We start from the raw sequence: 131,044 nt of genomic DNA, 5'->3' as shown, positions 1-131,044 counted from the left end.
ACTGTTGAGGGTACAGTAGACCCTGGACCTAATGAAGGAGAAGGTAATATGCAGAGGTAGGAGATTTGGGGACAGTAGGAGAGTTGTTGCGGCAAGAGGGGAGATCAGCAATGGGAAAAACAGCAAAGCATTGCCTGGGGAGCTGGGAGGGGAGAGGGGGAGGCAGAGCCACCGGTGTGTGACAAACTTGGCTCTGCCGAGCTGCCCACCCACGGGTCCTTCCTCCCCTGCGGTCCCCCGGGCAGCGCCTGGAGCAGCGCTGGGCAGGTGCACCATCTCCGATGGGGAAGAGGCTGGAGGGTCTCTGCCGGGTGGTCTCCGTGGCGGGGTGAATGGGGACACCTGATGCCCAGGGACAGAGCACAGCCTGTCCCCACAGGGCTAACAGCCCCCATCAGCCCTGAAGGGGCTCTAAGCCCAAAACTCCCCTTTTTGGGGGCTATTTCACCTCTGTACCCTGTCCTTCCTCTCCTGCTCACCCTTCTCCTGATGGCACAGGGAAGGGCCATCAACCCTCTGCTTACCCCCCGCTTCCCAGGGGGCTGGGGGAGCCCCGGGGGGGGGGAGCGTTCCCCAATTCCCTGCTGCTTTCCCCCCAGCATGGGGCTGGATGAGGTGGGCTCTGACCCCCAGCTGGGGAGTTCCTACGCTGCAAACCGCTCTCAGCAGTTGCATCTCGTTGCCTTCGTTTCGAGACGCAGCTGTGTCCCAGGGACAGGGGAGGAGGACCCTGGGGTAAAACAGGGCTTTGCTGGCTTCTTAGGGATGATTATTATTATTATTATTATAGATTTAAGAGAAAAGAGGCAGGAGGTAGAAGAGAGGAGCCGTAACTGAGGGCTGAGGTGATGTCTGAGGGTTGGAGCAGCAGAGGCTGGGATGAAAATGCCGATCCGGGGATTAGGAATCGGACCCGGGGTCTGTCTCGGGGAGCGGACCCTGCAGGCTCGTTGGCACCGGCCGCTTCTCCATCAGGGCCGATATGTGAGATGGGTGTGTTCCGCGTGGCTCCGGGACTCTGCTCTAATAAAGAAATACGTTTCCTCCCCAATCTTCAAGCTGTTGGGTGTTCCTTGCTTTTGGGAGGTGCTTTAAATGTGACTGCCAGAGCCGTGGGCTGCTGAGAGCAGAAGCTGGCTGCACGATGCTGAGCTCGGGTCTTCCTCCCCTTCTCCTGCTCCTCACGGCGCTGGAGCCAAGCTGGTCCCTGAGCGATGAAGAAAAGAAGATAATCTTGGATGGGCACAATAAATACCGCTCCCAGGTCTCTCCTCCCGCTATGGACATGCTGAAGATGGTGAGTGGCTTTTATTGCAGGGGGATGTCAGAGGGTGTTTGTGTAGCGCGAGCTTCGATCTTAATGCTGGGAGGGATCAGGGGTTTTTTTAGGGGAGACAGAGCAATTCTTCTGTGGGGTTACAGCCAGGTATGGATGGAGGGGTTCCCTCAGTTGCCTCTAGAGAGAGGAGTTTCCTTTCACCTGTAGAGTTGCCTTTGGTTGGTTGTGGAAGTTCCTAAGTGTGATCTGAGTTCCCCGATGCTCTGTGTGGGAGCCCTGCAGGTCCCACTCACGGGAGCGCTCCTCGTGATGGGGAGCAAAGGCAGGTGAGACACCGCCGTGGGCTGGAGGGGGAATCCTGCTGTCGGGGGCGTTTGCCTCTGCAGGGCTTTTAGCTACAGGAGGGAACATGAACTTCAAACATCGCAACCAGGTCATTCAGTTGTTGGGGCTCTCCATCGTGCTCCTGATCCCCTCCATGACTCGTGCATGGCTCTTGGAGCTGAGGGATCCCCCATTTTCCTTGGGGAAACTGAGTCAGGCTTCTGCACCATCACGTGTAGCTGCAGTGGCAGCAAACACAAGCTCTCGAGCTGGCGCTGCTTTTTGTCTTATTCAGACCCTTGATTTGATTAAAATTTGGCTATTGTGTTTTATCTTGCACCACGTGATCTTTTTCACTGTTTGCAATGCCCGTGGAGGAGGAGGAGGGAGGACAACAACTGTTTATGGTGGATAGTTGGAACGCTTTGCTCTTTCGGTCACAGTGTGCTTGGAGGAGACCTCTCCGCCTGGCCCAAAAGTTGCCCAACCTGAATTAAACCTTCGTGGGCTGGTAAACGGGAGCTTCCCGGGTAAATGAAGCAAAAAGCAATATTCAGGCATAGGAGGGCTGACCAGTGCCTTCAGACTCAAAGGGGACAGAGCCAGAACCCCGAGCACCATGATCCCACGGACACCCACCAGAGTGGAGAAAAGTTGGGAGAATGAAGGATTTGGAGCCATAGTCTTAGAGAAAGCCCCAGGGAAACAGTCTTTCAAGGTCCTTAAGCCAGTGGCAATTCAGACTGAAGCTCTGCTTGCAGATCATGAGCTTTGAGATGCTCCCTGCCGCAGCCGTGCTTTATTTCTGCTTAAACACCCCGGACCCGCTCGCAGCCCAGAGCCAAAGGCTTTGTTTTTAATTATTATTATTATTGAAGCGCAGCAACTGTTCAGCTTTCAGCAGCCCTGACGGTTTCTTGGTAGAAGTTTTCCATGAGAAAACCTCACCTCCCTCCCGGGACGTCTCCTTGGGCCGCCTTCGCCTCCCGGTTCACCTGCTGCGGTGGCACCGTGCCCGGCTGAGGTCACCCCACGCTTCTGTTTGGGACATGGCTCTGGTTGCTGTGGAAATAGTTAGGGGTGGGGGAGGTGGGGGGGTGTTATACACAGCCTAAAGCCACTTTTCTTTTTTAACGAGGCAAATCCTGCAGGTGCGAGTCCCTGTTTACGGAGCCCAGCTCCGTGCCAGAGGGGTGTGCGCTCCCCAACCTGGGGTTCTAGCCATCGCTCTCAGCCCAGCTTGGGGCCACGGTGGGAGGTTGACCAACATTCCGTGCCCCCATCCAGATATTTCAGTGTTTACTTCCCCCCATGGGTCCCTTGCGCTGCTGCTGGGGGGGTCTGTCCACATCCCCTCGACGCCCTGTGACATGTCCTGCTCCATGGCCGTGCTTTGTCCCCTTTTGGATCCAGCCCTGGCTCCGTTTGGGAAGGTCCCCCTTCAGGACCCGCCGTTTGCTGGGCTGCCTTCCAGCCCATCACAGGAGCTGCTATCTCCATCAAATGGAGCAAGGACGGTCCAAACAGCTGCAGCATAGGGTTCCCCGCGTGTCTCTCTCTGAGAAAACCTCTCCTCCTCCTCCTCCTCCATATCAGTGTGGTTGTCGGGGGACAAAGGCTGATGGGCTTAGCTGGCGGTGGTGCTACTTCGGAGGGGGCTCCTGGCAGCCACCGGCCACGTCTTGGATCCAGGCAAACAGATGATGGTTCCCTGGAGCGTGTGCTCCCAGGCTTTGTGCCAGGGGAGATGTGTCCTGCTCTCCTCCCATCCCCACCCCGGTCACAGAGGGATGACCCCTCCTGTGTGACCCAGGGTGAATTTCCTCCTTTCCTCCATCTAACCTTACGGTTTCTCTGCGCTGAGTTGAGGATGGTCCGTGATGATGTTAGAGATGCTCCGGGCGAGGTTGTGAGAGTCGTGCTGATGCGCTGACCTTCCCCGGTTTGACCTGTAAGCTCAGGTTTGGGTTGTACTGGGACTGACTGAGGAGCTCCCCTCTCCTGAGGACTTCTCAGAGGACGCTCAAGAGAGTGCCACGCATTAAGTAGGAATTTGAATTTTACCCATGAACGGGGGAAACTGCTCAGAGAGCCCAGGGGTCCTTGGTACACGTCCTTGCATATGTCGGAGAGCCCGGTGTCCCTCTCTGGATGCTGACACCAAGCTCCTTCCAGACCTGGGACACAGAGCTGGAGGCCTTTGCTCAAGCCTACGCAGAGAAGTGCATCTGGGACCACAACAAGGAGAGGGGCCGACGAGGGGAAAACCTCTTCGCTATGGCCCCAACCCTGGACCTGGAGTTCGCAGTAGAAGACTGGAACGCGGAGGAGAAATACTACAACCTGACGACTACCACGTGTGTCCCCGGGCAGATGTGTGGCCACTACACCCAGGTACTGAGCTGGTGGGGTGGAGGGATGGGGTTCTTGGGAAAGGAGCTGTACCAAAGCCCCAGCTCCTCCCAGAGTCTTTGCAAAGGCTGGGGAACCAGGTAGGAATCACAGTGATATAGGGGAACCTGGGCATGGTACCAACTGTGACCAGCCTTTTTGGAGAAGACCTCTTTTAAACAAGCTCTGCAGCCCTTTGTTGGCTCCTCAGCAGAGCTGGGTTCCAGCAGGTCTTAGGCAGAGATAGGAGGTCTCAGTGTTTCTTCAAAGCTTGGGTGGGAGCAAGGAGCAGAGAAGGTGGTGGTAAATATGAGGATGGATGTATGGAAGGTTCCAGAACCAAAGCCAAGATGGTGATGCTCTACCTGGGTGGACTGTGGTAGAAAAGCTTGGATAAGTGGGCTACAGCCTGAGGTTGGGAAGGTGACCCAGAGAGGGGCAAGGGGCAGGACCCTGAATGCTAAAGCAGGGTGGGGATGTGGGATCTGGGGCACAGAACAGAGATGAGGGGGGCATTGGTGTGGTGATAGAGCAGCCTTCAAGGCCAGGGCCAGGTTGCCAACAGGGCGTCTGCCTTCACCCAATCACCTCACCTTCAGCACTGGTCTTTGCCGTAGGTGGTCTGGGCAAGCACGCATCAGATCGGCTGCGGGTCAAAGTTTTGCGAGAAGATCGAAGGAATTGAAACAGAGGACATGTACCTGCTTGTTTGCAACTATTATCCTCCGTAAGTCCCACGGCTCACAGGGCTTGGTGCATCTTGGCGGGGTTCCTGTGCTGGAAACGTCCTTCCTTCAGTCCCTGCAACAGAGCAGGATTTGGCCTTGTCCAGAAAGAAAAGAAAAGCAATTCCAAGAAAGGCCTTTGTTATCTTGGGTTGGTCACAAAGGAAGGAAGGGTTGTCTGGTGATCCTTGCCCGTGATTGCGATTGCCGAGGTCTGGTCCAGCCCCTGGCACAGACCCTGGGAAGGAGCACCCCACCGAGAGCCACCCAAGGCTGATGCTGAGGGTACAACTGGCAGCTCCCTGCTTCGTGCCTTGTTCTTCCCTGTGGCAGCAGTGGTCACCTGGGGTGGAGAAGGACGTTTGGCCCAGCAGGAAGGGTTGGATGTGGGAGGAGAGGTGGGTGCCCACTTGCAAAGCCCTGGGACCAGCCTTGGGGACCACTTCCTTGGAGCTGGTGAGGCCCACGAGAGCGACCAGTCACTGCAGAGTTTCTTGGGGGTCTGGTGATTTTGTCTCCCTTTTGTTCCCACCCCAATGCCCATCAACGGCTCAGTTCTAAGGGGTGGTGAAGGATCTGGTCCATGGAGCTGTCTCCACTAGTTTTGGCAGCCTTGGGGTCAGGCTGTTGAGCGAACGGCACTGAGTGTCTGTGGCAGGAGACCAAGACCTGGTTTTTCCATTAATCCTGAGTTTTTCCTTGGCTGGGATGTTCCCATCGAATCAGATCCCCTCTGTGGGATGGGTGTTTCCCCCTCTCCTCACACCTTCTTTTTCTTGGCGTCTTCTGCTTCCAGGGGTAACATGAAAGGCCGAAAGCCGTACAAGGAAGGACCTTCCTGCTCGCAGTGTCCCGAGGGCAGAGTCTGTGTCAACTCCCTGTGTGGTAAGTGCAGCGAAGCGGCACGTGTCCCTTGACAGGCTGTTGGGACTCAGCCCCCTGGGTTGAGGTCCAAGCTCTGAACCCTCCTGGAGCTCTCAGGAAGCCCTGGACCAGCAGTTCCAGGGCTGGGCCGTGACACACCAGGTGCGATGGCAGCCCCTAAGCTGCCTCAAGATGAGGAGGATCGGACAAGGACCTTGCACCCCCTTTAGCCAGCAATTGATCCCCATGAAGATGCCCCTTGAGGGGCAGGAGGTTGTGTGAGGCAGATGAGGTGTCTCCAGGTTGGGAATCCCAGAGTAGGGGATGGCCCAGAGTGACCTAAGAGGGGTCGGCTGCTGCTTCACCCCCCGGCGGGCTCCTGCTGGCCCTGCTCAGAGCAGGGGCTCTGTTGAGGTCCCTGCTCCGGCCCTAACCCACGGCACTTTTCATCTCTTACCAGAACCCACTGTAGAAGAAACCACTCCAGCCCCTGTGACAACAAAGGCAAGCCCATCCACCCCAACCACAGCCATGCCAAAACCCACACCAGTGCCCACCACGACCACAGCCAAACCAGAACCCACACCAGTCAAACCAGAACCCACGACACCAGTGCCCACCACGACCACAGCCAAGCCACCACCCACGACACCAGTGCCCACCACAACAACGGCCAAGCCACCACCCACGACACCAGTCCCGCCAGAACCCACGACACCAGTGCCTACCACAACAATGGCCAAACCAGAACCCACGACACCAGTGCCCACCACAACAACGGCCAAACCAGAACCCATGACACCAGTGCCCACCACAACAATGGCCAAACCCACAACCACGCTCCCCACTACAGCCACGCCCAAACCCACAACCATGCTCCCCACCACAGCCGAGCCACCACCCATAGCCACACTCCCAACCACAGCCAAGCCCAAACCTGCAACACTAGTACCCATCACAATGACAGCAAAGCCAAAACCTGCCACCACACTCCCAACAACAATCCCAGCCAGGCCAAAACTCACCATGCCAGCACCCACCACCACTACCGCCAAACCAAAGCCCACCATGCTAACAACCACCATGCCAAAACCCACCACAACAACCACTGCCACTAAGCCAACAACCACCACAACAGCCAAAACAACACCCGCCACACCAAAACCCACTACAACAACTACTACCGCTAAGCCAACGCCCACCACACCAGAACCCACAACTACCACTACCACCAAGCCAACAACCACCACAACAGCCAAAACAACACCCGCCACACCAAAACCCACTACAACAACTACTACCGCTAAGCCAACACCCACCACACCAGAACCCACAACTACCACTACCACCAAGCCAACAACCACCACAACAGCCAAGCCAACACCCACCACACCAAAACCCACCACAACTACCACTATGGCTAAGCTAACACCCACCACCCCAAAACCTACCACTACAGCCAAGCCAACACCCACCACACCAAAACCCACCACTACAGCCAAGCCAACACCCACCACACCAAAACCCACCACAACCACCACTATGGCTAAGCTAACACCCACCACCCCAAAACCTACCACTACAGCCAAGCCAGCACCCACCACACCAAAACCCACCACAACAGCCAAGCCAACGCCCACTACCCCAAAACCCATCACCACCACCACCACAACAGCCAAGCCAGCACCCACCACACCAAAACCCACCACAACTACCACTACAGCCAAGCCAATGGCCACCACACCAAAACCCACCACAACCATCACTATGGCCAAGCCAGCACCCACCACACCAACACCTACCACCACTACAGCCAAGCCAACATCTGCCTCTACAGCATCAGCAAAGCCAAAACCCACCACTACAACACCAGCACCTACCACAACAGCAAAGACAGAACCAAAAACCGCCACAACCACAAAGCCAGAACCCACTGAAACAGAAAGACATGATCCTACTGAGGCAACAGGCCTAACTCTTTCCTTTGAGCCTACATTAGACCTGGATTATAAAGTATCTCCAGAAGTAGAGGTAGACACTGGAGAGCCTGTTAGTCCCTTAACTACAGAGGATCCGGCCTTGTTAGAAAGCATGGGCACAGCCTTCAGCCCCAGATCAGTCCCAGAAACAGATAAAGGTGTCAAAGAGGACGGGAAAGAGAAATCAGCCTTTTCCAGTCCATCTCCATCCCTCAGCCAAATAGTTCCAGAGACCAAGTTAGGTTTCAATAAAACTGAGCTCATAACCCCCTCAAAGTCAGTGGTCTTCAGCCCTGAAGAGCCCACCTTCTTGCGCTTAACGTCATCTTCCAAAGAAAAAAAAGGGCAGAGCCCTGCTTTCCAGACCTCCCTCTCAGGTAAGGAACTTGTGGAGTCTGTCCTGGCATGGACACTCAGACGTTCAGTGATCCCCAAGCAGCATGGAGAGCGCTTGGGAGGAACCAGTATCGAGCTGGTCCTTCGGATCCTCCTCTCGTGTGTGGCACCAACCCTTTTCCTCACTCTTTACTCTAACACTGAAGGGGGCCAGTTGGATGTCTCGTGTGTGAAGCATGGTTTTGTTTCCAGCCTGCTCCCCATTAACCCACCATCTCTGTCACGCCTCGTGGTGTCTTGGTGCACGTCACTGATGGACCTGCATGAGCGGGAGTTTCTCTTTTGCCCAGATCTTCTCCTCTAACTCCATGTTTTCTTCTTTTCTTGCCAGCAGGTGCCCTGGACACTGAGGAACTGGAGACAAACTCAGACCAGACAAGCATGGATCAGCCCACGGCTGGAGCCCACAGTACCTCCTTGGGGCTTTCACTCTTCCTCCTACCCGGTGTCATCCTGGTGGCCCCTCTGCTTTGAATGGTCTTTCTCAGCTGTCCCTGCACCAGTCACCAAGGCTTCTTCAGCATTGGTTGTTCCACAACCCTGGTAGGCTTGGGAGACACCATGGACGATTCAGGTTGACACGCTCTCTTCTTATGCTGCCTTATTTGCTCCAACCCCGATGAGCCCAGGGCAGCTGGCAGTCCCATGGGAACTTGGTCCCCTTCCCAAGGAGACCCAGGGGCAGGAGGGTGTCTGCCATAATGCTGGTGACCTTGGACGCTTCTCCTTTCTTCCCAGCCAGCCTGGGCTTCTGGTCCCATTTTCAAACTGGAGGTGATGAGCTGTCCCACCCACTTGTGTGGCTGGCGGGCCCCGCTGCACCGAGTCCCCAGGGAAAGCAGAATGGCTTGGAAACCCAAGTGGGGATGAGACATGGTCATTGGTTTTGGTGTTTGTCTGTAGATGAAATGCGGTGGTGGGGTTTGGCGTTTGTCAGGATGAGTTTCTAACCAAAATACGCTTTTCCCCTCTTGATGTGTCTGTCTCCATTTTGGAGAAGCTTCTTCCTTCCATGTCCAAGAAGAGCGGCTTTTTTTCCCACAGGAGGGGATTTCTATTTCCTTCCTGGTTCTGGTACCGCTGTGGCCAGAACTACCCAGATCTACTCCTTTCTCCTCCTCACGCCTCTGCAACCCTTCCTCCTCCCTTCCTCCTCCTCTCTGCCGCCTGTACCCATTCCACAGTTAGCCCATTGCCATGACTTGATTTTACGCGTGTGCCTGCACCCGTGTGCACGCACAGAAGAAAAACCCTCAGTGCTAAAGAGGCTCCTTCATCCAGCTTCCTTCTGCATGGCTTCCTTCTTTGCATAACTTAAGCGTAGTTGAATTTAGATCCCGATCTTGGTTGACGTATACTTTGCGTGTGGTGGAACCTGGTCCAGGAGAAACAAGTCATCACGTGCACTGGTACAAACTGAGCTCAAGAGAGCCAAGTGGATGATGTTAGAGGTTACTGGTGGTTCCAGGACTTGTTGGAGGACCGCTTTGGTTGTCTGGGACACTGTGTGTTTTATTCCCCCATGTCCTTCACCTGAGGATTCCCAGAAAGGTGTGTTAAATACGTGACGAGCTTTGCAGAGCGGTGGAAGGGACTAGGAGACATAGTCCCTCCTCTGGCTGTAGCATCCTTTGGTTTCTTAAAGAGAGGAGGTGGAGAATGACCTGAAGGCCAATACTCGTGTCCTCCCCCGTGACGCTGTGTCCTGTGCATCCCCAGAGCGTGCACTGAATAAATCCTGTTGTGAAAGTCTCTTGTGGGGCGTGCGGTGTCTCGCTGGGGGACCTGGAGGCTGAGGGTCTGCATATTCCATCTGTAGATTCCTCCTGATGGTGTCCTTAGGTGGAATTGCTAAAAGACAACGTGGCTTCTGGGGTTGCTGACGGGAGTTTTTTTTTGACTTCCCAAAAGCATCCGGGGGCTGGTTTTCGCAAGGTTGTAACATTCATATTTTTAAGCCCGTGCAAAAGCAGCAGGAGGAGGAGATTGAGGATGACGTAGGGAACATTCCCCGAGTGCAGAGCAAAAATGTGTCCCCACCAGGAATTCTTGGGCAAGGAAAGCAAGAGGAATAGAGCTCGGAGGAAAAAAAACAAATAAAAGAGATCAAAACTGGGGCTGGAGCCTTTCTGATCTTAGAGACCCAGCGGCCACCCTCTCCCCACCCCCAAACACACACTTTTTTATCTTTACAGCAAAGAAAGGAGTTCAATGTGAGTGCGTGTCCCCAGATCCTGTGTTTCTGCAGCATTTTCACTGCAGAACGTCACCAGCCGCCAGCAGCACGGGGAGAAAATGGGCAAACTCGCAGCATGGGAGCCACGCTGGGGTCGGACCTTTGCTTTTGGCTTTTTTCCCCGTCCTTCTGCCCCTGCAGCTCCACGTTTCCCTTCTCCCCCAAACCCTGCTGCGGGAGCCCAGCGGCACCAGTTCTCTGGCAGGAAAGCCAGCTGCCGTAGGGGTTGTTTCAGGTCACGGTCACGGCCGTTCCTGCTGGACGGTGACCGGCAGATGGCAGTGGGAGAGACACCGCAGAGAACTGGGCAGCCCTGAACTCGCTACGCGGAACCCTGCCGAGAGTCCGGGGCTTTATTTAATCACAAGCCTCAGATGTAGTTAAGAATCAGATTAAAAATAACCTCCTGCCCAGGTGCCGTGGCTGCTCTAGGCTCTCGTTGTGGGCTGAGCTCCTGCTGCCGAGCTGCTTTCGAGGGGAAAAAAGCCAGTTTTGGGTTAGGGACAGATGATAGAAAGACATCTATTTCTATGCTGTATTTCTACAGGGAGCGGCTGCTGTTGGGCTGTTGCAAGGGATAGAGCTGGGAGGGCATTTCAGGACCCTGATGTTGTTGTGTCTGGGTGAAGGGGACTCTGGCATTAATTCCCTGTAAGCAATAAAAAGGAGCAGAAAAGCATTTCTCTTCCCAGCAAAACCAGGGCATTTGGTCAACACCTGATTTTTTGCAGCACTGGATCCCCACACCCTGCTGGGAGCCGTGATGGAGCTGGGAGCAGCAGTGCTGCTGATTAACAGCGTTAATAGCAGAAGCCCATCAGCATAATTCTAGGATTTAAATATTTTATCAGGATTTTGGGGCTACGGACCCTTCTTAAAAACTGTTGAGTTTTGTTTTCTTTAAGGGCTTGACTTCTGGAGACACATGGTTCTGCAAGGACCTATTTAGAGAGTTCTTTGTAACAGAAAACTTAAAACCAGAGAGCAAATCCCCTTCTCCCTGCACCAGGCACTGAGCCCTGCCACCACAGGCATTCGGGTTGGGTTGATTTAATCCTAAATTAGAGGGATTTTAGGGAAGGAGAGAAGGAGACCACATGGCAGGGACAGGGTATGGCACACAGGGGAGGACACAAAACATTCAAGGGATAATTTTGCAGCATTTCCACTCCGTTTCTGGGGTTGGCATGAGGGATGGATGCTCTGGCATTGGGGTGACACGGTGGGCAGCTCCTGGCGGGGGGGTGGTGAACGGAGCCAAGACCCTGGCAAAGATGCTGCTGGGTCCTGGCAGCCCCACAGTGTGGTGGGAGGAGGCACTTAACCATCAGCTGTGGTCAGTTGAGCTAAAATCATGGGATTTGTGGTGTTTCTAAGGCTTGGCTGCTGCATTAGCCCTACCTGCCTGGTTCCTCCCCCAACCTCCGGCCCTGTTTCCCAGCAGGGAGAGGGATGTCCCCTCTGCAGGTTGAGAGGCCGCTGAGCTCCATGCTCCTGAAGCTCCCCCGGACACGGTGAGTGGAAAGGGTTGGGGCAAGTAAGTGCTCCATCCCGGGGGACCTGTAACTGGGGACGTGCCATGGGTAGGTCCAACCGGCTGCCCAGTGTTCCCTCTGGGTATCTGGGCTGAAAGCGCTCTCATCCCACAGTGTCCCCAGGGGTCCCAGCGGGGAGCCACCTTTCTCCCTCTTGTTTCCTGGCTGGCTTTTTGCTAAAAGAAGGTGCCTGCCCACTCCTTGCCATTGCAGCCAGTGATGGCATTGGTGCTGACCCGTGCCTGGGTGTCCCGGAGTTAGCCAGGTGTCCCCAATATCCGTAGTCATAAGTTCAAACAAGCTGCCAACCTTCCTCCTGGGCAGAGGCTGCCCTTTCCCATATACCAGGAAGCGATAGAGGAAGTAAACGTTGCCTTGGCAGGTTTCTGAGCCCTAATTGTGATTTATTGGAGACACGGCGATGGGTTAGTGGAGCCTGGAAGTTCCTGTGTTGTCCCGTTGCTGGTACCAGAGTTATAAATAAGTTTATAGTGAGGGCTATCCAAGCCCAACCTGCGGTCCTTGAGCTGACCGAGGGTGAGGAAGTGGCTCAGGGCTTCGGGACAGGACTAGGGTTGGCCCAGGAGAGCACCTACCGACAGCCCAAATGGATGGTCTCCACTCCCACCCCCATCTGCCCCACATCCTCACTGTGTCCTGGTTGTGGCTTCCCTTCCATGCTCAGGATTTTGGTCAAATGGAGAATTTGGTCAGTGACTCACCGTCAGGAACGCTGGCCACCCCTCCAGAGGTCACAACTCACCAGCCACGCTCACTTCAAGGCAGTAAAAAGACACTTTTTTTTTTTTTTAAAAAAAGTCAAAATAAGTTTATTTTCACAAGAGAGTATCTCCAGTAATATTTTATTCATGGCTTCCAGCTCACGCGGTTTCACTGCTTGAGTTTCTCTGCGTTAACATCAGTGCAATGGAGAGGGACTGAACCAAATTCCTCTGGAACACACAGGATTAGTTCTTTTCCAGGGGACACCTCTTGAATACGAAGTGGCTGTGCCACTCTGTTCCCATGCTTGGGGTGCTATTTTGGTACCTTCCAAGCAATTTGTGGGTAGGAGTCCTGCCCCTCAGCGAGCAGCGAGAGGATAATAATGCATCTGAGAAGGACCAGGCTGTAGTTTTGCACAGCGAGTCGCCAGGATGGCTGACAAGCCAGATTTATGGTGATGGGACTGCATTCCTTCGCCGCTCAACGCTGCGGCATCCCCACCCACCAGCTGTGGCCCAGCCTGAGGAAATCACATCCCTGTTTCTCGCTGGAGCTACGCCCCATCCCAAGAAGCAGAGGAGCCCTTAACCAAGCTGCTTCATTTTGGGGGAGCCCCATGGCCCCACCAGCCAGGTCTCTGGGTCTCCCTGTGCGTTTGCTCCAGGGTGAAATTTGAGAGCTTCAATTCCTTTTGGCAGCTCTCTTCCTTCCACTTCACCCGAGAAGGTGTCCTGCGCTTGCCCCCGCTGCCCAACATCTCGGATCTCCCGTGTCTCCCTGACAGGGAGATGGGGGTGATAACAGCCCGAGATGTCCTTCGGTTGTGAAGAACCCACGCAGCCCCTCATCGCGTTACAGCTCCACTCGTGGTCCTGAGCCTACTTACCGTGGAACGGAGCAGAGGGATAGTCCCGTCTGCTCCTCAGAAAGAGAAGAAATAGCGATTCCCCGTCCCTTGACCAGTGCCAGAGCTCTGAAGGTTGCTGTCTTCTCAGATGCCTTCTGTCAGAGGACAGTGCTACCTGCCTGGGAGAACCCAGAAGGACTAGGACTCGCTCCCTTTGGCTCACGTCTCTTCCTGACCTGTCTCCCCTCCAGGACAGGGTGTTTATTGGAATCGTTGGCTTATTCTATGTAAATACACAGGAGCCCCAATCTCCTCGCTGGGGTTTGCATAGAAGTGAGTAAGGCTGATATGGATTATCAAACCAGACCCACCCTCTGACTCTATACCACAGGAGAGCTGGGGCCTCGGCCAAAACAGAATGTACTTCCTGAGCAGGGGCCAAGCAGCCAAATCTGAGCAGCTCCCGGGGCTTCGAGTCCACAGGCTGAGCTCGCTCCTGGATCTAGTTCTTAACCCAATCTTCAGAATTAGGTGCAAAAAAAAACTTAAATCACAAGCTCAGATCTATCCTCTTTGGACCAAAGTATCCGCTCCCCTCCAGACTCGAGGACAGACCAGAAAAGAACAGCACACTTGAGCCCATCTCCTGCCAAAAAAGCACAGAAGTGAGCCCCAGGAGGTGATGCACCAACTCATTTCCTGGTTTCTCTTGCACCCGTTAAACAGAGGGGTAGGTTTTCTGTGAGCAGGTGGCTTCACGCACAGAGTAGTCCCTGGAGGTACACAATCCTGGATGCTACAAGAGAAGACCCACTGAGTCGTTCAACAAACGCTGCGCCGTGTTTTGGGATCCTCAACAGAAAGAAGTGACGCCTCAGGAGCTCTGTGGCTGAGCCAGTCCTCTGGTGGCTTTGCTGCTCTTTAAGGAAGGCAATAGACTGTATAGTTATCACCTGAAATGGGATAAAATCCCTCCCACCAAACTATACAACCTACTACCTCACCTCCACAGAGCAGGACTGAGCTCTCGCCCGATTCACGGCCGAATCGCTGGCTTTGCGTTACACTTGCACCAGCCGCCTCCGTGCTTGGTGTGGGAATAGACGACGAGAACCGAAGACCTGACTGTCTCCTTAGGAAAGACAGTAGATTGTATAGTTAGCTCAAAGGGAGGATCGGGCTCCACAACTATTCAATCTACTACCTCAGCCTCAAGGACAGCTTGGGACCGTGGCAGTCTGCGGCAACGAGACGATCCTCGTCCCAGCGTCGGCTGCTCCGTGGCTCCTGTGAAGAGAAAGGCATGAAAAATCATCAGACTTCATGATGTTAGGGAAAAGGAGTCTCATACCCAACCTCCTTTCCTTCTTTAAACCTCCTACGGTCCACTTGGACTAGACTTTATCCTTGGCAATCGCACTGGCTGCAAACTTTACGCACCCGAAGGCTTACGGCGGCAGCAGCCCTCCCCTTTGAACCCGGGGCCATGCGTGCAGAGAGCACGTCCCTTCCGAGGCTGCAGTTGGATGCAGCCAGGCTGACCTCACCTCAAACACACAGCCTATCTAGAACAAACCTGCCACACCAGATAAGAGAATCCATCAATTTAGCTGCCGGGCACTCCAGGGAATTGAGCAGATTAGAAATAACTGAGTACAAGGAAGCTTTTAGGCTGCAAATGTAATCGTATCGAGTACATCAAGGCAGATCTCATTTCCTAAACAAATGAGCGCAACATGCAGGCTCGGTGTCCCTTTAATGCTACAGCTCAGCCAGGCGATATTAGCATGGATCTGAGACAGGCTGGCTTCCCCCCGGGCCCTTGGCTTACCCTCTGAGACTCTGTCGTTCTCTCTACACCCAAATACAGACGCGAGGTATTAAGTTGGTAGTTTAAAAGAGACGCGTGAGGTTCTTGAGCAGTGAGAAAGAATCCCCCTGGAAGGTTAAAAAAAGCCATAGCCAATAGGGAGCCCCCAGTATCATGTTGAGCAGGCAGCGTGTGTGGCTCAGCAGAGACCCGAGGGAGGACTTGCCACCAGAGCTGGGCCACCAGAGGGTCCCCAGGCCCCCCCCAAACATCTGCGGAGCATTTTGCAGGGAGAGGCACAAGTCCCCAAAGGGACAAAGGCTGCCCAGTGCTTTGTGCTTCCACAGCCAACAGGCAGCAGCCCGAATCACAGAATGATATGGGGTTGGAAGGGACCTCTGGAGACCACCAAGTCCAACCCCCCCTCCCAGAGCAGGTCCACCCAGAGCAGGTCGCACAGGAACGTGTCCAGGCAGGGTTTGAATGTCTCCGGAGACTCCACCACCTCTCTGGGCAGCCTCTTCCAGGGCTCTGTCACCCTCACAGTGGAGAAGTTCCTCCTCATGTTTAGATGGAACTTCCTGTGTTCAAGTTTGTGCCCGTTCCCTCTTGTCCTTTCACTGGGCACCACTGAAAAAAGACTGGCCCCATCCTCCTGACACCCCCCCTTTAAGTATTTATAGGTATTGATCAGATCCCCCCTCAGTCTTCTCTTCTCCAGACATTTAAGTGAGATCCCCAAGGTTTGGTGAACTGTTGTAGCTGGGACCCTTGAGGTGGGACTTCAGGATGGGGCTGGGGTACAAGGGTATCTTTGCAGCAAGGTATGGAATGTTCCCCTGTTCCTTTGCAGAGCTCTCCAGAAGTCCTTCTTGCTGGCATTCAGCATGCTCCAGGTAATTCTCTTAATTTCCTTTGACAAACAGCCTTCACAAGGGATGACCTACTGCGCCTGGCCATCTGGCCCAGGCCTCTCCCGGCATCACAGAGTATAAACAACAATTGTCAAAAAATCAATGTTGGAGGAGTGATTCCTATAGCACTTAAGAACACAGCCCATCCGTGCTGCCAAGTACCTTGCATTCCAAACAGCCTTCTGATGGGAAATGTTATTTTTTCTGGTTTATTGGCATAAAAAGTGGTGCCCAGAGGTTGCGCATCCCTCCTTAGCACATGCAACACCAGCCAGAGGTTTACCGAGGTTACAGTCAGGCTCAAAGGTCCATCCCATCTGTCACAGGCCACTCTGCCTCCTCAGGGACAGAAGTAATGGTTTAAACTAAAGTGTTTCAGCTTCCCAAAAATCAAGCTGGTGCCACAGGCATCAACCAGAAGGGATCATGGTGGCAAGAAGGCCAGTGGTCACTGCAAAGGTAGAGGATCAGGAGGTGGGTGGCCCCGGTGACCACATCAGGTGATGCACAGAGCAGAGGGAGATTCTTTGCAATTAACCTGGAGGGAAAATTTCTCCTTATTCCCAATCTGGTGTCTTATATCATTCTAAGCACATAAGCAAGATGTATAGGCCTGGCATTTAAAAGGCCACTCTTGAAATCACTGCAGAGAAGAGGCGTTCGGGTCAGTCTCAAACTGTGGGTGGGAAATTACATTAAACAACTTCTAGTTCACATAGATCTAATTATACACAGAAAAAAAAATCCTTCTGACTTCTATAAGTAATCCTGAAAACAGGAGATTTAATTATTATAATTGTCTTAATGAGTATAGGTTTCGGGAATACCCAGCTGCTGACTCTGCAGTCCTGATCTTGCCAGGATCCATGAAGAAAGGAGTCAAAACAGGAGGATTTAGAGATACGATGCCTGGTAAGGATCACTATGACCATCCCATCCTTATTATCCCTGTCACACTTGGTTGTGCTATACAATACCACAAACAATACTATACAAATTCCAACAACAGCAAGCCCCTCTCCTGGATGGCTTGTGGTCTACACCACCAAGACAAAAGATGAGGAAAGAAGGAGGAGCAGAGAGGTGACCAAATTTGCCAAAGATTGCCCAGCAAATCCATGGAACCAGCTTTGGGAAGTCCTGCTCCAGCCTCTGGTGGCACTTGTCTGGGCCAGCCCAGCCCAGAGAGAGGTCGATATCCACCTCTCCCTCTGTCTTTGACAGAGAGGGAAAGAGTGATGTTCCCTTTTAATATCTGCAGGAGACTCACAGATCCTGGGAGAGAGAAGATCACACGCATCCTGGATAACAGCTCAATGGTAAAACCCCCCCTGGGGTTTCACAAAGAGCCGTTATGAATTAGTCATATATCCATGCAGCCACAAGATTGGTGCAAATGCCGTATCTACTGAGATTCTCAGCAAAAATCCCACGGCAATCGCCGAAGCGAGCTGCGTTCCAGCTCTGCCCTGCTCTCCAGACACCAAGCCTTCCCTTCGAGCACATCCCTGCTGAAGCATGAGATTTACAAGAGCCTGAATGTGATGTAGCCATGCAAAATTCTCGATAAAATAGCCAACAGGGTCTTCAGGAGTCAGAGACCATACCCCAAAGCCACTAACTGCTTTTTTAGTTATTTAAGTCCATTTTTGGAAGATTTTTGGATACTTGGCTGCTAAGAACTGGACTTCTTGGAAAAACACCCTTTTCCATGCAGCCTTTAAGGTAGTGGCACCGCAATTTTCCCCTTCCAGATTCCTATGACTCCTTCAAAATTAGCCAAATTTGATTTTTGTGAAAAAGCCAGGTCAGTCACTGCGAGAGACTGCAAGAAGGTCCCCATGTGCAGCGTGTGCCACCGCACAGTCCTGCTGTCTCGAGGTGCTTGGAGGGGTGAGGAAAATTGGCAGGTAAAGGATTAATATGTTCCTTCACAGCAAGATCCTCCAGGCTGGCAAAAAACTGGCATTTCCAGTCCAGCTTTCAGCTCATTTTGGGGAGGGAGAGGTGACCTACAACTGTTCTTCGGTTCGCAGGGCTCAGGGTGGCTCGTGATGACCCCAAGATGATGTCCCCCCCAAATTTCAACGCATCTGCAGACCAAAGGTGCCCGAGCACGGCCAAGTCTCTGCCTTTAAAACAGGGAGGCATGGAGCCTGCCTTGGAGAGTAGCTGGAAAGGCTCCGAAGCTTTGAGGAGCTGATCTGGTTTATTAAGGAGCACTGAATGAAATGGAGGAGGGGGGGAGGAGGGAGGAGGAAACCATAAAACAACAAAGTCGCTCCTTTAAAAGCAGACACTGCTTTTCAGCCTTTGTATAGCCGCGGTCCCGCACGTCGGTGCCAAAACGTGCCGGGGACAGGCAGGGCTTCTCAGTGGGAAATCAGGGCCCCGTGTCCCTGAGAGGCTTTTCAGCCTCCCCGAGGACGGGCTGGACTGGGGCAGAAGCGGCCCTGGCCAAGGCGAAGGCTGCCAGCAGCCAGCCGGCTGCCTTGGCACAAAATGGCTGACCGTCGGCCATTTTGTTTCCTTAGCTTTGCCCGTAGGGAAACCAGTCGTGACTTCACATCCCTCGCCCCACCGCGTTGCTGGAGTGGCAAATAATAAGCAAACAGACCCCCCAAAAAATAAAAAAATCCAACTCAAAACACGCAGAAATAAAAAGAGGTGGGGAAGGTTTTCAGTAGCTCCCCAACGTTGCCGAGACATGCATCCACATACAGCACCGCTTAGAGCCGCGCGACTTCGCCGGCTGGCAGTGAGGAACTCGCTCGGAGAAAAAGCAGCAAACAGTCCAAAAAAACATCTTGAACACACCCCGTGCCACTGGAAAGCAAAAAATTGACATTTGCCAAACTAGCCACAAGGACAAATTGCTTTTAACTTCTCACAGGCTGGGCGAACCTCTCGGGAAAGCAAGGCCAGCCATCTTCCCCAACACCCCATCCTGGAGTCGATATTAAGATATCACCCTTCGAAAGAGTTAATCAAAGGTACTGCAAATAGGCAAAGGGAAATGGAAGTAAAAATATTTAAATTTCATTCCTGCGACAGCCCTCGTGTCTCAGCAATGCTTTTCCTCCATGCTCTTTTAATGACGTAGGTAGTTTTTCATTTCAACATTGCCGTAGCATTTGTTTATTATTAAACAATTAACAGGCATCTTAGTAAATAGCTACTCATCTATTAGGGGTTATCTTGAGTCCTTTCAGATGGTTATAAACACCTGAATCATCTTTAATGAATCTGGTATTGTTATTTATAATACAGGCATCTGTAACCTGCTTGTTACACAACTTATCTTTTATTAACCCTTCATAAATCTGTTATTAAAGGTGGCCACAAATGTAACGGTTTTTCTAAACGTTTGTGTATTTTCCTTGTAAATTAGCATATAATTTACACTCTCCTGATGAAAAAAATCCGAGAATTTTTGTCATTAAACTGAAACAGGCGTTATTGATATTTCATAATTTCTCCAAAATACTAAAAATCAAGAGATATAAGAGAAAAAACATCTTTTTGGTTTATTTTTACCTGCTCCATACTCAATTCTATAGGTTAACTCAAAAATCTAAAGAAAGATGATCCTTCCCTGGCATACTCTATAAAACTCTTCCGTTAATACTGTTTTCCTTCTCGATGCTCAGTTCAAAAGCTGCTCACCAAAAGTGCGCAGGTAATGTCCACCCCGAATGTAGATTTGGACCAAAAACATTTAATTTACGATGCAAACCACCCGCCCGGCACCCACCCGTGCCGCCCCGGCACCGGGACCACCGTCACCCGTGCGATTCTCCACGTCGCCTCTCTGTAAGCAAGCCGAGCAGACATGGAGGCAAATACCTTTCTGTGCAAGAAAAGCGATTTCCCCTCTTTCTGCTCTCCTTCCCGGCTCCTCTCGGAAAGTCTCTGCGTCTTTCCAGATGTCCGGGCAGCCCCTCAAGGAAAGGTGGGATGATCACCCCAACACCGATGCCTTATCAGAGCCCGATCCCCCCCTCATCGTGCCACTGGACAAAGATCTGTTCCTCCCATCGGCCATGAACGAAGAGACGTGACTACTAACTCCAAGACATCCAGGCTACCGAAGGAAATGCAGAATCACTTTAAAAAAAAAAAAAAAAAAAAAAAAAGGCAAAAAAAAAAAAAAGGCTTTTATTTGGCGCATGTTCTGGTATTTTTGCCCTGCTTCTGCGCAAAATTGTATGGTAACGCCACCAAGTTCCCTTAAACTTTCAAGGCGTGTTACTGTTGATGGCGTCTGTGTTGTGTATCACACCTTAACGTGTGCGGGATACACACGCCGGTGTGACAAACGGCTCGTTCCCACAGCACGGCTCCGTCCTCCTAGGAAAAGCAAGGGCGAAAGAAGCCAAGAACAGCTATTTCTTTTAATATTTAAATGAAGTTTTTGTACTCCCGAGGTGAAAACTTTCAAGGCAAGAAGGCAATAAACAAAACAAATCAAAACAAAATAATCCCTAAAATAAATCCTCCGGATCGCATCGGATAAATCCAGGCACTGCCAGATCAGTGGCAAGGTCACATCTTATATTCACCAAAAAACAAGAGGACACACAACAGGTTAAAATGCTACCGTCCGGCAATGACCGGCTCTAATCATACCAAGCCGATGTGTAAAACCATCCGCCTGTCCAAAAACAAATTAGACAACAGTGCTCTCTGGTACTTTATAAATACAGAAGAAAGGAGGGCTGTTTTATTGAATATAGCGAACAAACCTTTCCGTCCGGCTATACCCTGCAGCCCCGCGGCTCTGCATGCACCGAGTAGCCTTACGCCGCTAATACAAAAGCTCAGTTTGGCAATTCCAGGCATTTTCAGGGCTCAACATACGCCAAAACTACCCACTCTCTGCCTCTGACTTTGGTCTCGTTCCAAAAGGTCCTTTTTTTTTTTTTTTTTTCTTTTTTTTTTCTCTCTCCCTCTCTCTCTCTCCCTCACTACAGCCGGTGCCACGTCGAGACGGGAGAGTTGGGCTCGAACATGGCCGCAGCCTCCAAAAAAGAGCCAAGTCCCAGCGTCCTGGCTTCTTCCCCCTTCCAGACGGAAAACAAAATGGCCATGCAGCAGCCATTTTGTTTGCTGCGGGATGGGAGGGAGAAGGGAAGGGAAGGGAGGGGAGGCGCAGGCCAGGCGGGAAGGATGAGGGGGGGAGAGGGAGGGAGAGGGGAGGGCGTCGATTCGGCAGGAACCCAAAAAGCTCCACGGCAATGCCCGGCCACGTCCTCCCTTCCTCCCACCGGGGCCGAGCGGGTCCAGCCCCACTGCGGGACCCGTGCGGAGGGACGGACATGGGGGTCGGCTTTTCCAGCCTTCCCAGGATGGTTGAGCCTGAGGTGCCCAGCCTGAACGGGGTTATGCTTCCTTCCCTGGGCCCGGCTGGCACCTCCGTGCTCCCCCCTGGCACGGGCCGGCTCCTGCCCGGCCACCGCCGGTACCGCCGGGCTCTGCTGGAGCTCCCGGTGGGAAACCCAATGGCGGAAACCAGCCCGGGAACGTCAAACTCCTGAACTTCCCTGGGCAGGAAACGGCGTAAATAACACCCGCGGGGAGGGGGAGAGGAACCCGGAGCAGGCCTTGGGGACGGCAGCTCGGAGGCAGCATGGCCTCCACAACCCAGGTCCTAACGGCATCTGCGGCAAGGAGTGAGCTGAGGTTTTCTTGCTCCTCAGAAACAAGGCAGCATGGCCGAGGCCCGTGCAGGGTCCATGATGCCTCCCTGCTCTCAAGCACACCGGGGACAGTGCGGGCAGCTGCCTGCTACAGGCCATAATGCGGGGACAGGTCTGTCCCCATGCCTGCAAGCACGCCAAGGATGGCACTAAGCCGCACTGAGCACTCAGCACTGCTGGCCCAGGGACTACCTGTCTCTCTCCAGCACCTCACAAGCTCCATGACTTTTATCTGTCTTTCTGCCCTTCCATGGACAAACACAACTACCCGGATGGACAGCATGGCTACGGCTTGAGGGACCGGAGAAGCGTGGGGTGAAAGAAACCCCTTCCACCCTCTTCTCCCTAGAGCGCAGAGCCGAGCTCCTAGTGAGCTGCCTTACTGAAGAAGCCAACAACCTGCTGAGATGAAGCCACCACAGAATCGAAGTCCCTTCAAGTCCTGACCAAAACCAGACAAGACATTTTTAGAGCAGGGCAAGCACCTCACAACCTTGTGTGACAGTACCCAGCATGGGAAGACCCTTAGGGGCACACAAAGCAAACACCTCCTGGGCTTTCTGCTTCTGTAGGCGAGACAAGTGGTGAAAATCAGGACTTTCCCAGGATTTAGGATGGGTAAGAGCGCCCAGTTACAAGCCCTATCCCCTAAGGACGCAGGGAACTGGAAATGCCAAGACCTAGAACAGTTTTGAAGCCGTTACGGCTCTTGTAGGAAAATCCTATAAGGAAGGTTGTTAATTGGACAAAGCACTTTGTGACATATTCATGTGGGATAAATTTAAGTGCTGGAGGCTGGACCTGCCAAGCTTTACCTAGGCAGTGGGGAGGGCAATTTCCCTGCAGAGTAATTCAGAGCAGAAACATAATGCCAACATCTTGAATTATCCCGTGAAGAAATCTAAAATCTTAAGATTTTTTTTTTTTTTTAATAACCACTATTCCTCAATACCTGATCCTCAGCAACTTTCTGCAAAGTAACCTAAGATCTCCAGGTGAGAATTGTTACGGACGTATTGCTTAGTAATTTGCTGTGATTGATTAGTCCCTGAAAATGAGCATCACCTTTATCAAGTGCCTGCCAGCCCTAACTTCTTCTGTGGGCTTGGTGGGGGGCCGTGCAACCTCAGAGGTAGGTTTGTGTGCTTTATATTAACCTTGTAATTTGGGAAATTTGAAGGTATATGAGAAATCCAAGTCCAGTTTATTTTAACAGGATTTGGGAAGGCAAAGCTCACTTGAAAACCCCAGCCTTTGTACTGAAAGAATATTGCATTTCTTGTGCAGTGCTCTTGCAGGAGAAACATCAAGGCAGCTCCCAGAACAAAGACCAAAGATGCCTGTAGCAATAGATCAAGAAATGGCCACGTGCAGCGTGTCAGTTTGAAGCTGGGAATGAGAAACAGCTTTGGCTGCTCTGACACCAATACCCTTTTTGAGAAAAACCCTGACAAACTGAGGAACTTTATTTTTATCCTTATTCTAAGTGAAAACTTACTACAAACAGGGCAGGGCAAGGTATAAGGCAGGGTGTTTTGCCTTTCCCAGTAACAGAGCCCCAGGATCAGCTGGGCAGCACCTTCCCGGTGGGTCCTGAGATGGAGCAATATGGGATTAGGAACACGTGTGGGGCTGGGATTGCTGGAGATACTAATAGCTCCCACAAAATTGCATATAGCCCCTCAGCGCTGGTTGCTTATTTAATATGTCTTAGTCAAATGCAGGGGTGCACTGGGTGAAAGATGAGAGTAAGAGTAAATAAGAGAGTGCGAGCACTCGGGAGGGCTATTATCGTGGAGGGGAAGGCATCTGACTGCGTGAGCAAGGGAAGGAGATTATGAATTTTTGTGGACCCAGGTTACTGAGAGAGCTGAGGTGGTTTGTGTTAGGAGAGGGAGGTGTGAATACGCTTAAAATGCTGGAGCTTTACAAAGGACAAGGGAGGAGGTGCTGAGCAGGGGGATATTTTTGTAGCCTCCAATCTGGGCCGCTGTGGGTTGAGCAAACTGGTGGTAGATTCAGACGTGGTTATGGAGTCCCTTCTACAGGACAAGCCACTTGCTCTTGGTGCTTCCAGGTGCTGCTGCTGTGGCCTCACCAGAGCTCTCATTAAAGGCACACCGTGGACGCTGCTGGTCAAGCTTCCAGTGCTGTGAAGGGCTCGCTGCCTGGGCAGAAGCCGGTCGAAAACCAGCAGCAAAGGACTGGTAAGGCGTGTGGGCCCATACCCAAGCCCCAGGGGACTCTCTTTCTCGGGGAAATAACCACTGAATGCAGGAGCTGGTGCTTGTTCTTCCAACACGTACTGGCTGCCAACGATTGTCATTTGATGGGAGGCAGAGCAGGACTGACTTTGGATCAGGGCTGATCCTCCAGGGCTGGGGAGGACAAAACTCCCATCTCTGTTTGGCATCAGGGCTCGTGAGAAAGGGTCTGTGATGCCGTCATGGGTCGTGCAAGCCAAAGAACTCTATCCTTGTGCTTTAGCTCTATTTTTTTTTCCTACCACATTGTAAAAGCAGTGGAAATCAGCTGCTCACCATCATGTGTTTGAGTCTGTGGACTTCCTCAGCATCAAAGCTTCCCCTCTGGCTGTTTGCTGGAGTCTCTCAGGTCTTATCCTTCTGGTCTATTCGCATCCCAGCGAGCTCATACAGACACAGCCCCACCGTCATCTCTCACGTGCTCTCTACTCCCCGCACTGGCCATTTTGCTCCTGGCTCATGAAATTTAGAGTGGATGAAAATGTGAGTAAGAAGGAAAGGGATTTTATTCATTTGCTGATGAGAAAAACTTTCCATGTGAAGGGGGAGAAATGGCATTAGCTTTTTTTTTCTTTAGTTGGTACGAGCAAGTGGGTGAATCAAATTGCCTTTTCTGGGTATTTGGGTGGATTCTTCTCTTCTCCAGGCTTGTCCAGTAGTATCTTTCCTTACCAGGCCTGAGCACTCTCTTGGAGTCTTTAGGAGTCCTCCATTTCTATCTCAGGAGCTATGTAGATAAAGCCACAGCAGCAACAACAAAATCATTTGGGAAAGGGAAAAAAAACTAGACTTAGCACAGCTGAATTGCTGAGTTCCTGCATCCAGTCTTAGTGAGTCACTTTGCCTCCATTTCCTCCTTTGGGAGAGAGATACTCCTTACCTGGGATGCTGAGAAGGTTAATTAGTTAATGTACTAATTAACAAAATGTGCTTTGAACAATGGAATTGCTTGAGGCAGTAGATCTCGTGAAGGTCTAAGTCTAATGCTGGCTTTAACAAGGGTGGGCTCTCAGTTCTTATCAGCTGGGACACCTTGCCCTCAGCCAGAGAGAAAAGAATGGAGTTTCTATGCATTATTCATACTGTTGCCACAGCACATCTGAAGCACAAATGGCACACCCAAGCTCTTCCCTGCCTGCTTCTCCCACCAAGGATGGAGATGTAGCTGGCTTTCTTCTCACAAACACAGCTCTGGGTCTCCAGACCAAGGAAACGGAGAAATCCAAGGTGGGGTTTTTGATGACATTGCTAGTCTTCTTCGTCCATGCCCAGCAGTGACCCACATCCCACCTTGCTCTGGAGGACTGCTGACACCCAATGCAGTTTCTCCTCCCTCTTCCAGAAGATGGATGGTGGTAGAGAGCACTCTGCCTGCTGAAGTGAGAGCTGGCTTCGCTTTCCACATCACTGGGACCCACCCCAGACTGGATTTGGAGCTGCAGCTGCAATGAATCCCTCAAGCCAAACTGTTTCAGACTTTGGCCAGGCCTGAGCTCATCCAAAGGCCATTTCATGCAGCTTCAAGCACCTCCTGTGCTTGAAGAGGGAGGCAACTGAACAGTGAAGTCAAACCCCACAGTGGAGGCCATAACCTATTTCTGAAAGGTTCCAACAAAGATGTAACCACTGGAGCTGATGGAGGTTGTTTGCCTTACTCGGGCTTGGATACAGCAATCCATCTACAGCCTGCGCTTCACCAGGGTCCCCAAAGTTACCCAAACAAAGTTACTGTCCCCAGGCCATCCTGCATGGCCTGGATGGAAGGGAAATTGCGACAGTTTTGATTTCTCTGGGAACTGAGAGTTTACTCTCTAAATGTGAGGCTAAATTCTCCTTCCACACCAGTTCCACGAGCTCTGAAACTCTGCAGGTTCAGCTGGGTTCCTGCCCAGCTGGAAAAGAAAATGCAAGGCAATGTCACAGCCGTTTCTTCTGTGTCACATTTATACAAAGCGGAGGCCTAATCTTAAGAAGCTGAAAATCATAATTAGGCAGGCGAGAACCTACAGTCTGAGGAATGCATCCCTTTTCTCATCTAGTCTGAGGCGTGTATTGTATTAGACTCTTAAGGGCTGAGCTTTCAGAGTTGCATTTTCAGAAACGAACTGCTGCTGAAAGCAGGCCCCCTAAAATAAGCAAGATTAGCAAATGTTCCCACCTCCACCAGTTCTGAGGATGACACCAGCAGGCAGATTTTCATCACCCTTTTGGCTGAGCCCTTCTGGAACTGTGGACATATTTTCTACAGGCAAGAGTTCTTTACAAAACTCCCCTTTTCCAACACAGAAACTGTACAGATTCCTAATTGCAGCCAAGTTTGACCACAGATACCATAACACAGATCCATCTCTCTTCCCTCTGTGTTGATGCAAAAATGCCTTGGAGAAATAATATCAGTATGTCTTTGCTAATTGATGGTGGTGTGTTGGCTTTGACCCATCAGTCAATTGGCCATCCTCAACTGTCATTTCCCCAAAACAATATTTTTCTGCTTGTTTATCTTCCCTGGCCTTATTTGCACACAGCCACCACCCAAAAACCTCTCTCTCTGTCCAGGGAGTAGGATTTATTGCCTCTGTTTCAGTAGCAGCAGAACAATGTAGGCCCTACGCAAACAAGTACTGCTGTTTTCTTTTGCTTTTCATTTATTCCTTAGTGGTAAATCATTGCATTCCAAAACAAACAAAAATCAGAAGATTTAGGGCCCAAAGAGCAGTCCAGAGCAATATAATAGGGGCTGAAGATAGGTTGCATTTAGATGTTAAGCAACAAGTACCCCTTGAAAGCAAGTGAAACGTTTAATCTGTGATTGTTTCCGGCCGGTGGTGACATTTTGTCACTCTGTGCGAATGGCAGAAGCTCAGGTGCCTGGATCACTTAAATCTACACACAGGAGAGACCTGGGCTGGGCAAATAAGCTGCCCCGGGTAAGGACTCTATCTTCCGTACATGGACAGCACTGAGTACAATGGATCCCTCAAGACAGTCCAACAACCAAATGCGACTCCAGTAAGAGTTAATATAACTGCAGGCTCACACAGTTTGAGTTTACAGGACAACAGGGATGGGAATTGTAACACTTAGATTTTTGTCCTGCCTCTGGCACCACGCTTGACCTTTCAGAAGACCCTGAAGGACCACGTGAGCTTCAGCTACTGCATTATGGAAAAGCATCGATCCACACGCTAGCTCCTCCTTTGACTTCATTTCAACCCAAGCTGGCACTTTGGCCAAGATTTGGACAAGACTGCCAAGGAAAAGAAGGTGGAACGTATCCTCAGGTTGGTACACCAGCACCTCTCGACTTTAAGCAGTGCTCCCCAGAGCAGGGCTGAGAGCCCGGTCCCTCCTGCGATCACGTGGGGACTGTACAACCCATACTCGGGATCCCACCTGAAGAATGAGACTTTACAAGCTGGACAGCTGAACGTAATCCACCTTCACCTGCTTGGGGTTAAGCTGATCTCAGATGAGAGAGCAGCGTCTGGAAAGCTGAGCTTATCAGCCTGTTACAAAGACCTCTTTGAACTTCTGTTCAAAGCCCTTTGGAGAAGACGCCCACCCTCTCTCCCTCTAAAGAAGAAGCTTTTCCTGGGCTTGGTCCTGCCGTTTGTACCCATGTTAGCTGGTTTGTTGGCTGCAGCTCTCCAGGGGCTCCCTCTGGCCTGACCCACACCTCCAAGCCTGGTGGGGAGAGGGAGTGGACACTGTCATGGCACCCATGGCTCGGAGCAAGCCTTCTTCTCAGCCTGCCTGGAGTAGCCATGGCAGATGCGAATAAAAACAGCGCCCGGGAGGCATCTGCCTGTGACGGGGTGTGCGCTGCTGATGCGCAAGGATGAACAGATGGGTTGATTACACAGGGAGAAATGGACACTAATTGTATCCAGATTCACCAGCTGCAGGATTTCCTCCTGAGCCCTAAAGGACAGGAAGCCCTTACCTGCTTCGTTATCCTGTCTCTGGTCATTAGCCCCTTCCCCCTCCCTCCCCACCCCCGGGAACCACATCTCTGTTAATCCCCTGGGCAGGGGAGGGCCCAGACTGGAGAGCTGAGATCCAGATGGGAACTCTCCCAGTGCTTGCGCATGGCTGGATCCAGCCCCAGGTTCAGGGGCCTGTCCTGCCTCTCAGCTCCGGCACCGCCAGGAGTTCCCCTACTCGGGGAGCTCATTGCCGGACTTTTCTTTTACCGTTCCCTCTCTGAGCAGCCGGGAAGATTTTGGGACTAATGAGAGCAACTTGTGTAACAAAGACTGCACTGGGGATCGACACATCGTGTGTCACCACCTCTCTGCTGAGATGCAGCCGCTTCTGGGCTGGAGTCCGGTGTGTGTTGACCAGCCCACGGCTGATGGAGCCACAAGTGAAGGAGCTTTTGCAGATGTAAAACAGCAGAGGCAATCCCACAGTAGGCTTTAGGACAACCGGCCAGACTGAACTGGGATGTAACGCTGGAGACCTTATCTGTATTCTTCTTCCTGGGAGACTGAAACATGCTGAGTGGTCGGGTTGCTTAACTTTTATGCAGTGTCAGCTTGGAGAAAGGAGCAAAACCCTCCTAGACCCCTTTATCTGTGTCCCTTTGCATCCATCCCAGCTCTTCAGCCACAGTGATGTGCTCCCAAGGCAGTGCGGCTGGAGGAACGGCCCCAGATGTTCTCCCTGTGGGGCTGCTCCCAACCCTTCTCCCACAACCAGGAGCCCTGGGAGCAGATGTGCAGAAGTTCAAGCTGTTGATGATGGTATCAGCCCCTGCCCTGAATTTCGGTGGAGTCTCCACGCGAGGAGTGCAGCCTGCTTCAAAAAAGTTATAACCAAGCTGCTGTTCCAAATCAGGCTTTCTGGGACCCTCTCCCCTTACATGCCCAGGGTGCCGCCATTCCTAGTCCTCAGGCTTGTGGTGTCAAACTCGGGGCAAGCAAATTAGCCAGCTTACAAGCCATCCCAGCTCCACACACCAGGATGCCACAAGCTGCCCCTGCAACCTCCGTTCCCCTCGGCAGAGCCAGTGCCTGGCACGGAGAAAGTCAAGACTGAAGGAGAGGAGAACCACTCCCTGAAATCTTGGTGTTCCTCCCAGAACCTCCCTGCCCAGCCGAAGCCACTGCAGGTCCCCATGCCTTGCACTAAAGTGTCAGAGTGGGCCATCCTGCGGGTTCAAACCAGACCATGAAGATCCTGGCTCAACAGTTGGCCAAGTTAAAGGCAGCCATGGCTGCCCTGCAGAGCCCTTGAGCTGGGAGGAGGAGGAGGAGAAGGAAGCACAACACTTGTCATGGTCTTGCAGGTGAGGAGAAACCTTCTGCCCGGTCCTGCATGGGCTGGGGCTGCCCTGGGATGCACGGCCATCTCCCTTGGGCTGGTCCTCTGTCCCCAGGCCCCACCGGATGGCGACACTGAAGTGCTGGCAGCAGCCACAGGACAGAACGGTGCCGATGGGAACGAGCAGGAGAGGTGCTTCCAAAACTGCCACCCCACAGCCTGGCTACTGACCTCCCAAACCCACAGGGGTTACATATGGGGTGATTTTTCATCGTCATCATCACAATAATATAATACCTACCTCTTAGCCCCCCCCGACTTCACTTTATGCAGCACATTGGTTGTGCCCTGCACTGGGCAGCCACTTCTCTTATGTTTCCTGCAGGCAGGACTATCTCGTGAGCAACCTTAGCTTGCCGAACCCAGTGTGCATTAGCCCTGCGTATCTCCCGGGCTTTCCAACCGCAAATCCAGACAGCACAGCTCAGTGCCCATGAGCAACCCTACAATAACAAACCAGCTGCCTCGCTTTGTCCTCCCAGACCTCACCTTTTGCAGCAGCCAAGTAACATCAAAGCTAAACAGTAGCCATGAGCAACTCCACAATAACAAACCAGTACTACGGAAAAGAGCGGAGGGAAATTAGGGAATGAAAGAGGTGGCAGAGAGAGAGGAAAAAAAAAAAAAAACCCCACTGTAGAAAGGAAAATAAACGATATTGATTCTTCTGAGGACCAGCTCTGGGGTGGTACGGAGCATGAATCAAATCTGGGCACCTCTGGATACTGTGTGTTCTCCACGGTGCATGAAGCTGCATCAACTCTCCCTTGGGTGTGTTTCTACAAGGATCCTGTTAAACTTGTGCCCCCAAATCCATTGGAACAATTACTGGAAAGGCTGAGGAGGGAGCCCACAAAGGCCGGAGTCAGTCTCCCTGCCTTTGCCCCCTCTTCTCCCACCAGAGGTGGTCACTGGAGCGGTGAAGCTGGTTACATGGATGGTCCAGCATGGGGGGAGCTGGTCCCCTCAGGGCTGGGCTGTGGAGACACAGAGCGCAGCGTTTTCTGCAACTGTAAATCAGGCAATTTTCACCAATGTAAGTTTTGCTCCAAGTTTTTTTTTAAAAAAAAAAAAAAAAAAAAAAAAAAAGAAAAAAGGAAATCACAATCCAAACTCTGCCTTGGCCAAACCTGGCCCTTTTAAGGAAAGGAAATTTCCCAGAGCCCCCCTTGACAAACCTGGAGGCCTGATCCCGCTCTCAGGAATGTCAGTGCAAATCCAGTGTCTCTGCTGACTGCTGGGGGGTTATAGCAGCCTTGGAGAAAAGCTCCTGGTCTCCTTCCTGGAGGTGGAGCAGAGCTCGCAGCAGAGCAGCCCGAGAGCAAAGGCAATAAACAGCGGAAAGATCCAACTCCCCCTTTCAAGAATTCATCCTTTTTGCTGAGCCATGTTCTGGAAGCACGAGCCCTATTTTGCTGCGAGCTGTGTGGAATAAAACATCTGCGTCCCTTGGCTGGATGGCTCTTCCAGGGGTGCCAGATGTTTTCCTTAGGACACGTCAGAAGTGTCTTGCTTGAGTTCAGACTTTCTCTCCTCTGGGGCTGCCCACTGCAGAGCCCGCTGCAGCTCCAGCGGGTCTTTTTTTATATCTACCCTCTACCAGCTTTTCTTGGGGAAGCAAAAGGATTGGAAGCAAACTGGGAAAAGTCTGGTTTTGCCCAGAAATTATTATTGTGTAAATAACAAGGAGAAAGCTGGACTGATGGGCAAAAAATTTGTGCTGCCTTCTCACTGGCATTAAGGGTCTGGATATAAACCGGTGTGTAAAGACTCTGCTGACGAGGGAATCCCAACACATTTTGGGGGTCAGACCCCTTGAATGACTGACGGTCCCTGGCTCCCGCAACATGGGACTTTCGGCTCCCAAACCAACCGTGGGGTATTGTGAAAACCTACCTACGGCGAGGTTCGGAGCCAGACCCCGGCATCCCAGCCACCAAACCAGGGCACACGAGGCCACGCAGATCACTGCAGGGCCGGGAAATGCCGTGATATGCAGGACAGCATCTCTGGGAGGTGAGGGGCAGGTGAGGGAATTTTGGGGACATCCCCGGAGCGTGGCTGAGGTGGCCAGTGTGGGCTGGAGGGTCACAGAGGCAAAGAAGGGCGTTCGGGTGCTTTGTGGCCAGTTCAAAGGCTTTATCGTAGGGCCGTGTGTCACTCACTGAAAGAGGGAGTTTTTTGGAGAAGCAAGGAGGAGGGGGGAAGCTGGGCAGGGGGGAAAGAAAGGAGGAGGAAAAATTTGGGAAGGAGGAGGGGTAGCTTTCATGGCTCCTGAGCGCCTGTGAAGTGCACGGCGGCTGGGAAGGAGGACCCTGCCCTGCAAACAAACTGCTTTTGTTGTGTCCCGAACAGGCCTAAATTAAGTTTGACAGAAAGAGGGCAGATTCACAGGCGCTGGGGGCCGAACCCCTGGGCTGGGTTAGGGCCAGGCAGAGCGGGAGAGCTCTCGGCACGGCGGTGCCGGATCTCGCCCGGCTGCGAGAGGGGAGAGGCGCGAACCTCCACGAGGCACCGGGCGGCCACGTTTAATCATCCCGATGCCGTCGCAAAGCAGCTTCCTCCCAGCAGCGCCCGGCTCAGGCCATCTCCAAAGCCTAAAGGCCGCCATCGCTCCGGGAAAAGCAGCCGCTGGAGCGTTCCCTCGGCTGGTTTTGTCCGCCGGGTCCGGCAGAGCCTCCCGCCCCGCTCCCGGGCATCTCCCCGGCCCTGCCGCCTGCCCTGGCACACGGTGCCAGTGTGGGAAAAACAAGCCAGCTTCTAAACAGTTAATGCTGACAAAACCAGACCGTTCGAGTTCCCTCCTTTCCGAATCACTCCTGGTGTAATTCACCCCCCCCCCGCCAAAAAAAAAAAAAAAAAAAAAAGAAAGAAATAAAATTACCCTCCTCCTCTCTGACCTCGCCAGGGTGTCCTCCCTCCCTCCCTGCTGTCCTCCCTCTCCTTCCTTCCACCCTTCCTGTGCCCCCACCATGGCTGGCAAGGCCGGCCGGGGGCACGCGTGCCCACCGGTCTGCTCGGCGCTGGGAGCTCCCACCACGTTAGCTGCGGCTGCCATGTTGAATTGCAAATCCGACATGATTCGACAGAATATTTTTTTCCCCCCCTTCGGTAGTGCTCGGCAAGGAACTAAAGAAGCGCCCGGGCAACACGCACGCAGCCCCGGGAAGCTCTCGGGGAGGTCCCGGGCGACGGGGCGAGGGCAGGGAGAGAAATCACCCTCCGGTCCCGCTCCAAACGCGGCACGTAGGGACCTGCCTATGGGCTATACATCCCTCTCTATAGGAGACTGGTTTTAAAAGTCGGATGTTTTAGCACCAAGGGCCGGAGGACTCGCCGGGAAGGGGGTTTTGGGGAGAAGGCAGGTTACAGCAACAACAAAGCGACTGAGCGAGTGGAGGAACAAAACGTTATTTCAAATCAAAGGCAAAAAAACCCCAACCGCACGGACAAAAAAAAAAAAGAAAAAAAAAAGGAAAAAAAAAAAAACCACCCAAAATTAAGAGTGAGGTTCGATTTCGTACCAAGGCAGCAAGAGAGACGCACCGTGGAAGAGAGTGGTTTTGTTGTTGAGTGGTGGCTGGATTTAGCTCCGCTTATCCGGACAATCATCGGGGAAGGATCCTTTTTCCGAGAAAGGCCAGTTTGAGTGAGACAGCTTTTTTTTTTTCCCTTCTCTCGCTCGCTCTCTCCCCTTTTCCTTCTCCTCGCAGCTCAACGCCAAGAAATGGGCGGTGCCTGGATGCCAGGCTCCATCCGAACGAGACACCCAAGGCCAACGGAGGCTGGCACAAAGGCGAGCTGGCAGGAATTCCTGCACTGGGAGCTGCGCGCCCGTGGGACGAGCCCGCCACCTCCCAAAAAATCAACCTCCGACACCGCCTGCTCCGCAAAGTTGCCCCGTTGGGCTCAAAAACGCCCCGCCAGAGGCAAAAAATGAGGACAAGGGGAGGAAAAGAGGAAAATAAAAAAGCCAAGACCTTCCTTTGCATGGATGCGGGTTAAACAAAAGGCCTGGGGAGGTGGATTAAGGGTTTTTTCCGCCCCCCCTGGGCTCCTTTTCCCGCCTGTCCGTCCCCCTCCTCCCTCTTGGCACCCTCCGTGGCCAGTTCCCTCGCCTGCCGCCCCAGCGTCCAGGCAGAAACCAGCCCTGGGCTCCCTCCTTCCTGGTTTTAGCACGACAGGAGGCGGCGGGTCCTTGAATAGGATACGCACACACCCAACGCGAGAGGGATCCGATGGGGGGGGGAAAGACAAAACAAAAAATAGCAAAAAAATAAAATGGACAAAAAAATATAGATATATACAAACAACAACCCACCCGCCATGGAGGAAGGTTGGGAGCAGTCGCCGCCAAGGGGGGCGGATTGAGGGTCGTTTGGGTGCCAAGAGGGTATTTTTGGCCTTTTTTTTATTTTTGCTGCCCGAGCACCTGGGGTTGTGCCGATTGTAAACGGGGAGTCGCGACGGGGAAGGGACCGGAGAGAGGATGAGAAGAAGGAAGGGAAGGGGGTGGGGGGGAAAGAGGGAAAAGGGGGGGGAACGACGGCCAGGGTTGGTAGCGCTGCTGGGGAGATGCCAAAAAAACAAAACAAAACACGTTTTTCATTTTGTCTGCACCAGCCTTGGGCGCGGGAGAGAAGGGAGGGAGAGGGAGGCGCAGGGCTCCTGCGCGGGGCCTTACGGCCACGTCCCTCCGCAGCCACCCCGGCGGCCGCTCCCGCCGCCTCCGTCCCCCCCTTTTTTTTTTTTCCCCTCCCTGCCCACCCGCCGTCGCCTGCCAAGCCCCGGTTGGCACCGCTCCCCCGGCCGCGCCGAACAAAGCCGTCACCCATCCCCGAGCCAGCGCTGACAGTAAGCAAAGTGACAGGCGCATCTTCCGCATGTTAATCCCAACGGCGAGAAGGCGAACGAGCGGTGGAGGCCCCCCCCCCCCGTTTTGCCATGCACCCAACCCAACACCCCCCCCCCCCCTCTTTACCACCACCACCACCAGGCCCCCCCGCACCCCACCCTTGGCACCCACCGGCCCCGCCGGCCTCGTGCGGGGATGGCGAGGCCCCCGCCGGCGGGAGAACCCAAACCTCTCGGATTTGGGCCAGGTTTCAAAAAGCGAGCCCAAGGCCCCCCCCCCCCCCTCCTCCTCCTCCTCTACCCCCCCCTCCCCAGCAAGGCTCGGGCGGGCAAACGAGGCCACTCGGCATCTGCTGTACCTGTTCCCGCTGCCTTCATCTCGCCTTGGAACCGTGACAAGAGCGCACTCGCCTCTGGTGGGCTCTCAAAGCCGCGGGTCTGTAACCCTTTGCAGGAAGTTGGCACCGATCCCAGGTAGGACTTTACTCCCCGGCTCCCGCTCTCTCCCCCCAACCGCCGCCTCCCGCTCCCTCCCCTCCGCTCCCCCACCCATCCTGTCCCTTGGGCCCCCTCTCCCGTCCCCCCACAAAAACACCCCCCTTTCCGCCCCTCCAACGCCTGGGCGGCCCAAGGGGGGGGGGTAAGGCTTGGGGGGGGTGGCCCGCGGCCGGCGGGTGCCCGCCGAGTTCCCCGCGCCCACCGCTCTGCCACACGTACCCCCGCGAGGATGACCTGGGCAAGACACAGAACAACAACTTCCTGCTCCGGCTCCCTAAAACGCCTGTTTCCACGCAGGGGTTAGGCGGCGCGGCGAGACGGGGGGAGCTGGGAGGAGGTTTGGGGGTTTGTCGTCATTGAACCATGCTTTTTTTTTTTTCCCCCTTTTTTTTCCCTTTTTTTGGCCTTTTTTCCCTTTTTTCCTCCTTTTTTCCTTTTTTTTTTGCCTTTTTTTTGGCCTTTTTTCCCTTTTTTCCTTTTTTTTGCTTTTTGCCTTTTTTTCTTTTATTTTCCTCCGCTTCTCTTCCCTTTTTTTTGGAACGTATATTTTCACCCGCCAGCCCAAACCCAACGCGAAGCGAAAAGGAGAGGATGGGGGGGGGTGGTGGTGGTGGTGGAAGAGAAATCTAAATGGGAAGGGAATAGCTGGGAGTCGGCAGGACAATGCAGGGGAAACGGGGAGATTAGCGGAGCCCTCGACACCCATCGCGCCCGCCCCGTTTCTGAACCGGTCGCCCCCCGCGCCTCCTCTTTCTATTTTTTTTTTTTTTTTTTTAATACTCCCGGCTCCTGAATTATTCCAGTCCACGAGCGGGAGGGGAAGGCAGAGTCCGGAGTCCCTCGGAGCTGCCAAGAGCGTTGCAACAGGAAAGAAAGAAAAGCGAGAGAGAGAGGGGAGAAGCCCGGCAGAGCCCTCACAATCGAGCAGCAAGAAGAGCAAGGAGAAATTAACATCCAATTAGTGCCGTGTTTAACGAGGGAGACAGAGGCGGCTGTTGTTTTATTGCCCTGTTCTTTTCAGGCGCATCTGACAGGCAGCGGGGAAGGCACCCCAGCTCCAAGTGACGTCATCATATTTTATTTTTTAATTATTTCCCCCCCCCCCGGCCGCCTCCCGCCTTTTCTCCCCCCTCTCCGTCTTTTCCTCCTTCAAGTTTTGCCGAGACTCGGCAACTCGGCCGGGGAAATTTGGGACTTTCTCGCCTTCGAGCCGCCGGGTTCCCCCCTCCTTCCCCCACGCCAACCCCGGAAAAACAAACGCGCCAACCCACCCCAAAGTCTTTGTTCTTCCAAAAAGAAAAAAAAAAAAAACAAGAAAAAAGGAGAAAAAAAAAAACCAACAAACAATAAAATTAATAAAGGTTGGGATGGATGGGGAGCCGGAGGGGAGGCCGGAGGAGGTTTTTCCGCGTCCGAGTGCGTGCGTCTGTCCCCTCTCCCGTCCCTCTCCCCAGACGCCTCCGCTCGCCTTGTAAAACTTTGCGGCGTGTGACGCTGCTCCGGCCTCCTCTGGCAGCCTGACAGGAGCCGCGCCGCGCAGGCGGCTTTTAAGGGAGAAACTCCACTCCTCCGGATTACAGAATTAACACGTTTGTTGGTTGTTGTTGGTTTGGTGTTGGTGGTTTTTTGTTGGTTTGTTTTTTTTTTTTTTTCCAGCGAAGGACGGCCACCTCGAACGACGGCCGCCACAGCAGCGATGTGGCCCCTCGCCGCGCCGGCCCGGCCGTGGGGTCACAAGCCAAATGGAAAGCCAAGGAGACGTTTCCCCCCTTCCCGGGCTCGCCGGGCCTCTTCCTTCTCCCCCCGGGATGGGGGGGGTCCGGCATCACGCGAGCACCGAGGGAGGCGTGCGGGGGCCACAAGGAAACGTCTCGGCCGAGCCAGGCTGTGCTGTCACCTCTGTCCCCCAGGCCTGGGGTCTCCTCGAGGTGGGATGAAACGCCACCGGCTCCCCCCAAGAGCGCTGCCATCCTGAGAGGGGACGGGGCGGCTGGCCTTAGGGGGGCTTGAGGGAGTTGTCCCCAAAAAAAAGGGCCCACGGCAGGCAAAGGGGAGCGTGGAGAGCAGCTCTTCCCCTGCTCTTACAAGCCGGAGCGGAGCCACCAGCATGGCAGGTCAGGCCACCGCACCCAGCGTCCCCGCCGTGCCCTTTGCAACCTTTTCTCCTTGATTCCAGCCAGGATTTCCTTTGTCCGGGGGGAGAGGTGGATTGCTCCCCCCAACTCCTCCGTAACCCCCCCACTTCGGGTGAAGACCATCCCAGGGGACCGGGCCGTGCAAAGACAGGGGACAGGTCCAGGGCCACCGGCGCCTGGGTCCGGTCCAAGTCCCCACCCGGAGCATTTCCCGGCACCAGCCAGTCCCACCTCCCCGGCGGCGGTGGGATCTCCTCCACGAGGGTTATTATTTATTTTTTATTTTTAATTTTTTTTTTTAAAGAATTGTTTGCCTACGTGGAGCTCGGCGCTGCGGGAGAACAGCACAAACAGCCTTATCGAGGGCCGCCGCGCCGCAGGGGCACTTCCTCGCGCGCTGCCGCATGACGGGGCCCCTCCATCACTGCCGGGGCTGGCGAGGGGGGGAACGGCAACCCCCAGCCTTCCCCTGCCCAGACACCAGGGTGACGGGCACCGGGCAGCCATCGGGAGAGCTCTTCCCTCACGACTCCACCGGGAGCGGGGGGCTTGGTTTTAATTGCAGGGTCTGTAGCAGGGGGAAAGGGAAGGATGATGTGATCGAACCCGAGCTCAGCTGCGCTTTCCCCGGGCACAAGGGGTTCCCCGGCACCTCGTTGCTCCCCAAACCCTGCCCAGCCCCAAGCACACAGGCCCCGGGGAGACTCAGGGCAGCCTTGACCTGAGTTTCCCTCTGCCGGCTGCGGTCACTGCCTCCCTTCTCCCCCCCGGCGGCCGGGAGCAGATGAGGCCAAAGTCCCGGCAATCTCTGTTTTTCCACCGAGGGCTGATAAACGGCACGGACACCGCACGACAGCGACCTCCGCCCCTCCCGGTTTTGTTCTGGAAAGTCAATATTTAAACCCAGGTTTGTTTCCTGGGCAGACCGGGGAACGCCGGGGCTGCGGGGGCAGAAATCTCCATCCCGGGGACCAAACCTTCTCCTCCACCCATTCATTTGTTCTCCCGACCCCAAGTTTCACCCTAAATCCCCCCAGTTCCCATCAGCTGTGCTAAACCAGCACCAGCTGTGGGGCTGAGCACCCGCTAACAAACCAGGCAGCAATTAAGGGAGGGGGGTGCCCAGCCAGATTTTGAGTTCTCTCCTTGCCTATTGGTGGTGCAGATGCTGTCCCCGTGGTGGGACACCTCAAACGAAGCACGGGATGAGAACCAGGGTCGGGACTGGGTGGGAGTAAGGAAATATTTAATCATCCTGTGAGCGGTAGCTCCTGCTTTGAGGTAAGGCAGCACCTTGAAACCTGGTTTTCATTTAAATTGATCAAAAATTATGTTTGGGTGTTGTGTTTCCTGCAAAGTTGGTGGGTCCCGGTGAGCTGGTAGAAATCGCTGGCAGGCCACCTGCCCTGGGGCAGATTTAGGTAAATTTCTTAAAGGAAATAGCACTTTTTCTTGCAGGGGCTGCAGCCAGGCAGGGGGTTCACAGGATGTGACCGGCAGAAGGTGGCCTTAATTTTGAGGATAAATGTGTATGTTCCTGAGCGGGCGTTATGTGATCTGGCAGACGCAGTGCCTGGTGTCGGGGTAGGCAAGAAACCAGCTAATGGGATAAAAGTGGGGCCGGTGGGGAAGGATGGATGGACCCCGTGAGCCAGGCAGGGGAGGATGGAGCAGCTGAGCCGGTCTGAGGGGTCTGACAGCACCAAAGGGTCTCCATTGTCCCTTCCAGAATTTATCGGGTCCATTTTAACTCCAAGTGCCTATTTCCATGTGCGGTGTTTCAAGCAGCCGAGCCCACGGCTGCCTCCGCCCTGGCTCCAGGTGTTCCCAGTTGGCTCAGCCTAAACCCACCAACCTTCTACGGAGCTGAGGGAGACTGGAGGGAACCAGAATTTGCAGCAGCTGGTTTAGCCCTGCCTTTGGGGAGGAAACCGAAGGAAATGCCTGTTTTAAACCGAAACCTTCCCTGAGCAGGGCAGCCTGTGATGCAAAAAAAAAAAAAAAAAAATTTAACACTTTTTAACAAAAGAAAACAGCCAAGAGTTGTTGTTTTATAGCTGTATTTTGGAGCATTGTTAAATCCTCTTTGAAATAATCTCTGGTGTTAGGGAACAGGGCCATGCATTATTTAACTTCTGTTACCATCACATCAACTATAGGAGGAAGGGAGGACGGACAGGAGCAACGTCACGACACTGAAGGGAGCTGGGTGGGCACCACCGGTCCCAGCGTGTACCAGCAGAGTCCCGAAGCCCTGGCTGGGAGGATCAAACCCGTTCGAGGGAGCAAAACCCCTGTGCGATGGCGGGTCAAGGCCCCCAGAGGACCAGGATGGGACGTGACCCCAACTGCTGCCGCTGCAGCACACGGGAACCTGCTCGAGGACGCCAAAAACCCTCTTCCCAGGGAGTGCAGCAACATCTCTTGTGCAAAAGACTGCTTTGAGGGGGAACCGAAGTGTGGGGAATCTGCCTGCCTGCCACGGCAGCACAGACTGGTGCAAAAAACCTATTATTTTGGTGAGCTGAGGAGAAATCCTGCCCTGCTGCTACCGGTGAGCTCTGCTGCACAAGGGCCAGCCACGCTCCTGTGTGCCTGAGGAGCTCCTGAACCCGAGGCCTCGCAAGCCTTTGGCCACCTCAAGGTTTATTCCTTTACTCCAGACAGGAACGGACCAAATGCCCCTCCTGCAACCGACCCCGTCTGTGTGTAGCTCTCAGCAGGACGCTGCCATGCAGCAGCACCGCAGGACGCAGCTCTGTGTCCATCAGCGAAGATCAGACCTTGTGGTCCTGCGGCCAGGAGATGCCTGGGAGATGTGGCCCGGCTGGTCTGACCCAGGACCCGTCTCCCCTGAGAACCGGGTACAAGCTGCCTGCCCAGCTAACACCCAGCAGTTCTGTCGGGTGGATCCTAAATCCAGCCCATCCTGCAGCAAAAATCCTTCCCATCTGCAGCGCACGTCCCTCCCCGAGTGCTCTCTCCACATCCGAGTCCCAGCACCGCCCCAGAGCCGAGCCATCCCTGTCTCTCTGGGACTGCGCTGTGCTCTGTAGTGAAACCGTTTCCTTTTTTTGTTTAGTTATCCTCAAAACCTTAAATACGGGTCGTGGGGTTGATCTCGCCCGGGATGAGGTACCTGCCACGCAAACGTGTGCCCTCTCCAGAAGAGATGAGGCTGGAGCTGCCGGCGCCTCCTCAGCAAAGCGACCTCGATCTCCTGCCGCTTCTCAGCTCGGGCAGAACGAAGCAGTCTTTTGTCTCTGCATCTCAGGGCTGGCTCGTTTAGTACCTGGGCATTTTCTGCTTGCCCAAACTTCCCCAGTGACTCCAGAGCTACAGCTTGGACCAAAGAGACAACTCCCTGCTGCACATCCCGGTCGAGACAGCCATGAGGATGGGGCTTTGGTCCAGCTGGAGCCTGAAGCCAGATCTCCAGAAGCCAACTTGTTGCTGGCCTTGCTGGAGAGGATGTGTCTTCTTCTGGCACCACGGACTTCGGATCAAAAAGAAAAAAAATAGACATATATCGAAACAAGCTTAGGATTTCTTGAGGAGCCCAGGTTCATTGCCTCTCCCTGCGAGCCGGGGGTCAGTCGATGGGGAAGCAGGCGGTGGGCGCTCTGCGGAAGAGGAGGCTGGACCCGCGGAAGAGCTGCCCCTGCAGAGGAGAGAGCAGAGGGTCAGGGTTGAGACCCGGCCTGGGAATCGCAGCAGGGACTGACCCGTGCCCACTCCGGGGGCTGCAAGACCCGGACACCCTAGGGGAGACATCGGAGTGTCAGCCCTGGGAGTGCTGGGGATGGGCATTTCCCCCCGGGGTGGCGGATGGGGAAGGGTAGAGCCATCTCACTTTGCTGTGTGCAATGCGTTTGCCAAAAGCTTGCAGGCTGCAAGCTCGGGGTGTGTAAGGGGCAGACCAGTATTGCCATGCCTGAAACCGGTGCCAAACTGGAGGGATGGGAGTGGGTTACAGAGCACGTGAAGGACACGGCACAGGCACTCCTTGGGAAGTGCTGGAGAAATGGGGCAGGAGGAGATGGAGCTCGAAGCTCCGCGTGTGCCCTGCTCCCCTCACCTGAGCACTGAGATACCTCCAGCAATGGATCCAGGACGTAAAGGTGGGAGCGTAGGGAGGGAGGCCGGCGCGCAACCTGCAGGGATGAGAAAGAGGTGTCACGTTATCCAGAGAGGTAACACAAGAGCAGCGAGAAGTGTAAGCGAGGACACAGAAACAGCGTCCGCCCTGGGCTGAAGGCCAAATGACCAGCTCGTTATTTAGAATGCAACAGATCGTGTAATTTAATTACCTCTGGAGTGTACAAACAAGGAGCGTTACCTGGATACACCGAGCCCAGGACTACACGCTGTATCTACACCTCTGAGAGCCAGCAGAAATCAAGACATTACACCCACTTGGATCCAGTCCCCTTCCCACAGGCACAAACGCAGGCGGCTTCCTGCAGCACTCAAAAGCCAGCTTGGTCCTGCTCCTGCCTGCACCCATTAAGAGCTTTGCTTGTGCTGCTCGCCGGAGCCAGCGCGATCCCTTTGATCCCTTCTGCCTCCGGTCTCGTTCAGATCAGACCACGCCACAGCAGCTCTCCCTATTCCTCCCCACCTCAAGCTTTTATGCTGCTCTTGTCTGTGCCCTCTGATGTCAAATTATAAGCAACCTGGGACAGGAAACGAGCCAACCCTGCGAGGTGCCATATAGTTTACGGGTTTGGTATGAAGGCTTTGCGATCGTTAGCGGAGGATTCAGAGAACGAGGGGCTGGAAGAAAGGAAGGGGAAGCCTCAGATCTCAGTGTGAGGGACATACCCGCAGTTGTTCACTGCCATGAGATCTCCCACCAGAAGGAAGGGGTACGTCAGCATGCTCACAGCGATCTGAAAGCACAGAAAACCAGTAGCCTCTCTAATGTTCATCATGTCAAAAAAAAAAAAAAGGCTAGTCCCAGCGACTAGTCCCAGATTTTGCACATTAAGAAAGTTATCCTCATTTTTGGAGACAAAGTAGGGACCAGCCTTTGTCCCCGGACCGTAAACTGCCACCCCCCAACAGCAGGAAGAGGAGAAAGGACACGGCAGCTGCCTACGTACCCCCATCACGAATTTTGTGTAGCTCCGGATCACTGATGCCTGGCTGAACTGGAAAGAGAAACCAAAGGGATTGAGGAGGAGGCGGATGACAGCGGGCTGTCACTGTCACTACCTGACACCCCTCCGAGCCTGAGATGATGGGTGTGGGGTGAGGGAAGGAGGCAGAAAGCGGTGGTGACCACACCACATCCCAGCTGAGAACCAGGGAAGACATTTGCTATCAAACCTCATCCCCTGAACCGCAGCTGAAACACAGCCCTGAGCAGATGCTGCATCGTTAGCACTTTTACAGTGTTTTATCCAAAGCCCAGTGTCTGTTTGTATTAAAATAGCCATTAACCTCCCTTTAACGCCATCCAACTGCAGGTGCTCGGTCTGGGCCCCCCAAACCCTCCATCAAGGGCTTCCACTCACGTTGTCGTCCACCGCGTAGGTGTTGATGAAGTGAGCCAAGAGGTTACAGCACCAGAGGAAGATGACATCCCCCAGGATGTGAGGGACCAAACCGCTGCAATGGCAAAAAGAGGGGCGTGAGGTGCAGAAGGGTCCCAAGTGCCACCTTCTGAGGTGCCCAGCCCTCCCTCCACCAGCGCAGAGGAACCTCCCTCCCCCAAAATGCATCTTTACTTTGGGAGGAATTGATGGGAAAAGTGGACATTTCAGGGAAGAGCTGGCCTGGCCTTCAAGCATGGTCCTGCATGTGCTGGCAGGGGATGCTCTGGAGCAGGAAGTTTGGGATCTGCCTTGTGGGCACCCAAGTCCCCTTGTTCTGCCCCAAACCCCACCTTGGCCCAACTCCTGCTCTGAAACCCAGGCAAGACAGGGATGAAGCCGGTTTCCGTTAAGCTCATTTTGCAGATGCTCTTGAGGGTGCAGGATGAGAAGTTCATCTCTTTGTGGAATCTCCCTCCTTTTAGAAATTAAAATAGGGGGGGTTGTTCTGCAAAACCTGCTCTACTGCAAAGTGGGATTAACTGGTGGCAGAGCTCCAGCCCCTGATTTTCCCCATCCCTGCTGCCACCTGAAAGCACAGGGACACGAGGCAATGTGCTGCTTTGGCTTATGGCTGTCATCGACATGTGGGCCGGAGCCCCCAGCAGCACGAACACCCCAGCTTCTACAGCTAATGGCACTTAAACACTGAAAAAGCGTTTCAGAGGGTTTCTCCAGTTTGCCAGAGCTCCTGCAGCATCTGCTGGACCAGCACAGGGGGCAAGCGCAGGGCCTCCTGCTTTGGCTGTGCAGAATTCTGCTGCGAAAGGATCCAGGTGCATGTTAAACCTGCCTGTTTTACCAGCAGATGTGTTCAGACTATTCTGAAAACGAGCCTGTTGAGAGTCACAAGAGTGTCTGCGGCACTGGAAAGAGCCACCTCCAAGCACATTCGTCTGAGTTGTTGGTTTCTCCTCAAAACCAACGCTGCCTCCTTGGAGCAGGGACCAGTTTTCTCTCCTGCTGTGGTCGCTGCAGCAGCAGAACAGCAACTGGGACTGTGTGCTCCGATCCAGCTTGTTTCGCTCCCTTGGTGTTAGGGTTTATGCTTTTTGGAGACAACCCATGTATTGTCAGGGCCCCGGCAGCTCTGGAGAAGCAGCCGAGGTCTCAGGGGCTGGGCACAGCAGAAGCCTCCAACAGAAGATCCGCTGGCTTTAAAAGATGTGACACATGAGAGCAGTGGACAGGACAAAGAAATCAAAGCTTTCCGGTCCCAAAGAGATGGTCTGCTTTGCGTTTAGCATTCAGCCTTTGTAAAAAATCCTTTCTCTACCTCAAAGTCAAGTCTGAAGCAGCCTCCTGAGCTGCTGCAGATACAACAGGGGCTTAATAAAGACCAGAAAACAGAAATCACGGCAGCCACGTAAACCCTCACCCATCTGTTGATAGAGAATTGGATTATTTGCTCCATTTGCAACAAGGATCCCATCCCTCTCTCCCCTCCATCATCAAAGTAACGACGGACGCTGGGCCTGAGTTTACGGGATGACTGGAGACCAGGGGTCTGAGAGAGATGCAGAAAGGGACTAAAAAAACCCAAACTCATTTGTGCTACAGCTCTTGTGCCCGGCGAGATGTCCAAGGAGATCCGGATTAGGAGTACTTTTAAAAGATGACAAGTCATTAAAAGCTGAACCAGCAGCAGGCAGATAGCGAAGCCTGTGATTACGGTGGTGGTACCCAGCAGGAGAAACCTCAGGGCCAGGCAGGGCTGGAACAAGCCATCCTCGAGGCGACACGGGTGTCTTGGAGCCCCAGGAGCATCTCTCTGGCCTGCTGGCCGGCAGGAGAGCGCCGCAGATACAAGGGGAAGCAAGATAAATCCATCCCCTGAAAAGTCTTTATCTCTAGAGGCACACATCCAGAGCGAGCGGGTGCCACCGTCAGTGCTGTGTTATAAGGTCATAAGGCCGTGGGAAATGAGAGCACCGCAGTGATTTTTAAGGGCGCGGAGGTGTTTGGGTCGCGTTAGGAGGGCTGCGAGCAGAACCGCAGTGGTTTGGTCCTACAGATGCAGCCTGCGCTCCCCTCACGGCAGCGCGATTTCCTCGCGGGGCTGTAGAGCACGTATAACTTCAGAGCCCTCCTGAGACATTTTGGGTTGTGTTAAAGCCTTTCCTGTGAACTATTAAGTTTAATTAGGCTACCAACAGTGTTTATTTTATGTGGAGGAAGGGAATGCGGCGGCTCCTTTCACCTTATTTCCTCGGGAGGTGGAGGAGAGGGAGGCTTGCTGGGCAGCCTGCTCCAGCCATGCCCTGCGCACAGGGAACATCCCCAAGGAACCTGTATTTAACAGAGGAGATTTGGGGCTGCACCCCAAACCCTCACCAGAGAAGCCATGGGCTGGAAAAGGAAGATGCAGCAGCGCTCGATTGATGGGGTCTCTGCAGACCCCTGGCATTTTTCCCTTGGGGAAGGATACGGTGAGACCCCCCTGCCATTGCTCATTTCTTCCTGCTGCGTTCATGTTTCATCTGGAAGCCCAAATTTTGTGACTGCAGAGCCAAAGGCATCAGGCCTGAAAGCCCCTCCTGAAATTTCAGAGCTGCCTTTAGTGTTATTAACATAATAAAGCGTGTTATCTTCCCACCGGGAGCGGAGGCAGCAGGTGGTTCTGCTTTTATACAGATGTGAAAAAGAAGGCAAGAAGTGTTAATTAAGGGTTCAAGCAGAAAAAAAAAAAAAAAAGGTGTCTGCTAGACTTCCACTTGAGCAACGCCATCAATTCACCAGGCTCAGTAAGTGGCTGGAAGCACTTTTCAGCTCTTTCTGGTCCAGGCAGCGACGCCACTGAGCCACCGTGTTCCCACCGTAGAGGCAAACCTGCCTCCAGCACGAACCACCCGCTCATTACAAGCACCCAGGGTGCCCTTCAGAGGAACGTGCTTCTTATCCGGGCCCTGGCTTTTATTTCGACAAGGGGTCTCATTGTTGCACTTGATCTTGGTGCCTGTTGCACAAACAAATGCTTTAAATGGCCCTTCACTGAAACACAAAGCACCACCAGGGGGGAAAAAAAGAAAGGTAAGAACAAAAAAAAATACAGAGTTTTCTCTGGGCTCTGAAGGTTTGATTGAAGATAAGATCTGGGGTAAACTTAATGGTCAAACTGGAGCACTGTCAAAGGCTCCTCTGGGAGCGATGGGAGGGTCCTGCAGTCGGACAAGGTTTCAGATGGGGGGAGCTCAGCGCGACTCGGAGGTTGGCAGAGGGGCCAGGAGAGCCACCGGCACCTTCAGGCTACAGGAGAAAGCATTTAAACAACAACTCACGTACACAAAGAATCCCAGGATCCCTTCTTCCTTGAATATCCTGCCGATGGCGCTGAAGACACCGCTGCCAAGAAAAGAAAAGAGCTATGAGCGTGCAGGGGTTGCTCTCTCTGTCCTGCACAGCTTCCCGCACACTCTGCAGCCACAACAGACACAGTGTGTCCCCCAAAGCCACCGATGCAGAGGGCAGCTCTGATCTGCTCCTTCTCAGCTCCTCAAGAAGGGTCATCCCTGCATTCTGCCAGTCTGCAGTATCGCCAGGGACAACGCTCAACCTGCTGACAGCTGTTTAGATGCCAAAGCTCGAAAAGCTCTGCTTGGCTTTGTGTGAGCAGATACACGTGCCGCAACTACAGCACGTAATTTGCTTTAATTAGGCTGATTCTGAACCCAAGAGCCCTGTCCTGCCTCTGGGAACTCACGCTGGCAGTCGTGGACTAGCTGCAATTGCGTCGGGCATGCTTTCAGGTGACTGCATGTGCAGGTTTGTCCTGCACAGAGACAGGTATTGCTGAAAAAGGCTTGGAAAAATCTTGCAGACAAGCAGGGCTGCACCAGCATTTCGTATCCCCTACTCTGCCTCCCTGCTGACCTCCCTTTCTGTTAACACCTAAAGCAAAAAGGCAGGAGACTCGCTGTGTGATCAGGAAGGTGCGTTTACAGCCACCAAAATCACCACGGGCACACGGCAGGACAGAGGGACACCAGGGACAGAGCCCATCCCACCCTTTCACCCCCAACTCGTCCACCCTCTAACCATGGCTCAGATTCACTTTTCGGTCTCCCAAACCTCCTGGTTGCCACATCCCCCACTCCATGGGGCACCACTGACTCTCAGACTCCTGCTTCTCTGTGCCCAAACCCTTCCGAGCTGCAGCCCCTCACCTGTATTTGACTTCCCGGCCCACGAACTGGACCATGCAGCGCATAGAGATCACTGGGAGGAAAGAAACACAGGGCTGATGAAGCAATAAATCCAGTTCAGGTTGCAACGGATGCGAAGGAAAACGCGGCCTGACCCTTCTGCCTTCCCTCCCCTCACCTCGCATCACCTCCAGCTGCTCTCAGTGGTCCTCAGCGCTGCCAGACTCATTAGAAACCGGAGCTTTTCCCTAGTCTGTCAGTGAAGTGAAGGATTTCTGGCCCTAACCCCAACGGGATCTCTAGGACAAGCTCTGGGATGAATGGGAAAAGAGCACCTCACCGCTCAGCTGGGTTAGTCCCTGAAAGCTAACCAAGGCAACTGCTCAAGAGACCCTGAATCTGTTCTGTGGTTCCATACAAGGCCATTTCTGGCAGATGCACATGGAGTAAACGGGGTTTTGGGACGATCCCCGGCCAGAGCAGGTCTCCTCAGTCTGGAGAGGACAGGACTCACCGTGCAGCGGATGTGAGACAACCCGGGACACACACTGCATCATCATCTCGTGAGAGGTCTGGGGAGAAAAAACCAGACCTGTATGAAAATCTAGGTTGCTCCACCTGCACAGGTCAGGCCCTTTCCCTTCGTGTACTGAAACCCATTTCAGGTCCTTCTTTTGAAATCTGTTGTTCAGGATAAATGGATTATTTCATAGCTGGGCACAGAGTGGCTACTAAATACCACGGCCTTTTCACCCAGAGTTTGTCTCCAAGTAATTTCACCCTCAGCCCACAGCTGAAGCTTCCTTTGCTCTCCAGGCACATCCCCAAAACGATCTTCCCGTTAACATGCAATATCCACTTCTCACCTCTTTCACCACTTTCCTCAGGGAGGTCTTCACATCATCCTTGTTAGAAACGTGCTCCATGTCTTCCAGTGGAAAGGCCTGAGCGGGGAGAGAAGAAACACATGGTCAAAACCGATGGAGACACTGCCCCACAAACCCTCCATGGCTGAGGACAGGAGGAAACCACAAGCAGTTGTGCTCTAGATGGGAGGAGAAGAAAAAAGGGCAAGAAGGAACAGAGGAGAAGGAAGGATGGAAAGCAAAAGAGGGCAGAGAGGGGCCCTGAAACTGCTTACAAAAGGCAAGTGGTTGTTCAAATTAAATATATATTGTTTAGAAAATTAGTTTTGGGGATATGGGCACTATTCTCCTCCTGTCCTGGAGGACTATTCAAAGCTCTTAGGAGACGGAGAGTGCATTATTCCTCCATGCATAGTCATAGCTGGGTAGATGCAGGCTCCCTGGCTCCGCTGCAGTAGCACAGGCCGACCCAGCAAAGTGATTTATGGAGAGAGAAGCCAACCTTTACCTTCTTCACGCTCCCCCTGGTGATGGTTGATAAAGTGCTTGAGATGAGGCGAGGAGTAAGACCGCGGAAGAGGCCTCTTTTCCCATCCACTTCCACAATGTGTCTGGCTGGGTAAGGAAACACCAGGCTGCCGTCAGTCAGGAACCGGCCGGCATGTGGAGTGCACCCAAAAACACCTCCAGCGTTCAGCCGAAACTGCCCTGGAGCTCAGCACGGCACAGACACCGCTCTGCGGCCCCGCCGCCGTAAGTGATTTATTAACAGTCCTAAATAAAATTCATATAGGATGCAAAGAATTCTTAAGTACTCCCTGTCACATCTGTCTAAACTGGAAGGATAGCTCCAGTATTTTGGGCTACTGAATAGTTTTGCTCACCCGAAAAGGGCTACCAGGCAGTTTGGAGTGAATGAGGGGAGGGAGGGATGATCTCACGCGTTGTGCGGTGTCACCTCCCTCTCCTGAAGGGTCAGACTCAGGTTTAATAACGATCTCACAAACCCAGGTTCAGTTCACCTTCTCCCACGCAAGGTTTCTTGGGTCTCCAGCCAAAAAATAAGCCAACGGATCCAATTTCTCCCTGATGTAACAGGGTGGAATAGGACCCACCACGTGCTTGTGGGTATCAACCACTCCGGCCCCCACCCTCCACTGTCCCAAGCGAAGCCAGGGAGGCTCTGCCCATCTCCATCACCCAACGCTGGAAATCTGTTTGGAAAATGCATCTTCCAAAGGGCAGCACCGGGGTGTTTCCAGTCCCGGGTGTGCCAGGAGAGGTTTGCAGTGCTCACGTACTGCTCCTGCACGGGGTCCCCCCCACCCCACGGGTACCACTGCCTGATTTTGGGATCGGCCCAACTCGGCTTTCAGGACTGGTTGGACTAGATGATCTCCAGAGGTCCCTTCCAACCCCATATCATTCTGTGATTCGTTCTGTGACTGTGAGCTCTTCTTCATCACAAACCCACTGTGAAAGCAGCCCCCAAGGTCACCGAGTATTCCCCCACCCCTCCAGCACTGCTCCACCCACACATAGAGAAAAATGGTACTTTATTTTCCCTCTAATTACCTTCCCTTTTCTTGGTATTTCTGTCCCTTTAGGCTTCCACTTACAATACAGATGAGCAGGGCAGGGGGGCAAGTTATTGCAGGGCTGTTTTGGAGCGAAGAAAAGCGCTTCGCTGTCTCTAACGCCGGCAAAACTCTGCACCAACAAACCTACCCCCAAACCCCCACCGCCCTCTCCGCTACGGTGCCAACCCAGAGCGACCTGCCACAGGAAGGGGACGCAGCACCATCGCCGGGGCCACAACCTCCTTGTCCCCAACCACAGGTAGGTAAATGTGATGGCTTTGTGACTAGTTGTAGCTGTTTATGTCTCACTGGAGGCTGGGGATGATCCCAAAGGGAGGTGGGAGCGCTACTGGAGGTTGGCTCGGTTGGCCTGGTGGCTCCCAGCCCTGTTTTTGGGCAGGACGTCGGGCTGGCAGGGAGGGACGTTGGCTCACCGTAGGTGAAGAAGCCGGGCAAGTAGAGGACCTTCCGTCCCAGCACATTTCTTCCAACGGTTGGAGGTAGTGGCTCGTGCCCGACCTTCAAAAGAAACCCTGTGAGTAGGTCCCTGTCCTGGCATTCCCAAAAACCCCCGGTCTCAATCCATGAGCTGCCAAAGGGCCATGTCCCCCCCAGTCACCCTCAGATACATGGGAATGCCAAGACACGGGATCCCCAGGCTACAGGGGGTCCTCAACCCTCCCATTTTATGGGAGTCGCTATTAGAGGGGTTCTCAGGATACCTGTTATATAGGGGTTTCCTATCCCACCTTATATAGGAGCCCCCCCACAGAGGGTATCCTCATCCTCCTCATTTTAAGGGGTCCCCATCGTACAGGGTATCCTCATCCCCTCCCATATGAGGGGGTCCCGATGCCCTTGCTATAAAGGAGTCCCCACTGTATAGGGCTCCTCATCCCTCCATTATATAGGGCTTCCTATTCCCTGTTATATAGGGGTCCCTCTTGCAGTGGGCGTCCTCACCTCCCACAACAGAAGCTCCCCCATTTTACAGGTGCCCTCACCCCCCCCAGTTGTAAAGGGACCCCCAATATACAGAGTGACTTCATCCCGTTATATAAGGGGGGTCCCGTTGGATGGGGGCCCTCATTGCTCCCTTATATAGGGCTGTCCCCCCCATTATATAGCAGTGTCCCCTCTTATAAAAGGGAGGCTGTACATATAGTGGTCCCCAGCACATGGAGGTCTCCATAGGGGCACTATATAGGCGTCCCCCTCGCCCCCTCGTTACATTTGGGTCCCGACGCCCCCCCCCCCCCGTTATACCTGTGGTTCCCCGGTGCCCCCCCACTTCGTCGTCCCCCCCCCCACCTCCTCCCCCGGCAACCCCGGACCTGGACGAGCAGCTTGACGTAGAGCAGGGGGTGGCTGGCGGCGGCGAGCCCCGCTCCCAGCACCACGAACAGCCCCTCGGCGCCCTCGGCCCGGGCCCCCCCCGGGGCCGCCGCCGCCGCCCGCCCCGCGGCACCGCCAGGGGGCGCCCCCGCCGCCGGGGGCAGCGGCGACGCCGCCGCCATGGCCCCCCCCCGCCGCCGCCACTGCGCCTGCGCCGCCCACGCCGTGCGTGGCTGCGTCACCGCGCCGAGCGGGGTGGGCGGAACCATTGCGTGAAGGGCAGGGGGAGCGCGGGCGGAACTATGGCGGGAGGGGTGGGTGGGGATGGAGCCGTGGTGTGAGGGAGGGGACGAGGGCGCCGTGACAGGCCGGGCTCGGGGCAGGGCCCAGACAGGGAATCACAGAATGGTTTGGGTTGGAAGGGACCTTAAAGCCCACCCAGTGCCACCCCCTGCCCTGGGCAGGGACACCTCCCACCACACCAGGTTGCTCCAAGCCCCCTCCAACCTGGCCTTGAACCCCTCTAGGGATGGGGCAGCCACAGCTTCTCTGGGCAACCTGGGCCAGGCTCTCACCACCCTCACAGCAAAGAAGTTCTTCCCCACATCTCAGCTCAATCTCCCCTCTTTCAGTGTCAAACCCTTCCCCCTCCTCCTAGGGCTCCCCATCCAGAGTCCCTCCCCAGCTTTCCTGGAGCCCCTTGAGGGACTGGAAGGGGCTCGAAGGTCTCCCCAGAGCCTTCTCTTCTCCAGGCTGAACCCCCCCAACTCTCTCAGCCTGTCCCCACAGCAGAGGGGCTCCAGCCCCCCCAGCATCTCCGTGGCCTCCTCTGGCCCCGCTCCAACAGCTCCATGTCCTTCTGATGTTGGCCCCAGAGCTGGAGGCAGCACTGGGAGGGGGTCTCCCCAGAGCGGAGCAGAGGGGCAGAATCCCCCCCCTCACCCTTGCTGGCCATGCCGCTGGGGACGCAGCCCAGGGTGCGGGGGGCTTTCTGGGCTGCCAGTGCACATTGATGGCTCATGTGGAGCTTCTCATCCACCAACACCCCTGAGTCCTTCTCCTCAGGGCTGCTCTCCAGCCATTCTCCGCCTTCTCTGCCCAGCCTGGAATGGTCTTTAAGGTCCCTTCCAACTCTAACCATTCTATGACTCATGCACAGCCGCTGAGGGCCACCCCAAGGTTCCAACACATGGTGGGACACAGCCCACCCCATTGCAGCAGGCCAGGCCTCCTGCCCAGCTTGTCCCCCTTGCACTGTCCCCGCTGCTGCTCAGGGCTTGGTTATGCCACCAGTTTGGGCCACACGGCAAGGTCCCCTCAAGCTGAACAAATTCCCAGGGTTTTCTTAGCATTTCTCCAACTTGCAGCCTGTGGTGCTTCCTCTTTCCTTTTCCTTTTGAGGCCAACCCAGAGACAAGCTCTCCTGCCGCAGTAAGAAGGACAGCAGATGGTCTTCGCCTTGTGCAAATCCTCTTCCCCAAACACCATCGTGGATCCCAGAAACACCTTGAAGCAGAGAGGGGGAGAGAAGGAGGGAGCCATAACCATCACCACCCTGCAACTCCTCGCACCCGGGACCCACTCCCCCAGCCAGTGCCATGGAAGGAGAAGCCAATAATCAACGGAGCGTGTTGAACCTGGTGACTGTGTTTGAAGAGAGCTGGTAAGGAAGGAACGTCCTGGGGGCTGTGGGTGCATTAGGGCTCCCCGGGGTGAGGGTTTGGGAAGGAAGGAACCTGCTGTGGAGGTGATTTGGAGGCTGTGGAGAAGCTGACTGGGCGATTTGCTATTCTTTAGCACTCAGAACTGCCCCAGTGTCTTCCTTCTGCTTCAGGTCGTGGACAGAAGACTGAAAATCTCAGTGGGATGTGACTGACTTTGCTGGAGGCTTTTTTTCCTGGCTCAGGGTTAGGTTGTGGCATCCTTGTTCCCTCCCCGCTCAGCACCTTTGCAGGCAGCCCAGCTGGTGAATGCTTTTCCCCCTGCTGCCGGCGAAAAAGGATTTTGGTTTGCAAGTATGTTGGCAGTGGTCTTCACTGGGAATTAACTGCTCGGCCATCTGGGAGGATCTAAGCCTCAGGCACCAGCATCAGACTATCCAGTTGTTTGCAGTGATGTGGCTCCCACGAAGGGGAAGAGAAAGTACAGTGTTAAGGGGGAGAGCAAGTTCCTTTTGAGCAGCTTGGCAGCCCCATAAAAGAGCACCTTCTCTTGGAGCATGAGCTGGGACCCACAAACAACGTGTGCCAGAGTCGGAACGAGGCAATCTGCCTTGGTGTAGAAGTAATTCTGAGGCTTGGGGCGAGCCATTGTTGTGGTCCGTGCCTCAGTTTCCCCATCTGTTGAATCAGGATACCGAATCTTGCCTTTCCTTGTATCAGTGAGGTGCTTTCAGTGAGCCTTAATGAGGCTGGGTGGTTGAGCAGTTTTGCAGCACTTCCTAAAGATTGTCAGGCACGAGATTTCCTTCTGCTTCAGGCCTTCACCTGCATCTCCGCTGCCTGCTTTGCCCCCAGCTTTGTGCTCTGGATGGTTGTGGTTGTCCCCATGGTCCCACGGTGGAAATTTGGCCTGTGATGTTGTTGCGTTGGAACCGTTTGCAGCACTTGATCTGCCCCCATTTCGCTGCTGCAGCATGTTTATTGTTTATTGTGAAGCGTGAGTTCAATTTAGAGGAAATAAAAGTAACTTATGACTTTCAGAGGAAGCTGGGGAACCTGGAAGCAAGTTTTCTGGAACAGAAAACAGTTTAGCCCAAGTCAGCACAAATAGAAAGAGAGAAGTTCCCTGCTGGATCTGGGCAGTGGATTTAGGCTGGCACAGGTCTGGGAGGCACCGGGGGGCGCAGATAAAGCCTCTCTGTCCCGTGAAGGGTTGTGGCAGCCCCCCTGGACAGGAGGGGATGCATGCATGGCTGTGGATGCACTCCCAAGCTCATAGATGTGTGCTTATCAGTGTGGGGATGAACCCGTCATCCTCTTCAGATGAGTGTCTGCTGCTCAAGTCATCTCCTATCCTCAACTTTGCAGTTTTATGTCGTTTCCCCTCTTCCACATCCCACTCCTGTAGATGTCTCTCTAGTTTCTGCCTGGAGTTATTTATTACAGGAACCAGCTCTCGGGTGACAGACAACTGACTGTTGTCATCTTCAAGGCCTGTGCCCTGTGAGGTTTCTCCCCCATGGCTGCTCTGGACCTGTTTTCCTTGTCTTTGCCAGAAAAGGGAAGAGAGAAAACCACCAAAGAACTACTCCTCTGCAAAACCACCTACGCAAACCCTCCTCTTGGCTGACACCCTTTGGTTTTTTGGCTTTTAAAGCCTCGTGCCGAGGCTGCTGGCTCCCTGCTTTGGCTGCAGGGTGGCAGCAGGCAGAAAGCCAGAGCTGTGCCAGTGCCGCAAAAGCTACACTTCGGGCACTGGATGGCTGTGGATGAGCAACGACTGGGTGGGATAAATGGCAGAGTTGTGCTTTTCTAGAGCAGGATGGGGGCTGACCACAGCAGCAGGAGGCACCGGGAGAAGAGAGGCCGGATCCTGGTCCCCTTGGAGGATGTAGGGGCTTTCAGACCCTGGTTTGTGTCAGGGTCATAGCAGAGCAAAGCAGCATCAGCACTGGGGTGCTGCTGTGTCTTATCGCCGTCACTCAAGGACGGTGGCTTTAATTAGGGCTTGAGTGTGCTGGAGGAATGGGTCAGCTGTGCTGGGGGAATGGGTGAGCTGATCACACTGATTCCTCCATGGCAGGGCCGGCAAATTTCCCTGGAAGGACAAGCAGGCTCCGTACGGCCAGTCTGCTCCTGCAACCAGCCAGCCCCAGCAGCTTCCAGTGTCCCCTGCCAGCCAGGGCAAGAGCCTCTCCCAGATGGCTACCAGGCACCATGCGGAGCAAGAGAAGAAAGAGGAGGAGCAGCAGGGTCGGCGGGGGCTGAGCTTCAAATGCCTCCAATCTTTCCAACACAAGATCAGCGAGGACAACTGGAGGAGGCAGCAAGACTCCGGCCTTGAGACCGACAGCAAGGTGAGCTCTGGAGGAGCCTCAGGAGAGGCTGGTGGGTGCCCACGCTCAGACAGGGAGTCATGTGGGCTGGACTGGCGAGCTGAGGTCTCTGTTCGCCCTGAGCAAGTCCCTGACCTGCAAGGGCCAGTGCGTGGGGTGACAGAGAAGTGGCCTGTTCCCTGGTGCTTTGGGTAGAATTCCCCATAGTCAGTTAAATCCAAGCATACCTTGTCTCTTCCAGCTCTGATGTAACTATGGCATGGGAATCAGATGCACAGGTCCATCCCAGGGGCTGTGCTGCCCTTTGCCTACTCCAGACATGTTTCTGCAGGACTGCATTCAATTCCTTGGTGGAATTGCAGGCCATAGGGTTGACCCATCCCACCCTTCCTCACTCCTCAGGATCACTAGCCCTGTATTTCTCTGGGAGAAACAGGCACACAGAGAAAGGGGTGACCTAGGAGGACATAAGCCAGACTTCCCAGCAGCCCCAAAAATGCTTTGTTTTCACCCTTGTTTTTACCACATGCTTTGCTGACGTCCTTCCTTTGCCTTCACCTGGAGCAAGGTCCAGTTTGATGTGGGCTGTGAACGCTGGGAAACAGAGCTGCACCCCATTGAGCTGGTGGGGAAAGCTTGCATTGCAGCCCACGAGATTGAGCCCTCTCCCCATGCAGGAACCAGAGGAAAAGAAAATAGCTCTGGAGCTGCTGGAGACAGAGCAGGCTTATGTCAACCGCCTCCACCTTCTTGACCAGGTGAGCTGGGGAGCAGAGGGGGCCCACAGGAGTCTGGGAAGCGATAGCCCTGTTGCCATCTGCAGCACAGCTCGGCCACCTATGCACAAGCCAGGAACTGTTTCCTGGAGGTTTTGGAGAGACTGAAGCTGTACAGATGAGAGCCATGGCTGGGCTGCTGGTCTTCATGGCCAGAGAATGGGTCTGGCCTTTTCCTTTCCTACACCCCACACCTCCAAGGAGCGGCTTTGTCCCAGGAAAGCTTTCCATCCCCCCCTGCTTCTCTCCTGGGGCCTGGGATTTCCCTCCTGCACAGTCAGGCCTTTTCACTGGACGATGAGCCAGTCTCAGGGAGGGAATGGGGTCCTCAAGCCTCTTCCTGACCCTTTTTACTCACCCCTGCTTTCTTCCAGGTATTCTATACGGAGTTGATGAAAGAAGCCAAAAATGGGAAGACGGTCCCAGAGGAGGTGGTGAAAATGATCTTCTCCAACATCTCCTCCATCTACCAGTTCCACGCCAAGTTCTTCCTGCCAGAGCTGCAGAAGCGCATGGAGGACTGGTGAGCTGCGGGAGGGGAGGGCAGGACGCCTGGCTGACTTTGCCAGAAAGGGGGAACAGCAATGGATTTGGTTTCCCACCGGGACCAGAGAGCTTGTCCTGTTTTGCTCCAAATGCCTTTGTGCTGGAAAGCCCTTCCTTAAAACACTCCAGCCCACACCAGGGTATTTCTGAAAAGCAGGGTTGACATCTCAGGTGCTTTAGGGATGTGCCCAGGTATGAACAGCCCAAGCTGGGCACGTTCTCATTCTGGAGAGATGGGAAGTTGTACGGGAATGGAGCAGGTCGTAGCTGTAAACTTCTGTCCTCCACCCCTTTGCTTTATCCCTCGCTGTCTCTCTTCCCTACTGGACTGAGGAAGCTGCCTGTCTGCGGTTCCCTTCCACAGGAGCTGCAACCCCCGGATCGGGGATGTGATCCAGAAGCTCGCGCCGTTCCTCAAGATGTATGGCGAATACGTCAAGAACTTTGACAAGGCTGTGGAGCTCATCACCGTCTGGTCAGAAAAATCCCCACCCTTCCAGGAGCTCATTGCTGACATCCAGGTAATGGCCCGCAGCAGGGTCGGGGACTGCAGCGATGCCCCCCAAAATCTCCCCACAAGGGGGAAGCAGTGGAGGGTGGGAGCTGCATTGGTCACTGTTTGTCTCTCCCTACGTGGTGTCTCTCCCCAGAAGAGGAAGGTCTGTGGTAATCTAACGCTGCAGCACCACATGCTGGAGCCTGTGCAGAGGATCCCGCGCTACGAACTCCTCCTGAAAGATTATGTCCGAAAACTACAGCCCGAGTCCCCGGACCGAGACGATGCAGAGAGTAAGGGCTTGTCTGGCTCTCCCCACTGTGGGGGGTGTCAGGGTGGGTTTGTAGGGGAAATAACAACCCCTGACATTGTACGCGGGCATCAGGATACCTGGATTTTCTCACCAGCTGCCCTGTGCCCTTGGGTAAACCTCTCCGTCTGACCCTTTTCTAGCAGAGAAAGGGATTAACCTACCCTTTTGGGGCCTATGAAGGTCAGCGGGGAAGGTGGGTGGGTGTTTCAGGATAAGGATGATCCCTCCTGAGCATCCCCCAGGGACACCTGTGGTGACCAGGGGAGCTATAGGGACCCCTGGGGATCACAGCGGCTGCCAGTCCCACTGGGATGGGGTGACAAAGGAACGGCTGGCTGTTCCCCCAGGACGCGGCCATGTCACCATGCAGTCCGGACAGACACGGACACTTGTGCAGCGCTCAGGGCCATTCAGGTTGTGCCCAGGGGAGGGCAGCAGCCACCACACGCCTGGCTCTCCCCTTAGGGTGAGACTGAGGTTTTCTCCCACAGCAAGTGTTTAACCTTCCTCCCTTTCTCTTCTTGTTCCAGAGGCCCTGGAGATGATTTTTATGGTGGCCAAGCATTCAAACGCAGCCATCGCCGAGATGGTGAGTGCCCGTCCCTGCTGGTAGTGCTTTGCAGCTCATGGCACAGTGATTTGCCAGATTTCCACGTGGCCTCATTGCTGTGCGACTCAGGGGAGCACAGCCCTGCCCTGAATGGGACAGAAGCACTGTGGGTTCAGCGGAGGAGGTCAGACCCTGCTCCTGATGCCCCATCCGCTCGCCCTGAGCCTGGGGAAGTCATGTCTGCAACATCAGCTGTGATGTGACTGGCTGTTTGTTTCGAGGCTGGGAGCTACTCTGGAAGATCAGTCTGGAGTGAGAGATGTGCCATCTCTCCTGGTACTCAGCAGCTGGCATGGGAGGTGGGGACGGAGGGGACCCAGGAGGTGACAAGGTTGTGGCTGCTCAGCTCCCTACAGAAACGGGTCCCTCTCCCTCCCCCAGGAACGGCTGCAGAACCTCTGGGCAGTCTATCAGCGGCTGGGCCTCGAGGATGACATTGTGGATCCGTCCAACGAGCTGATCAAGGAGGGGCCAATCCAAAAAATCTCCACCCGCAACAACAGCACATCGGAGAAGTACCTGTTCCTGGTGGGAGCCGGGATTCCCAGGGGAAGGGGCAGGGAGCAGATAGGATTGCAATGGGGAGAGGGGCAGCATAGCCTGGCCAGGGTCTTCCTGTGTCATCTCCACTCAGAGGGGATGAATTCAGAGCGGGGGGTTTGAGCCCCTGGGTGCAGGGTACCCTGTATAGGACGTGGTTGGGAACCTGTTCACCCCCTGGGCCTTTGGGGGACGTCATGTTCCAAGAATGCTCTGCCTTTGCAGGGTGGGAGAGGGCTGGGGCAGAAGCCGTCACTTTTTAGGCTGGATTCTTCCCAAGGACCAGCTCGGCTGCAGGGGGGTGAAGGACCCTAGATTCCAGGGAAGCCCCCAGCTCTGAATGTGCTGGGCTCCAACCAACCCTCTCCTCTTCCTCCTCCTCCCTGCCCAGTTCAACAACATGCTGCTGTACTGCGTGCCCAAGGTCATCCAGGTGGGCGCCGAGTTCCAGGTCCACCTCCGCATAGATGTGGACGGCATGAAGGTCAGACAGACACCTTGTCTTTGTCGTTCCCCCAGACCCCGGCTCCCCTAAAACGCACACCGCTCTGGGGGGTAATGTGGCTGCTGCTCCACACCTCCTCAGAAAGGAGGGAGGAGCTGGAGCCAGGGGTGGTTTTGAGGGTGAGAACTGGTTGATACGCTCTGATCCTGTGAGATTGCGGTGCAACCTCGTCCACGTAGCATTTGAGGAGCTGAAGAGCTTGTGCCTGAGGGAAATCCCTGTCCCCCACGTCACAGAGGAAGGGCCCTGTGTGCTGGGTGTGGGTTCAGCTGCTCCACATCCTTTCTTCCGTCTCTCTCAGGTGCGGGAGCTGAACGACACGCAGTTCCCTCACACATTCCTGGTCTCTGGAAAGCAGCGGACGCTGGAGCTGCAAGCAAGGTAAGGGGAAGGGTGGCGGTCCTGCAGACCCTTGCAAGGAGGAGGGGAGACACCAGCTCACTCCTCTCCCTTTTTGTACCAGGTCTGAGGAGGAGATGAACGCCTGGATCAAGGTACCACTGAGTGCTGGCAGAGGCAGCACATTTCGCTCACCCCACACTGGCCCCCACACTGGGCTGTCTCCCCCCTGCATGTGTCAGGGGCAGCCCCCCAGACTGCCCTTCCAGCCTTGCCTTCCCCTCTAGGCCTTTCAAGATGCCATTGACAGGAAGGAGAAGAGGAGTGAGACCTTTAAGATAGTGCATGGGCTGGAGACAGGCACTTCTGCGTTGAAGGTAACCCTCCTGCCCTCCCCATGCCTTGCCTACCACCAGCACTCCCTTGCACAGAAGCCCAGGGAGAGCCCACCTTGCTGTGCCTCAGTTTCCCCAGCTAAACAGAACTCTGGGGGAAGGCTGCAGACAAGGGGAAGGGCTGGGGAGGAGAAAGGTGAGAGCAGAGGGGCTGGGACCACCCAGGCCATGACTAGCCAGCCCCAGTGACATCGTCTCCCACCCCTAGACAGAGGAGCTGGGTCGTCGAGCTCCGCAGTGGGTGCGGGACAACCTGGTGACCATGTGCATGCGCTGCAAGGAGCCCTTCAACGCCATCACGCGCCGGAGACACCATTGCCGAGCCTGTGGATACGTGAGTCGCCCCGTCTCCCCTCTCTTCCTTCCCTCCTGGCCTGCTCAGGTGGCCGCTGGGCCACCTCTCCTACAGCTTGTACCCCTTTTCCCTGGCTCAGGAAGGTCCCTGGGATCTCCCAGTCCCACTGGTGTCCCTGTCTGGTGGTTGCAGGTGGTGTGCGGTCGTTGCTCTGACTACAAGGCCGAGCTGCAATACGATGGGAACCGCCTGAACCGCGTGTGCCTGGAGTGTTACGTCTTCCTGACGGGCCACGTGGTGCTGGAGGACCGGGAGGGGAAGCACAGAGGCATCCTGGAGGTGAGCTCTGCCACGTCCTCCCCGTGTCCTGCTCCTCTGTCCCTCTTCCTCCGAGCTCTGCCACCCACCCCTGTCCCCAGCCCTGCTGTCCCAGCGTGGTCGTGTCCCTGGGGAGGGAGTCACTCTCACAGCAGTCAGAGGGTGCCCGCTAATTAATTGCGAGGCCAGTGGATGTACTAAGCCCCCTCCCTCCCACCCTGTGACCTGTGGGACCGGGCAGCCAGAGCTCCCTCCACCACAGGATCTTGGCAGGACCCTCACAGCCAGGACCACCCCTCGCCTGCCCCTGGTTTGGGGGCTGTTTATGGAGCGGGCAGGGAATTCCCCAGGAAATGACCTTTGCTCGACGCCCTTTCTGCCTCCCGCATGGGGTGTTTAGGGATTTCTTCGCTGCTGTTTTGGCAGAAAGGAGCTGCAGAGGTATCGGGCAGGAGTTTGCTGTGCAGTTCCCTGCAGCTGCTGGACAAGAATGGCAAGGGGAGCATGCGGGGCTGGTTCGTAATCCCGCAGGATGATCCCCTCGTGCTCTACATCTATGCGGCCCCCCAGGTAAGGCAGGGCTCGGCCTCCATCTGCACAGGACATCCCGGTATGCCCGTCCCCTGCCTCCCACTGCCGTCTCTGCTCTTGGCAGGATGTCCGAGCCCACACCTCCATCCCGCTGCTGGGCTACCAGGTGAAGGACCTGCCCCAGGGCGACTCCCGCCACCTCTTCCAGTTGGCCCAGTCCCGGCAGGTCTACACCTTCCTGGCTGACACGGAGGAGCTGAAGCGACGCTGGATGAGGGCTATGGCACGCTCCGCTGCAGGGATCACACATCCGGAGGAGGATGAGGATGAGGACTCCTGTGATGAAGCAGAATGAGGCCATAGAATCATAGGATGGTTTGGGTTGGAAGGGACTTTAAACATCATCGAGTTCTAACCCCCCTGCCCTGGGCAGGGACACCTCCCACCAGAGCAGGTTGCTCCAAGCCCCATCCAACCTGGCCTTGAACCCCTCCAGGGATGGGACAGCCACAACTGTGGCCTTCCTGGGCTGCCTGGTGGGTCAGACCCCCCCTGCCCCTCCTCGCCGCTGGCTGTGGGGTGATCCCCGACCCCTCTGCGTTTTGGTGTTTCATCACGAAAAGGATGAGACGGGGGCACGTTTGCCACCGCACGGACAAGCCGGATCCCTCTTCCCTCTCCCTCCTTGCTCTCCGCACTGGACAGAGATGATGGTGATGGTACCCCAGCCGTGAGCTGAAGGGGGAGCCAGGGGGTTTTGGGGAGCCTGCCCCCCCTTGCAGCCCGCTGTGCCACCGCCGGCTGCCGCCCGAGGGCAGCAGTGCCTCAGCCTTCCTCCCGGGCGGATGGCGCGGGGAGGGGGAGTGCCCCGTTTGGTGACAGCATCTGTGGAATTGGGGCTGCTGTGATAAATGCTACCTTCAACCCCCCGCCTGAACTCCGAGGAGCCTTTTTTGGGGGTGTATTTTCCAGAGCACCCGGTGGGATTGTCACCGGGATGCCACAATCGCCTTATCTGGAGCCAGCCCCGGTGTGACACTGCAGAGACCCAGCGTGTAACTCACCCTCAAGGACACTACTGCTGGATTTGGGATGTCCCTTTCCCAGCCTGTCACAGCCCTAGCCTCACACTGCTGCAATCCCATGGTGTGGGGGTACCCCTCAACCACAGACCCCCCCAAAACATGCAGTCCTGCCTGTCCCCCTGCGCCCCATCCTGCCCACCGGCACCTCGTACCTCTCTCGGTCACCCGTTTCCTGCGGGGGGAGATGCTCTGGGACAAGGCTGGGTGCACCCAGGTGGTGCTGCCGTGGGGAAGCGATGCTGGGGAGACACAGGGTGGGGATGGGGGGGGGGGAATTCCCCTCTCCATCCTCAGCATAACGAGCACCCCCGTTCGTTTCAGAGGGTGCTGCACCTGCAGCCCCACGTTTCTCTCTCTGCATCCTCTCCAGCTCCCCAAAAGGCAGATTTTGCCACTTCTGAGCTGTGGGATGTGGGACCCCCGTGCAGGGAGCTGGGGGAGCCCCCTGTCCCCAGCAGGCAGGGGTGGCTGTCCCCAGCAGGCAGGGATTGCTGCCTGCACTCAGGTCCTGCAGCAGCTCCATCCCACCAGCCTTGGGCAGGTCCCAGAGGCGTCACAGGCCAAATGGATCCACAGAAGGGGGGAAGGGACACGAGTCGGAGCCCCGATGGTGCGAATGGGGACAACACTCAGGGAAAGGAGCAAAGATGAACCACAGCCATCACCACCCTGGGGTGCTTCGAGGAGCCAGGAGAAAGCTGGGAGCATCGTCCTCCTTCCCTAGCTCATCCCGGGAAAGCGCAAACCATGGTGGCCTGATCTCCTCCAACTTCTGAGATACCATCATGGAAGGGGGAGAGGAGCTGGATGCCAGGGGGAAAGCTCTGCCAAAGCAATGGCCCCTCGGGGTGCCACCCAGCACAGAGCAAACAGCACTGTGGGGGTTCCCAGAGACGCCCCAAAACCGCCCTCCCGTCCCACCACCGCCTCACGTGAAGGGGAAACCCCGGCACCCCTGGAAAAGCCGGGTGCCGCCGGGGGGGGAAAGAGTGAGCAAGGGGAAGCCCGCGGGGCTGGAGGGTTCTGCTTGGTGGCCTTCCGCCTCGGCGTCACCCCCCCAGTGTCAGCCGGGAGCGACACCCGCCCGGCGCAGGGAGCTGCCCTCAGCCCCGCGGCTCCTGAATGGGCCTAAGAATAGATTTCCTGTTTACCCGGCGAGAAATCACTTCTGGGGCAGAGGGCACCTGGGTGCTATTTTTACCAGTCCCCCGGTCCCCCCCGCCCCCCACCGGCCACCCTCGGGGACCACCATCCCGCTACCGCATCCACGTGGCCGAGGGATGGAGAGGGTGATGGATGGGGCAGGTCACTGCCACCGCCTCGGCATCCCGCTGTCCCCAAAGACGGCTGGCTGGGTGACAGCGTCACTTGGCTGCCCCGAGCTTAGAATCGTTCATTCTATGATTTTTTTAGAAAGATAGAATTCTTTAAGTTGGAGTGGACCTTAAATATCGCCTAGATTCTATCTACTTCCAACCCCCTGCCCTGCGCGGGGACACCTGCGTCCCCAAAACAGGCTGGAGGGAGACCTGACTTATGGGGTGTTTTGTGATTCCCCGGCTTTGCCTTCCTATAAAAAAAATAAATAAATAAAAAAAAGGAGGTTTATTTATTATTTTTTTTTTCCACCCAAGAGGCGCAGCAAACGCACTGATGGATTTTCCTCTTCCCGTGCTCTTTCGGTCCCCCGGCCGCGTGGCCGCGATGGTCAAAGCGGAGCCCTTCAGCCTCTCGCCTCCCCCCCCGCAGAAAGCGAAACCCCGTGGAGAAGTCGCGCAGTTTCCTATTCTCGAGAATGAGGAAGACTCCGAGGCCATTTACTGGAATCCCCCACCACAACCCACCCCCCCCCCCCTACACACACATACACACCCCCCGGCTGCAGCCCTCCCCGCGGCCTCTTCTTGTAAGCACTGACCAAAATACACTGTGAAACCGCCGCTGCGGCCACGCCGGGGGCCGGGCCACCCCCTCATTGAGAAAATCCTGCAGCGAAGGGGATGGGACGCCGGGGCGGCCACCGCTGATCCCGTGTCCATCCCAAACCCTGGGTACCGCACCCCAACCTGCTCCCCCCCCGCCCCCCCACCCGAAAGGGGGTGCGGAGAGGTCGGCTGGAAGGGACACAGCAAAGTGTTGGGGGGGTGCTGGAGTCCGTTCCCCCCCCCCCCCGCGCCCCCCGCTGCAGGGCTGTGTGTGGAGCAATCCCCAGGATGGGGCTCAGCAGGTCCCGGGGCCGGTTCTCCCACGTGCCCCCCAGGTGTGGGGCAGGATGGGGACCATATGGGCCCTATAAAACCCCACGCCCCCAGTCTGCAGGGCTGCTCTCGGCTCTCCCTGGGAGCTGCTCTATAGGGGGTTTCTCCACAGGGTAGACTTCCCCCCTGCCTATAGGGACTGCTCTGTGGGGTATATTCTCTTTCTTGCTAATTGCAGGTCTCTATAGGGGCTGCACTCCCTATGGGATGGGATTTCCTGCCCTATAGGGGACTGCATCACGGGGGCAACAGCTTTTGCTCTATAATGCCTGGGCTTGGGTTGTATAGGAGCTGGGGTCCATAGGGGCCAGCCCTCTGCAGCAGGGGCTCTTGCTCTATAGGTGTTGGGGTCTATAGGTGACGGGGTCTATAGGTGATGGGGTCTATAGGTGTCGAGCTCTATAGGTGTCGGGGTCTATAGGTGTTGAGCTCTATAGGTGTCGGGGTCTATAGGTGACAGGGTCTATAGGTGTCGAGCTCTATAGGTGACAGGGTCTATAGGTGTCGGGGTCTATAGGTGTCGAGCTCTATAGGTGACAGGGTCTATAGGTGACGGGGTCTATAGGTGACGGGGTCTATAGGTTTCGGGCTCCACAGCTGCATTCCCCTGTGCCATCCCCTATAGCGCCAGTGACCCATAGGGGCTGTGCTCACCGATGCTGAGCCTGCAGCTCCGGGGGGGGGGGGGCGATCCAGCAGCATCGCCCCCACTGAGGTGCAGGGGCTGTGGCACCATGGCCTCTCCCTGCAGCCCACGGCGGGGGGCGGGGGGGTGTTCTACCACCTTAAATAACAGATACACCGAGGCTGAAGGCAGCAGTGATGGAGCCCTGCCCCGGTGCATCCCTCCCCGCCATGCCCAGGGCTGCGGGGGGGCACGTGGGACCCCCATTTCCCCTGAGGCTGGGTGTACCCCTCTGGGTGGGGGGATTTAAGGGCGGGAGGTGATGCTAAATGATGCAAAGTATCTGTGATGCCCCTCCAAAAAAAAATAAACCAGGTTTGTGGGCTGGGGCACCCCCATCCCCCTCTGCACCACCCCCAAAACCCCTCCAGGGACCCCAGCACCCACCCAGCTACACCCCCCCCCACCCTCCCTTTTTGCATTACACTGGCAAAATCACGCTGCCGGGGTGTCCCCAGGCTCAGGGGAGCTTTGGGGGGGAGTGGGGGGTGGGGGGGTGGTTGCAGCCTCCCCCTCCTTTTCGGGGGTCCCCGCAGGCTGCCGGCAAAGGGCGTTTCGTGCGATTGCAAAGCAGGTCGTGCATCCCGGCGTCTGGCGAGGCGGGAGGGAGGTGTTTCCCGGTGGTGCAGGAATTTGCTGTTTGCGCCTGTGTTGCAGGAGGCTGGGGGAAGGAAGGGGGACGGGGGGGGGGGGGGGCTGGAAAGCTGGCGGTTGTTATTATTTAATTTTATTTTCCTGCCTCCATCCAGGAATCTCTGCAATGTGCCGGCTGCTCCCCGGGAGGCTGGGGCGGCCGTGACTCACTGCTGCCGCTGGAACGTGACTCAGTCCTGCTGCTCTCCCTGGCAGGACATGACCAGACTGTCAAAGCCAGGGAGAAGCCCCAGCGCCGCTGCCTGCCCACGCCGGGGGGCGAGGATGCCCGAAATCCCCACCACCACCACCCCCCTGCCACCCCGGAGAGCTGTACCCCGGTTTCCCACAGGGATATCGGCCCATTGCCGTGGAGCAGAGATCTGGTTGGGGGGCAGACTGGGCTCTTTTCTTTATTTTTAATTTATTTTTATTTATTTATTATTTAATTTTCTATTTTATTTATTTATGTATTTATTATTTTTACTTATTATTTATTTTTATTTATTACCTCTTTTTCTTCCCCCGGCCAGGAAAACCCTCCCTGCCCACCCTGCCTCACCCATCCGTGGGTGGCTGGTGGGTACCTCCCCGAGGTTTTGTTGCCCCATCTTCCAGGCCAGGCCCTATGGAAGAGCGGGGAAAGCTCCTGGCACCGCTCCTGCCCCAGTTCCCGTGCCTCAGTTTCCCCATCCGGTGGGGGGGGGCAGAGGTTTCCCCATCTCGGGAGCGGGGTCACTTCAGGTTGTGCTTTGAGGTGGGTGAATAGCAGCTGGGGGGGTGTTTATTATTAACATTAATAGCCAGGCTCGGTCAGGGCTCAGGTGGTGGGGAGGGATGGGGGGGGGATGTGACGCAGCCCTGAGTCATGGGGCAGGAGCAGGGGGTGGCCCAGCCCTGCGCTGAGCACCGACACACTCACTGCACCCCAGATCCACAACAGCCAGAGGCTAAGGCCGCCCTGCTCGTCTCACTTGGGGCTGGAGGATGCCGGACACGAGCATCCTCCTCACCCTCCTCATCCTCACACTGCTGCTGCCTGGGGAATTGAGCTCCTGGGGGTGGGAGAGCAGCGGATGCGGCTGCGGGGCAGAGCTGAGCACGGGGACGTTCATCACACCCCAGGCCAAGCAGTACCTCTGCGGCCGCAGCTGCCTCTGTCAGCCGTGATTGAAAGCCAAGCCGGGCTGGCAGGCCTTCTCTGTGATCTTGTTAATTAAGAAATACATTTAATTAGCAGCACCCCAGCTGTGACTCAGCTAATCATCGTGATCGACACAAGAGCTGGACTCCAGCATCAGGGCACGGCAGTGCCAAACACCCCCCCCCCCCAGCAGACGGGACCCCCCAGCTCCGCCGCAGGACCCCAGCGCCCACCGGGCACAGACGATGCCCCCCCCCGGGATTTTGGGGTGAGTTTTGCCCCGGGCTGGAGGCAGGTTTGGGGCTGGGACCATCCCCGGGGCAGCACCTCGCGGAGGCAGGGTGTCAGCCCCACCTGGGGGCAATTACCCATCGCCACGCTGCGAATAATCATATTAATAACCCATTTACCGTGCTATAAATAGCCTGGATAATAACAGCCTGGGCTTTCCAGGAATAGATGGTCAAAAAAAAAGGCGGCAAAAGCCATTCCCACCCTGGCCTGGGTCGCAGGTGGGGAAACTGAGGCACGGCTGGTTTGGGGCACGGCTCTCGCCCGCTGCCCCCAGCCGTCTGCCAGGCAGCTGTGGAATTTGCTCCCGAATAAACCCTCATGTAAATGAGCCCTTATGTATATTTATAAGCGCCATCCTGCCAGCTGGAATCTAATAGGGGAGAAAATAAACTGGGAAACTGCCTGGAACGGGATGGCGGCACTTCACACCTCGGCCCCACGCTCCGCCGGCGCTGCCTGGGGATGGCTGTCTGTCCCTGGTCCCCAGGGTGTCTGTCCCTGGTCCCCAGGGTGCTTGTCCCTGGTTTTGGGTGCCCAGCTCTGCACCTTGGGGTGCCCAGCCCCGGTCCTGGATGCCCAGCCCTGGTTTTGGGTGCCCGGCTCTCTACTCTGGGGTGCCCAGCACTGGTCCTGGATGCCCAACCCTCATCCTTTGAGTGCCCAGCTCTGCACCCCAGGATGCCTAGCCCCAGTTCTGGTTGCCCAGCCCTGGTTTTGGGTGCCCAGCCCTGTTCCTTTGGATACCCAGCTCTGCACCCCAAGTTGCCCAGCCCTGGATGCCCAACCCTGGTCCTTTGAGTGCCCGGCTCTGCACCCCAGGATGCCCAGCCCTGATGCTGGATGCCCAGCCCTGGTTTTGGGTGCCCAGCCCTGATGCTGGATGCCCAGCCCTGCACCCTGGGTGCCCAGCACTGGTTTTGGTGCCCATGTCCCTGGGTTTCCAGGTCCCGGGGTCCCGGGGAAGCTGACACAGTGTGTCCTGCAGCTCCTACGGGCTGCAGTGGGCTTTGGGGTATGGAAAATCTGGGGGTGTCGCCAGCACTGGGTGTAGGGGGACAGTCGCAGCGGGTGATGCTGAAATGCATATGGCATCCCTCTGCACGGGGAGGGGGGGTGGCACAAGGGTCCCTCCTCACTTGGCATGGCTGGGGTGGCGCTTCCACCTCCGGAGCTCACGATGGGTGCTCCTTCCTCGTTGTGCCAGGGATGTACACACGTGTGTGTGCACGCACACGCATGTGCATGGGGGTGTGTGCATGTGGGGGTGCCACATGGGTGCTGCAGGGCGCAGAGCACCCACCCCGTGGGCAGCCGGGGCGGGGGTGGCCGTGAGACCCCCCCGGCCCCACGATGTGGGAGCGGAGCCCGGGGGGTGCCCTGGCCCGGATTTCCCGCAGCCTCCGCAGCGGCGCGGGGCGGGGGGAGCCGGCGGGGAGCGATGCCCATTAGAGATGCAGACAGCGCTGCTCGCCTAATGTCTGCCTGTCTCGAGGAGACGGCAGCAGCCTCCGCGGCCCCCCCCGCCGCCAGCCGCCCCCCGCCCCTGGCACCCCACACCTCGGCGGGTGCCCGGTGCCGGGTTGCAGCCCGCATCCGGCTTTTTGGAGCGGGGAGGCAGCGGGTGGCACGGGGGACGCGGTCCCTCGGGTCCCAGCAGGCCATTAAGGGATGCAGTGACACCAAGGCCAGGCGTGACCCTGCAGCCATCCTGGGGGGGGGGATGTTTCCTCCCCGAAAATGGTGAGCGGTGAGGTTGGGGGGGGTCTGGAGCAGGGATGCTGGCAGGGCCTGGTGCTGCAGCACCTCTCCCTCCCTCCCTCCGGAGCGCTCGCCACCGTGATTCCCTGCAGCAGGCTAAAAATATCCCCGGGAGCTGCCGCCGCACACCGGCAATGGGAGGGGGCTATAAATAACCTGGGGGGGGGGGGGGAAGCTGGTGCTGGCCCCGCATCGCTCCGGCCCATCCCGGCTGCTGCGGGAGGTGATCAGAGCCCCCCATCCTCACCGCAATGCTGGAGGGGTGGATGGAAATGGGGATGGAGCAGCCTCTGACCCTTGGAATCTGAGGCGCAGGTGGGGGTCTGCTGGGGGGGCCAGGGGGTGAGGAGAGGTGATGGACCCATTTGCCCGCGGTGCCAGGGGAGAGGGGATCAGCCCTGTGCTGGTGGCAGGGCTGGAGGGAGGGGGGGGACATGAATGCCTGCGCTCGTGTCACTCTGAGTCACATCCGTCTGCCTCAGATACATCCCTCTGCATCAGACCCGTCCCTTTGCAGCAGCTCCATCCCCCTGCAGCAGAACCAGCCTCCCGCATCCCAGCCATCCCTCCGCGCTGGGTCTGTCCCTTCACACCAGCTCCATCCGGCTGCTTCGGCTCCTTCCCTTCCCACCAGCTCCATCCTGCACCCTTGGATCCATCCTGCACCCTTGGATCCATCCTGCACCCTTGGGTCCGTCCCACTCCATCAGACCCAACCCCAGACAGCATCTCTCTTCCCACACCACCCTCCTGGGGACGGGGGACGAGCTCTGGGGACCTGCCCCCTTCCCTCCCACCTCTCCATCCCACAGGGCCCCACTCCATCCATGCACCGAGCTGGGGCAGTTCTCACACCCGTGCACCTCGGGCAGCTCCAGGTTGTAACCAGCTTCCTCCAAGGCTGGGAGGGGAGTCCATGCAGGATGGGGGAGGGGGGGGGGGGTCCCCAGTTTGGCCCCACATCCCTCTTGGGGCTGAGCATCCCAGGGGAGCCCCCTCCCTCCGTCCCTCCCTCCTGGCTCCCGTTCTCACCACGTCCCAGCCCACCCCGGCGGAGCTGCCAAAGCACAGGGCAAACGGGGACAAGCCGGGAGAGAGAGTGATTTTTGCGAGCGTTTGTTTTCCTCCATCAAAATCCACCAGCCGGAGAAAGCGGCGGCGGGAGGGGAGGGGAAGGAGGAGGATGGGGAAACCCATCGTGTTTCACGGGAGATGCTGCCGCCCCCCGCGCCGGCGCTGTATTTATTTCTCCCCCTCCCTCGCACCACATTTCATGTCGGCTCCGTAAGGAAGCCGGGTAATAAATATCAGTGCGCTGGTAAGCGGTGAATCACCGCTCGCTCCCGGCGCTGACACGCCGCCACCGCGGCACACGGCGTTTCTGTCCCCAGCCCTGGCCTCCCCCCCCCCCCCCCGCCAGCCCCACGGGTCCCCCCGGGGGCAGCCAGGCCCCCCGCCAGCCCCAGCTCCGCGCCACGGCACGGCCACCGGGCAGTTTCGGCCACGGCACAAACATGTTTGGCCACATTCCCCTGGCTCCCGCCCGAGGCTGGTGCTGGGAATCGGCTCCAAAATACATGTTTTATGGGAAGGCACCCGCTCGGTACTAACATTTCTCCGGCTGTGGGAGACCCAGGGATGCTCCTGTCCCCCAGGTGCTGGCCCCCACCCTCACCCCATCCCCTCTTGTCCCCAGAGAGCCGAACTGGTCCCAGTGGGTTCATCCCACCCTGGGGCAGATGTCTGCTTTTCCAGCCCCACATTTTCCCCCCTAAACACCCCTGACACCTACCAGCCCCGGGTCCTGCCGCCTCCTTGCACCCATCCTGCACCCTTTGGCCTCGGCCAGCGGGTCCCTGTGGGATGGGGGGGACCCCAACCCCCCGACCCAGCTGTGGTTTCCCTCCCCACCGGGTCAGCATGTCCCCGGTTGAAGAGACAAAGTGACACATCTGTAAACTGCAACCGCCACAGGATGCCCTGGGGATCCTGCACCTCCTGCTGCGGCCCCCCCCGGCACAAAACCCCCTCCAGAGCAGCTCCCCAGGGACCCCAAACCCAGCCTGAGTCCTGCTGCTGTGACAGGGCCAGCACATCTGGGAGGCACATCTGGAGCCATGCTCGGTGTCAGCCTCGGTGGCAAGTGACACCGCCCATCCCAAGTGCCACCGACGTCGCGCGGTCCCCAGGAGCCGGAGTTCAAAGCCCCCCCGAGCGGCTGATCCCCTCCACAAGTTACAGAAGGTCCTTGGACCTCGTGAGCAGCTGGTGTGAAGCTGTAATTACCTTAATTAGCTCTGGGATTGCATTCCCTCCCCATGCTAATTTCGTTTCTACAGTAACCAGCCCGAGAGGTGTGTGTGCGCTCGCAGCGAGACGGAGGCAAGAGCCAAACCAGACACCCCGAAACCGCCCCGAAACCGGGGGCCACCCCCAAATCCCTGTGCCCTGGGGGCTCAGCCAGCCCCACTCTCCCCCTGCCGAGGTTCCAGAGGGTCCTCGGTGCTTTCCACCGTCCCAAGGGGATCATTTGCTGCCGGCAGCATCCATCCGGCTCCAGGGAAGGGACAGTCGGGGGGAGCAGGATGGGAGGCTGATGGTGCCCAAACGCAGCGGTGGATTTAGCAGGAGGCAGAGCCCGGGCTCATTCCTCGCTGCTGGTATTTGCTGTAACCCAATATCCCCCTGATGTAAGAGCCATTTGGGAGGAAACCATAAAAGCTTCAGGAAATGGGTATTAATTCACATCGTGGCAATAAAAGGGAAGGAGGGCTCCCGGGCAGCGCAGCCGCCCCGGGGGGAGCAAAGGCGAGTGGGGCTGGGGAGCGCATCCTCCGCTGGATCTTGGAGTGGACCCCCCCCCATAATTGGCAATTAACCCACCCCCCCCCCCGAGTCTTTTTGGACTGAAAGAGGGGGTGCTGCAAGGTGGGACCGCCGAGGTCTCGTCCGGCTGGGGGTGAAGCATCGCTGGCCCCTCGAGTCGGACATTTGTTTGGGGCCGGAGCGCGGCTGGGGGTGACTTCCTCGCCCTGGAAATTTGGAACGAGTCCAGCTCTTCCCCTACAAACCCTCCTCTGGCCGCATCCCTTCCCGATGCCAGCCAGCCTTGGCATGGAGAGGGCAACCCCCCAGCACAGGCAGAGGCCAGGACTGCTCCTGACCCACAGACCGAGGATGGGGGACCCCCGTGCTCCCACCTTGCGCAAGGACAAGGAGCGGGCGATCCCACTGCCCTGCGGGTCTGGTCCTGGCACCGTGGCCAACACTGTGGTTGGGAGCATCACCCTGTGATAAAAGGCCACCAGGATCCATTCTGCTTCCTGTGGAGAGAGTGGGGAGATGCTTCGGGGATCCCCGGGGGGGGGTTGCGTGTGGGGTGCCCTCCCCTCCACCGCAGCGGGAGCCCTGGGCTCGCCGCACACGTGGGGCTATAAATAGTGCTGGAAAGCAGGTTGTGATGCTCCCGTCACTCGACGGAGGATTCGGCAGCCCCAAAAGCCCAGGGAGGAGCCCAGGGAGGGGGCCAGGAGGGTGCAGGGCAGGGACCACGCTCCTGCCCCCCATTTCAGGCATCCGAGAGCCGCGTTTCCCAGGACGGATTTCTCCCCGGCGGCGGGCAGCGGCAGCAGGACGGGCAGCAGAGGCGAATTTTGCTGAGTGGCTGCTTTTTAAAAATAACTCTGCCTTTGTCAGCAGGTCAGGGTTGCTCCAGATTGAATAATGGCAGCCGTCCGGCCCCCCCCCCTGCTCCCGGGCGCTCGCTGGCAGCCCCTGCCCGGGATGCTGGACCACGGTCCCTTTGCCAGCATCGCTGTCCCCAGGGGCTGAACATCTCCTGGGGAACACGATGCTCCGCTTCCCCCCAAAAGCCGCAGCGGGTGGTGATGCCCCAAGCTCGCATCCCCAGGGCTTGGGCGGGGGGGGGGTGTGAGCGGGGGGAGCTGTGGGGGGAATCGGGGCGTGCGGGGACGGAGCTGTGGGGTGTTCGCCAAAAGGGCTGACTCACGCCGTAATTACACCTTAAACGTGAGCACGTTTGTGCAGGGATGAAAGATGCTCGCGTGAGAGGAGGCAGGGAGCTCGCCCGCTCCCCCCACCCGCCACCGGCTCTGCCCCAGCCACCGCCACGGGAAGGAGCCGGGAAGGAGCAGATCCAGCCGCCTTTCATTGGGAGCAGGGAAAATGCCCCAGCGTTGGGGTGGCAGCTGAAGGATGGGCACCAGGGACCATGGGGGAAACCTGGGGGAGAAGGGACAAGTGGCAGGAGAAGGGAGGTGAAACCCTGTGGAGCAAACCCTGACGGCAACAGGAGGTGAATCCAGGGATGCTCAGATGGGACACGGTGTGGGGATGCCTGCACGGAACGGTCCGAGGGCTGGGCTGGATTCCAGGCGGGAGATGTTTGGGAAGAGACGAAGGAATTTGGCAGCACCGGCCTCTCTGGGCACCTACGGCATCGGGAGGGGAATAAAGCACAAAGGAAGGGAAAGCCGGAGCACGAATGGCAGCGAGCTCGGACCAGGGCTGGCTCCAGGTGTTTGAAATCGATATCTTCAATTCCTGCAATTGGAGAAACACTGCCTGATGTGGGGAAAATGGAAACGGTCTCTGTCTCGGCAGCCAAAGGAGGGGTTTAGGGCAGGAAAGCAGCTCCTTGGGTTTGTCCTCGCTGCCATGGGGACCAGGGATGCTGTGCTACCTGGGGCTATGCCGCACCTAAGGAAAATGGCAGGATGGGGACAAGGGGACAGGCCACCTCCCTCTGGCCACCCCAGGGCTCCCCAGAGAGCCCCTGTCCCCATCCCAGTCTCTCTTTGGGAGCAAACACTGGTGGTGTTCAGCTAAACCCTGCTCTGGGGAGGGAAGGGGGGGTGCAGAAACCACGGGTGCCTTATTGCTCCCTACAAAGACCCACAGGGCCACAGCAGGTGGGGAGACGCCTGCTTGGCTGGGACTCCATCAGCAGGATGCAGGAGAGCGAAAACCAGAGGAGACACTGAAAAGGGGTTCAGGCTGCAGGGAGCTGCCGTTTGGGCTCCCCCAGGCCATTTTCCTCCCCCCCTGATAGCAGAGCAGTGCCACGCTCAGCACCCTCCCACAGGCGTCCTCACGCGCCCTTTGCCGAGCCGGCAGGGATGCGAGGTCTCCCCGTCGCGACGCTGTCGCCGGAGCGAACGCTGACGGCGAGGCCAGATCTCGCCGAGAAATCCTCAGCCTTGTTCAGCTCTGATTTACACTCTGGAGACTCCGCCGCGCTCGGTAAAGCCGCCGCTGATTGATAGCAGGGCGACAGCATCCCACCCCGCACCATCTGCATCCGCACCCGGGGACAGCCCCGCGCCACCCGCCCTCCCGCAGCCCCATCTGCCCACCGTGGCATCGCCCCACGGAGAGCCCTCCCCACCCCCTTCAGGACGTGGGGATGATGCTCCCCAGAACCCTGAACCCCATCCCAGCCACCTCCATCCCCATCGGACCGCGGTGGGGTGGCGCATCCCCACGCTGCTGGGATGAAGCATCACTCGCCGTGGTGCCGGTGGGTACCGGCTCTGCCGGAGGCTGATCCAGCGATGAAGCAATGGGGACCTTTCCACATCCCCATTGCACATCTGCAGTCGCTCCCTCCCTTCCCTGCTTGCAAAATGCCTCCCCGAGCTCTTTCCATTAAAATCAAACCCTTCAGCACGGTTGGGTTTGGGGTGGACACCGGGGATGGGGTGGATTTGGCCTCCCATCCCTCCTCCTCCTCACCCTTCGTGCTATTTCAGAGGTGAGAAAGGGAATCGCAGCCTTGGTTTTCCTCCTGGTTTTTTGCGGTTGGGTTTTTTTTTTTTTTTCCTTTTTTTTTTTTTTTTTTTTTTTTTAAATAATAAAGGCAGGGAGCAATTTGGGACTGTGCTGCTCGCCGAGGGGCTGGCGGCGCGCCGGCGCTCTCCGGGCTGGCGGGGAAAAAAACGAGGAGGGGGGGATATAAAAGGTTTCATGCGGTGAGCCGGGCACTCAGGGAAGAGGCTGAAAGGGGGCGGCGAGTGCTTTGTATTTCATGCTTGAAGGCACCGAGGCTTTTACCAGCCTTCCCGTGATGATTTAAGAGCGGCTCAGCAGTTCAGGAGGGGATCGGAGCCGCGGCTGGCAGCTCGGTGGGACCCCCCAGGTTTGCCTGGGGTGAAGCCTGGTCCTGGCTTGGAAATGCCGCGTAGGGGCGAGTACCGGCCATGGGAGTCTTGTGGGGCAGCTACGGAGACAATGGGGGCATCTCTGGGGCATGAGTCTGGTTTAAACATCTGCCCTGGGATGTGTCTTATGCGAGCGGTGACAAGCCCCGGTCCCTGCTGTCCCCCCCGTCTCCCTCCTGCTCAGCACCTCCTCTGCAGCAAGAGGGGTCTCATCCATCCCCTCATCCCCTCAGAGGGTCATTTACCATCAGTGAGGGTGTTTATCCTACAGAGGAGGGTGGACATGGGTTGTGGGGTCCTCTCCGACCCCCAGGTCCTCCTGAGCTGGGACCCCAAGAGGCAGAGCCCCCCAAAGTGGGTTATTTCCCCCCCAGGGGGATGGGGGGGTTGCAGCCAGCTGCTCCCCAGCACAGGGATCTGAAGGGGGACCAGCCGTATCCCCCCAAAGCTGTTTGCTCTGGAGCACTTGGGGTGCAGCCCACATTTTGGGGAGCACGTGAGGCTCAATCTCATGCTTCAGCCACAGCAGCGATGTGTTTGGGACCGAGGTTTTCGTCACTCCCGCTGGCAGCTCCAGCAGCCTGGGCTCCAGCAGGTTGGTCCATGCCCTGGGACCTGGCTCCGCAGCTTCCCCCAACTGCACCCCGGGGTGAGAATGTCTCCTCTGCCCCCTGCCGCCCCCCCATCCCTCACCCTCCATCCCAACCACCTCCACCCCAGCTGTGGGTCTCACATCCCCCACCTCCCCAGCTGGTCTGGATCCAGCCCAATCCCCCCCCCACCACCCCCCACCTGGGGCTATATAAACCCTGAGCAGCCCCAGCTGATTTCCCCTCCCTGGGTTTTGCTTTTTTCTTTCTAATTCTGCATTAAACCAGGCCCGTGGCTGCTCCTCTCCTCTGCTAAGGCTCTTCTGCTTCATCCTGGGCAAGATGCAGATAGAAAAAGGGCTGGAAGGACCAAGGATGCTGCAGGGTGGGGTCGGATCAAGGCTCTTGCCCCGACGAGGTGTGTGGCTGTGCCCTGTGAGGGGGATGAGAGCGGAAAAGCTCCTGAAAAGGTTTGTCTGCAGCTCAAGGGGGGGGGAACTGGAAAGGAGAAGTGAGGGGGTGTGAGCAACGGTCGTGCAGGACCTGAGGTTTGCTGGGGAAAGGAGGGGGGGGAGCGTGAGCCCCAAATCCAGGTTTAGGGGTGAGAGCGGCCAAGGATGAGGCTGCAGCAGGGATGCAGGCGGGGGTGTCAGCCTGAGTGTGCGGGGGGAACACCGAGGGACAACCTCAGTTTGGGATGCACCAGGATGGGGAATGGGAAAAGCTCAGCATCAGGGGGAAAACAGCCCCCCTGGGACACCCCCAGCACTGCTGCTTCCTGGAAAAGGGCAGGGGGGCTTCAGTGCCCTCCAGCTTTGAGGCTGTGCCTGGGGTGACACCCACCAGGGAAGGAGCCCCCTTTGCCGCAGCCGTGCCAAGGGCTTTATGGCAGAACCCTCCAGGGAATTAAATGCTGGGTTGCTCCCAGCTGGCAGCCCCGGGGGCTCCCATCCACCCCAGACCCCCTGGGTGGCTCAGCAGGGTGGGGACACAGGGACCCCTCGCCGGGGAGAGCCGATAACCCCCCCGGGCTGCCCTTCCCGAGCAGAGGCAGCCGCAGATAAAAGCCCTGTGGGCAGAGCAGGGCTCGGCTCCAGGCCTGGCCTGGGCTGATACCAGCCCCAAAGGGCAACCTCTCCCTCGGGCTTGGACCAGCCACCGCCTCCCCCACTTCACCCCAAATTCCAGCCCCCCCGGGCAAGCAGCTTGCATCGCTCTGAGCTGGGTGATACCCAGGCATGTTCTTCCCCTGCTCTTACTTGGGTTTGACCACACTTTTTTTTTTTGGGGGGGGGGGACAGGGGAGGAAATCTTGCTTGTTATAAAACGGAGACCTGCAGCGATGCCCGGATCTGCTCCCAAACCCCTCTGAAAGCCTCCGGCATCGCGGGTCAGGAGGAGCTGGAGGAGGGGAAGCAGCTGCTTTGGGGATTATTAATGAGCAGCGAGTGATGGGAAAGGCGAGGATCAATTGAAACAAAGGAGTTCAATGGTAAAAAGAAACGTTTGCGGAGTAATGGGAGTCCATTTCTCCAGCCGACTGTCGGAAACGCATCCTGTTAAACATCCATCAATTATCCCAGCTTGCAAATGCATTAAGGTAATGAGGAGTTATCCATCAAATATACTTAAAGCCAGTACCCCCCTCCGCCAGCCGCCCTGCAAAGAGCCACTTCAGGAAGGGAAAATGGCCTGAAGGTGGATGGAAGCACAGGGGGGGCAGCGAGGAGGCGTGGGGCTGTGTCCCTCGGAGCCTGGTCCAGCCCGGAGGATGCTTTCCCAGCTCCTGGGCTTGGTTCCCTCCTTCGGCTTGGTTCCCTGTTTCCTTCAGGGAACTGCAGTGACACTGGCCAGTGTCCCCCATGGGCAGCCCACGTACCTGCTCTGTGCCTCAGTTTCCCCATCCCTCCTGCAGCGCTGCCTGGGGCCACCCATGGGTGCTGCTTGTGTCTGCACCATGTCCTCTGTCACCTCTTTTTCCCAGGAACAGAAGTAGCGGTGAGTGTGGTGTGCGGGCTGGCAGCTCAATTCCTCAAAACCCATCCTCTTCCGCCACGTCCCCCTGCATCGCCCACACCCCTTGCACCCAGGATGGCCCTGTGTGGGCAGAAGGGGGGTCTTGGGCGGGGTGGGGGAAGGGCCTTGCAGCCCCTTAGGATGCTGATCCCTGGCTGGATGTGCCGAGAAAAAAACACAAAAGCACGTGGCAGGCAGGATCTTGCTTTGCCATCACTGGGGAAGGGGATCCTGGAGCTTCCATCATCCCAGTGGGGTCTGGGGGGCTGTGGGTCCTGTCCCTCCATGGGGTGGGATGAGCCAGCCCCCATGGGGGGGTTGGAAAGTGGCTGAAGCGCTGCCATCGGGCAGGAAAATGAGGGATGTGTCCCAGCACAGGAGGCTGGAGAGTCTGGGGGTCAGTGGTCCCAGGTAATTAAAAGGGGTTGACCCCTTTGGTGTTGGATTTGGGACCAGTCCGGGAGTTTTCCGACCTGGATGGTGCAACCTTGTGGTGAGCCCTCGGCCAAGGTTTCGGTGCCATGATGAGAGGGGACATGTCCTCCTCCCCAGGGATGGGGCTGGGTTTATCAGGGCGTTCCCCCGGCAGCAGGATTTGGGGAGCCGGGGCTGCTCTGGGGTGCTTTGGTGTGGATTCTCTGATGTCTGCTGCTGCGGTTGTGGGCAGGATCCTGCCTCTCCCTTCAGGTGTGGGGTGGATTGAGGAGCAAAAGTCAGCGTTTCTCCTGTCTGTCTACCTGCCTGGTTCCTCTCAGCTCTGCAGGGACTGCTCAGCTTGGGGTTGGAGGTAGCCAGCAGGTTCAGAAGTCCCTGGGAGGAGGTGAATGGACAACCAGCCTGCATTTCCCTAAGGAATGGGGAGAAAAAAAACAGCTCCTGGGCTTGTCTTCCCCAGGGCTGGTATCTCCATCTCCCAAACCCCTCTGGCAGCCCCATCCGGGCTCAGCAGTGTCAGCCTGGGCTGGGTACCAGAGCATCCCTCCATCTGTGGCAAGATGGGAGAGTGCCCGGTCTGATAACAGTAACTGCCATTAGGTGTCACAAGAGCATCAGGTCTCTGCTCTTCCTGGGAAGATGAGCAGTGGCATGGGACAGGAGGGATGAGATGATGAAGTGGCCCTTGGGGCGGCACCTTGGAGCCGGAGATGCCCCGGGCATGAGAGATGAGCTCTGGCTGTTGAGATGGGACGGCATGTCCTTTGTGATGCTGCTGTCATCCCTGGAGGTCACCGTCTTTTGGCACCCAGCTGCCTCCTTCCCTGTCACCTCCTGGGTCTCCTGCCCTGGTGCTGGGGACAGGCAGGAGGTGGCAACAGGTTCCTGCTGTCCCACGCTCGGCCCTTGGATAACCTGTGGCGTTTGATTGCATGAAAGCAAAAGCGGAGGCTGCTCTCGAGGAAGCGGCCAGCACTGGTGCCTCGGCTCCTCCCTGCAGCCATTCCCACCTGCAGCCAGTGGCCTCCCAGTATCCTCCCAGTGCCCAACAGGAGCTCAGGGCTGAGATATCTGCAAAAACATAGCACTTTCCTCCCCTTTCAGAACATATCCAGCCACGGAGGCTGCGAGGGTGCAGCCGGGTGAGCTCTGGGTGCTCCCCCATGGAGGGATGCTCTGGGGTTTGCCCCTTCCTGGGATTCCCACTCCATCCTTGCTCCCAGCAGGGTCCTGGCCTCGTGCCACCTCCCAGCCCCCTGTGCCGGGGGGCAGCTGTGAAGCTCAGATAATCTTCCAGGAATTTGCAATTCTTCCCCCTGCCCCCAGACGCCATTTCCCTCTTTAATTTTGCAGCATCTGAAACAAAGCAGCATCCGGGGCTCAGCACCTCGATAAGGGAAAACCTTTCTCTCCTCTCCGACGCCGGGCACAAGGCTGCGGTGAGCTGATAACGCCGAAAGCACCGGCTTCCCCAGGGGAAGGACCGGAGTGGGAGCGGTTTCAGGGAGCATCTCTCCCCTTTCCCTCCCGCCGGCTGGAGGGGACGGAGGTGGCCGAGTGGGAGAGCCCCTAGCGCTGGGATGGGATGGCTTCCCAGCCCCGGGTGACCTCCCAGCATCACGTCATCTCTCCCTGCTCGGAGAGACTGAGTTCATGTCTGGCCTCCCCGGAGCTGGGGACTGACGCCGGGGTGATGGCCACCTCTGCAGTGCCAGCATCTTGGCTGGCTGCACGCCCCGGCTGGGCTCTTGGGCACCTCTGTGGGATGGAAGGGAGGTGTCCTGGGGTACCGCTCGCCCCAAAACCCCAGGGTGTGGGACTCGCAGCCTTGAGTCGCCGTTCCCTGGCACCCTCTGCGAGGGGCCAGCGGCGTGGGGATGCTTTCCCTGTGACTCACAGCATTCCTTGCAGGTCAGCGGCGGCCGGAGGACACCCCGACAGCCCTCGCCGTCCCTGCCCTCTGCCTGAACTCCGCTGGCAAAGCAAACTTCCCTCCTGTGCCAGAGACTGGGGGGTCCTCAGCCCCACGGCTGCAGTGGGCGGGGGGGGAGGCAGCGGGGTGCCCCCAGAGTGGCCCTGGGGGAGGATGGAGAGCCCGTGTGGGTATTCGCACCGGTGAACCATCCTCCCTGTGGCCTGCGGGTTTCCTCCACTTCCGCCACCAGTTCTGCAGAACCCTGAAGAGGAAGGGGGTCCCCGATGTGGTCCCAGGTGCTCCCCAAGCCCTGCCTGGCTCTGTGCCTCGGTTTCCCTGTGCCAGGGCGAGGGGAAGCAGTGCCAACCCCCCTGATGCTATGCAGGGATGTGAGAGGGTTCCCATTTTTTTCTCATCCCCCCAGCTCTTCTTGGATACATCCCATCCCATTCGCTGCTCAGATTTCCCCTCCCCGGCCCCGTCCTCTATCCCCAACTGAAATATTTCCCTCTATCTTTTCAACATGAGCCCTTTGGTTCCACTCCCCGGGACCCTTGGGGTGCTCCCCCTGGCACAACCCCGCGTCTGGCTGCATCCCACTGCCCCCAGCCATCCCATCTCATTGCCTTCCAGGTTACACGTCACGAGTGGGTCAGTTCTCTTCCACCGATGCAGCACCCCTTCCCGACGGGGACCGGGGCAGGATGAGTGCGGAGGACAGAGCCGGTGGCAGCGAAGTGGCCCCGTGGCACGTGAGCACCCATCGTGGCCGTGGCCCCGCCGGCTGCCCCGGCGCTCAGCACGCAGGAATGCCGTGAGTTTGCAAAGTGGTTTCAGAGAGACATTATCTAATGGAGGAGGAGGAGGAGGGCGGATTAAGCCAAACCCACAGCACCGGCTTTCAATTAAACCAGGCAAATTTACGGCTTCTCCTTCTGACATGGTAAACACACGCTCTGAGTGGCCAACGGGGTCCTGACCCAGCATTTCCCCTTCGTGTCCCAGCAGGCGAAGGGAGCAGCATCCCATGGGATGGGAGAAACCCTCTGGGCTTTGCATTATTTACCACCGCACAAAGTGCAGGGAAATGTGGGCGATGCCACGGTGGGCACCGTGCCCTGAAGCTGTCCCACCCTGGGGACCCAGGCTGTGGGGACAAGGAAGGGAGGGGGGAAGAGATGGAGACCTGGGGGAGGAAGAGCCCCAGCAGTATCCATGGGGTGGAAGAGATGCAGAGAGCCCTGGGGCTTCAGGTAATGCAGCAGCACCCTGGGATGGAGGGTGCTGTGGTCTGACGGGCGGGTGATGCTCAGTGCCGGCAGCCCTGGTGCCAGGCTCAGCCCCACAGCAGATCCCCTCCGTGTCCCTGCTTTGGGCCTGCACATCCCAGTCCCTCAGTTTCCCCCTCAGAGCAGGGAAGGGTGCAGGCTTTCTGGGGGTGGCAGAAGGGCGAGCCCGATGAGCCAAGAGAGGATTTTGCAACCGATGCCGGGAGCATCCTGCTGGCTCTGCGGACCGGGACTGGGTGCAAGGTGCACCCACACGTGTGTCAGGGCATGCCTGGCATCGTTGCCAGCAGCCCAGCCCTGCCTGGTCACCTTCTCTGCCTGGGATGGGGGAGATGGCAGCAGCCCTGCTGCCCTCACTCTGCAGCAAAGGGGTCCTGTGGGACCAGGGTGCTGCATCCTCCCACCCTGACCCCAGCACTGCCGGGCACCTGAGGCTCTCTGAGCCCTTTTGGACACGGAGGAGGAGACCTGGGCATCACGCTGATCCCTGGCTACGGGAGATGAAGCCGTGGTACCCAGGTCGGTGGCACAAAGGGCAGCGCAGCCTCCCAGCCCCATCGTGCAGCAGCAGCACCCACACCCCGGATGCGGGCACCTGGCCAGGAGGGTGACGGAGGAGCACGGCAAGGCTCTTGGGGTGACGTCCCGGCACCTCTGCTGACGTCTGATGCCGGGAAAAGCCCTCCCTAGAGCAAATAAGTGGCCGGGCTGTGCAAACCCGGCTCGATGGGTGTCTCCGGGCAGGTATCTGGGTTCCATCTGGCCGCTGTTTACCTGCCCGCTGGAATCCACCCTGCAAACTTCCTCCTCGCGTGGCCCAGATAAGGCGAAGGAGCAGCTCTCGGCCCTGCACTGGCCTCGCGGGGAGGACCCTGGCACCCTGGCCTCGCTGCTAACTCCGAGCTGGGTGTCCCGGGGAGATGGCGATCCCCTGGGGACGCCCTGGTCCCTGCACAGGGCAATGCTGCAGGCAACAGAGTGGATCCTAACAGGGTTTGGGGGGATTTGAGCATCCCAGCCAGGTCCTTGAGCACAGGGCCAAACCCTGTTAGACCCCCCGGGGGTCCTCAGTCCAGCACTGAGCATCCCAGGAGCTGCAAACAGGTGCCCAAGGAGCAGGCAGGGTGGCTGGGTCCCCTTCCAGGAGGGTTTGTGCAGGGCAGGTCATGGCATCCCCGTCACTGCCTCAGTTTCCCCTTTGGCCGGGTTCCCCTGCCCTGCACGTCCCTCCCTGACCCGCGGCGGTGGCTTCTGTGGCGTGCAGGGACCTGCCACCACGCAGGGAGGGGACTGGGCTGGGTACGCACCCGGACATTACGCTGCCTGACTCAAGCAGGACCCTGCCTGCTGTTCCTGCTGCCGGCGGCTTCAAAGGCAGCCGGGATTGCTCTGCCCAGGGTGTGGGGGGGACCAAGAAGTCCCCAACCTACTCCCGTCCCATTCCACGCCTTGCACCGAGGTCCTACATCCACCCCACGGGACAGGGGGACCAGGAGGAGTCTGGCTGCAAGCACAGCCTCATGGTTCAGCCCTTGGCACCCACCAGCCCTTTCTTGGGTGCTGCCAAGGAGATGAAGGACACCCCCCACTCCCACCCCCCCCAACTTCTCCCTGCTCCCAATTTTGCAAAGGGGAATTTCCAGCACAGCCCTTGCTGCTCGGGTGGCTGGATGGAGGGGGAGCGAGGCTGAGACCTGACACACTTCATTACACCTTGTAGCGACACACATCCACGCTCTGGCTCTTCTTGCAAGCACCCGGGGTTTGCAGCGCTTGGGGGCTGTATTTCCGCTTCTACGGAGGGGGGAAACTGAGGCAGGACAAGAAGGTGCCCACGGGGCGATGGGAGCCGGGCGGGAAGGAGGGTGGCAGAGCGGTGAGCGAACCCAGCCCCGGCCCCACGTTCGCCGGACCGTGTTGTGAAAGCAGCCGGTTATCAGAGCACCAGCGTCACGCTCGGAGCGAGCGGCTTCCAGGAAAGGAAGGAAGTTGTGGGGTCACCCAGCCCCACTGCCGCCCTTTTCCAGCAAACAGCCCGGGCGTGCTGATAACGGGGCCGTGCCACCGGCTGCGCAGGAATTCGGGGCTGCCGGCCGCACGCGCTGCCTGAAACATGAGATTTCCCCCCGTTTCCTCTCCCATAAAAGCAGCCCGCAGTGCTGGGGCGGCAGAAGCTGGTGCCGGTGCCGCCCCGGCTCTTGTGCGGGATGTGAAGCAGCATCACACGTCGGCAATGCCCAATTTCCACCCCAGCGGCTCTTACTGGTGGGAACTGGGAGTCACTGGGCTGGGTTTGCTCCTGGGCTGCGCTGAGGGGCGGGGGGGGAGGAAGGTGCTCAGGGATGTGTTTCCCGCTGGGATGCCCTGGCACAAAGTGGGGAATCCCGGTGCGAGGTCGAACCGGGATGCAGCAGGATGGGGGGAAGGGAGCGATGGGGAGAAGCTGCTCCCAAACGCCTGGGTCCTCTCCCACGGGACACAGTCCCGGAGGTCGGCAGAGCAGCGGGGCATCGGGCAGTCCCACCAAAGTAACGGGGCCCTGGAGCAGCATCGGGGCAGGATCCCACCCCCTGCCACCCTCCCGCCCTGCAAAGTGCCCCGGGAAGGAGCAGGAGCCTGGAGCCCGCTCCACCCTGATACTGAGAATAATTACGTGATTATGCGATTTGGAAGCCAAACGTGGATTAATCTCTGATCTCGTTAGCCCGTGTTTTACCATCTGCTTTGTACAGGCAGGAGAAGCCCCCGCTCCACCGGGGAGAGGCGATGGAAACCCTCCTCGGGGATAGCCGGAGTCCCACGGCGCAGCAGGACACGGGTGCATCAGGACGTGGGGGCTTTAGGAAAGGGGTGCAATGGGACCTGGGCACATCAGGGCAAGCGGAAGCCACCCAAAGCACCAGCTGTCACCCACGGCCGGCCGCCCACCCCAGCCCCGATTCCTGGAAGCCAGGCGGGATCCGGCTCCGAGCGGGGCAGGGCTGCGCTGGGACTCCTCCTTTGGCCAACAAGGGCCGGCGATGGCAGCGACGGCCCCGCGCTCCCCGGGAGATGCCGGGGTTCAAGCCACGGGGAGAGGTTTATTATAGTCCAGGTGGGATAAAGAGATGGAGGGATCGGACCAAGGACATGCAGGGGGTCTGTGGCAGAGGAGGGGATGGTCTTACACCTCCTGGGCTCCCCGGGGGCTTCCCCCATCTCCTCCTCTCAGGAATTTTTTTTGCCAAGCAGGCAGGGAGGGCGAGATTTGCCTTTTATTATGCTCTTCCCAAGAGACCCGCGTCTGCCCCAACAGCCCGAGTGCAGTGTCAGGCCCAGCCCTTGCACCAGGGATGCTACAAACCTCCTCACCCAGCAAGGGCAGAGCCCGGTCTGAGGGCTGTCCTCGTGGGGACGGGGCTGGGTTTCCACCAGGATTTCTCCTGGCTGGGGGCAGCACCCTGGTCTGGCTCCCTCCAGCACCCAGAGCCCCCCCAGGGTGATGCTGGGGCAGCGACTGGTACCCAGGGACCTCCGTGTCCCCAGTGGGGCTGAGCCACCAGCATCAAGAGCTGGCGCCTGCATGTCGTGGACATCACGGGGGACAGTGCCCCTTTGTCCCCATCGTCCCCACCTCCCTGGGGTCTGGGGGGGGGGGGCGGTCCCAGCATCCTGTTGAGCTACGCAAAGGGATGAAGGCCAAACCTAATTGCCCACCGCCTATCCTGGGGGTCACTGTTGTGACCCCTCCATCCCATCTCCGCACCGTTCGCCCCACGTGGCGATTTCAGCATCCTTCAGCTCGGAAACTGCATCCGGCCTCTTAGGACCACTGCACCCCCCGGGAGCCTCCCCTTTTCCAGCCACAGACAAAAACCCTCTCCCGCTCGCCCCACGCGCTCCCCGGCCGCGTGTCGGCTCAAGGCCCGGGAAAAGATGAAAGGGATTTCCCGGCTGACCTCCTCACCCCGCACGATTTGCACCTCCTTTCCCGCACGCAGACAGGCATTTTTCCCATGCTCAGGGGGTCAGAGCCCTCCCTGCACTCCCGGCCGGAGCAATGTCAGGAATGTTACCTGGGAATAGGCAGGACTTTGCAGGGCGGAGGGGGAAGAGGAGAGCCAGGCACCCTCCGGTCCTCCATCGGCCACCAAAAATCATTTTTATAACCTTTAGAAGGTGCTTTTCTCATGCAAACACTCTGCGGAAAGAAACCCGTTCTGCCTGGGGGAGGCTGGGGGTGCCCGGGCACCCTGAGCCTTGGATGTAGCTGTATTTTGTGTCCTTTCACCTGAACGATGCCACCTAGGCATCACGGGTGCTGGTCACTGGGATGGATCCTGGGTGCCCAGGCACAGTCAGGGGTCTCACCCGGGTGCGGGGTCTCACCCGCTCAGGTGCACCCTCTAAACAGCACTTGGGCTGATCCCACCCACATCTTCCTTGGCTTGCAAACCATTTTTTCCCCCCTTTTATCCCCTTTTTGGGGTGGAATAAGCCCAACTCCCCCCCCCCCCCCCCCCCCCCGGCTCTGCAGGGGCTCCACGGTCCTCCTGTGCCTCAGTTTCCCTGGGCTAAAGCCGGAAGAACAGCCTGTCCCTAGCACACACCCCTGGAAGTGGAGCCCAGCTGCCCACAGCACATGTTGGTGTCTCTGCCATCCCAGGGCGGACAGATCCTGCAGCATCCCTTGGCCCATCCTGGGAACTCCACCCCGCGACGGTCCCTTCCCGGCTGTCGCATCAGAAATGGAGGAAAACAGGGAATAACACAGGAGAAATGCGTCTCCCTCCCCTCCGCCCCACCTTGACCTTGCAGCACCCAAAATAGCCATAAAGGGGAAATTAAAATGAAGTGACCGGGGACAAAACCTGCACCCTGGCTCACGAGGTGGTGGGACGATGCCAGGCAATGCCCAGGTCCAGGGGCTGCTCCTGTCACCTGGCAGGGTCCAAACCCTGTGCCCAGGCATGGCACCCACCCTGTGCCCCCCCACCCCCCCCGCCAGAGCCCGGTGTCTTCTGCTGCCCCTCTCTCCCTGCCCTTTTCCTGGGGCACCCAATGGGTGGGACAACCCCCTCGGAGAAGCGGATTTTCCTGCTCGTGTGCAGGGATGATCCGGGTTTCTGCAACTCAGGGGGGACGGGAGGGATGGGAAACCTCCTGGGGCCACAGGAGGACACAGAGGGGAAGCCAGGCTGGGTACCCCAGGACACGCCACGCGTGCAGGGGACTGGCTGCTGGGACCTCGCTGCGGAGGGGCTCTGGGGGAGGACGAACCACACAGGGACTGGGGGCAATCGCCCCACTGTTCTCGGTGGGATGCGGGCGATGCACGGCCCAGGGTCCCCACCGTCACCCCAATACATCCCTCTTTCCCCCTTTGCTCTACAAGAGGGTTTGCTTGTAAACAGCCGCCCCTGGGTAACACTTTTAATCCCTTCGCCTCTTGGCTATTATTCATCCCCGGCAAACCTTAAAGCCTCCCCCTTTTTCTCTGCGAGGCACCCCCAGAGCAGAGGAAATTCCTCAGCCCTGACGTGATGTGAAACACGAGCGGCTCGGCCCCAGCCGCCCCCTTCCCTGCCCCAACCTCGCCGGGCCATTTCCCAACCCAGGTTTCCCTGTAGCATCCCACTCCCCCCCACCACCACCCCCCCCTTCTTTTTTCCCCCTCAACCACCCTTTTCTGCTTTAGACATTGTAACCCGAGAGGCTGGAAATGCAGCTCCTTTCATCTTCCATTTCCCACATCCTGAGAGTCTGGAGAGAAGGAGCCCACCCAGATGAAGGAATCCCAAATATGTGGCTCCCTCCACCTCCCCGATCCCCTCCGCCGCCCCCCGTGCGGCTCCATTCACAAAGCAGATTAGCCATGCTGCCGCCTCCACGCACACCTCTCCCCAAAAAAGCCCGCGCTAAGAGCCAACTTAAAAAAAAAAATAAAAATTATAATTTCAATTAAGAAGAAGAAATCCCCGCATCTGCTCCTCCCGGGGTGCAGGATGTCCCTGCATCTCCTGTCCCCATCACCTTGCTCAGCTGGAGGGGATCAGCACCCAAAGGCTTACGACTGGGTGGTGGCTTAGAGGGGTTTCGGGGTGCCCCAGGACGCCAGCAAGGACTTTTCTCCTCCCCATCCTCAGGTGACTCCAGCCCAGGATGGGACACGCGGGTCCCGAGCCATCACTGCTACACAGGGGTCTCAGCTGGGTCTGGGGGAGGGAGTGGGGGGGGTCCAGAGCATGGGGAGAGGGTGGGAAGCAGCACCCAGCGGCTGCGCTGGCTCTGGGCATGCATGATCCCAACCCACATCTGGGGGGGGAGCCCAGCACCTCTGCAGCCCCCCCCAGCGTCTCCGTGCACCCCAGGATCGGCCGCATCCTGCAGGGCGATGCCTGTCACCCCCGCCGCGATGGTGCTGGGGCACGCACGTACATTTTATTGCGCTTCCAAAGTCACCGGTGAGACACCGGGGCACCTTTTCGCTGCCGTAGAGGTGACTTCAAGCAAGTGACGGCGCTTTGGGGATGTCCCAACCGCAGCACCCATTGCCTGGCCGAGGGCAGGGCCGGCTCCCTCGCCGGTGTGGCCAGGGATTGCTCACCGAGCGTAGGTGGGAGCATCTTCGCTGGCCCGCCTGAGGAAGGTGTCACCCTTTCCCCGAGGACCGGCAGGTCCTCGCCGCCGCTTCGCCCCACGCCCTGGGCCAGCCGGTTCTGCGGGCGACCGAGCCCAAACGGAGGGAGCCAGGGGCAGACGCAGCCAAGGTCACGCCATGACTCAAAGCTCATGGTAGGAAAACCACAGCCTTTAAACTAAAACCCTGTCAGGGCTTTAATCGCCCCGCAATCCTCCCCTCCCTCCTCCAGGGATGCTGTCCGCTCCGGAGGGGGATGCTCCTGGGGCTGATATGGGGTTGTGCTCCTGGCTTGGCCTTGACCTTGTTTATTTTGGCTGCAGAACACCGGTGGAAACCTCAATTTTAACCCTCCACGAGCTGCAAATCTGCTTCACTTCCACCCTGGGCAGAAAATCGCCCCTTCTCTATCCGCCCCCCACCCCGGGTATCGCCCTGGCCCTCCCCATTTTCACCTATTTGCTAATTGTGCTGGCGGGAAGGCGAGGGGGAGGAAGCACAAAAAGTAAACTGCGAAAGCAACACTGCAGCTCCAAGGGCCCAGCACAGCAATCAAGCGATAAAGCAGTAATTAAGCCTGATTATCATGCAAGGCAGCCCCGGTTAGACTGGAATGCCGCTGAAGAGCCCGAAAGCTGGCGGGGATTGTTTGCAGGGCTGAGAACTGATCTTTTGATGTCTGCTGGGAGCTCCTCTCCCCCAGACCTACCACCAGCGCCATGTGCCACCCTGGGGACCTGCTTCTCCCCAGGCAGGGTCCTGCTTGGGATTTTTCCCCCTTGGGAAGACCTGTGCCATCTCCTCCAGGCTGCAAACTGCTCCCCGGGGGCTCGCACCAAGCGTCGGGATGGAAAGACCCAGCCTGGGTCAGGGATGCTGCTGCCTGGCCGGGGAAGGGCCTGCAGTCCTGCTGGGACATCCCTGTGTCCACGGAAGTGCAAATCCATGCTAAAAGATGGGGGATGCTCTCCTGCACCCGCTGTCCTCGGCGGATTTCATCCCGGAGGAAGAGGGTTGGGAAAAGGGGTGATTCCCCTGGATGAGGGCAAAGCAGGATGGGGTTTGTTTCATGGTAGCTTGAATGTCTGCCACATCCCAATGGCCTCACTGGGGCTGGAAGGGGGAAAGGTGAGTACGTGGGATGGGCTTGGGGGCAAAAGGTGGTTCCCAGCATGGCTTTGGGATCATTTGAGGAACGGGGACGTGTCCGGGTGGGTTATTCTGGAAAGACATGGATGCAGCTGGGAAAGAGTGACACATCCCTGCTCCGCATGGCCAGGGCATGGAGAAATGTCCCCCCTCATCGTCTCCAAGACTGGGAGAGGGTTCCCCAACCCAGAGGGGATGCAACCCCTCCGTGCCAGCAGGAAGAGGCGGCCGCTGACTCAGTCTCCCCCCGGGGAAATTAGCAGTTGGGCAGGTTTACGCACAAGGATGATTTGGCCTCAGATCATCCCGGTTGCAAGCCACGCTGCTCCCTTCCACGCTAATTAGCAGGTTTGGGCAGAGCGAGGAAGAAGCCGTACCTCCCCGCGAGCTGAGGGGAAGGAAGGAGGCCCCCAGGAAAGCCCTGCAACTCCCGGGGTGAGCTTTGTTTGTCAATAAAGAGCCTGGGGTTCCAGGGCAGCCCCTTCGGCGCCTTCCATCGTCCCGGCAAAGAATTTGAAAATGAGTTTTGGGACCTGATGCTGAGTCTCCTCGTCCCGTGGCTCAGCACCCGCCGGCAGAACCAGTTGTCCCAAATATGCTCAGGTGCAAACAAGGCAGGAGAAAGGCGCTGCCCGCCCCTCCGCTTGCGTCACCCCGAATAATAATAACAATAATATAATTAAAATCGAAGAAAAAAAAAAAAAAAAAAAAAAAAGGATGAAGGCTGCTGCGTCAGATTTTCCACATTTTTCCCCAAACAAAAATGTCACCTTCTTGGCTAAAAAAACAATGTAGGTTTTTCAGTTTGGTGTTTTTTTTTTTTTCAGTTGTCTCAGCCCCTGAAAGAGGACGTGCCGGGTTCTCAGTAAATCTAAAAGAGGCAACAGCGGTGGCGAGTCCTTCCTGGCCGGCGCGAGGGCCGAGCCGCAGCCCCAGAGCCGGCTTTGGGGTTGGCGTTTTGGTTGTGTTTTATTATGTTTTAAAGAAAAAAAAAAAAAAAAAAAAAAAAAGAAATACTAAAGGAGTCGGGAGCTCACCAGCGTTTCCAGTAAAACCCCATTCGATTTCAAGCAATTCATCCCACAAGTATGTGTGGGATGCTGGGAACTCCTGGGTCTCGCTGGGGCGCGGGAGCCCAGATGGGCTTCGTCTGGAATAATTCAGCTCCCGGTGGCTGGAGCTCTTTGCTCTAAATGCTAATAGAGTGAGTAATCAGAGACCTCCATCCAGTAAATTATTTATCTTATCTCTGGAACTGGGGAAAGCATCTCGGCCAGCGACTTCTGCGGAAAAAAAGAAATTTTTTTTAAAAAAAAAAAAAAAAAAAAAAGGAGTTGTTAGTCAAGAGTCTCCAGCTGGAATCGCCACTTTTACTAGAAAAGGGAAAAGTTCAGACAGGCGTTTGCCCGTGATGAAGTAACGGCAGCGTGGGACGGGACGGGACGGGACGGGACGGGATGGGATGGGATGGGCGACAGGGGATGCCAAGCACCACCGGGAAGTTGTGAGCTTGCAGGAAAAAAAGAATAAAAGGAAGGATGGGCTAAAAAAAAAAAAATAAATTGGGATTTTTCACGTGGATGCGGGGAGGAAGAGTGGCTCCCTTCCCCCCCATCCCTCATGCCGCGGCAAAAGGGAGGGAGCGGGTGCTCTCCTGTTGGGAACGGGGACGCGGGCGGCCGCACCGGGGCCCGGCGGCGGCTGCTCTCAGCGCCACGATCGCCCTTTACTCGCCACGATCGCCCTATACACGCCGCGCTCGCCCTTTACTCTCCCCTCCATGCCCCGCCGAGAGGGAACCCCGCCCCTCCCGCGCTCCTTTGGCGCCTTTTCCTTCCCGCCACGGCGCGGCCGGCCACGCCCTCCCCTCCCTGCGGCTCTCTTCCTATTGGCTGCGGCGCCGCTGGGCGGGCCAGCGCGGTTGGGCCCGGTACGGTTGCCCCGCCCCCTGGCTGGCCCCGCCCCGGCCCCGGCCCCGCCCCGCCCGGGGCCGGCTGGGGGCCGCCGCGCCACACGGGAGCCCGGCAGAGCGCGGAGCAGCCGCGCCGCCGCCGCTCCCTCCCCGCCCCGCAACCCACCGGCCTCCCGCCTCTCCGGGCTCCCCGCGCTCGGCCAGCCCGACCGCCGGGACCCGGTCTCCGGGGCTCGGGAAGGTGGCCGGGACCGGCCCCCGATATCGAGCGAGGGAGCCGGGATGCTGCTCTCGAAAATCAATTCGTTGGCCCATCTACGTACCGGGACCGGCGGGGAGCTGCACAGCGCTAAACTACAACCCGGTAAGAGATCGGCACCGGGGGTGTGCCCGGCCCGGTTCGGTTTGGGCGGGGGGAGAGGGAGGGGGACGACGGGACGGTGTGGCCCCGGGCGGAGCGGTGACGGCCGGTGTCGCCCGCAGGGAAGGAGAAGGAGCCGCTGGAGAAGCTGTACCGGGTGGGCCCGCTGCTGGGGAGCGGCGGCTTCGGCACGGTGTACTCGGGTATCCGCCTCGCCGACAGCATCCCGGTGAGTGGTGGGGCCGGCGGCGGGGCGGAGGAGGAGGAGGAGGAGGAGGGGGAGGCGGCGGGGCGGGCAGCGTGCTCAGCCCGCCGCTCCCCTTGGCTTGCAGGTGGCCGTCAAGTACGTGGCCCGGGAGCGCATCTCCGAGTGGGGCGAGCTGGTGAGTGAGCGGGGCCACCGGGAGAAACCGCGGCATCACGGGGCGGGGGGGGGAGAGGCGGATAAACCGATACCGTGGAGGGTGGAAACGGGGACACGGCGGGGGGAGCGGGCGTGGGGTCACCGGGGGACGTAGAGCATCCCGGGCTGGGGGTGCCCGGTACCGGTGGGGCTGAGCTGGGGGGCACCGAAGCATCTCCTGGGTGGTGGGGGGCACCGGAGCATCTCCTGGGTGGGGGGATACCCAGGCACCGGTGGGACTGGGCAGGGGGGCACCAGAGCATCCCAGGCTGGGGGCTGCTCAGGCACCAGTGGGGCTGAGCTGGGGGGCACTGGAGCATCCCCTAGGTGGGGGGATGCCCAGGCACCGGTGAGGCTGAGCTGGGGGGCACTGGAGCATCCCCTAGGTGGGGGGATGCCCAGGCACCGGTGGAGCTGAGCTGGGGGGCACCGGAGCATCTCAGGCCGGGGGTACCGGACCCCCGTCGCAGCATCAGCCCCGCTGATGGCATGGTGGTGTCCCCGTCCCCCCCCCGCAGCCCAGCGGCACCCGTGTGCCGATGGAGATCGTGCTGCTGAACAAGGTGGGCTCCGGCTTCCGCGGCGTCATCCACCTCCTGGACTGGTTTGAGCTGCCCGATAGCTTCGTGTTGGTGCTGGAGCGTCCGGAGCCGTCACAGGATCTTTTCGACTTCATCACGGAGCGGGGGTCCCTGTCCGAGGAGCTGGCGCGGGGGCTTTTCCGCCAGGTGCTGGAGGCCGTGCGGCACTGCAACAACTGCGGCGTCCTGCACCGCGACATCAAGGACGAGAACATCGTCATCGACCTCTCCACCGGCGAGCTCAAGCTCATCGACTTTGGTTCCGGCACCTTCCTCAAGGACACAGTCTACACCGCCTTTGACGGTGAGCCCACCCCCGGGGGATGCTCTCGGTACCGGGCACCGGCGGTTCCCCCCGTTTGCTGGCGGGGAGGGTGTGGGGGTGTGTGTGTGTGTGTGTGTGTGTGTGGAATTAACGATACCGCCGGCTGCCAAGTTGCTTTTTTGGCACGGGGCGGATGTTGTGAAACGGGAGCCGGCTCCCGGCGGTGCCAACAGCCTCCCCCGGGCTGGGGCGGGGGGAGCCAGCCCCACACAAACAAACAAACACCCGTGGGGGGGAGCAGAAAAGGGGGGGGGTTGCCAAGCCCATGCACCGGCCGGTTGGGTTTGCAGGTGCCAAAGGGCTGCTCCGCTCCCCTAGTTTGCCTTGGCGTATTTGTATTTATTTATTTTTTTGGCCGAGGCTGGGGGGGGGGGGGGGGGGGGAGGAAAGGCGTGGTTTTTCCCCACCCATGGGGTTGGGGTTTTTTTTTGGTTTTTTTTTGCATGTAACGGTCGGGCCTTCCCCGGGCCCGTGCTGCCCTCTTCCGGCACCGGCGGCTTCATTTTACAACCCAAAGTTTGTAAACAAGAGTCACGTGCTGGCGAGGGGGTGGCGGGTCACAGCGTGTGTCCCCCCCCCCCCCCTGCTGCGTCACTGGCACAGCCTGCGCATCCGCAGGGATGCTCGGGCGAGGATGCGGGATGTAGGCAGCATCCGCCTGACGAGCTGCGCCTGTATCCTGCAGGAACGCGGGTGTACAGCCCGCCGGAGTGGGTACGCTACCACCGCTACCACGGCCGTCCGGCGACCATCTGGTCCCTGGGCGTGCTGCTCTACAACATGGTCTGTGGGGATGTCCCCTTCGAGCAGGACGAGGACATCATCCGGGGTCAAGTCTTCTTCCGACGGCGGGTTTCTCGAGGTGGGTACCTAGCTTTGCAGCAGGGGATGGATAATGGGTGTTGGGAGATGGCACCGGGCACACGAGCATACCGCTGTTAGGGCTGTAGAGGAGGTTGACCTCCTGTGGTTGGAAGAGGTGGGATATGAGGAGGTTGATCTCCAGTGGTTAGCTGGAGGAGGTGGGACACGAGGGGGTTGATCTCCCATGGTTAGCTGGAGGAGGTGGGACACGAGGGGGTTGATCTCCCATGGTTAGCTGGAGGAGGTGGCACATGTCCTGCCACCTTGCTCTTCTCCAAGCTGGATGATCAGTTGGGAGGTTTGGGTGCAGCTCTGAGCATACTCAGCATGGCCTGGGCACTGTGGATGGTGGGACAAGGTGGACTGGAGCCTTCTCCAACTGACTGGAAGTTTCTGGTTTCTCTCCTCAGAGTGCCAGGATCTCATCGGGTGGTGTTTGTCCATGCGCCCCTCGGACAGACCGTCTTTGGAGGACGTTTTTAACCATCCTTGGCTGCAAGGCATTCACCTGCCCCAGGAGACTGCAGAGATCCACCTGCACAGTTTGATCCAGGAGCCTGGCAAGTAATGGCTCCACGCATCTCCTGCCCAGAAGAAGCAAAGAAAACCAGGCTACTTCCTCGTGACCGTAGCACTGAGCAGGGATCATCAGATGGGAACGTGCACATCTTGTCCTGGAGACCTGCTCTTCCAAGTGCTGGTGGCCACGTCTTGACCTGGAGCTCTGCTGGAGACCTACTCTTCCAAGCGCTGGTGGTCACCATCCAACCCAGCTCTCCTGAGCTCCACCTGAGTGACCCTGTCTCATTTGATGTTTTGCCAGTAAATTGTTTTTTGGGGGTTGGTTCTGGTTTTGGAGGCTCCCAAGTGTCTTCCCAACCTGCTGAATTTGGGACTGCCAGATGATCGGAGACCTTATTGTGAGAAAAGCTTCAACGGGGGGGCGGGGGGGGGGGAACTGACTTGGGGGGAGGGCAGGTACCGCGGCCGAACGGCTGTCGCTTCTCCGCTGTCACCGTGCTCGAGTGCCTTCAGTTGCGAACTGGGCTGTGCTGGAGGAAAGACTTGAATTTTCCTACACTGCTGCTTTTTCCAAGACTCGCCTGGCTGTAGAGTTCCTTTTTCCCTTTTCAAAAACGGGTCAGAAGATGCTTGGGAGCCAAGCGGGCGATGCCTCGCCTCCTGTGCCTCCAGCTCGCCTGGATTTTTCTGGGCTTCTTTGCTTCCCTGTGCCCTCACAAATGCACAAACAATGCAAACCAACAGAGCTGTAAATTGTGTACAAAGTTCTTTTAGGAGCAAAGCTTGAAGTACAGTTGTTCGTAGGGATAACATTTTACCTTGTTTCTTTTTTTTTTTTTTTTGGCAGGTTTTCATTTTTAATTTATTTTCATGAATTTGTTGTTTTGTTTTGTCTTTTTTTTTTTTTTTTTTTTTTAAAGGAAGAGTTCTAGCCGGTAGGATAACTTATTTATTTATTTATAACTCAACGTGGGTTTCCAACCTACGTCTTGCTTCTACAGCTGCTGATCCCCCACCCCCTTCCCCAGGTTTTCCATTCGGCTCTTCCCTCCGTGTCTGTCCTGTGTCCGTCCCCGGGCCCACGGTGTTTCTGGCGGATGTGCGGAGCGGCTGCCCGCTCCCCAGCTCCCCGTGTACATAGTTCTGGGTGCTGTTCTTTCCTTCCCACCTGCAGATCTCTGTTTGCAGATGAAATTTGGGGGTTTTTTCCCCCCACCACCACCACGGGTGTCTCGGCTGGGGCTGGGGAGGTGGGGGAGCCGGCCTGGGCTGTCTGCGCTGTCGAGTCTTTCCATGTAACCAAGTGTGTAGCCGGCGGGTTGTTTGTTTTTTGGTTTTTTTGGGTTTGTTTTTTTGTTTCTTTTTTTGTTAAAGAGTTCATATTGTACAGGGGAATTCAGAAATCTTATTTTTTTTATGCGGTTTTAAATAAAAACAAAACAAAACAAAAAAACCACTCGATGTGATGGAGACATCCCTTTCGTGCGGGGCGGGATGAAGGATGCTGCGAGCGCGTGGGGGTACCAGTGACAACGCCGTGGCTACGGCGGGGACCCCCGGTTTGTCTCCAGCCAGTTAACACCCCAAAGGTTTGTTGAGTGGCATTAACCGGGACCGACCAGCCCGAAAACACCACGGGGAAGGCTGGATCCGGCCCTCGGCGGGGTGTTCCCAGCGCCGACTGCTCCTTCCCAGGTTTCCTGGGAAAGATCAAAGGGGTGCGGAGCCCTTTGCCTCCCCATTCATCGGCAGGCTGGTGCGGAGCATGTGCTGGGACTGGCGAGTAAACAAACATCAAAGCAGCCCTTTTTACGAAACGCCGGATGTTGTCAGCCAAATTCAATTTTGGTAAGGCAGATCCTGTTGCTCCGGCTCCCTTGGCGCCGAGCGGGCGTTGCGTGCCGGTGGGTGGGTGAAGAAAGCCGCTGGCGGGGCTGTCCCCACCTCCAGCTCGGCCGCGGCCGACGCGGAGCCGGAGGAAGTCGATCTTCAGATTACCAGAAGTCGGTCGCTATCAGTCAGCAGCGGTAACGCTGCGCTCCAGCTTTTACCCTCCAAAACTGTCAAACCCCACTTCCCAGCTCCGCGGCGCTTGGGCTTCAGGGTTGTTGGGTTTGCTTTGTTTATTTTTTGCTTGGGATTTTTTTTTTTTTTTTTTTTCCCCCAAATTAATTTTACGTGCTGAACTTTGAAGCTCTGTTCCTGTTTGACCTCATGGAGCACCTGCTGCTCCGTGCACATAGATTTGTGTGTCCGCTCCAAGGAAGGGGCACGTTTCCCTTTCTGCAGGTTACTTTGCACGTCCCCTGGCCAGATTTGGCTCAGAACAGGGATTCCCTTGGCTTGCCCCATGGCTTTCTTGCTTAAAAATCTCTTGCCCAGGGAGTCTTCCCTTTCCTGGGCTCTCCGAGCTGTGGGGCTGCTGTCGGAGGGAATTGGGGGTCCTGGAGGTATGTACCGACCTCGTGGGGTGACCTGGTGTGGTTGCTACTGGAGGGAACTGGGGGTCCTGGAGCCACGTCCCGACATCGTGGGGTGACCCGGTGTGTTGTGTCACTGTTGTGCCTCTGCCTTCAGCAGAAAGTGTTAACTTGGTTTGTTTGTTTTGCTTTTCTGGTTGTTTTGTTTTTTTTTTTTTAGTGTTTTTTTTTTTTTTAACTCAGCTGCATCTTTCATCTCCTCCTCGAGTTCGCTCGAGGCAGGAAACACAGCTCCAAACGCCTTCAAAGTTTAGGCCTATTTTGAGATGTGGTTTGTATTTAACCTCCTTTCTCGTTTTTCCCCCCTCCCTGCCCCGGACCATCCGGGAAGCTGCTCTTACACGAAAGCAAACCTCCCCGCTGCAAGGACCACAAGCCCCTTGGGTGGCCACCGTCCCCCCCGGTACCCCCGAATCGCTATCGCTGCCGTCCCGGCTGCAGGCTGAGCTCGGCCCACCCTTCCCGTAAACGCTCGCTAACTGCTGCCGCCTTTCTTAGAAAACTCGCCGCAGAAAGGCCAAGCAGGTCCGGCGCGGGGCTGGGGTGCTGATAGTCGCTTTGTTTCCGCCTGTTGCTGATGATTTTTCGCCTGTTGCTGATGATTTTTGTCCCCGCCGGGCTCAGGCTCCAAGAAGGGAATGGTGTCGTCATGTCCCACGGCAAGATCTCGCTGCCCAGGTGCCGTCTTGTCCTGCCAGGGTGGGTCCAAGGTGTTGGAAAAGGATGGGAGTGTGTTCCATCGCCTGAGCACCAGCCTTTCAGGGCAGTAATACCTTCACGAGGCCAAGATCCATCAGATTTGAGTCCCAGACTCTCTGCCATGGGGGAAGGACCATGGTAGATGTGATGGGAGACCTGAAGAGCCCATTGCTCCTCTCCATCCTGCCCATCACCATGGCATGGTGTCGCTGGGACTGCACGCAGGGGCTGGAGGAAAGGAAGAGACCTTTTCACCCCTCATTTCTCCTTGATGGGGGGAGGTTCGCTGCTCTTCATGCCCGTCAGCTGTGATCGGAGAGGGCGAAGACAGAGAAGTTAATCCAGCACGAAGCAATTCGGAGCCAGCATCGCTCTCCCACCTGCCTTTCACAATTTTTTATGCTCCCCAGTATCAGCAGGGGACGCACCCACAGTTCAGAAAACAGGAGAAAAAAAACCGCTGAAGCAGGACCAGGATGAGATCTCAGGCCATTGGACCTCACGCTCTGGGGGCACTGGAGTCCCTGTGGATGACTGAGGACTTGCAAAGGGCCAGCGCTCATCACACCTGTGGCTTCCTGTACACTCCATCCCCAGCTAAGGCGCTCGGTGACGCAGAAAGGCCCGTCCAGGGGAGCCTGGAGCCACAGCAAAGGGGACATCTATATTTTCCACCTCCCTTTCTGGGAATGGGAGGTGAGCAACAGCCAAACGGCTGGACAAACGCAGATGGGCACCCAGGAGAAAAGCCGCCTGGGGAACGGGGGCCGCACTCACCACAGGGACCCGAAAAGCTGGAGGCTCGGAGGTGGCATCTTGCCCCATGTCTCGTCCCAAGGAAAACATCCAGCTGCCCCTGAGGAGGCGTCTGAAGCCCTCTGGCCCTTCTCGGCACAGTGAGTCACCAGAGCTATTTTAAACACCTGACTTGGGAGGAGGTGAATTATCAGCAAAGGAGGTGTCCCAGGGCTCCGGCTCCCCGGTAATGACGCCCTGTGGAAGTCGGTCTCCGAGAGCTTTTGCCCACGGCCTGTGTGGCAACAGCATTATCTCCACAGGGAGTGTGGGGAAACTGAGGCACGGTGCCGCGACTCCACGGAGATCTTCTGCGGTGCAGCTTGGGCTCACCCTCCTTTCCCTGCCCTGTCCCTCCTTGGGCCACCAAGGAGCTCCCAGCTTCAGACCCATCATGTCCCCCAAGCAGAGGACTTTGTCCTCCAGGAGCAGAGACCAAAAGCCCTGCACCCCTCTCAGCATGAAACCGGGGTGAAACGTGTCCCTTCCCAGATCTCCTCCAAAAAAAACCAGCTCTGTGAGGGCGAGGGGGGCCCAGGTGCTGGTTTCAGGCACCTGGAGCCCCATTCGAGACCAGAATCTGGTGTTTTGGGGTTTACACCGACCTTCCCGAGAGCGGGAACTGTGCTAACGCTGCCTCCGTGACACATCGAAACTGCATCACTCAGCCTGAGAGTTGGTGGGGGTTTTCATGAGGAAAAAACACTTTATTCGACATAAAAAAAAAAATAATAAAACAACCACAAAACCTTTCCGGTGTGTAAAGTTGAGTCGAATTTAGCAGCCTCAGCTAAAGGAACGTATTTTTAAAAGGGCTAATCAGAGTGTTTCTTTCATCCTTCTCCAAGCTTTTGGTCCCCTTCCTCCAGAGTAATATTTTTGTGATTTTGTTCTTAATCACCATGTTTATTACAGTTAGGAGGGGGGGTAAGCGACCCGAAAAGTGAAACAGGAGCCGCTGTTTCAAGCTGAAGCAGCCACTTCAGTTAACCTGAGGTAACACCCAGGCGCAGGCGTGTGAATTTGAAGGGTGAGCGAGCGGGCTGCAGGGATGGAGATCTCACCCCGCCACCAAAGCTGTGAGACAACCAGAAGCGGCAAAATATCATTTCAGTTCAACCCTTGCCCGAAATTATTCAGCTTTCCCCCTCAAAATGGGCAGACGGGGCTGCCCCCCCCCCCCAGCACACACGCATGTATAGCCTCGGAAGCCATCGGTACCAACCCCAACGGAAACCACCCCCGCGCTGCCAACCCTGGCACGGATGTGCCACGGCAGCCGAAATCTCGGTGCCAGGCTACTACTCGTAGCAGGTCCCTGTGGGTGCACACAGGTCCATGGGTGCGTGTAGATCCCCCCAAAGCACATCCATTTGGCTCAGTTTGGCCCAGGTTGGCTCCTGTCATCACCAGCTGAGACCTGATGGCAATCAAAGCATGGCCATGGACACCAAGAACTTGGATTTCGGTCCTTTCCCTCACCTTCTTGGGTGGGTTTTCTCTCCTTTCAGAGAGAAGAGCAGGGTGTGGGCAGAGCGGTGACAATGAGCCAGGGTAGAGGGGTCACCCTCCTGTTTTTCCAGCTGGGTGTTTCCAAACAGTCTTTGATAAAGCCAATAGATGAAGCACGAGAAGACGATGCGTGAATTGGTGCGGAAAAGTGGGAGGGAAAACTCCTCCAAGGAGCATTTATCCCTCAGGCTGAGAGGGAACAGCAAAGCGAACCCATCCTGCCTGGATGAAGGGGATAGCAGGCATCCGACCAGGCTTTGCAGGGATGTGTGGATGCCGAAAATGACTCTAGGACAGATGGACAGACTCTCTGGTGCGCTCAGCATCCCACTGACATCCCATGTGGGATGGTTTCCACGTCCCAGAGTCTGCAGTCATCCTACGGGATGAGGTGATTTGAGATAACCCTGTTGGTCACCCCTTGTAGCCCACAGGTTTTTAACTCTGGGTGGAAGGGACGGCGTTTCCACCCCTGGATGGACCAGCTCCATTCTGGAAACTTTTGCTAGTCCAACACAGCAGCTCCTGACCCGGCGGGCAGTGACCTCCCTGCAGCTGGGTACCTCAAAAGGCTTTAGTTTCCCTTCTCCGCTTCAGCTTCGGGATGGGAAAAGGAACCGATTCTTCTCTCTCAGTTTTCATTCTCCTTCAGAATCGAAAGCTGTCGGAGATCCTGGGCTCGTTGCCACGGTCCTGGGCCCGCTCTGCCCCTCTGAAACATCTCCCTGTACCTCGAAGGAAGCTGATGGAGGGTCCCTTCCAACTCGAGATACTCTATGACTCTATGAAAGAGCAATAGCAGGTGGGGTCAGGACAAACCTCCCTGTGGCCAGGTGCCAGCGACGGGCCTGTACCGCCCTCTGCCGTCAGCTCCATCCTCCCAAAACACCCGGGTTTAGCAGAAATGCACCTGCTTTTTCATTTTTTTGACCCTTTTTTGAGTTCTCCCAACCCTCCTGCGCCCCAACAAGCTCTCCAGGCCTCCCCCATAGTGCTTGGCAGGAGCCATGATCCCGCCTAGCCGGGGCCTGACCCTGAGGGGATGGCGAGAGCTCTGTGTGTCCACCCTGGCCAGGAGGCTGAGCTGCAGGTGATAATTGTCCCTTCTCCCATGTCCCCAATGCCTGAGACACCCCGAGGGGCGCCCAGCTCCCCTCCTACCATTGCCCTGACTCATGTGGGGCACGGCCACGCTGTCGGCCCGAGGGTGAACGGTGGCTGCTAATTCACCAGGGGCCATCACACATTTCCCCCAGGAGTGGGAGGTCCCCACGTCCCCACAGCCCGGGGATGTGGGTGACAACAGGCCCCCGTCCTGTTCTGCCCACACCCGGCGCCATCAGGCCTGGTGGCAGCTGGATACCCCTGGGCGGGGGGGTGGTTTCTCCTCAGGGCATGAGGGGGATGGCAGCGCCTCAGGGGCTGTCAGGGTCCCATGTCACCTGGGATTTTTGTGGTTTTTTTGACACCTCTGTTTTTTTTTCCCCCCGTTTATTCAGCGGGTGACTGCTTGCACTTCACAGTTTGACACACGGTGGTGGCTTCTCCCTCGCCTCACAGCTTGCCCCAACATGGCGGCTTCTTCCTCGCCTCACGGCTCACCCCTTCTCCCTCGCCTCACACCTCGCCCCATCACGGCAGCTCCCCCCTCACCCCCCTTGTCGCTGTGAGGGGACACCCTGTCACCAGGGCTCAGCTGGGGGCTGGCAATGGCCCCAAATGGCCCTAAGTCCTCGCAGGGACAATGACAGCCGCCGGTGTCAGCGGTGCCACCCCGCGGTGCCACAGGGACCCTGTCACCACTCGGTGTCTCTCCCCCGCCCCCCCGCGTGGTTCCGCCCACCGGCTCGACCCGCCCCCCCCCGCGGCCGCGTGGGTGGTTTAACCCGCTTCCCCCCCCGCCCTCTCCCGATGGTTTCGCCCAGGTGCTTGCTGGGCGTGCGCACCCCCCCTCCGCAGCGTGAATGGTCTCTTCCTTCCCCCGGGGGGCTGTTTAACTCTTCCCGGGCTCCCCCGCCCCACGCAGGCACCGCCACCTCAGCGCCGCTTTCTTCAACCCACTCTGCCCCCCTCGGTGCTAATAGTTTCCCCCACGCTCCCCCCTGCCGGGACACTATGGTTCATCCCCTCCTCCCCCCTCCCCAGATGGTCTCTCCCGCCTCACACAGCCCCGCCCTCTCCCCGCCGGACCCGCCCCTCCGTTTACGTCACTCTCTCCTCCCTCTCGCCATTGGCCTATCCCCAACGCCTTGCCCGAAGCGGCCAATGGCGGCGCTGTCCCCGCCCGCACCCAAGATGGCGCCGCCGGGGGCTGCGGGCGGGCGGCGGTGAGGCGGCCTGCGGGGGGCCGCCGCCTTCCTCCGCGCTCCGCCGCTGCGCCGCGGGGCCGGCCGGCCGGTGGGCTCGCTCGCTCCGCTGGCTGGCCGGCCGGGCCCGCCCCTCGCCTCCGCCATGGCGGCCGAGAGCGGCAGGCAGTTCTGGAAGCGGAGCGCCAAGCTGCCGGGCAGGTGAGCGCGGGCCTGGCCCGGCCCGGCCCGGCCCGGCCCGGCCGGTACTGGCCCCCCCGCCCCTGCTCCCCGGGAAAGGGGTGCAAGGGCTGCAGATCGTCTCCCCAGCCGGAGGGCGGTGGTGGGGTGTGGGCTAGAGCAGCCCCTCTGCCTTGGGAAGGGGCTGTCAGGGGCACCCACCCTGGCTGTGGGGCTGGGGGTCCCGGGGAAGCCCCCTGCAAGGGGTGGGGGGGGATACCAGGGGCATCAACCCTGGCTATGGGGCTGGGCTTCCTCCCCCGCAGTAGTGGGGATATCAGGGGTAGCTACGCTGGTTGGGGGCCCCGAGGTTCCCCCCTGCAAAAGGGGGGGATAGCAGGGGCACCCCAAGTTATGGGGCAAGGGAGTTTTATTGGAGGAAGCCCCCTGTGTAAGGGACAAGGGTAGTGATAGGGTTCTCCCCTCACCCGTAGGGCAGGGCAGGCCCTGTGGGGACCCCTGTGTGCACCCTCTGCCCCATGGGAAGCACAGTTGAGGGGGTCAGGGCCTTGAAGACCACCTGGGGTGGCCTCGGAGCCAGGGCTGTACCGTCCTCCTTTCCACAGATACTGAAAAACCCTCGTCCCTTCCCAAAGCCCCTAGAGGTGTCGCCTTGGGTGGCAGCAGCTCTGTCCCAAACAGGTGCCCCTGTCAACCCATGTGCCCCCTTGTTATCCTCTCCTACGTGGGGTGTCACTCCTGGTCCACCTCTACTCAGTATGAGGGGCTGTGGGGGCTCTTTTTGGGCACCTCCCCTGCTTTGGTTCCTCTGTGATGGCCCAGTTCCTGTTGAGGTACCCACACTCACCCGGGGATGGGACAAACAAGTGAAATGTCTGATTCAAGCGGCGTTTAGGAAGAAGAAGGCGGTGGTGATGAAGGAGATGCTCCCTACAAGGTCTTGGGAGCCAGGCTGCCATGGGGAGAGGGCACCCACCGCTCTGGGGAGGCTTTCACAAGGGCTGTTCCCATCTGGTGCTCCTCACGTTTGCCTTATCTGAACCCTGCCCTTCCCCTCCTGGTGCGCGGACACGGTCTGAAATGCTTAGTTGGCTTTAAATCCTGCCAGGCCAGTTAAATCTCTCTTTCTGATGTGCTTTTCGCTCGGTTCTGTGTCGCTGTGCCGGCTCCCTCAGGTTGGTGGGACAGTCCAGGTCTGTGGTGAGCAAAGAGAAAGCAACTAGTGCTACGCGTTCCTCCTCGTCTGCTCCTGGGGGAAGAAAATAACTGTGCTCTCCCTGGGACGTTTTGTCTCCCGTCCCTTTCCTGGAGGTCCCAGTTGTGTTTCCAGGCGGTGGCCTTAGACAGCATCTCTCTCCCCCAGCGGGTGACTTCGAGCTTGGGCTTGGAAAGCTCAAACCAGGTGAACCGGTCTGGGAGGCAGCTGCTTCTGCCTGACAATACGCTCCGACGTCAGATTTTTTGGCAAAGTTCTCCCTTGCTCCTGACTGGCTGCTCGGCAAATATCCTGCCATCCAGGAGCCTTGTCACCACCTCAAAATACCCTGCGGGCCCGTCCTTTCCAGGGCCGGCTACCGACGGGTCTTGGGCAACACGAAAGGTGGAGGTGGGACGTGCTGCATCCATGGTTGCTAGATGTGAAGCTCCTTTTATTCTTTTTTTTTTTTTTTTTTTTACGTGTCTCAGCTTTGAGAGATCGTCCTGTCCAGATTCTTGGCTCTCTCCTGTCTTTGCCCTGACAAGCTGGCAGAGGGCGGCTTTGTAAAGATTTGGAGACTGTGTTCGCTTCCTTTTCCGTGACGCTCTGTGCATTTGGCCACTGAGTTTTAGTAGCTTTTAATCGGTGTTTTTTGCCCTGTTTCGTGTTTCCAGTCCTGCCCTGTGGTTTTGGCATTGGGAATTCTCACCCCAGTAATTTTCTGGGGCTGTGTTGGCAGGTTGGTCTGGTGTATTACCCCGTGCGATGGGTTGTTTATTTCCAGATGGGCAGCCAGGCTCCGGTGGGGGGTATTTAAATGCTGTTTTAAAAGGGGAGAAACAGAATCTGCTAGGAAGAAATATGTTCTGGGCCCAAAGTGGCACTGAGGTTTCACGGATACGCTTTCTGCTGCGGTGTCAGTAATGCACGCCCTGTGATGGTCTCCTCGTGAGCGGTGTAATACCGATACCGCAGTCGTACTGGACACTGTCACTCACCCCTTGCACCTGACAACGACCGTACGGGTGACAAGAAATGCCTGTCCCAAAGAGCTTAAGCTGAGATGGGACAGGGGGCTCGTCCAGTCAGTTTGGCAGTGGTTGTAGCTTAGGTCTTGGCTCCTGACCTGGCGGTGTGTTTACTGGGAGGCAGGGCTTGCCCTGAGCTTTCTGTCCATGCCAGAGGCAGGCAAAGCCTGAGTTAAGCTTGGAGGTGGCACGTTCCCCTAGCCCAGCCGTGTCAGGGAAGACCAGGCAAGAGTAAGTAAATAAAGTTACTGCGCATCACTTGGTGGTATCGCTCCCCTGCCTCAGTTTTCTCGGTAGGATGCTCTAACGCACCTTTGTGTGGGGCTGTGGGACCTGCTGGGAATCAGCTACGTGGACGTGAGCTGCAGGAGGAGGGTCAAATATCGAGGGCACCGCAGATGCTACGGCACAAACTTGCCATCTGGCACTTGAGCATCTGCTCGTGTATCTTAGAAGCCACCTGTTGCGCACCTCCGAGCATTCTCGCTCCTCCTATCCAGCCTGTTACCCGCTCTGCACCGGGTGGAAAGGGCAGAGAATCGGCAAAGATGGGAGAAACACAGGGAGAACCTGCTTCATGCAGCGGTCCCAGCTCACCCGTGCAGGATGGTGACGTTCAGCCCTGCCCCTGTAGCCTGCTGGAAATGAGACTGTCATCTTCAGCTGCTTGTGTGGGAGCACAGGCTGATGGACTCTGCAATTAGATCAGCTCGGGAGGCTTTGTTTGGGGGAGCCTGCGTTCAAATTCTTTAAAAAGAACTGCTTGGGAGGTGGGACCCTGTGCCATGGCATCGGCCGTTAGCCGAAGAGATCGGCCGATTGCTTCAGAGCCCCAGGAAGGGGTTTCCTCACCCAGAGCTGGCTGCCACATCCCCTCCGCTATCTCTATATCTAACGCACATCGCTTGTTCAGCTTGCAAAGTTCGGGCCTTCGCACGTGAATCCAAGCGGTCACCCGTCGGCAGGGCACGGGTCCCTGCGCAGAGGGGAGCAGCGTTGTCACCGCTGTCACCAGATGGTGCCAGCTTGGTGCTGGGTATCGGAGAGGCTCCTCTTCTGCGCCGAGCTGCCATGAGTCACTGGGAAAGCAGCGCCGATCCGGAGGGGTTGTTTTTCTCACTCCTGATAATCTGCTTGCTCTGCCCACCCACGGGGGTGCCTCTGCTTAATATCGCTCTCCTGACTCCTCGATGCTAATTAGTCAGCAAACTCTTTCCTGGGCTCCCTCGCTGGTGGGTAAACACAGTGAGCCTTTTCAGCGCTTCCGTCCACGCAGGGCGACTGCTCCAGCGGCGAGCCCACCCCTCGCCAGGTTTCACCACCAGGATTTCTCTGTGCTGCGGTTGTTTCCAGCCCCTGCCCTGGATCTCTCCATCTCTCTCCTGCCAGCTGGGCCTGTCGCTGCCACCTCCCCAGCATCAACTGGTTCCCAGCGTGCTTTCCAGCTGCACCGGGCTGCTGTCCCCCTCCTACACGGCCAGGCTCTGCTCGTTTTACTGCCGGGCACCATCTGCAGCTCCTGGAAACCAAGCCAGCTCTGTTGACCCAAGAGGAGCCTGTCCCTTGTGTGCCAGCTCTGAATGGGCCCTTGTCTCCGCCACGGGATGTGGGACGGTGCCGTGTACCAGGGGATGGGGAGGACTTGTTTTCCAGAGATGTTTTTTCAGGGTGGGGTGGCTGGGAATAGTTACCCAAAGGGAGGTAATAACTCAGGATCCCTGTCTCGTTTCCAGAGCTCGTCAAACTAGTGACGAGCACTTGTTTAGTAGCTCCTCTCTGAGGTGATGCTCCCCACGTAGTGCTTGCAGCCCTCGGGCTCCCTGTCCCCACTCCACGGGGAGGCGAGCGGAGGGACTGAGACCTGGTGACTCATTTCAGGCCACGTTAGGTAGTTGATTAAGCCGGGATTTGGACTTGAGTCAAACCGTGTAACATAGCAGGGGCAGCTTCGCCGTAGCATTGGCTACGAGCCCGAGAGCCAGCGTGGGGTTCAAACCCTCAAGTGCATTGCAGAGCAGCCCCAGTGTCGCTGGCTTAGGGTCCTTCCCTGTCCCATGGGGCTTGAAAGCGTGAATTCCCAAACCTGGAAATCCCCTTGGTGGAAAAGAGAATGAACGTCAGTGTATGAGGCAAGGGGTGCAGAAAAAGAGGCTCTCTCCAGCCTGAGCTGGGATTTGAGGCTTGCTAAGAGTTTAAACAAGGCTCCTCTTTGCTGCTGCAAAGAACAAATCTTCATCTGAATGTAGCACTTTGGAGACGGAAGGTTATTGAAGTTGCTTTTGGTCTGTATTCAGCTTCCAAGAGCAGGCAAGAAGTGTGACCCCGGTCTAGGCTGAGGAGATTATTCCTGGGTACTTGGCGCCTTTTTGCACCGTCTTCTTATTTTTCTATCCTCTTCCTGCAGCATTCAACCCGTCTATGGAGCACAGCATCCTCCGCTGGATCCCCGCCTCACCAAAAAGTGAGTGTTTATCTTCTGGAGATGCAGGCCACGAGGCTTTGCAGGTTTTTGCCTTGGTCCTGCAGGAGGTGGAGGTCTCCAGCATCCTCTGGCTCTGGGGTCTTCCAGCGGAGAAGGGCAGCAGCGGCGTGGGGTGCTGTCTTGAGCTCTGCGAAAGCTTTCAGGGAAAGCTTATCTTATATGGACAGAAATCCATATTGTATCAGCCACATCAAAGGAGACAGGGGTGTTTTTTTAGCAATGGTGGCTGAGCCCTCTGCTCCCTTTTGGAGAGGGAAGAATTAAGGGAAAGGGAGGTAAAGGTTCTCAGGAGCTGCTCGGCTGCAGGATGGCAGCACCCTTCCCGGCAGGAAAAGGCAGAGCTGATCGGAACTGCCTCCTTGTCTCTATCTCGCTCTGTGTGTAGCGGTGAAGGTTCCCCTTTTTCTGTGACGCTTCAGGTGGTGGACTTTGACTCCTGTAGCTTAAGGGTAAATGCGAAGGCTCCTCCTGTGCCTGAGAAAAGAACCAGGCTGGTCTGTTCGCTGGGAGCCATCGCAGCTGTACTGGGAGCGTCCACGACCGCAGAGCAGCTCCGTCAAACCTCTGAGATGCCTCTGCCCAGGTCGCAAGGCTTTTTTTTTGGGTGTTAATCTAGTTTTCTCTAGGCAGGGGTGGGGACGGGGACAGGCAGGCCCGGAGGAGTTGTATGTCTCTCCCCTTTGCCCTTCTGAGCTGGGAACCCTGGCACCTCTCCAGCTGTCTGCTGGTATAGTGGCCTCCCTGCCCTGCCATCAGCCCAGCTCGGGCTCTGCCTGGAGAGACCTAACATGTTCCTTGGGGTTGGGAGGAGGAAGGGGGGAGACTGGAAAAAGGGACTGGCTGATTGGAGCGAGGTCATAGGGAAGGAAAGAAAATGGACTCGTCTGACAGAATTGCTCTGATACTGTTTCTCTCTGGCTTTCAGCTTCATCAAGGACCGCTCCAAGGCCAACGCGCTGCCTATGAAGAACAAGAAGGCCTCCAGCTTTCATGAGTTTGCCCGCAACACCAGTGATGCCTGGGACATTGGTGATGACGAAGATGAGGACTTCTCTTCCTCCTCTTCTTCTTTGCAAACTCTGAACTCTAAAGTGGCCAAGGCCACGGCAGCCCAGGTTCTGGAGAACCACAGCAAGCTGCGGGCGAAACCGGAGCGGGCTCAGTCGGCTCTCGGCGACGTGCCCACCAACTGCAAGGTCATCAAGTCCAGCAGCGAGGCCCAGCTCTCCAGGACATCGGGTAAGAGCTGTTTTTGGGAGCAGCCTCCTGCTCCCGTGCTCTCCTGGTTGACCACTGAACTGCTACTCCCATGTTATGGGCAAGAGGCTGTGGCATGGCCCGTAAGCCCCACAGGGGTTTTAATCTCCTTAATCATGGTCTCCATTTTTGAAGTCCTGGCCTTAAAGCTTCAGTCTCCTCTGCTGCTCATACAGACACGTTTGTCCCAGAGGATCCCATGTTCTGGGTGCTGAGGGATTTTGGAGATATGTTAAGCTCTTGCTCGGCATTGCTCACCTGCTTCCTTTGTGGCCTGTTGTGCTGCTCTTAGTAAGGTCTGGATGAGACCCTGTAGAGCCCAGGTCGGTTCAGCTTGGGCAGGGACCTGGGCAGCATCAGCCCCTGCTCGCAGATGGCTCCCTGTGCTGTGAAAGTCACCCAGCAGGTCTCTGCTGCCAGCAGGTGGCATTGGCAGCCCGTCACCTCCTCCTCTCTACGTGCTAGCAATTAGCTTGATCACTGTTTAAGATCAGAGACAAGCAGAGAAGGTCTGAAGGTCAGGTCCTCTGGGATTCTCACGGGCTCCTTCTCCGTCGTCTCCTGTGTCCTTCTGCCCATGGCTTCCCGTGTGAAGGGAGAGGGCTGATCTGTGGGTAGCCAGGTTTCTAGATGTGGGAGGAAGAAAAGGATGGAGAAACAGGGAGAGAAGTGATGGAAGAGCCAGGACGGATGCCTGTGAACCGGCTGATGCCTCAGAGTGGGCCAGCGATGCTCTGTTTGCTGGGGCTGGGGAAGAGAAGGGTGAGATCCGCAGGGGCAGGTCCGGAGAAGGGTGAGATCTGCAGGGGCAGGTCTTTGACAGTGGCCAGAGGAGTGAGGTGGGGTTGGAGAGGTGCCGTCTCCTTCCCTGCCTCACGCAGCGTCTGCTCCTTGCAGAGGAGGCCTGTGTGCGGACCCCCCTTCAGAAGCAGCAGTCCCTTCCCCTTCGGCCCGTCATTCCACTCGTCGCCCGTATCTCTGACCAAAACGCTTCGGGTGCTCCCCCCATGACAGTGAGGGAGAAAACCCGCCTGGAGAAGTTTCGGCAGCTCCTTTCCAGCCACAACACGGACCTGGGTGAGTGTGGGAAGACGGGGGTGCCTGCGGGTGGGAAGGGGAAGGCAGAAGGGGATCTTGCTGCCTGCTTCAGGTCACAATCAGGTCTGCTCCAGGGTGGATAAAATGACTACCTGCAGTTCTCCAAGTGGCACAAACTGCTCTGTTGGCAGATGGTTACGTCCTCCACCAGCTGCCTGTCCATTTCCAGTCCTTCTCCGTCTCACAAATGGTTGGGATCACTGGAGGCTGTTGGGCTCTGTGTGAGAACTGAGCCTCTGGCACGTTGGAGCCCCTGCAGCCACCGGTCCTGTGCCCAGGCCAAGCTAAAAGCACTTCTGCTCCCCTTGCCGCAGACCCACAACCCCAGTCCCTGCAAATGTGGGGCCTTCCTGGAGGCTCAGTGTCTCCAGAGCCTGCAGGAGCAGACTGGGCTTTCCTCTCCTTCTAGGTGTAGTGGTTCCTGGACCTGCCTAGGATCTAATCCATTGCCACCACTGTCCGTTTGCAGATGAGCTGAGGAAATGCAGCTGGCCTGGGGTGCCCAGAGAGGTCCGGCCCGTGACGTGGCGTCTCCTCTCAGTGAGTACTTGGACCTGTCACGTAGGAATTTGGGGGGAAGGTGCCGAACCAGGGATGTGTGCTCCTAGACCTTTGTGTGTCCCATGACCAGGTTTGCTCCTCTTGTGTCTGTCCCCGGCCTAAGGGTGAGCTGTAGGATTTATTTCGCTCGGGGAGTGTAATTGCTACGTCCTCTTTGAGCACAAAACCCAGACTGGTGCTGGGAGTGTGTGGTTCACTGTTTTGGGAAATTGAATCCCATGAAATTGGGTTTCTCCAAGATCAGAAAAGGCATCAGGGGCTGGGGAGGCCAAAACCCATGAAAGCTCTTTCCCCAGCTCCTAGGTCTCTGTGCCTGATGCCACCAGAGGCATGAGCTGCCTGGTGGGATTTCAGGGGATGGTTTGTGGGTGAGGGAAGAGGATCTGCCCTGACACGGGTTTTCCTGCTGCAGGGTTATCTCCCCGCAAACATGGAGCGGCGAAAGCTGACTCTGCAGCGTAAGCGGGAGGAGTACTTTGGCTTCATCCAGCAGTATTACGATTCCCGGAATGAGGAACACCATCAAGACACCTACCGACAGGTACGAGTCCTCTGCCTGTTTCCTGTCTTTCTGCCTCGTTCTATCCCTTTCCTCCCTCTTGCAGTTCGGGTCATGGTAGGAATTCCTCTAGTTATAACTATTAGGAGTTATATCTAGGAGTTATATTGTCCTTGGGGAAAGGACACCATGTTTCTGTCCATCTTCTTTCTGACCATGTAGCTACAGGACGAGGGGGAAGGGTTTGACACTGAAAGAGGGGAGATTGAGATGAGATCTCAGGAGGAAATTCTTTGCTGTGAGGGTGGTGAGAGCCTGGCCCAGGTTGCCCAGAGAAGCTGTGGCTCCCTGGAGGGGTTCAAGGCCAGGTTGGAGGGGGCTTGGAGCAACCTGGTGTGGTGGGAGGTGTCCCTGCCCAGGGCAGGGGGTGGCACTGGGTGGGCTTTAAGGTCCCTTCACACCCGAACCATTGTATGATTCTTATGGGTATTAGTTTAAGCCTTCCCTAAATTGATCTAGTAACTAGATTTCAGCCCCCAGCTCTGATCACTTGCCCACACCTAAGCTTAGGAGACTGGAGATGGAACTGGAGGTGATTTTCTCGGCGCCACTGCCATCTGTAGCCCTCACTGCGCTTGTCAGCACGGGCAGCTCTTGCTTGGGGGACACACTGAGGGGTGGATTCCCCTCTGTTGACCTGTGATGAGTTATTGTGCCCCTGAAAAGCACGGCTGGTGTGTGTAACCCACCCTCTCTTCCAGATCCACATTGACATTCCAAGGACCAACCCACTCATCCCGCTCTTCCAGCAGCCACTCGTCCAGGAGGTAAGTTGGGGGGAAGCTCCTGCCCCACATTTTTCGTGGGGGGGTGTGTGTGTAGTGATAGCAGTGCTGTCACTAGCGTTAGCTTTGCAGGGAAACTTCCTTGATGTAAATACCTGCTGAAACTGTCTGCTCTTGTCCCATGCTTCTGAAAGACATCACACTTGGAGCTCAGGAGTTATGAGATCAGCTCCTTTATGGCAAGAGGTAGCCAAGAGTTGGTAGCAGACTTGAAGCTTTTGTTTTGAAACAAATCCAAGGCATTTGAACCAGAAGAGGAGATCTGTTTTGCCACGAAACCTTTTTCTGTGCAAAGCTGTATGTGAGAAACCCAGGCGGGGATGGGTTTGAGAAGGTGGCCAGGAGGTGTGAGCTTCTGTCCTCCTTAGAAACAAGCTCAGTGTGTGTGCATGTGGCCTGTCAGAGCGTGTCCTGGGGCTGGGGCAGCCTGGAAATAACACTCTGGTTGTTGGGGGGAGGCTGCTCTGTTGGGAACTCTCCTGATCTGTGACGTTTTGCTGTGCTGATGGGTGATATTTGATGGTTAAAGAGCCCAGATATCAACCTCACCCGTCCACTGATGTTCAGCGAGGCTGCTCTGCTGATGGGCAGCCCGCTTCTGGGGGTGGAAGCCTCTTAAACCACCTGGATCTTGAAAAGTTGGGTCTGTGTTTCGTCAAGAGGAAGCTTTGATGAGGAGCCTGGGCTGGCCTTGTGTGTGGGATCTGTGGATCATACAGGAGTCTCTCCTAGGACTTGTACGCTTCTTACCTTACCCATATTGCTGCAGAAAAGCCTGTCAGCGCATGATCTCCGCTCCCTGAGCTTAGCAGTTACGCTTTTCTGCCTTGCCTTTTTGCACGGCTAATGCAGGTACCTGCTTTCCCTCGTTCTTCCCTAGATCTTTGAAAGAATCCTGTTTATCTGGGCCATCCGACACCCAGCCAGCGGCTATGTGCAGGGAATCAATGACCTGGTCACTCCGTTCTTTGTTGTGTTCCTCTCTGAGTACGTTGGTAAGTGACGTTTGCTGCTTGAAGCACAGTGCTGCCTCTCCACCACGGCGTTTGGAAGGGTGTAAAGTGCTGGCATCAGAAAGGGGGATGCTTGAGGGGACGATGTGTTCCTCCTCCGATGCCTGTGCTGGGCTGGAGAAGCATCTTGACCTCTTCCTGGATCTTTGCTGCCTGGTTGAGTTGATTTCAGTTTTCATAACTTTGCCGAGCTCTGTGGAAGCTGAAGTGCTAAAGGTGGATTTACATTGGAACGCATTTAACATCCTTACAGCCTGGAGGAGGAGGAGAAGAATGGCTTTTTTTAGGCGCTGAGGGAGTGTAGGTAAAGCCCTGATACACAGACTCGAGAGAGGGGAGGGTCTTGTTCTCAAAGCTTGGGCTTGGAGCTAGTTCTGGCTCTAGGAGGAAGGAGAGAAGTATAAAGAGACCCTGCTGAGAATGTAAAATAAACTATTTAAATAAAGGTTCCTGTCCCGTGCTGCTAGTGCAGGTGTGTTTCTCAAGCTGAGAGTTTGAGAAAGCAAATTGTCTTCTCCCTGCTGCTTTTGCCTTTCTTCTCAGCTGGTTGCTTTTAGCCAGAGATCAAGTCATTTCCACCCATAGCATTTTTATTCTTTCTCCAGCTCTGGCTGTGTTTTGGGGTTGATGCTAATGCTGCGACGCTGTAATCTCTGTGCCTAAAGGCTCTTAGAAAAAGGCTCACTGTAAAAGGAAAGCGAAAAGGAATTTATAAGACTGTATTAATGACAGAGAAATCCTGTTGAACAAGTATAAAAATATCTGATCCAAAAGGGTCTGATCCAAAGCTCGTTGAAATCAGTGGAAGCCATCCACTATCTGGCTAAGGCTTTGTAAACTGGTGCTGATCTGCCTCTCCTTGAGGATGTTGTGAAGAGGGAAAGCACTTTTTTTCCACCTCGGTTTCCACTGTGGCAGCCGGTGTGGTCAGGATTGATCCCTGGGAAGTCCTGTTGCTTCTCACAGCCTGAAGGAGAAGGCACAGAATGTGGCTTTGCTACCAGCTGGAGTGAGTTCCCTTTCCTGAGAGGTCAAGAGCCTGTTGAGAGGTGTCTGAGCAGGTTCCCTCTGAGTGGCTTCTCCTGTGCCTTATTGCTCGAGCAGCATTGATGGCCCCTAGTCTTGGTGGGGACTGTTTTGAGGGATTTATTGGGTTAGAAGCAGAGCTGTACACGCAGAGAGTTGCCTGGGTACAAAGGGAGCTGCTCTGAAGCATCGGAGCTGCCTGGGGTACCTGCTGTGGCTCCTTGCAGCCCTGTACCCCGTTGGGTGTTAGGGCTCAGCTCTCTGCATGTGGCTGCAGAGCTCACGCTGCATCGGCCCTGTCTGTCCTCACTGGAGCCGTGCTTCTCACCGTCTTCCAGGGCTCTTTTCTCTTCCAAACTGAAGCTTTCTCTCTGAATGTGGCCTTCCCATTTCCAGCTATTTCTGAAACTTGTGTTGGAGGAGGAAAAAAACACAGTTCTTTCCCAGAGCTTCCATTTCCTGTGTCTGAACGCCTTTGCCCCCTTCTCCAGCACCAGTCAGGACCCATTATTTTTCGTCTACTTGCACCTAATCTGGATGTAAAACTCCTCCTGCTCCTTCCAGGTGCTGTGCAGACCCCTGTGGCAGATGGGATGGATTTAACTGCTGTGTTTTCCCCTTTTTCCCAGCGTGGCAAACTGGCTCACCTTCTCCTGTGATGCTCTGCCTGCCTCCTGCACAAACGCGGCTGTCTCGGCTACTTGGCAGCAAGCGTGGGCGCTTTGGGCCCCTGCCACTGCCAGCTCCGTGGCTGGAGCTCTTCCTCCTCCCGGCTGATGGATGGCTTGTGCCGCAGATCGCTGAGCTCTGCTTGTTTTCGGCGTGAGGAAGAGCTCGAGGGAGGTGTTGAGGCTGCAGGAGCAGCTGAGCCTGCTTCGCTGCCCTCCAGGTGGAATGGGCACAGGCTGCCAGCGCCTCTGGGGATGCAGAGTTGGAGCAGTGAGGATGGAGAGAGGCAGCCTGGCATCTGAGGAATCGGGACAGGGATGACACCTCGGCACCTGCCCGAGGAAACCATATGCCCCCTTTTCCAGGTGACCAGAGAGGGCCCAGGGATGCTGAGCCCTTAGTTCTGCTAAAGCTGCTTCCCAGCTCGGGTCCCGCAGCCCCTCTGGCTGCACCGAGTCACTCCCAGCTCTCACGGCTTGTGTTTGCCTCTAAAATGGCAGTGACAGAGCTCAGAAATGAGTTCAGCACCCCCAGGTAGTGTCAGTGCTGGCCCCTGCACCCTCTCCCAGTGCTCTCTGCCTGTCTCAACGTACTCTCCATCATCCCAGACGCTTCCATCGCTGATTCCAGAACTTGCCTAAGGGATTGTCCTGGCTTTGGGACCTGTTTGGCATTTCACCAAGTCTGTAGAGGGGAGCAATGCCATGGGAAGTATTGATCTTGCTTGTTCCTAACTGGCTTTGTTACTGAATCCTAATCATGGCTAAATTAAGACTCTGGTTCCGTGTAAGCAGGAGCAGAAGTAGAGCTGGGATGAAGGGAAGGGGGATCCTTGTACCCCGGTGTTTCTTGGCTGACCCAGCTCAGGCTCTACCATCAGCCTTGTCCTGAACTCCAGCTTTGCCCTGGACCCATTGCTCACGTTCGGGGCAGATTTTCCCGTTACTGGGCAGAGCCGGGACTGGGTTTAACTCTTCTCCAGGTGTCTGGTCTCTCCAGAATATGGGGAGTCCTTAAAGCTCCCCTAAAGAAAGCAGGGATGTGGGAGACAGGAGCCCTGGCTCCTCTGATCTGCTCCAGGCTACATCCTGCCTGGCATTTGAGGGGGTTTGAGTTGGACCGTGGTGTCCCTTCTGTGTCCTCCCTGAGCCCTGTCAATGTCACCCATGGGGTCTTTGCCTTCCCCAAGCCCCAGCTGCCCTTGGGCACCCTGTGACAGTGGCAGCGGTGTCCCTGCTGCCCCCAGCCTGGCTGCAGGTGGCTGTCACCGTGCCGCTGGCTCCTCGGTGCCTGTCGGAGCCATATGTCGAGTATCTCCCTCCTTCCCATGGGGGCTCTTTAATGACGCCGCTGAGCAGATGTTTGTGCTGAGCCACACACTCCAGAGACCTGAGGGCTTTCAAAGCTTCTTGGCTCCTGCTGGGGATCTCCTACCCCTGTTTGGCTTTGACACCGGGCTGCTGGCAGGGTTGCTCCTTTGTTCCCATACTGGTGTAAGGAGCAGGGTGTTCCCTGCCACCTGGGCAGGTCACCACATCCCCTTCTCCATCCCGGTCCTCCTGCCTGGAGCTGCATCAGGAGGTTTTCTGCACAAGGCTCATTCCTGCGTGGCTGAACCTGCATCTCCCACGGGTCCTGACCATATACATGTTTCTGTCCCACTCCTTTGCCTGCCCATCCTCTGTGGGGGAAGTTATTTGGGGAAGGAAGTGGGTATTAAACAGATTTTTCCTGCCTTTCTCATTACCTGGAACGTTTGAGGGTGGCTGTAGAGAAGCCAGCAGAAGAGCGATAGTTTGGGATGAAGATCTGCAGCTGGAGAACAGCTTTGCTGCTCTTTCTGCAGTACGAGATTGCCACATTAATGCAGGGTTAAGCCCTTGCTTGTCCCTAAAGCTCAGTGACAGTTTGCTCCAGAGCCGAGCTGTGCCCCAGAGGGGCAGGGGTGGGAGCAGGGTTGGAAGCTTTATACTTCCCATCCATCCTCCTGCGGTCAGGATCTGTTAAGGTGGGTTTTCCCAGCACTGCCAGCCTGTGGCAGCTGCCCTGCGGCATGTCTGAGCCATGAGTGGCCCGGCTCCAGCCCCGTCCTCTCCTTCTCGTGCTCTTTTTCCAAGGAAGATCAAAGGCGCTTGTTAGGATTTCTGAGCCTCTGGGTTTGGAAAGGGGCCCGTTGAGCATGATGGGCGCTCTCCTCCTGAGGAGGAGAGGGAGGGAGGGAGCTGCTGGGTCAGCCAAGCCAGGAAGGGCCAGACTTGTGTCTCCTGAGCGTCTCCTCGCTGCCTTCCCATGGCTTTGCCTTCTGCAGCCTCCAGGTTACGGTGAGCCTGGCCTGGAGCCGGTGATCCCTGCTCTAAACTCAGCCAGCATCACCCCTGTGCCACCCTTGAGACCTCTGCTTTCTCCTTTTCCCTTCCTGGGGGTTTATAAGCCTATTTAAAAGCAAGGGCAGCCTTTTGCGCTCTGTGATTACCCTTTGGGGACAGAGCTGCCACTAACCCTCCTGCTCTCAGACCCCCAGTTCACTGGGTGTGAAAAACAAGCTTGTACAAATCTCGTGCGAGGCTCTGCCGTGCCTGGGGCTGCTTCTCTGCTGGAGCTCTACTGTCAGCTGGGCTCCAGGACGAGGAGGAGAAGCTCCGTGAAGCTGAGCAGTCTCTGCTGCGTGGCCCCGCTGTCAGGCTCCGTGGTGGCTTTAACTCGAAACCTTTTTGCTCTCCAAGAAGATGTTTGTGCGTTTTTGGGTCCTTGTAACTGTGCCCAAGAGTCCTACTCTCTCCTGTAGAGGTTTCTGAGGTTTTGGCGGTTCTTCCTCGTGGGTCCTCAGAGTTGGCATCCACTTTTTGGGTGCTTCTGTTGTGCTTCAGTCCTGGGATGATGCCAGTGGATCGGATGGGGAGTGGGAGCTGAGCTCCCTTGTGCTGCCCCAGGCCAAGGGCAGTGTTTCCTTCCCTGGTTTCTGGCTGGAGCGAGAGATTCACCTCTCCCGGTTGTCCCTGTGGTGCCACCAGCTGGCAGAGACCCGCTGTCACCCAGGGTGGGATGGGCTCCAGCAAGAGGGGTCCCACATGCCAGGGGCTTTGTCCCTGCACAGCCCTCACCCCAGAGGGGTGACAACAGCAGCAGTGCTGTGGGGTCCCTCTTGGCGTCCCCTGGGGAGCTGGGCTGGGTTTGGGTCATGGCTGCTGAGTTTTGGGGTCCTTCAGCCCTTCGCCGGGGTGGGAGAAGTAGGTCAGTGCATGGGTGCTGTGCCCTGTGCCAGGCAGGTCACTTGTGTCACGCAGGGAGCCTTGTAGTGCCTCTTGCCCTGCCTGGGCTTGATTAAAGTCCCTCAGTGTGTCCCGGGAGTCTCCTGGTGTCCCCTCATCCTCCTGATGATCTTCCCTCTCTGTTTTGCAGAGGAGGATGTGGAGAACTTTGACGTGACGAACCTGTCACAGGATGTTTTACGGAGCATCGAAGCCGATAGCTTCTGGTGCATGAGCAAGCTACTGGATGGGATCCAGGTGAGCTTCTCTGGGGGCTGCGCGGTTTCTCTCCCGGTGCTGGGGCATTGTTTTCTCTCTGTGTTTGGGTGAGCGCTCTGCATTTAGAATCACAGAACGGTTTGGGTTGGAAGGCACCTTAAAGCCCACCCAGTGCCACCCCCTGCCCTGGGCAGGGACACCTCCCACCACACCAGGTTGCTCCAAGCCCCCTCCAACCTGGCCTTGAACCCCTCCAGGGATGGGGCAGCCACAGCTTCTCTGGGCAGCCTGGGCCAGGCTCTCACCACCCTCACAGCAAAGAATTTCCTCCTGAGATCTCAGCTCAATCTCCCCTCTTTCAGTGTCAAACCCTTCCCCCTCCTCCTGTGGCTCCCCTCCCTGATCCAGAGTCCCTCCCCAGCTTTCCTGGAGACTGGAAGGGCCTCAAAGGTCTCCCCGGAGCCTTCTCTTCTCCAGGCTGAACCCCCCCAACTCTCTCAGCCTGTCCTCACAGCATTAAGGAGATTTTGCTGCTTCACTGAGCTAAATCTGTGGGTAAAATCCTGAGGAAATAAGATGCTGTAGCTGCCAAACCAGCGCTGTCCTGACTAGGGACTTCACAGCAGGCAGATGATCCTGGTGCTCAAGAGTCACCGTCTCCATGGCTCATGGTGATCTCGGCTCCCTCTGGAGCTGGGGATCTGGGTTTGGTCATTTCTAGCTGCTGTTAGAGCTGCTGCTTCTGACTCGTGGCCTCTCCCCACAGGATAACTACACCTTTGCACAGCCGGGGATCCAGAAGAAAGTCAAAGCCCTGGAGGAGCTGGTCAGCCGGATCGATGGTAGGTGACAAGGGGATCTGAGCAGGTTGGAGCCTCTTTTGTCACAACGGTGGGAGGCCTCCTTCGCAAGTAGCACCCTCAGGGGGCAGGGCAGACACTTGCCTCCAACACATTTTGAAGCAGGGCAGGGTAGGGTCAGCCAGAAACCCCCTGGGGACGTGGTTTTTTCTGGCCAGCGTAGCACAGGGTGAGGAGTGGAGGCGTTTGGGAGAACAAGGTCTCAGCCTGAAAGCGCGTGGAAGCCGGTGTGTCGGGGACGGTGCCGTGTGCGGGAGCTGGGCCACCCTGGTCCCCAGGTGTGTAAGTGAAATGTGCTGTTTCAGAGCAGGTACATAATCACTTTAGGAAGTACGAGGTCGAATACCTGCAGTTTGCCTTTCGCTGGATGAACAATCTGCTCATGAGGGAGCTGCCTCTTCGCTGCACCATCCGCCTCTGGGACACCTACCAGGTACGGAGGCTCCTGCCACCCTCCAGGCTTGGCCGGTGGGAACTGTGGGACCAGTTCCCTGTAGATGGTGGGGACAGAGGTCTTCTGGTAGCACCACGGTGCCGGGGAGATGAAGGAAACAAAGCAGTGTGGCTCTGGGACATTTATTTCCAGTTGGGAGATGGGTGGCCCAGTAGGACATGTGTGTCTGGGGAAATCGTGCTCCAGCTGAGCTGCAGTTGACCCGGAGTTTTGTTTTCCGCAGTCGGAGCCAGAAGGATTCTCCCATTTCCACCTCTACGTCTGCGCCGCCTTCTTGATCAAGTGGCGGAAGGAGATTCTGGATGAGGAAGACTTCCAAGTGAGTCCTGGGGCCCGGGGTGATTCCTTGGGTGGGGAGGGAATCGCTCTGGTTGGGATTCCAGCGTGGACACAGACAACCATCATCCCAAAGCTGGCTCCGAGAGCATCCAGCCTCTGGATCTTTACCTAAAGGTAACTTGTGAGGCTCTGGGCTCAGGACTGGGCTGTTGGAGGGTGCAAACATCAAACGCTGGCTCATCCCTGGGCTCGAGCTTTGGCTCATCCCTGGGCTCGAGCTTTGATCGCGGTGAGTCCCTTTGTGGTGTCCGGCTGTGACACTGCGGTAGCTCCCTTTTATCTCAAAGAGGTTTGGGGGCCTCTGAGGTGCTTCACTGGTTTGGATCTAGACGTGAGCCCACCTTAATGCTGTCCCTGAGCCTTCCAGCCCTGCGAGCGCGGCCAGCGAGAGTTACCGAGCGCTGCTGCCTCCGGTGGCGCCGGTCCCAATCCCCCTTCGGATCTGTCCTCTGCCTTCCACCCTCCCAAACTAAGCCCCTTCCCCTCTTTCAGGGCCTTCTGATGTTGTTACAAAACCTGCCCACGATACACTGGGGGAACGAAGAAATCGGACTCCTGCTGGCGGAAGCCTACAGACTCAAGTACATGTTTGCGGACGCCCCCAATCATTACCGCCGATAGGTGCCAGGACTCGACTCCCTCCTCTCACCCGCCCGTGCCCACCCCTTCCTCCTCCTCTTCCTCCTCCTCCTCCTCCTGGCCCGATCTGATCACTGTGGCATTTTTTTTTTTTCTTTTATCGTCCCCAAGTCCTCGGAGTCGCCGGCCGGGAGCTGCTCCTCGCTGTACAAAGCTCACATCGACTCTTGTCTTAACTTCTGGAACGCGTGCCTGGCTGCCGCTCCATCCGCCTGGATGTGCCACTTCCAACCACCCCCAGTATTTCACGCCCTGCCCGTGGCTCCAGAGAGGCCTGAAGGGGCCTGGGGGGGGGACATGGGGGGCAGCTTTACAGATAAACTGAGCCGAGGACGAAGCCCTCCTTGTCCTCTCCACCCTTGTTCGGCTGGGACCACCTTGGCTTCGCTGCCTTGTGTTAAACCCCCCTGCCCTGCGCTGCCCCCCCCCCACCCGCTCCCTTCTCCCTCCCACCACACTTCACTCCAATTCCCCAATTCCCAGAGGAAAATGCCTTATCAGAGACCCCCCCCGGCCGGAAAATCCTTCCCCCCACCCCCGACGAGGGTGGCAGGGCAAGAAGTTTCTCTCAGGGCCTCGCTTCACTCCCAGGGTCCGGAGACCCCCAAGCACTTTGTGGGTTCGCGAGAGACACCCCCCCCCCGCCCCCAGCGTTTGCCCTCTTTCCTTCTCACCATTCTCCTCCCCTCTCCCCCCAGGAGGTGGCGGGGGGGGACACACACACACACCACTCCATCTACGTGTGGTTTGAACAATGCGTGCCAGCTTGCTGGGACATTTGGGGACTGATGTGCTGTCGGTACGGCCCCCTCCGGCGCAGGGGGGAGGTACGGGGTTGGGGGCGGGGGGGGGGGGCAGCATCTCCCCAAAGCCCCTTTGCGAAGCCCCCGCTCCTCCGAGGCGTTCTGTGTATATTGTGTTCTTGTGTATATGGGTCAAAGATGTACAATATACGTCTTCTGTTTGTAGCAGATAACGATTTTATATTTATAACGTGCACCCCCTCGTCCTCCCCCTCCTCTCCACGTCTGGGAAGGGGGCCTGGCTACGGCCTCGTAGGGCTTTGAACCCCTCCGGAGCTGGGGACACACACACACACACACACACACACATTTCGGAGCCGCAGGTATTTCTGCTCCGAGGTGGTTTTTGCAGTGTTGGATTTGCCAGGATGAGATGCGACAGAAATGACGGATCTCAAGGCTTCCCCTACGAAGAGGATTTGAGTTTTTCAAGGAGATGGGAGCTCCCAGCGGGAAGCTGGAGAGATCCGTGTCGAGGAAACAGGGTATCCGGGCTCGTCGGCTGCTGCCGCCTGTCCCTCCGAGCTCCACCGGTGGGACTCCCCGGGGAGGAATGACCACCCCCTGGATCCGGCCTTGGCTGCCCCCAGCGCTCCCCAGCCCTTCGGACATCTCCTGCCGGGGTTTCTCCCGTGGGGGCGGCAGGGCCCCGGGCTGGCGTCACCCTCTGCTTTTAAATCAAACCAATGGTGAATGTTTTAAGGGGCTGTTTGCTTCCCGCGGGCAGGCACCGTCCGCCTCGTGCCAAGGGCTGGATGGGGCAGGAGGTGGGGGGGACGGATGCAGGTCACCCCCGGCTTCTCCCCGCGCTCCTGTGGGGGGGATGTGGGTGTCTCGGCAGGTTCCCGGTCCCTCCGCTTTCTCTTGCTATTCCCGGTGGGAAAAAGCAGTGGGATGCGACACCGGGATCATGCATGTGAAAGGCAGAGCCTTGTTGCCAATAAAACTCCAAACAGTGTCTCAAGAAATCTCCTTTTTTTCCAAACCTGGAGTTGGTTTATTTTTGTGGTTGTTTTTTTCTTTTTTTTAAGGAATTCGGACTTTTACTTTATTTCCGTGTGTGCCTTCCGTTGTTTTCTCCCAGGGACGGACCCGGTGGCCCTTTAGCTCAACAGGACAAATTAAAAAAAAACAAAAAAAGCAACAAATCCCCAAACCAGCAACTGCGTGGTCTGGGAAGTGTTTGGGGGGGGGGGGGGGGGCACGGGGGTGTCCCTTGTTTGGCCTCACGATTTTGGGAGGCTGGAGCAGGAGAGGATTCAGCCCCAGGGAGGTGGCACCATTGGCTTTTGTCACCCGCTCTCCAGGTGACCCCGAGGAGCCGTCCCCTCGTCCCAGACACGGCGCCCGGTGTCCCCTGTCCTGCAGCGTATTTACATTGCTATATATATATATATATATATATGCTCTGTCTATATAGAAAGTGCTAATTATAAATCACAGTCAATTATAATTAGTGTGCAGAGAGAGCTGTCCCCTGGATGTTCCTGCGGGTGCGTAGTTGGTGTTTGCGATTGAAAAACTCACCTCCGTGGGTGCGGAAGCGGCAATTACGCTAATGAGACCCGTCCCACAAATAAACACACACGTGTGAGCACCCACCTGGGGGTGCCCAGGGCTGGGGACACACACACCCCCACACACACACCCTGAACCCCCCCGAGCCAGCGCTGCAGCAGCTGGAGGGGCACAGGCCACCTTGCCTTTCCGTCTCCCCCAGGAGGCTTTTTGAAGGTGCCGTCCACAAACGAGACCCTTCTCTGGGTCTGGGACACGACACGTTCTTGGCCATCCCTGCGCCCGGCAGCTCGACCCAAAAACCCACCAAAATTCAGGAAATTAGGAAACCCAACAAAGTTCCTCTCCCCTTGATCATCACCCCAAGAGGGGATAAAGAGCCGTGTGCTTACGGGGCCAGCACGACGAGCCGGGGGACCTTCTTCTTTTCATTGATTTTAGGGGTTGTGGGGGGTTTTTTGCGACTCTGAAAGGAAACGGGGAGAAAGGGCTGGGACGAGGCTGGGGGCTGCACCCGAAGCCCTCGACAACCCCAAGCAACTCCCACCGCCTCATCAAGGGGAAAGTAAATTTCTCTGCCAGGAGGTTTTGCTGCCACCACTGCAAATTAATTACTGGTTTCAGGCGAAGGTGACAGCCCCGGGGGGGGGGGGGGGGGGGGGGGATGCTCACACCAGCTCCGGAGGAACGGCGAATCCCAGCAGATCCCGGCGGATCCCAGCAGATGCTGCTGCCAGGGCTGGATGCAGGCAGGAAAAATCCCAGCTTTGCAAACTGGTACCGGAGAGCCCCAGCCTTCAAAGTAAAGGCAGAAGCATCTGAAAGGACAAACCTATTAGCGGGAAAACGGGAATTTCGTTACTCGGTTGGGATGAGGGTCAGAGACCACCACAGCGCAGCGGCCGGGGCGAGATTATCAAAAACTGGGGCTTTTCATGGATTTAGCTGATGATTGTGTGAGGACGGGCGGGCAGAGGCTGGGGAGGGAGGCGAGAGCCGGGATGTGACCCTGAAGCGGGTGACTGTGTCTGTCCCCTGCAGAATTTGGGCCACTCCGGCTGCCAAGGCGATGGGGAGGGGGAGATTGTCCCCCGGCTGCTGTGGGGTTTTGCATCACGGCGGTGGGTCTGTGCCCCTGGCCCTAGAAGGGCTTCGTGCTCGTGGTGGAGGGGAACGATACCAGAAGGCTCCAGCTAAATCTGGTGTCCGGGCAGGAAAAGGGCTCCTGATGGTGCACCATCACCTGCGGCAACGCCACCCTGTGCCGGGAGGGAAGAGAGACGACACCGGAGCCCTGCCGAGGTGAGAAAACGGGGACCTCGGCCGTGGGTCAGCTCCCCTCCATCTGCTGGAGGAGCCTGCCCGTGGCAGGAGCCCCCAGCCCACCATCAGCATCATTAGGGGGGATTCCAGTCCCAAATTCCCCAGTTCCCATCCCTTCGGGGCTCTCGGCCACCCCCAGCCAGGTGGGACCCCATCCTGCAGCACCCAAGGACCCAGGGAACAAACTCACCTCGGGAGATGCTCGAGGCAGCACAAGAAGACCCTGCGTGTCCCCTGCCTGTCCCTGTCCCAACCGCTTTACGCCCGCGTCCGGGACGACCGGGACCAATAAACACCATCCCGGTAGGAGATATCCTCAGGACAACACTGGCAAGGAAGGACTCTATTTCATTTTTTTTTTTTTTTTTTTTTTTTATACATTAGAACATTTATTTCTCAGAGAGAAAATATAGTCTCAGACAGTCAGATTATAGTAGGTAAAATTAGCTTTTTTTTTTTTTCTTCTTTCTTTCTTCTCTTTACAAGCATAGATTTTCTTATTACCTCTCTTATATCATCTGATATAAACAATTCTAGAAAGCAAATAAACTCACTTTCTACAATAAATAGAGCGATCTGTGCTTTACAGCAGACTGACAGTAACGTTTAGGTCCCGTAGCAACAGCAGGATATCGGCCAATTCCAATTCTAAAATGTCATTTAAAAAAACAACAAAAAAAAAAACGAAACAAAACCCAAACAAATCAAAAAACCAAACAAAACCAAACCGAACCCTCCCTCCCCCCCCCCAAAATCCCAAGATCTTAAAACATATACACAGGTCACAAGTCCACAGCTGAGCTACCACCTGGAAAAGTGTATGTTCCTTGAAATAAATTACACCGTGTGCATATAAAAGACCCAGCAACACAACTGAGGACTTCCAAGAATGGTGACAAATAGGTCTAAATAATTTAGAACAATATTTTACAACTATATACACACCATCCTTCCCTCCCCACACTCCAGAGGCATCCTCATTATTTTTTACAAAATCCTATGCCCCATCTCTCTTTATGTTACAGGAATCTCTTCCTTAAAGCGTGGTTCCACGTCCCAATGTATAAGAAGTGGTATTTTAAAAAAGTCGACCAAGTAGAAATGGCAGTGATTACTCCCCACTAGTCATTACTATTAATTATTATTATTATTATTATTATTTATTATTATTATTTTGACCCCACATTCTCTTCAGTATGAAAAAGTTTAAAATAATAAAAAAATATCGAGTTAAAAAGCGAAATGATGATATTCAATCTACAATCTTTGCTCCGCACCTTTGGTTCGTAAAATGGGAAAGCGAAAAAGGGAGACGCAACAGAAGAGATCCCAGAAATCGGAAAGTCCTTGGCTTAAATAGAAAAGGTTTCGTCATCAAGTTTCCCAAACAGCAGTTGTCCCCGTTTGGTTTTTTTTTTTTCTCTTTTTTTTTTTGCAAACCCAAAAAAAATCCAGGGATTGTCTGCAGAGCTTGGATTTACTGGGATTTTCATGGATGACGCCACCAGGGAAAGGATCCAGGAAAAGGAGAAAAGGCATAAATGGTCGTGTGCTCTCGTTAGCGCTTGGTTTCAACCCAAACCGAGCCAGAGGGAAAGGGGCAGAGAGACAGGGGAAAAAAAACCCAACCAAAACCAACAAAAAAGGGAAGAAAGGAAAAGGAGCCTGACACCAAATGTGCATAAAGCAACACAAAAGATGCATCTCCCTCCAACCCTGATCGACCTCGGCGCCTGCAGAGCTGCTCCGGCTCCTCGGACACCTCCAAAATGAGTTTTGCTTCTTAAAAAAAAAAAGGAAGTTATCTTTGCTGAGGCTCAGTACTATATAAACCACGATCTGAAACGTTACCGGAACAAGCACGGCCACAGAAATGGGAATTGAAATGTGAAACTACCAAATTAATTTCCAGGATGTACCCACCGCCCCCCCCCCCCTCACACACACACACACGGAATCAGGGAATTTGCTTTTTGTATTTAAAGCTCTGTGCGTCTGCGCGTGTCAGCGTGTGCGGCGGAGGGGCCGGGCACCAAACTACCACAAGCTTTTCTAAAAGCAAGGAGAGGAATCCAACAGGAAAAACAAGGACGGACGTAGGCAGGAAAACCCTACCGCAAACTCCCAGCTACGATTCGTTTTTCAATGTGATGGGAGAATTAAAGTCATTTAATCAAAAAAAAAAAAAACCACAAACCAACCGAGAAAAGGCCAATGATGGTCAGGGTGAATTTGGCACGAGAAAGTCCAGTTGGGATTTCCACAAAGGATCCTGGATTGGTTACAGCAGTGACAGGTTCCCGGGAATCACTCGGGGCTGGCTGATGACTTAAAAAACCCCCGGGGGCGAGGGAGGGTGCGTGGGGTCTGGAGACCCCAGCGCCGCCGCCGCTCACCTTGGCTCCCCTCGCTCCTGGCCCCTGTAGACTCTTACACGTCACCTCCTGCCAGCTCTTCGGCGAGACACATTCAGAAAGAAGCTGGACAGGGCTTTTGTTTTGTTTTGGTTTGGTTTTTTTTGGCACGTTTCAGGGTCCTTGGAGGAGCGGTGATGGCGTCCCTCTGCCCGGCGCACGAGGACGGTCCCTCTGCCGGGGCGCAGGGTCTGGAAGAAAAAAAGGAGGACGGGCCACCCCGACCCCTCACAGGTAACTGGATGTGACGAAGGGATGGTCTCCCCGCACGCGGCTCATGTGAATCATGGCTCGGTCGTAGGCCACCTGCACGGATTTGCGGATGCTGGTTTTTCGACCTTCCAGCATCTTTAACTTGTCCACGGTGTCGTCCACGCCGAGGGGATAGACTTTGTCACGCGGAAGCCACTGCCTGCAGCACAAAAGGGAGCACAAAACCCGTCACCGAGGGCATCGGGAGGGGAACCAGGGAATGAAGAGCAAATACCTGGAGGCCTCTTGCCCTCGCAACGCTCCTCTGCGGGAGGCTGACTGCCCCCATGTCCCTGGCTCTTACAACACCTGCAACAGGCCGAGGAGTTTGTCCCAAGAGTTTCCAAGACACGGCCAAGTACTCCAGCTCCTCCAGCATTCCCCACATCCCTCAGCAGCCATTAGTCACTGGTTGTCACCTCCTCCCCGGAGCAGCTACGTTCATGTCATCTATTTGTTCATAATTAACACCCCACAACGACGCTACAAATGTTTAAATGTTTTTTCACTGAAAAAAAATTCAGTGAAAATGCCTGCATTTGACATGGAACCACCTGTGGCCAAAATGCCTTCCTGCACCAGCACAGATTTCTCTCTCCTTGGAGTCCTCACTCAAGGCTTTCAACGCTCCTCAGAGCTCCAGCCGAAACCTGTGTTCCACAACTGTGCAACTCCCGCGTTCCACAGAGCAGCAAATACAGGGAATTCCATGGTGGAAAGTAAGGTTTTCATAGAATCACAGAATGGTTCAGGTGTGAAGGGACCTTAAAGCCCACCCAGTGCCACCCCCTGCCCTGGGCAGGGACACCTCCCACCACACCAGGTTGCTCCAAGCCCCCTCCAACCTGGCCTTGAACCCCTCCAGGGATGGGGCAGCCACAGCTTCTCTGGGCAACCTGGGCCAGGCTCTCACCACCCTCACAGTATTTTCTCCCCAAGTCTTGTTCCAAGAGGCTGTAAACATCAGGGTTTGGGTGACTACAACTGAGTATCATCCCGAATCAGGCAGCTTCCAGTAGACATGTCCCACGCCCAAACTGATGCCAACCAACTGATGACTTAAATTACAAGTGCCTTTTCTATAGCAAGTTTTTATCGTGCAGTCATTAGCCCAGCTCCGAAACACGCTAGCCATCTTTCCTAACGAAGCCCAGCCCCGAGGAGTTAAATCTCGGCCACTGCAAGCCCTTGGGCAACCCAGGGCAGTTCAGCTGATCTTCACCACGAAGACAAGGGGCCACCATCACTCTTCGAGAGCCTTCTGCAACACCAGTGAAGTCAGCGGAGTTGGGCTCCGGCACTAAGAGGGGTTTTCAGGACTTTCCTGAGGCGCCTCAGCTTCCCACAAACTGCAAACAAGGACCTAAGTGGCCACTTAGAAGCATAAACATCTCCCAGAGCTCGTCTTCAACAAGAGCAGGGCAGAGCTGAGGAAATGCTGATTTTTATTGGGAAGGCGGTTTCAGTTACAAGTTTGGATTTAGGTTTTCCAAACCCGATGACTCCAGCAACCGGCAGCGTGGCGCTGCCATTGATTTTTCAGCTACAAATCATTAGTGCCTCTTTGAAGAACATGTCCTGCATCAAGGGGTTCTCGGAATCGGGGACAGCAAAACAGTGCAGTGTACTAATAAAAAAACCTCGGGAGCGTGTCCCTTGGCACCTCTTTTCCCCAGAGGACACAAAACCACTCATCAAGTGATGCCGATGTGATCCCCTTTCTCCGCTTCCCAAGAAGGTGGCACGTGCTTTTCCTTTGCCCGCGTTGTCTCCATCTCTTTGAACTGCATAAAACACTGCAGCAGCCCCAAAATGTAGGGGGAACGTTCTCCCTTGCTGCTTTTCCCCGCTGGCTGTTCCCTCCGGCCGTGACACAGCCTCTGGGCAACGCTCACCTCCTTCCTCCAGCCCCTGGCCTTTCCCTGCTCCTTTACGGGAGATGCTCTCTCTGGCAGGGCTGCCTGGCTGCAGCCTCTCCCAAACCCCTTCCAGGGATGCCAGCAAAGAGCATCCCTGGGAAAATAAGCAGGAGAAGGGCTCTCAAAGTACCACGAGGCTTCTTTTTAAACCCCTGGCATCTTTTTTTACAGATGCAGCAACAGAAGGAAAGGCAAGCCCATTCTCTCCTCCATTCCCACGGGCACCCCAAGGCCCAGCATCCTCTTGTCTGTGGAATAAACTCTCCGGATCCTCGATCCCTGTGATCCCAGCTCCACACAGGGATTGCCTCCGGCGTGACAATTCGTTTGCTTGGTTCGTGTTCCCACGTGGCATTTGCTGCTTAAATAATCCAGCGGGTTCAGCGTGCGGCTGTCTGCCTCTGGGACTCACCTCTTCCAGCGTAATGCTCCAATTTTATAAGTTTCCCATTGTTTCATACGTGGATTTTAAAGCCTTATTGCTCATTTTTAAGGCACTTCACTGGTTTGTGGCTTATTATATCTGGGTGGGTTATTGTTACCGTGTGAGCACGGTCAACCACCGATGCTAAAATCAGCAGATTCAGTCTGTCCGAGACAGAACGGTAAAAGGCCTTTGAGATATTTCACTTGCCCTGAACCAGGTCTTACACCCACATTTTTCCACCTTAGAGCAAATATCTTGATTTGAAAACTGCAGGTATTCGGCACCTCTAAAAAATCAGGCAAGTCTAAATACGGAACAAACCCAGCATTCTGAAAATGTTACCCTGGAGATTTTTGGCAAATCCTCTGCGCAGCAGTGGAACTGGCTGCTCGGTCTGCTGCTGTTTTCAACTCAAATGCTCTTAACTGGCTGCAGATTTTGACTACTAAATTGGTATCTTTGTGGTGATGTGACCTCTGGGTGAAGGATGTTGGGCTGCTGGCTGTGGAGTTGGAGCACTCAGATGTCCTGGGCCAGGGAAAAGCAGGCTGGCGCCCTCATTTAGGCTCTTCCCGACTGCTGCATATTTAAATTCTCCAATTTACATGTAACATCATCACCGTAATCCCTGTGGGCTCCCGTATACCGAAGAGCACGTTAAATCTCCCCTCTTCGCTCACAGATCCCCGTCTGCCTCCACACACTCACCAGGTTCTCTTGTTGTCAAAGAAAAGGACGAGGAAGAGCTTTTCTCCTGCCTCTCTCTGCCTCTGCTCCCCCAGCTTCAACACGTCCAGGGGGGGCACGGGGATGGGGACCCCGTTGTGAAGCAAACCCTCGCGCGGCATCTTGGGGTCGATTATCTGGTGACACAGGGAAAGGATAATTAAGCACAAAACCCTTCAAGTACTGCAGAGAATGCTTTTTTTTTTTTTTTTTTCCCTGTTCTTTCAGTCTATCCAAGCTGGACAATTAGGATGGGGAATCAAAATTGCTTGCTCTGTCTCAATGGCAGTTTTTAAATAATTCTCCTGTCCTTGAGGAAGGGAAGTCAGTCCAAAGGCCAAGCATCCGATCTTAAAAAAGAGAAAAGACATAAATACGTGGCTCTGTGTGGATGCGCAGATGTATTTACACTAATTGGTAATTTAGCACAAACTCAGTATTTTTGTGTTCAGCAAAGGATTTCCTTCCCTCAGTCCTAACTTGTAGGATAAATGTAACACCGTTGCTGTTCTCAGCAGGTCTAATGCGATTTCACAACAGCTCTGGCGCGACGCAGTTGATTTCAGCGGCATCGCTCAGATTTATGCTGCTGTTAGATCAGAAATCAGGATCAGGCCCACGTTGGGAGAATCGACCAGCATTTCCAGGGTGGGGAGCACAGACTGTAGTTATTTTGGAGAGAAGTAACAACAGACGCATCGATTCTCCCCGTACGGAGCAGAAATGTCAGTGTCCAACATCTGTGCTGCGTGATCACGGGAGAAGGGAACAGCACAGGGTGGATGTAACACTCGGTCTAAGTCCTCTTTGCCTCCTGATCCTCACTCCTGAGGGCTTGAAAAAGCAGTTTGGCTTTGACATTTGCCAGCTGGAGGAATTTATTAAGACACTTTACTACGGTAACAGACTGCTATTTAAAAAATGCCTTTTTTGGGGGACAATCTCACCATTTAAAGCCACGCTAAAGCACAATTTAACTTCGGCTGCAGCCACACGAAGATCTAAAAATGCTTTGGCTGGCCACCATGGCTAGCAGATCTCTGCTCTGGGCTAAGAGCATCGCTGAGGGTCACTCTTTTAAGCAGAATCTGCTCTTTTTGATGGCATCAGGAACACGCTCGGCCGTGGCTGGGCACACACGCCGTGTCAGCTCACGGCTGGTGTCACAGCTCTGCCGCTTGGATGGAGAGAGCCAGGTAATTTCCGCGGTGACTACACTTGTTTCACCCCCTGCGATTCCTCAGCAGCCACAAGCGCCGTCTCTCGCAGCGATCCCAACCCTAAAAGTAATATTTAAGGGGATGGCTGCAGCCGTGCAGAAATTACACGGGGCAGAGACGGCAGGAAGAGCCACGTCTCAAGGAATATATTTAAAAGCAGCAGAAATAACACCATACAGCCAGCCTATCTCATGTTCTAACTTCTATTCTTACTTCAGCCATCTTTTTTGACAACTTAACTTAAAAGCCCACAGTGGTACTGGCACTTCCCAGCAACCGCTGCCACGTCTTGCTTTGGAACTGAGTGCGGTGCTCACTGAAGCCGGGTTTATGGATGTCACATTAATAGTCAAATATCCAAAGTTGGATAAATATTAAGGAACTATCATTCGAAGGACCAGGTGCAAACACGTGCATATATTCTCACATTTAAATCAAACATATGGTTAGTGCAATAAATATATTGTATATATACATCACAAGGCCAGTTGGGCACCTACATATGGAGCTGTACTCACTATATAGGAAAATGCACGGGCAGTTAGACACCAGTGGAACCCGGTGCCTGCTTTATAAAATTTAGGTCTTCTCATGCCAACAGTCCTGATTTATTTTCCCCACACCCCCAGAGTGAACAGGAGAGGAGAGGGAAGACCTCCTCCTACCCCTGGCACCAACAGAACGATGCTTTATGAATCCTCCGCAACGCTCTGAAACAATGAGCACAGGGAAAATTAACTGTGCAAAGGGGGGAAAAAAAGAAAAAAAAAAAAAAAAAAAGACATATTGGATGATTTGGGGAAGTTTCCTTTTCTGTCTGGTTGTGCTGCACACCAGCACCGTGCTCTGGGCTACCTGTGCAGTGGGGACAGACCCCGAGAGGACGGGGGTACTCACCAAGGCAGGGTAGGAGGGGTAACCACGGCACTTGGCCCACACGAGCTCCAGGGGCTCCAGCTCAGCCTGGCTCTCCAGGGACATCAGAAGAGTCCTGCCTAAGGGACAGAAGAGACACGGCTTAGTCCTGGCAAGGGGGTTATGGTAACACAAGAAACCACACCGTCATTAACCCAGGCACAACGGTCTGCGTTGTCTCAGCTAAAAAGGATGAACTACTGTTGTACTTAACACATACTGCCAATATTTTGTTCATTTTTTTAACCTATTTACATCCTCAGCCAGCAGAAAGCTGGAATTTCACCTTGTTTTTTACAGCAAACCTATTGTCCAGCTATTCATCACACAAGAACATACATTTAATCATTCCTGTGTGCACACATGCGTAATTCCAGGCCATTTCATCAAGATCTAGAGCAAAACACAAAGCCACGGTACCTCTCCAGCAGTGGTTAGACACACACTTCATCTACAGTAAATTTTTGCTAAAATTTAACTTGCAATGAGATCTAGCCTGGCCACAGTGAATGTCCAGCCTTCTTTATGCTCTGTCACTACAGTCATGTTCTCATATATTCTCATACACCAAAATAAAGCTACAATCTCCTAAATCATGGGTCTAAGTCTACGCATGCAGCTTCAGATGAACTCTTTAATATGGAAATATTCATCAAGTTCCGTTTTGGGGTGAATAGCTGCTCTGTCACCGAAACCAAATGGGTGTACAAGAGATGAATTTGGCCCATCAGGCTCCACCAAGCCAAGTCCATCCTCAATGGAACTGCTGAAGCTGTATCTAAGATTAATTTGGACCACTGTTCAGAATGCTCCTTCTCGTTCTTCCTAAATACAAATATCTAGACTATTCTAGGCTATTCAGGGCTACAAAGATGATGAGGGGCCTGGAGCATCTCTCTGATGAGGAAAGGCTGAGGGACTTGGGTCTTTTTAGTCTGGAGAAGAGAAGGCTGAGGGGGGATCTGATCAAGGCCTATAAATACTTAAAGGGTGGGGGTCAGGAGGATGGGGCCAGTCTTTTTTCAGTGGTGCCCAGGGACAGGACAAGAGGAAATGGGCACAAACTTGAACATAAGAAGTTCCACCTAAACATGAGGAGGAACTTCTTCACTTTGAGGGTG

General features: G+C 56.4%; 7 protein-coding genes across 8 annotated transcripts in view; 5 read left to right on the top strand and 2 right to left on the bottom strand.

The window, feature by feature from the left end:
* The first annotated feature begins 1,128 nt into the window (after window positions 1-1,128).
* On the top strand, window positions 1,129-5,636 carry PI16 (peptidase inhibitor 16). Its single transcript, XM_074163541.1, has 4 exons — window positions 1,129-1,297; window positions 3,779-3,997; window positions 4,612-4,721; window positions 5,516-5,636. The coding sequence occupies exons 1-4, from the start codon at window positions 1,145-1,147 to the stop codon at window positions 5,634-5,636; spliced, it is 603 nt and encodes a 200-aa protein (XP_074019642.1). The 5' UTR covers window positions 1,129-1,144.
* Window positions 5,637-6,120: 484 nt separating this feature from the next.
* On the top strand, window positions 6,121-9,704 carry LOC141475223 (uncharacterized). The gene is made up of 2 exons (XM_074163471.1): window positions 6,121-7,939; window positions 8,290-9,704. The coding sequence occupies exons 1-2, from the start codon at window positions 6,319-6,321 to the stop codon at window positions 8,430-8,432; spliced, it is 1,764 nt and encodes a 587-aa protein (XP_074019572.1). The 5' UTR covers window positions 6,121-6,318; the 3' UTR covers window positions 8,433-9,704.
* Window positions 9,705-38,854: 29,150 nt separating this feature from the next.
* MTCH1 (mitochondrial carrier 1) lies at window positions 38,855-50,503 on the bottom strand. Its single transcript, XM_074163137.1, has 12 exons — window positions 50,321-50,503; window positions 49,421-49,505; window positions 47,915-48,021; window positions 47,407-47,484; window positions 47,055-47,112; window positions 46,562-46,613; window positions 45,681-45,740; window positions 42,321-42,414; window positions 41,907-41,954; window positions 41,626-41,693; window positions 40,880-40,955; window positions 38,855-40,462 (listed from the first exon to the last, which is right to left on the bottom strand). The coding sequence occupies exons 1-12, from the start codon at window positions 50,501-50,503 to the stop codon at window positions 40,394-40,396; spliced, it is 978 nt and encodes a 325-aa protein (XP_074019238.1). The 3' UTR covers window positions 38,855-40,393.
* A 1,265-nt stretch (window positions 50,504-51,768) lies between these two features.
* On the top strand, window positions 51,769-60,910 carry FGD2 (FYVE, RhoGEF and PH domain containing 2). Its single transcript, XM_074163242.1, has 16 exons — window positions 51,769-51,984; window positions 54,066-54,339; window positions 54,996-55,076; window positions 55,469-55,617; window positions 56,005-56,161; window positions 56,291-56,429; window positions 56,980-57,038; window positions 57,441-57,587; window positions 57,991-58,083; window positions 58,406-58,485; window positions 58,568-58,598; window positions 58,731-58,820; window positions 59,047-59,172; window positions 59,326-59,472; window positions 59,878-60,021; window positions 60,107-60,910. The coding sequence occupies exons 1-16, from the start codon at window positions 51,920-51,922 to the stop codon at window positions 60,335-60,337; spliced, it is 2,013 nt and encodes a 670-aa protein (XP_074019343.1). The 5' UTR covers window positions 51,769-51,919; the 3' UTR covers window positions 60,338-60,910.
* Window positions 60,911-90,225: 29,315 nt separating this feature from the next.
* PIM1 (Pim-1 proto-oncogene, serine/threonine kinase) lies at window positions 90,226-94,425 on the top strand. The gene is made up of 6 exons (XM_074163308.1): window positions 90,226-90,307; window positions 90,427-90,533; window positions 90,637-90,687; window positions 91,226-91,592; window positions 92,299-92,475; window positions 92,888-94,425. Exons 1-6 carry the CDS (start codon window positions 90,226-90,228, stop codon window positions 93,043-93,045), a joined length of 942 nt encoding a protein of 313 aa, XP_074019409.1. The 3' UTR covers window positions 93,046-94,425.
* A 6,511-nt stretch (window positions 94,426-100,936) lies between these two features.
* TBC1D22B (TBC1 domain family member 22B) lies at window positions 100,937-118,388 on the top strand. The gene is made up of 13 exons (XM_074163338.1): window positions 100,937-100,992; window positions 105,602-105,658; window positions 106,605-106,918; window positions 107,834-108,013; window positions 108,504-108,574; window positions 109,008-109,136; window positions 109,856-109,921; window positions 110,820-110,934; window positions 116,047-116,153; window positions 116,881-116,956; window positions 117,280-117,407; window positions 117,652-117,747; window positions 118,260-118,388. The coding sequence occupies exons 1-13, from the start codon at window positions 100,937-100,939 to the stop codon at window positions 118,386-118,388; spliced, it is 1,524 nt and encodes a 507-aa protein (XP_074019439.1).
* A 5,805-nt stretch (window positions 118,389-124,193) lies between these two features.
* The window catches only part of BRPF3 (bromodomain and PHD finger containing 3), a 22,253-nt gene continuing 15,402 nt past the window's right edge, over window positions 124,194-131,044 (bottom strand). For both annotated transcript variants that reach the window (XM_074163138.1, XM_074163139.1), the window contains exons 10-12: window positions 129,906-130,003; window positions 127,771-127,925; window positions 124,194-124,876 (exon numbers count right to left, since the gene is read on the bottom strand). In XM_074163138.1, coding sequence (XP_074019239.1) covers window positions 124,693-124,876; window positions 127,771-127,925; window positions 129,906-130,003 — 437 coding nt within the window. In that variant the 3' untranslated portion in view covers window positions 124,194-124,692. The remainder of the gene's footprint in view (window positions 124,877-127,770; window positions 127,926-129,905; window positions 130,004-131,044) is intronic.

The sequence above is a fragment of the Numenius arquata genome, chromosome 24 (assembly GCF_964106895.1).
Source record: "Numenius arquata chromosome 24, bNumArq3.hap1.1, whole genome shotgun sequence".
Taxonomy (NCBI): domain Eukaryota; kingdom Metazoa; phylum Chordata; class Aves; order Charadriiformes; family Scolopacidae; genus Numenius; species Numenius arquata.
Note: the sequence above shows the minus strand (reverse complement) of the source record. Positions and strands in the feature narration are given on the sequence as shown.

Bases quoted from the DNA above. Each gene is read 5' to 3' on its own strand.
- FGD2 (XM_074163242.1), top strand. From the start codon at position 51,920: ATGGAAGGAGAAGCCAATAATCAACGGAGCGTGTTGAACCTGGTGACT. The intron at 57,039-57,440 runs GTGAGTGCCCGT...TCCCTCCCCCAG, and splicing joins ACGCAGCCATCGCCGAGATG to GAACGGCTGCAGAACCTCTG. The intron at 58,486-58,567 runs GTAAGGGGAAGG...TTTTTGTACCAG, and splicing joins ACGCTGGAGCTGCAAGCAAG to GTCTGAGGAGGAGATGAACG.
- PIM1 (XM_074163308.1), top strand. From the start codon at position 90,226: ATGCTGCTCTCGAAAATCAATTCGTTGGCCCATCTACGTACCGGGACC. The intron at 90,688-91,225 runs GTGAGTGAGCGG...CCCCCCCCGCAG, and splicing joins TCTCCGAGTGGGGCGAGCTG to CCCAGCGGCACCCGTGTGCC. The intron at 92,476-92,887 runs GTGGGTACCTAG...TTCTCTCCTCAG, and splicing joins CCGACGGCGGGTTTCTCGAG to AGTGCCAGGATCTCATCGGG.
- PI16 (XM_074163541.1), top strand. From the start codon at position 1,145: ATGCTGAGCTCGGGTCTTCCTCCCCTTCTCCTGCTCCTCACGGCGCTG. The intron at 1,298-3,778 runs GTGAGTGGCTTT...AGCTCCTTCCAG, and splicing joins CTATGGACATGCTGAAGATG to ACCTGGGACACAGAGCTGGA. The intron at 3,998-4,611 runs GTACTGAGCTGG...TCTTTGCCGTAG, and splicing joins TGTGTGGCCACTACACCCAG to GTGGTCTGGGCAAGCACGCA.
- MTCH1 (XM_074163137.1), bottom strand. From the start codon at position 50,503: ATGGCGGCGGCGTCGCCGCTGCCCCCGGCGGCGGGGGCGCCCCCTGGC. The intron at 47,113-47,406 runs GTGAGAAGTGGA...TTTTCTCCCCAG, and splicing joins TGAGGAAAGTGGTGAAAGAG to ACCTCTCACGAGATGATGAT. The intron at 40,463-40,879 runs GTGAGGGGAGCA...TCTCCTCTGCAG, and splicing joins GGAGGTATCTCAGTGCTCAG to GGGCAGCTCTTCCGCGGGTC.
- TBC1D22B (XM_074163338.1), top strand. From the start codon at position 100,937: ATGGCGGCCGAGAGCGGCAGGCAGTTCTGGAAGCGGAGCGCCAAGCTG. The intron at 110,935-116,046 runs GTAAGTGACGTT...TCTGTTTTGCAG, and splicing joins GTTCCTCTCTGAGTACGTTG to AGGAGGATGTGGAGAACTTT. The intron at 117,408-117,651 runs GTACGGAGGCTC...TGTTTTCCGCAG, and splicing joins GCCTCTGGGACACCTACCAG to TCGGAGCCAGAAGGATTCTC.
- LOC141475223 (XM_074163471.1), top strand. From the start codon at position 6,319: ATGGCCAAACCAGAACCCACGACACCAGTGCCCACCACAACAACGGCC. The intron at 7,940-8,289 runs GTAAGGAACTTG...TTTTCTTGCCAG, and splicing joins TTTCCAGACCTCCCTCTCAG to CAGGTGCCCTGGACACTGAG.